Source organism: Gadus morhua, chromosome 20, assembly GCF_902167405.1.
Source record: "Gadus morhua chromosome 20, gadMor3.0, whole genome shotgun sequence".
Classification (NCBI taxonomy): Eukaryota; Metazoa; Chordata; class Actinopteri; order Gadiformes; family Gadidae; genus Gadus; species Gadus morhua.
Window position 1 is genome coordinate 22,366,930 of NC_044067.1, and position 125,171 is coordinate 22,492,100.

The following is a 125,171-nucleotide window of genomic DNA, read 5'->3' on the forward strand; positions in this document are numbered from 1 at the left end:
GTTGGTCAACATGCTACATGCTTTCAGAGTCAACAAAAAAATATATAGATAATTATTTTATTTTAATATCGCAATACTTTGCACTTCTGTATCGATATAATCATGTGCGAAAAATATTGCTATTGAACAGAATCTATTTTTTTTCCCCCACTACTACCGAACGAACGTAGGAGCTGGGTTCAGCAGTTAATGTTAGAAAAACAAGGGGCCTTTTCCTTGCAAACTATTATCCACAGATGTTGCCCATTGGCTGTATAGTTCGTCTGATAGATCACCCTTTGACCTTGGGTGTATCCCTAAATTGTCACCAAGACCGTTCGCAGACTATCTCCTATTTACAGTGTTAACATAGATAAACAGACATGCAGTGTCTGAAGAGTGCCAGCGCCCTCTATGTACACAGGGATTAAAAAAAAAAGACCAGAGCCAATGGGGAGAGTGGAAAGAAAAGTCAGCAACACCGTTTATGCTCCTGCTGGGTTAAGGTAACACAAATGAACACCTCAACGGAAAACATTAACATGATAAACAAGATAAAAAGCACCAATAACAACCACAAACATCACAACAAGCCATAGTTCTATATTTGTTAAACAATATTTATGAGGAATTTATTTAGTTTGTCTTTATTATTGAATGTATTTTAAATTATACCATTTTTTTTTTTATAAAATCCCAGGTAGCACTATACTTACCCTGACTTACCACCAGGGGTCCGTGTGCCACAGGTTAAAACACTGCCCTAGTGTACATTTGGAGTAATGACACGTTGTGAATGACAATGACAATATTGTTGTGTAACAAAAAAGTATTGTGTTTGTAGGTCAGTGTGTCGGAAACACGAGCTGATCCAGTATGAACTGGAGATGGCTGTACTGGACCTGGCAAGCAAGAAACAACAAAGAGAAGAGCTCACCACTGGGGTAACACAGACAGACAGACAGACAGACAGACAGACAGACAGACAGACAGACAGACAGACAGACAGACAGACAGACAGAGGAGCTGGGTTCAGCAGTTAGACTGACTGACTGACTGACTGACTGACTATACGTTGGGCCTTCTCATTTTACATTACATTTAAAGCGTTCTCCAATAGGTGATACACTGGTCCGACATGCAGGAGTAGTAATATGTGTGTTTGTGTGGAGGCGGTGCGCGTGTTCTCCCTGAAGGGGATGAGCAGCAAGCTGTTCGGCCAGGAGAGCCCTGAGCAGAGGGAGAGCCGCCTGGCCGCTCTGCAGCAGAGCATCCAGGCCTCAGAGGACGCCGTGCTGGACAAGAACCAGGAGTGCAGGCAAGGCCCGCTGCTGAGGACCGCTGTGTGTGTGTGTTGGGGTGGTAGTGGCTCAGGAGGTAGAGCAGGATGACTTCTAACCGGAAGGTTGCTGGTTCGATCCCCGGCTCCTCTTAGCTGAGTGCCTAGGTGTCCCTGAGCGAGACCCCTCACCCCGACGAGCTGGCTGTCACCCTGCGTGGTTGACTCTGCCGTCGGTGTGCGAATGGAATGGTTGTAAGTCACTTTGGAGAAAAGTGTCAGGAAAATCGCGTGTGTGTGTATGGGGTCCTATGGTTTGGTCAGCACTCGGTCCCGGGGACTTGAACTATGAATGCAGAGCCCTTAAGTGTTGGCTCCCACGTTCTGTCTCGCTGATTTTCTCTCTATCTGGTTGGTTGGGATTTGTTTCTTTGGACTAGAACAGGTGTGCCCAACCAGTCGATCGCGGTCTATCAGTAGACCGCCGACAGATCCCAAGTCGACCGCGAGGGGTGAAGAAAAAAATTAAATAAAAAATAAAAAGAATTTGCGCGGGACACATACGCTGTCAACAGTAGTTGAAAGCCGTCAACAGTAGTGACGCACTCCTAAACGTTGACATGGCTGAGGGGAAACAAGCTAAGACCTACCATTTTCACCCTGAGTGGGAGGAAGATTATTGATTATTGTTGAGAAGGTGCCTTGCGCAGGCCCCCCCCCCCCCCCCCCGCTTGAAGGTAGTCTTGCCCAATGTTGACACTAGACTGGTAGATCTCGGGAGGTTGGCTACTTGAAAAGTAGATCTTGGGGCAAAAAAGGTTGGGCACCCCTGGACTAGAATAATGAATGCAGGCAAGTCGTAAAGTGTTGGCGCCCGTGCCCTGACTCTCAGGCTGACTATCTCTCTATCGTGGTGGTTAGTAGGGCTGGGTAAAAAAATCAATTTAATCGATTTTGGATAGATTTCATTTAAATTTTGCAATATCGATTCATAGGGCATGAGATGGATCTTTTATTTCATTTTTTTTGTTTTTTTACCATCATTATTATTTTTGCACTTTTTTTTTTTTTAAACAATAGCCTAATGCAATTTGCAGTGATGGAATGTATTAGTTCTAGTGCACTTTCATTTGCAATTCCTCCTAATTTCAAAATTGCGCTTTTGAGACTTGAGGCAGTTTCGTTTACAGCTGATGTTTAAACTGTCCAATTTACAAGTTTGCACTTAAAACCTGTTGTTTAAGATGAAGAGAAAAAAATTATTGACATTTTTATTTTGTAACACAGTTGAGCCATTTTTATTATTTAACACTCCCTCCAGGATTTCGCGGGCCTTTTTTGAGATTGTTGCGGTCTAAAATGCCTGATTTTGCGTGAGCTTTTCCAAAGAGTTGCGGTGAAAGTTGCGGTATTTTTTAGGTTTTTGTTGCGATTATAGTGTGAGAAGAAGTGAAAGTTGCGATAAAAGTTGCGAAAGTTGCGATTTTCCTGATGTTAAATATTAAGTTATTACTGCAATTTTCCCGAGTAATTTGTTAAATATTAAATTATTACTGAAAACAACATTAATTAAAAGAACAAAAACACTGAGAAATGGTCCTATGAATAATTGATTCTTGATTCTTTCCGCGCTTGCAATTGACTTGGATGCAACAGCCTGTGTCATAGTGATCTGCCTCGTCGTCTGACATCCTGCCTGCAGTTCTGCAGTTATGTTTCGCGGTGGCAAAATGCTTATCAATGGAAGATTTATGCTTATGTTCCACCACAATGTTACATGCAGTGCAAAATAATTTTCCCCCGCTTTCTTGTAGAATACCAGGTTGCTGCTTTCCGCGATCTTTCACAGTTATATTTTGGTCGGCAAGTGTGAAACGTAAGACGCACACATGCTGCATGAATGCTTGAATCGCTTGAACGTAGTAAACACGGAAGTAAGGCGGAAGGTAGTTTGTCGACGTCAGTTCAAGACGACGCCACTGATTCGTCAAATTTGCGGGAAAGTTGCAGTGGTTGGTTAAAATTGGGACACCGCCCTGAATTTGCGATGCTGATTGATGTTGCGTTGAAGTTGTAAATCGCAACATCGCGAAATCCTTGAGGGTCTCATTTAAGAACAGATTGAATCGAAACTAATCGAATCGTGATTAATTTAGGAAATTGCCCACGATACCCAGACCTAGTTGTTTGGACGAGGCTTGTTTATACCTGCTTGTGCCACAGCATCAGCCTTTCTGTGTGAATCGAGTAACATACACTTATTCGTTTACTATTTCCACATTAAGCAGATGCTTTTAGTGGAAGCAACGTAACTGTGACTTCAGACACGTTTGGCTCGCTGCCCTTTCCAAGAGAAGATATATTTATTGCAGGTCTTTCTTGAGGCTTCTGCGTCAACCGCTGGTTGGGCAGCAGAAGTATTGTTATGGGGTCTTTATTGTGGTATTAAGGTAACTGTAGGTAACCCAATGGGGAGCTCACTTTTGTGTGTGTGTGTGTGTGTGTGTGTGTGTGTGTGTGTGTGTGTGTGTGTGTGTGTGTGTGTGTGTGTGTGTGTGTGTGTGTGTGTGTGTGTGTGTGTGTGTGTGTGTCCAGAGAGTTCATGCGGATGTCCTGGGAGGAGGTTAAGCGCTTTAAGGAGCAGAAGGACCGGGAGCTGAGGGAGGCCCTCATCAGCTACGCCATCATGCAGATCAGCATGTGTAAGAAGGTGGGTGACAACATGGGAACCGCAACATGTGATCCACACCATGTGACCCGTACCATGTGACCCGCACCATGTGACCCACACCACGTGATCGACACCATGTGACCGACACCATGTGACCGATCCATGTGACCGACGCCATGTGACCCGCACCACGTGATCCGCAACAAGTGATCTGTACCACGTGACCGACGCCATGTGACCGCCCGGTTCTCGTGCGTAGCAACAAACCGTCGTCGGGTTACGTTGGCACCATCCCGGGAACCGCCCGAAACTCTGTTTCCTTGGAAATCCAAACCTGTTTTGTGGTTATTGAGAAGAGCTTCTTTCCTGTTCCATCACTCAGGCTGACGTATTGGGTCGATACCTGTTGTTAGGCCCTACTGTTAAAAAAAATCACGGATTTAAAGCAGTACATGTTTCCAAAACCTTTAGCCTACAATAAAAATTAAAACTAAAACAATGTGCTAGATGTGATGGAGCCTTTATAAGGAAGAGGGTCTTAGCTTGGAGGATGTAAAAATAGGGCACGTAAATATTAAACAGGATAAACGCTAGAAACTAAAGATATTTGTGGTCATACCAAGGGAGAAATGGAAGTGGCTAAAGAGCACTCTGATCCAGATGTTGGGGTCCCGACCCCCTCACCGGAGCACCCTGCTTCTCTACGAGTGGTCAGGGTGCTCCAGACGTTGGGGTCCCGACCAGTGGCAGCTGGTGGTTTTTAATGTGAGGGAGGAAGGACTGTGCGCTTGGTTGCCATTGGCCTGCTTGCACTGTTAGTGGCGTATGGTGGCATAAGTATGTGAGACTCAAGTTGTTTCAGGGTGTTTTGGTGAACTACAAAATAGCAGGGAGGGATAATTATGTGAATAAAATTGATACAAATCCACCAGTGGCAGCATTGTACTTTCAAAGCTGTTGGGCAGCATGTCTTGGACTACAAGGGCAGAAGGAAAGGATGCAAAGCCAATTAGTCAAATCAGGCCTACTCTTGATTTGTAAAACTAATCATCATCATTGGGCCTATTATTTTTGCCCTCAATGAATGAAGCTATTGGTTGTAATTTGGCTATGTTTAAATATTTAGGCTCAGTGCGTTTATTTCAGGACCTTGTCCCAACTTTTGGCGGTGGAAACGCCAATATAAGCGAACCGAACCGCACCGCTCGGCGTAAACGCCAATATAAGCGAACAGAGCCACACTCTACCGCAACGAACAGTAGTGCACCGCTCAGTGGAAACGAGGCATGCGACTGAGCGGGTTCATTGGTTCTCGTAGCATAGACTTGAGGGGATAACCCCTCCCTCCAGGCTGCTCCACAGCCAGGGCTCCTGCATGTTGGTTCATTGTAGGGGTGTGCACGGGTACATGTGTAACCGGTAGAAAATCATAACCGTTTAGGAAAAATCTGTAAACGAAAACCAACAAAAATAAAAGAATCACCACGACATTGTTTCAATGGGAATCACGACGGTCCATACTTTCAACATAAAGTTTACATATTTATAATTTGAAATTCGTCCAAGCCTTTATACCACAGATACTCTAGGGTCTATAGCATATAACTGCGTTGTCTGATTACAGTTTAATTCATTTTTCACAATTTACCAGAGCTCGTTTTGAAGAATAATCAACGCGGCATTCGTTTCAATGGGAATCGCGACGGTCTATACTTTAAACATAAAGGGCCCTATTTTAACGGTCTGAAACACAAGTGAGAAGCGCCAAGCGCAAGTAGCTTTGTGGGCAGATCTATGGCGATGTCGCTATTTTACCGGCGCGAAAAATGACTCTTGCCCCCAGCGCATATCTAAAAAGGGTTGGTCTGAAGTAGCCTTATTACCCGTAGGTGTGGTTTGGGTGTAACGTGCAATAAACCAATGAGAGTGCCAGCTCCCATCCCCTTTAAGAGCCATGAGCGCATTTGAATAAGACAAGTTGATATTTTGACAGCGAGTCTGCAGTCTCCGATGAGACAGATGCACATGAATTTCAAACTTCAAATGGCTCAGTTTATGGCCAAATGATATGGCCTAATTCACACATGGAATAAGGTTTTCTTCCACAACTTCAGAAATACTGAGTCCTCAAATAAATTTGGGCAAAGAAAACTTGTATGATATAACATATGATATGCGGTAACTGTGGTTCTATTTAATGATATACGCAATACATTATAAACATTGTTTCTTATCAGTATTGTACGCATTATCGTTATCGACCTGTGTTCCTAATATGCATGTGTCCCCCTGTTAATACATTGCCATGGACTGTATTATGCGTTACGTGTTTAGTTTGGGTGTGTTTAAACAGATGGACGCACACACGCGTGCCCGCATTCATTAATTATTTTACACATACACACACGCGCGCGCATTCATTCATTCTTTTTAACACTCACTCGCGATAAAAGAACAATGTTTTCTCACGATCAAATACTCATCAATCCTAAAAGTTATGGGCATGTACACGATGTCTGTGTCAAGAAAATATGTGTTTGCTGTACGGTGTTTGCTGATGCATTGATTTAAAAGTACAACTTATTACCGCTGTATCAGCTGTTCTTTCCCAAATAATTGACCAACAATGTGTGGCTAGGTAGATGAGAGAAGCAATACTAGCAGATACTATAGGGCAGGGGTCTTCAATTAAAATTGAACAAGGTCCAGTTACTAAAAATTCCTTCCAAGAAAGGTCCGAACCACGTCCTCATAGCCTTCTTTTGTCAAATACAATCAACACGGCATATTACCTTATAATTTCAGATGTATTTATTTTCAATTTCCAAATAGCTTACTTTTAACCATGAAAAACTAGTAAGACAAAGTAACGCATATTAACATTTCAAGTAAACAAAAAAGGTGCATTAGTCCTGCAATACAAGTAAACATAAAAAGTGCATAAGGCCTACATGTGATGTAAGCAGAACAGGAACACTAGGCCTACACTTCAAATAAACAAAGTGCATTAGGCCTACATTTCAAGTAAGCAAAACAGGTACACCAGACCTACATTTCAAATAAACACAAAAAGAGCATTAGGCCTTCATTTCAAGTAAGCAAAACAGTGTCCCAAGTGGTGTTAGACCCAACAGGTTCTCACAGATCTCTTTCTTATCTTGATGAAACAATCGCACATAAACCAAAAGCTGGGCATTATCCGTTGCATCTGAAGACTCATCAATGGCTAAGGATAGGGCACTCTGAACAGCCACATGAAGCTGTGACAGTCCGTCATCTGATAACATTTCGGATTTTCTGGTCGTCGAAGCACTCATTCACAACAGTCGTGTCACTGATTTTTTTTTTTATGTTGCCCCAAAATCCATGCAATCTTAAGTGAGCATTCATTTGCACGTTGCTGGCCTGTAAATTAGTGTGTGAAGACACGCGTAGACCTCTCATACTGAGCTCTCAGCTCGGATATTTTCCACGCTCTTACTTCTGAGTTCTGGGGATACTTTTCCTCTAAGGATCTATGTTTGGATTCGTAATGCCGCTTAATATTCCCGCTTTTTATCAGCGCCACGGTTTCAACGCATAAAAGACACAACAAAGGTTTTGTACTGCCTTGCGGGAGAATGAACAAGTATTGGTCAGTCCATTCATCTTTTAAAATGTCTGTTTTCGGGGTAAACTTTCCTTATTTTCGAGCAAGCCATTTTCTCATTCCAAATCGCTCTTCCGGTAAACAAAAATTTGATTGGCTATTTACTGAGTGACGCCTTTACGCCCATGCCGTGACAGACGGAGGGAGGGGGGGAGTTCGGTGAGTGCATGATCTTCGCTCTGTGAAGATCATTGCTTTTTTCTGTTTTTACGCTGCACTACAGACTATTCTGCCTTTCAATTTGTATTTCAGTGAGAAATCATTTTACTAACATAATCATGCTTTGTATAGTCAAATCATTAAAAAAATAATAATTAAAAAAAAAAACTTTTTTTTAAATTATTTTGATTATTTTAAATTGGTCATGGGTCCGGATAGGACCGTCACTTGGTCCTGACCCGGACCGCGGTCCGCCGTTTGGAGATGCCTGCTATAGGGTATGTAACATATAACCGCGTTTTCTGAGTAAAATGACAACATCCTAATTAACACCGCAACTGCAAATTAACCACACGGAGATAACCATGGCCACCGGTCACACAAATTTTCTTTTTGCAATCATTCTGCTCGTGCACCCGCCGTGTTCATGAACAAATAATCCCCCTATGACGGGACTGCGGTCCACTTTCAAAATAAATTTAAAAAATCATTAATTAATTAAAAAAAACAGGTAAACGTGTCCACGGAAAAAAAAAAGGGGCCGTGTAACCGTTTACAAAACTGTTCACACCCCTAGTTCATAGCGCAGTCAGGGTTCCAGCCTATTCGTGAATAGACGTTGGCGCGATTCCAATCTCTTAGCTAGTCACACCCACTCAGAGGAGGAATTTCCTCTTTTCTCACATTGAACTCCATTGAACCCCATGTTATTCACCGGCCGCCTACACTTTCGGGGAAATAAATGGGACTCAATGGAGGCTGAGGGAGGAACGTCCTCCCTGAAGTCATTGTCAATAGGCGATAGGGGACGCTAATTTCCCTTTACCCAGGGAAACGAACATTACATATACAAAGGCATTAAAGTAGTCATATTAAAGGGCATTAATTCATTACAGTAGTCTGGGCAATCTACATTTTTGTTAAGGAGGATGTTAAGGAGGATCTTGCTCCCTCTCCTCTCTGGAGAAGCCTTCACTGGTCCCGACCCCCACCAACGTTGGGGTCCTGACCCCCTCACCAAATGTTAATGCTGAAAATATCAAAGTTCTTCACTAAGATGTAATATTTAACCCTTCTTGGGACCCCGCCCCCCTCACCAGACCAGCTGGTCTGCTGGGACCAGCTGGTCTGCTGGGACCAGCTGTGTTGGGGCAGCCCTTATTTAGGTTTACCTTGTGAAGCGCTGTCGGTTTGACAATGCTTCAGCCATCTACAAGGATGCGCTGCTGCTATAACAGTCAGGGCCCTATCTTGCATCCGGCGCAATTTACTTAATCACTGGCGCATGTGTCGTTGCTAGTTTGCAACTGGCGCAGAGCGTTCTTTTCCCACCTGCGCCACGCGTCGGTAAATTAGGGAATGATCTTGCGCCCCAAGAGGCGGTTCGGCGAAAGGAGGAGGCGTGTTCTGGCGCAAACGTTCCCTGGTGCTATTTTGAAGTTTCAGAAACCACTTGCGCCACAAACCAGGAAATACCTGGTTTAAAGTCAGTGGCGCGTTGTTCAGATGCTATTTTAAGGGCGCAAGCATAATGTTGCTTGTTCACCTCGCACATACACTTTGCTTCTCTCATCTACCTAGCCACACATTCTTTGTAAATTATTTTTGAAAGAACATCTGATACAGTGGTAATAAGTTGTACTTTTAAATCAATGCATCTGCAAACACCGTACAGAAAACACATATTTTCTGGACACAGATATCGTGTACATGCCCATAACTTTTAGGATTGATGAGTATTTGATTGTGAGAAAACATTGTTTTACCGCGAGTGAGTGTTAAAAAGAATGAATGAATGCGGGCGCGCGTGTGTGTATGTGTAAAATAATTGATAAATGCGTGCGCGCGTGTGTGCGTCCATCTGTTTAAACACACGCAAACTAAACACGTAACGCATTATACAGTCCATGGCAATGTATATTAACGGGGGGACACATGCATATTAGGAACACAAGTCGATAACGATAATGCATACAATACTGATAAGAAACGATGTTTATAATGTAATCCGTATGCATCATTAAATAGAACCACAGTTGCCGCATATCATATGTCATATCATATACGTTTTCTTTGCCGAAATTTATTTGAGGACTCAGTATTTCTGAAGTTGTGGAAGGAAACCTTATTCCATGTGTGAATTAGGCCATATTATTTGGCCATAAACTGAGCCATTTGAAGCTTGATATTCCTGTGCATCTGAAGTAGACGCGCTGTCAAAATATCATCTCGTCAGATTCAAATGCACTCATGGCTCTTAAAGGGGTTGGGAGCTGGCACTCTCATTGGTTTATTGCACGTTATGCCCAAACCACACCTACGGGTAATTAGGCTACTTCAGACCAACCCTTTTTAGATATGTGCCGGGCGCAAGAGTCATTTTTCGCGCTTCTCGCTTGCGTTTCAGACCGTAAAAAAAATAGGGCCCTCAGTGTGTCTTGAGTTTCCAGGTTTAATGGCTCCCTTGTTAAACCACAAAGCGTGTCTTTCTACAACGATGACACTGTGTTAGCAAATCTTTTAACGGCCGCGCAGGGATGCTTTGCATTGTTCTGGTTCTCAGAAGAATGACCTTTATAGATCTGCACCTCCATGTGTTGTGTAAGACACTCCTGCTCAGGTCATAACTGGTGGTCATCTTGTGTCTTATCTCTCCCCATCTCTCTCTCTCTCTCCCTGTTGCACCTGGAATCATCCTCCTCCTCATCTCAGGGAATCCAGGTGTGGTCCAACGCCAAGGAATGCTTCAACAAGATGTGAGATGTCCGGAGCCCCCCTTCCATCCCCTGCCAACTAGCCAATCTAACCGCAGAGGATGGGGCTTCCAACCAATCGGTGTACTTGATTCCAGGACCCATAACATTGGTTTTGAGTGTGGTTGTAGCATTTCAAGTGCTACACGCTAGAGTCTGCCTTGCACGTAATGCCAATGATGATTCCACTATGCCTCTTAGTTCCAGGTGATTTTACCGTACCAATACCCACAGGTGTAAATAGCTGAGGAAAGCTTTCTACTTTGTGCCTTTTGTAACATTCATTCACAGTTGCCTTCTCCCTGGAGACACTAACAAATGTTCTATGTTTATCAAGTTCCACTCACATTGTACCGTGACACATTTCTAAACTGTTTTCTCCTGCTTATCCGTTTCATCCTGAGAAGATCAGTGCACGTTATTTTTTTATTGTTGTTTTGAACTTTCTGAAAGTACTTTGGTGACACACCGGCATACCTGTGAAGGATGTCGCATGACCTTTCTGTTTGCTTATGAATGATTCATGCATCAATACCAATTAATAATAACCGTTTATCTCTCTGAGAATCAATATTGGTGAAGGTGGTGCTATTTTCATTATTAAACTACAATGATCTAAGTCTCTGACTCAGTCGCTTACCCTCTCTCTCTCTCTGTCTCGGTTTCTCTCTGTAACTTCCACTGCCTGTCTCTCTGTATCTGTCTCTCTTTCTTTGTCTGTCTCTATCTCTTTCGGTCTGTCTCCGTCATTCTTTTTGTGTTATCTCTCTCTGTCTCTGGCTCTCTCTCTGTATCTGTCGGTCTGTATCTCTTTCAGTCTGTATTTCTGTCTTTCTCTATCTCTCTTGTCGGCCTGTCTGTCCTTCTCTCACAAACACGATAATTAGAAGAATTCAGGCTCTCCTGCTGCTCAGACAGGAGACGTACGTTGTTAACTGCTAGCCATATAAAGTTTTCCCTGGAGGTATTGAATTGTTTGTGCCTCCATCGAACCTCACAGGTTTATGAGCTGGTCCTTCAGCGACTGGGTCGATCATGTCCTCTGGCGGGGTCTGACCGGATCAGGTCCTCTCTGTCCAAGTCTGATCACTGCTGACCTCCAACTGCCTTTCTCCAAACTTTGGTTTTTCACTTTTGGAGTTGCTAAATTATATCAACAAAATGATCAGATTGGGTCTGATCATTTTGTTTAAATCGACATTAAAATGCCAAAAATCTATCTACCCAGAATAATCATTCTGAAATGACAGCTTTCCTGTACGTCCTACAATGAGCATAAGGAAGGTCATTTGTTTAAACGTCATTGACTCTAATAAAAATATTCATGTTAGAATTTGAGAAAAAAGACCACATCAAACTATCACCATAGCACAAATCAAATGAAGATAGCATCATCTTGCCCAAACACTGCCCAATAAAACAGAAGTAGCCTACTTCTGTTCAGCCTTCAGCCTTTTAGTAGCCCTGGTGAAATTTATGCAGAACTTGGTCAACCCGTTCACGCTTTAATACCAGTCATTTATGGGACGCGGTGACGCGGACTAATTGTTCAGCCGCACTCAAAGTGTTGGTGGAAAAACACAAACCAACGACCTGTAGGAAACCGAGGAAGAGCAGGAATCTGTTTTTCACTCCTCAGCCCTCAGAGGGGGACCAGGGCATGACGTCACTAGTTATATTAGCCTAGGTAAATTATCTCAAATTCATACAAAATAAATGTGAACACTTTGAATTCAATCATATCACACAAAAAATGTCTCGAAATAGAGATTTGACACTTGGAATGTTTGGTGTTTCTTGACACGTTTTTTTATCACGTAGGCCTAGGCCTATAGGCTATACAGCCTGCTCAACTAAAACCAGTGAAGTGGCGGTAAAATATTTTTGTATCCGTGTGCCTCTAATCCCCAAATATAAACACGACACTTTGCTAAAGGGGTTAATAAACTTATTTAATATTTTCCATTCCCATTTATTTAATGTAAAATAGAGGGTCATTCCTCCTATTCATGGCTTCGCGTTATTAAACGAGCGAACATCATAGGCGGTGCGCCATGTCCGTCAGTCTTTCAGGGTTCAGGAAGGACGACGCCCCCTCATAAAGCCCGCGCTCGGGTTCCAGCCGCAGCCAGAGCGGAGACGACGTGACAACCGCGGACACGCGCGCTCAGAGCATCCTCACCTTGGAGACGCGAGCTTTTGGAGAAGACTTTCAAACACGCGCAGAGCGGCGTTCAGAAGACTTGGGCTCAACAGACCCTCACGCGCACCTCCCGACAGCCACCTTTAGCCCCCCCTCCCCGCAGAAGACCAGTCTCCTCCCGACCGCTACCTGTAGCCCCGCCGCTCCGTCCCCCCGGCTCCTCGTGGTAGAACACCGTGTTCCCGTGATGTCATACCTGTGGATCCTGCTCTTAGGGAGCCTGCTCGCGGGCAGCGCCAAGGCACAAGGTAACGTTAAACGATTCAGTGGAGAAACGTTCAGCCTGTTCTGACGACCTCTCTCGCTCTTTTTCATCCTCCATCCCTCTCCGTCTCGTTCCCTATTCTGGTTTCAGCCCTCTTCAGTTCTTCGGTACCCGTTTCCCCTTATTGTGTTATTAATGGGTGATGTGCCGGCTGTTACACCTGGCTGTCTGAGTGCTCTGATTGTGTTATTGATTGGTGATGTGTCGGTCTGATCCACCTGGCTCTCTGGTTCTCTCTCCACCTACGCCTCATATGCCGGTGGTCGGCCTGCCAGCGGACCCACCCTCAGATAACCAGTGGACCTCACGATTACTATAGAGCAGATGTTGCTTTACTGTTATCATTGGGCTATGAATGTGTGCGTGCGTGTTTGCCTGCGTGCGTGTGTGTGCATGTTCATGTCCATGTGTATGCGTGTGTGTGGCCATGTGTGATTGCGTTTGTGGCTGTGTGTGTGCGTGAGTGTATTTGTGTGCGTGTGTTTGCCAGCGTTTGCCTGCGTGCGTGTGCTTGCATGTGTGTTTGTGTGTGTGTGTGTCTGTGTGTGTGTGTGTGTGTGTGTGTGTGTGTGTGTGTTTGCCTGCGTGTGTATGTGTGCGTGTGTATGCGTGTGTGCGTGCAGTCCCACAGGGGTGTGGTGAACCAAGGGACCTTCTTCTTCTAAGTAATGCTCTCCCTCTGTACCCCTGCTATAGCTGCCTCCCACCCTCCCTCCCTCCCTCCCTCCCTCCCTCCAAGAGAGAGAGAGACAGAGAGTGAGTGAGAAAGATAGTAAGGACATTTGGGGGACACCTATGGCACAATCAAAAAAGTATTCTTTCTATCTCTTCCTCTGCCTGTCTGTATATTCTCTCTCTCTTCTGTCCCTTCCCCTCCCTCCGTCCCTCCCTCTCCTTCATCTGTCTCTCCTCCTTTCCATCCATTCCATATAAAATTCCTTAGAACCTTTATATGAAGCTTTGTGCCTCTCCCCTCCCTCTCCCCAAGGCCCATGTGACCTCTTCACCTTCAGACCAGGCACTCACTCACACACCCATGCACACACACGCACACACACACACGCACGCACACACACACGCACACACAGGCACGCACACACACACACACACACACACACACACACACACACTGCTTGACTGTTATGATGTTAATGTTAACATGTCTAAAAAGTGATGAGAAACCGAAATATGGAACAAGAAGTTAAAAGTTAATAAAAAGGAATGGAAGCAGAATATCAAATATTAGTATGTATATGATATCTATCTATATATTGATATATTAATGTAATACGCACATGTTCTCACAGCAGTCACACGCCTTTACATCCCAGCCTGTTGGATAACACACACATGTTTTATCAAGTGTTTGTGTGTGTGTATGTGTGGGAGTTTGTGTGTGTGTGTGTGTGTGTGTGTGTGTGTGTGTGTGTGTGTGTGTGTGTGTGTGTTTGAGAGTGTGTTTGCGTGTGAGAGTGTGGCAAGTGAAAGGGCTCCAAAATCCTCTAGGATTAAGGAGTGAATCGATTGGTGTTTGGTGTGTATGTATGTGCGTTGCATGTACATGTGTGGAGGTACGTTGTGTGTGTGTACGTGCGCTACTCAAGGTTAGGGAGTTCCTCCGTAACTAGATCCAGCCCCAGCTGTAGACAACACCCAACACAACCAGTTTCAGCACCTTTGTCCCTCAAGCGTGTGTGTACGTGTGTGTGTGTGTGTGTGTGTGTGTGTGTGTGTGTGTGTGTGTGTGTGTGTGTGTGTGTGTGTGTGTGTGTGTGTGTGTGTGTGTGTGTGTGTGTGTGTGTGTGTGTGTGTGCGTGCACACTGTTATACGGGCGTGATGTGCAATACATTTGGCCGTGCATTAATCATTTATCGGAGTAATAAAAGTTTTGGGTGGGGGAGGGGTGGGCCGGCGGCGGTGCATGTGTGTGTGTAGGTGTGTGTCTGTGTGTGTTTGCGTGTGTTTTTGTGTGTGTGTGTGTGTCTGTGTGTGTGTGAACAGAGCAACACGTGTTTGCCTGTTTAAACTACGAAGGACCGTTTCAACTACACACACAGTTACATGCACACACACCCACACGCACACATGCTCGCACACCATCACATCTGCCAATCTGTTGGTTCACAAACTCCGTTCGGCAGTTGTCTAGTGTTTGTTTTAGGTGTGTGTTATGGGGGTTAACAGACAACAACTTTCTGTCCTACTAAACACACAAAAGCGCTCTACCTCTGGAACAATGTGTGCCTGGAGGAGGTAACATATCAGTGACACACACATGCACACACGCACACAAACACACACACACAAACGCACACAGACACACAAACGCACACACACAAACACACACATGCACGCAAACACACACGTACATAAACACTCAAACACACACACACAAACAAACAGACGCACAGACACGCACAAGCACACACACACACACACACACACACACACACACACACACACACACACACACACACACACACACACCCACACACACACACACACACACACACACACACACAGGCAATAAGGAAACCCTTATTGCCCACACTCATTGCAGTTCCTTTTTTGGGTAAGGCCTCATAAGTTAGACTCAGTAAGACAAACGCTCTACATCACCACACAAACCCAATGTCCTCGTTGTGTAGCGTTAACCGTGTGATAGACCGTACCAGTAACATGACTCCACTGCAGACAACATATAGAACATTAATGCATACCATAGTTCTGCGGTCACCACAATTTTCACATTAAGAGTTCTTTCCCCCCCCCCCCCCACACACACACTAACATTTAGCGAGCCATCATCAATCGGCCGGCCACGCCCTTGTCAGGGAACACAATGTAACCATAACTTTGTGAAGTTCCCTGTGAGTTGGACGTGCAGACGTCCTCAGAGTCCTGGAGTGTGGTTTTAACGCACGCCTCTCTCACCATGAGAGCTGGCTCTGGACCGGGTGACTCATTCACCTCAGGGGAGACCGGGACGGGGAGGGGGGAGCGTGAGAGGAGGGAGGGCAGATGAGAAGACGGATGGCCTGAAGACAAAGGGGAGAGGGTGGGAAGTGCTGCGATTTATTTTACTGCTCCGCTAACACAAGCCAGACGTCACGTTATTTGCATTGCATATGTGTGTGTGCGTGTGCGTTAGTGGGTGTGTGTGTGTAAGGGGGGGGGGGGGGGTTGTGTGTGTGTGTGTGCGTGCTTGTGTGTGATTGCATGTACGTGTGTGTGTGTGTGTGTAAGGTGGGGTTGTGTTTGAGGGAGCTGGATGTTGGTGTATGCTGTTAACAGTTATGGCTGGTTTGATGCTGGTTTGTTGTTGGTTTGTTCGTTGTTGCTGGTTTGTTGCTGGTTTTATGGTGTGTTGCTGGGTAGTTGCTGGTTTGTTGCTGGTGTGTTGTTGGTTTGTTGCTGGTTTGTTGCGGGTTTGATGCGGGTATGTTTGTGGTTTGTTGTTGTTTTTTTGGTTCGTTGCTGGTTTGTTGTTGGATTATGGCTGGTTGCGACCATCCAAGGATGTTGGATTGTTGAATAAATCTTTGAAGGTTGGGTCAATGGTGGATGGTTCATCGGATGGTGAATGGTTGGGTGGATGATGGATGGTTGGGTGGATGATGGATGGCTGGGTGAATGGTGGATGTTGGGGTGAATGGTGGATGTTGGGGTGAATGGTGAATGGTTTGGTGAATGGTGGATGGATGGGTGAATGTTGAGGTGTATGTAAGAGGCAGTTTAAGGGAGGAGAAATTATCAAAATATTCAGGGACAGAATGTTCTAGAGAGAGAGAGAGAGAGAGAGAGAGAGAGAGAGAGAGAGAGAGAGAGAGAGAGAGAGAGAGAGAGAGAGAGAGAGAGAGAGAGAGAGAGAGAGAGAGAGAGAGAGAGAGAGAGAGAGAGAGAGAGAGAGAGAGAGAGAGAGAGAGAGAGAGAGAGAGAGAGAGAGAGAGAGAGAACATTTTAGGGACACCTATGGCACAATCACAAAAGTATTCTTTCTACCTCTTTCTCTGCCTGTAAGTATGTTCTCTCTCTCTTTCTGTCTCTCTCTCTCTGTTCTCTGTTTTAGTTGCTTAAAAACAGTATCAAACAAGAATAATTAGATGTTTGGCTGTCGATATTAGATATGTTTGATGAGATTGCATTAAAACCACAGTTTTGTGCTAGCAAATATTGAAAGCAGTTGGGCGAGGAGGAACATGATCCGTTCAGTTACAGAGGAGGAGGCACAAAGACACACCGGTTCATCTTCATCTTCTCTCTCTTACCCCATATTGATTATTAATACATTGACTATTCCCAAAATCTAGTCCTTCTAGTTCTACAAATGAACCGCTAAATAGTAAGCTAATAAGTGACAGATGGCTGGGACCCGGGCCAAGGTGTCAGCACACCCTTCATTAACTGAACTTTATAGCCCTGCTCTATCACTGCTCTCCAACCAGACTATCATGTTTAGGGACTAACGACACACACACACACACTCATACACACTTCCTTGTAGATTTATCCCTGAAACAGCCAAGCGTCACCACCAACAATGAAGAAGATAGAGATATAGTGTGGGAAGAGGAATAGGGGGAGTAGAAACTAACAGGAGAACAACACAGAGTAACAACATGGGTCCGTATGTGTGTGTGTGTGTGTGTGCATCCATATGGTGGGGGTGCCAATTCTGTTGATGAGTTATCGTAATTTTCAGTTATCTCTACTCATACCTCTTTATCTCAAGCTTTAAGGAATGAGATAATAACACTCTATAGGCAAATGTGTGCCAGAGAGAGAGAGAGATAGAATCTCATCAGTAATCTTAGGGCATGCAATTCATCAAGGGAGAGTCTGTTTCTATTATGTTTCCATAGTTGAGTCACACAGACGGAAACACCAATGAATGTGTTTTTCTCTGAATGAAGACAATTTCTGGCAACGTTTATGTGAAAGTAGACTGGCAGACAGACAGCATTGTGTAGTTACATCTAGCTGTGGGTCTCTGAGAGGTAATGGTGTGTACAGTTGGACCCTGAGTGTCTAGAGTCAGAGCTCAAGTCCCAATACTGGACTCTAAACACACAAACACACACACACACACATACACACACACACACACACACACACACACACACACACACACACACACACACACACACACACACACACACACACACACACACACACACACACACACACACACACACACACAAGAGGCTTTTCTAATTAGCCGGTGTGGAGGCCTGGGGTCCTTGGTAGATGAGGGCAGGGTGAGGGATGATTGATCTGTCATGTCGTGCACATTTTGTTTTAGCCCAAACATCAGGCACCAATCAGTCTATAGTGCCTGTGTGTGTGTGTGTTTGATGCGTGTTTGTGTGTGTGTGTGTGTGTGTGTGTGTGTGTGTGTGTGTGTGTGTGTGTGTGTGTGTGTGTGTGTGTGTGTGTGTGTGTGTGTGTGTGTGTGTGTGTGTGCGTGTGTGCGTGCATGCGTTTACACACCCCGGTGTTCCATGTCCATCATAAAAACTCCCCATAACAACCTTAAATAATAACAGATGATGAAGGTTATGTAACACACAGTCAATGCTCAAACCCAAGTCAACGCAACGCAAAACAATGTTGTGGTTGTTCTGATTTTAGCTTTTGATTAATAGCCATAATGTCGCAACTATCCTAAGTATACCTACCATGTGCCGTTATTTTGTGAATCAATGGTATACGTATGCTCCTGTAAAAGCCACCAGTTAAAGACGTAAACGTATAGTTTTTAGATATACACGTTTTATTCGCGATGTAATTTGAAACAACCTATTACCGGTGTTACACCGAATTCTGCGGCCCACCGAAAAGTGTGACCCCAGGGGGCGCTGTTGCACATTAACATAAGATCTCTCCCCACAGGTGTGTCTTTCTTTTCTTGATACTAACATTAATTCTAAACAGCTTTATTATAGGCTAATTTTACAAAATACCCTATAATACGAAATGCTCAAAGGTAAATCAGCGTAATTTAACAATGACTAGCTTTTTATGGGTAAAGAAGCAACGGTGAAGGACCGTACTAAACGCCCTATCCATTGTATGGGTCTGTAAAATGCTAATCAAATCAATCAAATGTATTTATTAAGCAACTTTAATAAAAAGGTAATTGGTTGGGGGGAGATCACATGTTTTATGTATGTTTTGTCATGCCATTCAAACTCGTACATATTGCATATTGCAGAGAATATGCAACAGCGCCCCCTGGGGTCACACTTTTCGGTGGGTCACAGAATTCGGCAAGTAGGTGTAACACCGGTAGTACACTACCCACAATCCTATAGTGTATCACGACGTCTTTGATTGGTGGAGCTCGCTGTTACCATGGAAATGGATACCAGCGAAAGTGATGTAGAATATATGATAAAAAGCTAAGAAAAATATATGATATAGCACTAACCAGTGCTTCTTAGTAATAGTGTTAAGGTTAGGGTTTGATACTATAAAAGCAGAATACATAATGTTGAATGAATACGTAACTGGAATACGAGACTGAATTCGTATTAAAAACAAGTGACTTTATTAAGTGGTGACTGCAGTCAAGATTAAAGGAATGTACCATGTAGAAGACAACGCTATATGAAACACACATACATACACACACACAGAATAAATGACACAACTTATATTAACAATATTAACAATGTAATAATGACAAAGGTTATAAAATGCAAGAAATGCGCTTAGCTATTGGTTTGGAACCATTGCGAAAAATACACAAAATATAATGTGCAGTCTTTTACCTTTGCGTTTTCTTCAGATTTCCAAATCCTTTTTTGCCCTGAATAAAACGTTGAATCGCCACGACTACCTTGACGATCGTTCGGCTTGGTTCCAGGCTTAAAACTCTCTGTACTACGATTTTACGAAAGGTAAACAGTGTAAATTAATGCTAAATTTACCTCCGGACCCAGAGCTGTTAAAAAAAGGGGCGGTATGTAGCAAGCACCGAGCCTCTAGCCACACAAACTCCAGATATATAACAATCATATATCAAATTGATTAATCATTTTAGCGCCAATATAATAAGAAAAAACGTAACCGTTGAAGCTCTTCATTGTGTTTCTAGGTTAAAAATTGACATCAGGCTCCGCAACATCCAAAATGGTTAGCTTTTGTGAAAGCCACCTAGGAAGTCAATGACACCAACTGAAAATATACGAAGCAAAATTAAACTGTTGATTCTGAAAAAAGTATAAATTATATCGAAATTCATATATTTGAGCGCTGCATAACATATATCAGCTAACATAACAGTCTTCAATTCCAATCTCCCAAACTAGAAAGAAATAAGTATAACAAAAAACAGATGCAGTCTGCTGTCTTCTCACCTCTCTCTCTCATTGCCTTTTCAGAGGAGACGGCAGATATAGATTCCCCTACTGACACTGCTGTAGAGGAAGAAGCTGTAGAAGAAGAAGCTCCTGCAGAAGAAGAAGAAGCTGTAGAAGAAGAAGCCACTTCAGAAGAAGACGCTACTGCAGAAGAAGAAGGTCCTGCAGAAGAAGAAGCCACTGCAGAAGAAGACGCTACTGCAGAAGAAGAAGCTCCTGCAGAAGAAGAAGCCACTGCAGAAGAAGAAGCCACTGCAGAAGAAGCTCCTGCAGAAGAAGCCACTGCAGAAGAAGCTCCTGCAGAAGAAGCTCCTGCAGAAGAGAAAGCTACTGAGGAAGAAGAAGCTACTGCAGAAGAAGAAGCCACTGCAGAAGAAGAAGCCACAGCAGAAGAAGAGGCTCCTGCAGTAGTAGCAGCTCCTGCAGAAGAAGAGGCTCCTGCTGAGGAAGAGGCTGCTGCTGAAGTCGAAGCTCCTGTAGAAGAAGAAGCTACTACAGAAGCAGCTCCTGCTGAGGAAAAGGATACTGCAGTAGTAGCAGCTCCTGCAGAAGAGGAAGCCACTACAGAAGAGGCTACTGCAGAAGAAGAAGCTGTCACTGAAGTCGCAGTTATTGCTGAAGAGGTGGCTCCTGCTGTAGAAGCAGCTGCACCTACTGATGTCGAAGAAGAGGCTCCAACGCCTGTAGTGGAAGGGGATACACCATCTGAGGCAGCAGCTGACGGTGCCAAGGTAATTCAAATAGCCATGCATGGAGTTCAAACCTCTTCTGTTATATCTGACACTCCTCTGACTGTCTGACGTCTGACGTATACCTTTGAAAATGTGTCCTCAACCGTTCCAGGCCACGGAAGGGTTTTGGTTAGTCACGACACTGTGCAATTACACAACCTTCCCTGAAGCCGTTGAGAGGTATATTGCATAATGTCACACGTGGGCTAAACTGCTTGTTTGACAAAGTTTATGTAGAATTAATTACAATAGAATGTCCAGAGTTAACGAACCAGAACTGTAGTATTAACGAGTTAACAAACCAGAACTGTGGTATTAACAAGTTAACACACCAGATCTGAACGAGTTAGCAAACCATAACTGTGGTTTTAACGAGTTAACAAACCAGAACTGTGGTATTAACGAGTAAACGAACCAGAACTGTGGTATTAACGAGTTAACAAACCAGAACTGTGGCATTAACAAGTTAACTAACAAGAACTGTGGTATTAACGAGTTAACAAACCAGAACTGTGGTATTAACAAGTTTACGAACCAGAACTGTGGTATTAACGAGTTAACAAACCTGAACTGTGGTATTAACGAGATAACTAACCAGAACGGTGGTAATAACAAGATAACTAACCAGAACGGTGGTATTAACGAGTTTACTAACCACAACTGTGGTATTAACGAGTTAACTAACCAGAACTGTGGTATAACGAGGCTAACGAACCAGAACTGCGGTATTAAGGAGTTAACAAACCAGAACTATGGTATTAACGAGTTAACTTACCAGAACTGTGGTATAACGAGGCTAACGAACCAGAACTGTGGTATGAACGAGTTAACAAACCAGAACTGTGGTATTAACGAGATAACGAGCCAGAACTGCAGTATTAAGAAGTTTACTAACCAGAACTGTGGTATTAACGAGTTAACTAACCAGAACTGTGGTATTAACGAGTTAACGAACCAGAACTGTGGTGTTAACGAGTTAACTAACCACAACTGTGGTATTAACGAGATAACGAGCCAGAACTGCAGTATTAAGAAGTTTACTAACCAGAACTGTGGTATTAACGAGTTAACTAACCAGAACTGTGGTATTAACGAGTTAACGAACCAGAACTGTGGTGTTAACGAGTTAACTAACCAGAACTGTGGTATTAACAAGTTAACAAACCAGAACTGTGGTATTAACGAGTTAACTAACCAGAACTGTGGTATTAACTGTCTCTGCGGCTGGTTTTCCGGAGACATTTTTAGGGTCAATTTCGCAAAAACAAAGACACAAACTCTGAGCGCATGCGTAGAATTTTCCTTCTTTTATCTGCGCCGCGAAAACCAAAACATAATTACAGATCCTTCTCTGTTCAGTAATACTATCTGTACTTATCCTGTACATTTCGTGGAAAGACTCCTGTAAGTTTATTAGAGCTGCCAGAGCGGGGCATGTATGTGACGTAAACACGTACGCCACGTGAGCAGATCTGGGCAGAGTTTTGCGTCTTGGCAGTGTAGACGGAAACGCTATGGCGGAGCCTATTCAAGTTTTCCACACGGTGTCAACGTCTAAACGAAAGGCACTTCCGATAAAATATTTTGTCGTTTTTACCCGCAAGCGTCCTCGTGCAAACGGGGCCTGAGCCTCGAATCAGCATAACCTCCAAATACTGACGGACACTTCCTCAACCATCAACTGACAGGTGACAGCCGAGGTACTGATAGGCCAGTCCCCTAGCTTCCTAACAGAAACAGAGGAGGACTGAGTAATGGACTATGTGGTACATTATTACATTATAACTATCTGAAGTTGGACCACGCGTACGGTGGAAGAGAAGCACCACCTGCATTCAGCTCCACCGTCGCTGAATGCAGGTGGAGCCATATTACTGCAGGCACTGCCATATTATTGTCTGGCTTATTCTGAGTGCGGCTTATATTCCACTTCACAAACATCATATCTTGATTTCGTTCATTGGAGCTTTTTTTCAATGCAGTTTTCTTTAAAGGGGACCTATTATGCTTTTTCGACTTTTATGACCTATAAACGTTGTTATAATGATTGATAGTCATGTTTAACCATACTAAAGTGTCCAATAATGACATACATGCATTTCGATGTATTCCCTGCTGACAGTCTGGGGTGGCTGTGCCGAGCGCTAAACACTCCGGACAACGTTTGCGATTCACTTGTTCAAATTTCCGGGAAATCATCTACGTAGAGGCACTCCTGCCGCGCCCCCATATGCCTGGTCAAATCTGCCCGCGCGCGCTTCAAGAAAGGTAACCAATCACAACGGAGTTGGGTTGGCGATATATAAATCATAATAGAACCATTTCAGAACAGGTTACATAGACTCTAAGGAAAGCCGAACTGCTAAATGTATAAAACAAAAGAAGAAAGAAACTTAGTATGTCGTTTTGAGAACATTTATTGTGCAAAACTGTAATCATACAACATAATGTTGTAGCTGCAGAGACTTTAACAAAGAAAAAAATCTTCTGTGTAATGACGTATACTTCTCTTAATGAAATTAAAACTGTTGGTGTCTTGTTAATAAAGAAACGGATACTGTGAATTAGGGAAATACGTCCAGTATTAGGCATGGCTATTTTAAATAAAGAAAAATCTTCCAAGTGTGTGCACAGATACTTGATATTAAAACATAAAAGTGCAAAATGAACGCATACAATTTTGAAATGAACATGAAATGAGCACAATCACCAGCTCCTCCGTTTCGCTTTCAGCCATATTTACCTAGATGACGATGATGCGTTGAAGCCGTGGTTGCAGCTCTGGCTCTTTAAATTTCGCGGGTAGCGGATGATGCGTTGCAGCCGGTCCGGTTGCAGCTCGTGGCTCTTTAAATTTCGCGGGTCGCGGATGATGCGATGCAGCTGCAGCTCGTGGCTCTTTTTAAATTTCGCGGGTGGCGGACAATGCGTTGCAGACGGTTGCAGCTCGTGGCTCTTTATATTTCGCGGGTCATGGATAGATCGCGTCAAACATGCATTATCGCGATAGAGCAATATAACTAAAATCTCTATCGTAGGCCATTTTTTATCGTTTATATCGTATATGGTTTATATCGCGCATTCCTAGTTGGCAGGAGGGGGGCGAGGGGGCGGAGAAGGACGAAACCGAGCGTTGACAGAGAATGCTGAAAGCGCCCAGATGAGAGGAAGTGTTTCCCGAAAATCTACATTGTTTTTTGTGTATGGTTAAACATGACTATCAATCATTATAACAACGTTTATAGGTCATAAAAGTCGAAAAGCATAATAGGTCCCCTTTAAAAAAATACGGTACCTTCAATGATACCTTACCCATTGGGAAGAGTACTTCCACACCTGGGCCTGAGCTGAGCTATGATGGGTCGATGAATTTAGCTGACTCATAGCTGATGGCTATGGCATTTCATCATTACTCTTAAATGATGGCTGTTATGGTTACCCTCATCACCTCTAATAAGATTAGACATCTCATCAGAGGTTGGTGATGGGTACCGTATGATACTATAATTAACACTTACTCAATATGCACTACTGTTGTGGTTTTCAGGTTTGACCTTTGATTGGATGTTGCTTTCTAAGTCGTACTTTGTGTTCTCTTCCAAAAGCCGAGTGAAGGCGCGGAGGCAGTGGCAACCCCGGAGAATGTTACGGAGGCTCCTGGTACGCATGCAAGCACACGCACTTAACACAGACACAGATAAATACACACGCACGCACTCACACACATGGACACGCACACAGACTCACACAGACACGCACTCACGCACACACACGTCTGCTGTCTATATGATTGTCCTACTGATGTCTGACGTGCTATGTTCCTGTTATGTGTTGTATGTAAATGTAACGTGTGATGTGCCTTGTCCCTGTTACATGTGCTGCAGAACAGGAACCTGCTGGAAATCAGTTATTTTACTGAGACAGGCCCGTTTTAAATTGTAACTTTGTTACTTTTAATACTTTCCTGTATAATAAATATAAAATAATTAAAACACACACACACACACACACACACACACACGGACACACACGGACACACAAGGACACACAAGGACACACACACACACACACACACACACACACACACACACACACACACACACGGACAGGCACACACACACACACACATACACACACACACGGACAGGCACACACACGGACAAACACACATGCACTGACACACACACACCAACGGAAACACACAAACACACACAACACCCACCCACAGACACACACACACACACACACACACACACACACACACACACACACACACACACACACACACACACACACACACACACACACACACACACACACACACACACACACAGGGCTGTCCTCTGATGTGTCACTTAATTGTTGCTTTTGTCTAAAGCAGTTAGGTAAAACAATTCTTGTGGCGTAAAATTAAATACTATGATACTATAATACTAATAAAACAGTAATTAGGTTCCAAGAGCAAAATTACCTTTCCGCTTTGAGATTTTGTAACTTTTTAAAATCCCAATCGCTATGGATACCCCGATCATCTTGACCAATGGAAAGGTAACTGAACAAACCGAAACCATGCAAGCAGCATGCGACAGGTTTGTCTTCCCAAACATTTGACTTATTTTGAAGTAAGCTGCCACAAAAAGGCTGCATTCGCCATCCAGTGTTGGAGCACCTTAAACTAATTCATATGACAGTGTCTTATGAATAATTCTTATGACAGTTAAGACTCAGTCGAATGAACCCAATCTAACCACGACAAGAGCAACTAGGAGTACAAGTGCTGCAAGACGACACAAGTCTTCTTGCAAGCAGATAGCTGTAGGAAATAGGGCTAGTAAGGGCTAGTAAGGGCTAGTGATCTGACCACTCAAGATAAGTCAGGTCAGTAAGCTCTTAAGCTCTTAAAATGGGCCATGGGGAAAAGTCATCGGTCAACCCCAACAAAAGAGACCACCAAACATGTCAAGTCAGGGTGGATGTTGAGTTGTTTGTGGGGCAGTAGGGCCTCTGGGCGCCTCTAGAACAGGGCTTCTCCCACTTCCACTTCTCTGGACACAAAAGACCACTTCAGTGTGTACATTGAACCCAACTAAACAGAGCTCCGAGTGTGTTGTCAGGCTGCCCATTGAGGGCCTGACCCTATAGTTTCAAAATCCCTGCTCTGGAAGAATGGGAGGCTCGACTGTAACACAGGCGCCAATCGTTTGAATTTTCATTCCATTGTAGCCTGTGTCTCTAAGTCCGAGATGTGCAGCACTGCAAATCCCAGCATGCACCGTGCATGTGTTCCTGTTTGCAGCCTTCCCCTTCCCCTCTCCCAGGCCAAAGTGTCTGCTGTATCGAGCACTGATTACTTCCATCAGGACCACTACCTGTCCCTACAGTCGTGGTGCAATCAGTCACACTTCTGGATTTCCATCGGCAGTGTTGTGAACTCAAACAGCACCACTGAGGCAGCCAAGAGAAGTCTCCCACATCCCATTGCACATAAATACGAACAAACGGAGGGAGTTAATGTAACTCTGTCTGGTAAACGGCCAACCTATTGTGAAAAAGCCTCCAGAAGGAGGTTTGGAGAAAGGAGAGTTGTGTGGATCTTATGAATAGGTTGGAGTCATACACACAGTCATACAAGTTTCTAAAAAAATAAGAAGTTTCTAAAAAGGAACAATTGGAAACAAAGCTTCACTTCATCCGTTCAAAGTGGGTGATTTGTTTATTGTTTAATAGCCCTAACTTTTTAATTAAAGCGCATCACCTCCAGTGGCTTTTATCATAAAAAAAAACATACATATTGGCCCTCAAAGTTGTAATTTCAGGATTTGGCCCGTGCTTAGATGGAGTCTGACCAACAGTTTTAGCGGGACTGGGAATGACCCAGGGTGGGAGCAGGCCAGTGCTATGCCGCCTGCTTGTTGTTGAGTCAGAGCTGGAACACAATGTTATCTTGCTTTGTGTGTTACTAATTCTCCTTCTTCTCCATCTGTCTTTTGCTGTGGGGAAGCCATCATCCCCGTAGCGGAAGCTCCCTCAGGTAACAACCCTTTATTTGAATACTTCCTGCATGCAACCCTGCAATAATCTTCAATTCCTCATCCTTCAGTTGCACGGATAATGAATCCCTGACCTTTAGTGAGATGATTCACTCATATTTCTGGGGCAGTTAAGTGCCTTAGTGCCGCTAGTCTACTATTAATAATAATAATAATAATACATTTAATTTAGAGGCGCCTTTCAAGACACCCCAGGTCACCTTACAGAGCATATAGTCATCATACATTATTTAAAAAAAACAAGACATTGTGTAAAAATAAATAAACATAAGCAATAAGAAATAAATAAAACAAAAACAAAAAAACAATCAAAATATATATTATATATTATTAGGTATATTAGTAGGTGATGAAGACGGTGTGATGGGTGGTTTGGGGATATTGGAACAGCATGTCTAATTGTCAGTGTTGCTCAGGATGTCGAACATGAAGGAGGACATGTTGCATGTAGACAACAGCATGACTCTGAACTTCAGGTTGAGACTGGACAAAAGATCTTCCTGATGCTGACAGGGGCCTGAGGCCAACACGGTTATTGGGGGAGGTTAATTAGAACCTCTTAGTCAGCAACGGACTCCTGTCCCAGCCCAGTTTCTGTCACGTTTGCTTCTGGTGAACCACCAGCAACAAGGAAATAAACCTTGTTTTATTTCTGATGAATCATAAGTTAGTTTGTTAAATGTACTTTTCCCGACCGCATCCCCAAAAGCCACCTGATCTCTGATGATTCATAATCCTTCAGCGATTCATAATGGTTATAGTTTCCTCTGAAACCTACCGTTCTACAGGGCCAGTACTAGGAGGTCTGAGACCTCTGTCCACAGGCTGGCCACAGGCCAATGCTGTTGAGTGTCAGGAGGTCCACACGCTGGCCTCAGACCACCGGGTCCATTGTGCAAGCAGCAAGAACAGGCAGGTTCTGGGGTGTTTGTTCGATGATTCTTTGAATCTACGATCTCCACCCCCACCAGGACCAGTGAGGCCTTCAAACGCTGATAATAACCTATTCATCCACATTAATCCCTCCACAGACGACCTGTTTGACTTGGCAGCTGCACTGGGACCGGTCGACCAGCCGTCACGCAATGGGAATAGTCGGAGTGGTGGCTCTGTTCGTCAGTACCTCCCCTCCTTAATTTATTACTGTTATCATGTTGTTATACTATTAACGTGTATTCAACTCTGTCTCTCTCTTCATCTCTACTTATTAAGGTTCAATAATCTCTCTCTCTTTCTGTCTCTCGCATGCAATGTTATATGATAATCTCCCTCTCTATTTATTGTTAATGTTCTTAACACCATGGAGAGTGTGTGTGTATGTGTTTGTGTGTGTCTGTGTGTGTGTGCACGGTGTGTGTGTTATCACTTAATTTTTATCTAATTACACGTTGATTCATATTGGGTGTGTTTAGTCAAACACACCAAATGTTTTCCAGAACACGTGTAGTGTTTGGTCTGAGGAAGGTTAACATGCTAGGCCATATGTCAGGGTCTGGCTCTGCTGACCTTCATCTGACATAAGAGGTTGACAGGGAAGAGACACAGGCCTCCTGTCAGCCTGGATGTATCGTCACAGTTCAACCTGCTAACTAACGCTCGGTCAATCATGGGCTCAGCTGGTTCTGGAGGGACACTCTCGTCATCAGCTGGTGGCCAGTTGGCTGGTGGCTGTCAGTTTTAGACCTTCCATCTCAAACACACTCTGCAAGGTTAAGTGTACTGAGCAGAATGTCGCCCGCCGCCACCCCAGCCCCAAGCTTCTCTGGTACCGCAAAACTAAATAGTTTCACCTTTTGATGCAATAAATGGTTAAATGCATGAGTTTCAGACAGAAATGCCTGCAGGGTGCGAAGGGAACAGAACAAAGTGACATAACTGGTCTTGTGCTCCCGCTCCGGGCCCCCGCCCCTTTCCCTGGAGTCCTACCTGCCTGGAGACTATTATATTGAGGGTTTTCCGGTGGAAGGCATTGTGATCGGTACCCTGTAATTAATGGCTCTGTCAGGCCCCAGCAGGCCTGGTGCTGAGCTCACAGGACAGATACAGACAGGCACGCACAACTAGAGCCTGGGATAGTTTGCATATAGACAACTTCAGAGATCTGTTCGTTTATGCGTGTACACAAGCATGCATGTGTGTGTGTGTGTGTGTGTGTGTGTGTGTGTGTGTGTGTGTGTGTGTGTGTGTGTGTGTGTGTGTGTGTGTGTGTGTGTGTGTGTGTGTGTGTGTGTGTGTGTGTGTATGGGGCTGTGGGTATGTGCGAATGTGTGTTTGTGGGTGTGTGCGCTTGCCTGTTTTTGTGTGTATGAGGGAGAGAGTTTCTGTGTTGGTTTTTGTAGGTGATTGTGCGCATTTGTTGGTGTTTGACAAGATATGTATTGTAATATATGTCTGTATATTTTTTTAGATAATTTAAAAACCAGTACAAAAATGTGTATGCTGATGATAAGGGAAATCTAAATCTTAGAACTTACTAGAACTGTTCCGCCCCTAGGCTGTCACCTGTTCATAGATGTACTCTCTCTCCTTCTCCCCACCTATGTCTCTCTGTCACGCCCAATCCTCTTCCAAGCACACACATCTGAATCATCAGCAGACGGTGAGCCTCTCTCCATTGTGTTTTTGATTACTCTCAATCAAAATATCAAATCATCATGGTCTTGGTCACTGTGGCGCCATCGCAAACCAATCCCTTACCTTATCGCACAGTGAGACAGACAGAGACACAGACAGACTGAGACACATACAGACAGACACAGAGACAGACAGACAGACATCGACCAGACAGAGACAGACACAGAAACAGAGGTGTACAGAGATACATATAAGTATACAGACAGACAGAAAGATAGGGATACAAATGGCTACACAGACAGACAGACAAATGGGGATAAATAGACAGATAGAGGGATGAGAGGCCTGGAACTCAGGCTGTGACCGGTTCAGAACTCCAAGGTTCAAAGGACTCGTGTTGTTTCAGCAACGCGTGGAAGCACACAGGATATTGTGTGCGTTCCTGTGCCCAAGGCAACAGGATACAATACCTGAAAAACCAATGTCCCTCCACGCTTTGTTGAAATTGGTATTCCTATGAAGAAAAAAAACAGTGCCATTAACATGAAAAAAAAGAGCAGGACATAATGTTAGAGAGAACAGAAACATAGCTGGTCCTGCCTGTGTTCAGATCAGAGAGAACCTGTTTGATATCCCACACGGGCAAGTTCCTGCTGGCTCGACCCCCATCTCACACATTCCTATTCCACATCTATCGCTGATTTATGGTTGAACGCTTGTATTTATTGTGTGTGCTCTTTGCCTTACAGGATCAGTGGAGGGAAAATGTAAGTTAACACTTTTCTCCTTTTTCTCCTGATGTCACGTAACCTCATGCGTCCGTTTACAGAGATGGTTTATTCCTGCACCCAAGATGCATGTTTGAGTCCCGATTTCCACATTCTGGACTTTCTCGTGTGTCTGAGCCGTGCAGAACGACATTGTCACACGGCAATTGATCGTCTCCTTTCTCTGCTGCGTCGTCCGCGTCTCCCCACCCCCTGGTGTAATCTGCCCCCCTGATGGCAAGGCCCCGCGCTGGTTCATGTTCTCGAGGTCCAGGCACCAAGAGCCGTGACTCTAATCCCAAGTTGGCATCAGACGATGTGACTCTGTGGTGCCGTATGGCACTGTAATAACGGTCATTAAGACTGATGGGTGGGGGGGCGGAGTGGCTATTGTTGGTTGTCAGGGTTGGTCTGAGAGCTCTTGATGGGATGGGGTTTTACTGGGATCAGGATTTTCCCAATCGTCTCATTATGCACAAGAATATCATTACAAAGATGAGCGTCCTGTTCTTGCCTGTCCATTCATGCTTTGGTGTGTGTGTGTGCCTGCGTGTCCGTGTGCGTGTGTGTGTGTGTGTGTGCGCCTCTGTGTGTGCATGTATGTATGACTGATATTGGCTTATTAAAGTCTGTGTGCTGTATTGTTGTTCTACAGTACTCATGCTTGCGTGCAAGCGTGTGTGTGTGCGTGGGGGGGGGGGGGGGAGGGGCAGGGGCGGTGGGTCAGCTTGTTGCGTGCATTCATGTTTGCATATAAAACATCTTGTGACTTGCAAAGGGTTAATTTGTTTGTTGTTTTAATTAGCTCTGAGTCATGCCTTTTGACTCACTCTTTCATGGATTGACTCACTCCCTAACTCCTCCTCACCCTTCAGTTCACAGGGCCCTCACCTAACGTCAGGTACACACAGGTGCTGCTCATGAATCGCACACCAGAGGCAGGTTCTGCATCATGATTCAGTTGGATGTGTTGGATCTCGTCGGCTCGGGCTCCGTATTGTCTCAGCTTGCGTTCAGGCTGACAGGAAGTGAAACCAGCCATCCATGACGAGCTCTGCGTTAATTTACGGCTGGTTTATTAGTTAGAATGCTGAATGCTTAAAATAGTTGCTTGTCGGAATGGAAGAGTGTGATACTTACAGAACGTGTTTACGAGACACGTTGAGATATTTCTCACACAAAGCTGAACCAGAACTAGAAAAGCAGGTGGGAGAGCCGTCGATTGTGCTGTAGGCGACTCGGATTTCAACCACCATCCCTCTTCAGTGGCAACTCAAGCTTTGTCTGATCAACTGCAATTTGCCAAGAGAACAATAGACAACGTGTTGCACTCCCAAAATGGATGTCGTCTTTTTTGGACCCCCTAACCAAAACGACCTAGCTAATGAGCTAATTTGTTCCTCTTGCTGTTGAAATGAGCCTTTCTAATGCACAGCCCTTGCACTTTATCAGTTGCTTTTTACAGGCCAACAATGCAAGTCATTTGCACACATATTAAATATGAACTGTCAGTGTATTTGTTCTTGGTTTTATGTGTGTGTGTGTGTGTGTGTGTGTGTGTGTGTGTGTGTGTGTGCGTGTGCGTGCGTGCGCGCGCGCGCGTGTGGGTGAGTGTTATAAGCCACGCCATACCTGTTTCTCATACAGGTAATTGGCAGATTGTGGGAGTGCAGGAGATGATGTGCATGTGGGTACATGGCTACAGGCTGTTATCTTCTGTATGCCGTGACACAGCGGGGGAAACCTTCTGAATAGTTGGCATAGCAACGGGCCCCAGGTGCAGACAGACTGTATCCGGGGGGGTTCTGAGTACGCAGACTCGCTCGTGAAAGTCAGCTGCCATCATGCTCCGCCGTCATAATTACACACATGGATACGCACCCGTTGAGACGCACAATGTGTTTGCATTTATGTGTGCGCGTATCGGGGCGTACGATTCCAACAGGATGTATGTCATGTATCTCTGTGTCCCAGTAGAAGGTGAATGCCTGCCCCCTCCCTTACTGACCTGTGGTCTGTCTGATATCCAGCCGCGGGCTCCGGGTCCCTGGCCGGCATCCTGAGTGCCCTCTGTGTGGCGCTGGTGGGCTCCGTCAGCGGCTACTTCACCTACCAGAAGAAGAAGCTCTGCTTCAAGAACAGAGAAGGTACCTCGTCTCCTACCTCCTTTACCTCCTCTACGTCTCCCACCTCCTCTACATCTCCTACCTCCTCTACTTCTCCAAACTCCTCTACCTCCTCCACATCTTTCACGAAAAGAATATCTTGCCTATTCCCCTCGGTTTCAGTGCCTTCAGCATGTGCTGTTTCTGGTGTCTGTAGCTTTAATGCAAATGAGCTGCTGCCCATTTCATACAAATGAGCTGTCAGAGTGAACCACAGCATGGAGGAGAAGGGATTGTTACCGTTTGCAGACTCCCGGAGCCCTATATAATATAATATAATATAATATTCTAATAATAATAATGATGTAATATATAGGTATCTATATAATATAATATCTAATATTAAGGCCAGAAGCTATGTGCGCCTCGGATGATATTATGAATCATAAAGACTGCGTCTGACGTCTCTGGTACTTCCAGAACAAGTAAAGACTCTTAGTGGTGGTAATCTCGGCCATGGTTGAGAAGAATTGGGGGAAAGAAACTTTGACTTTGACTCTCTGAAGTCCAGATTAAACCGCGACATGGAGAAGAAAGGCATTGTACTACCGGAGCTGAGCTGCCAGACTGTCTTGGTGTTCCCCCCACCCGAGCTGCCGGACTGCCGCTGAAGCTCCCCGCCAGAGCTGCCAGACTGCCGCAAGAGCTTCTTTTTTTTCGACATGGAAAAAGAAAGGATTTGGATTTGGACAGGATTTTGTATTAGTTTTGTATAACTAAAACAAATAATGAGGGGGGGGGGGGGGGGTTAGAATTTTCCCCTCGTAAGACCTGAGGTGTGTAGGTCAGCAGTCCTCCTCGTCTTCGTTAACTATACCCTGAGCTGTCAATCACATGGTAAACAGACCGCACCCCTGATACCGCTGATTCAGGCCGGTGGCCGCTTACAGTCAACACAGGAGAGCCGATCCAAAACATTCACAGCACATAGAGAGAGGACCCCCCACACAGCGGGTCACCAATACTAGGCCACTGTCATCATACATGGGCATTGGTATCTACTAATACGGGGCGACATAAGCTATGCTTGTGTGATATACCCAAAAATGCAAATACTTATAATACGTATTATGAAAAACAACACTTTTCCTGGGATTTGGGGTGTTGCTTTGGGTCTCTGGTGCTCCCACACGCATACAAACTTTGAAAAAGGTCTGTACATGATTTTTTGGGTGAGATATGCATTTCTGAGACAGCAGCTTACAGGTTAGGTGTTCATTGTCGGATGGCTCTGTTCCATTAAGACTGCGTAGGTTAGGTGTGTACTATCTGTATACCCTGATGGCTCTGTCTCATTAGGACTGCATAGGTTAGGTGTATAGTATCTGTATACCATGATTCCATTAAGAATGCTTTAGTAAGGTGTGTACTAGGGCCCGACCGATTCATCGGCCTGCCGATTTAATCGGCTGATTATAGCCTTTTTGAAAATAATCAACATCTGCCAAAAAGACGCTGATTACAACCGATTATTATTATTTATTTATTTTTTTAGAAATGTTATTGCGCTTAGTATCCTGCAGATTGCGCTCCTACTCGCCTTGCTAACTAACAACTTTAGCTGGAGTAAAAAAGAGGAGATTGAACTTTACCGTACAACATGAAAGCACGCTCGCTCAGGCAGCTGCGCGCTCACCTCACCAATGTACACAAGACGCGTTGTTTGAGCATGTTGTGCCTGTTTTTCTTTAGGTCCCAGGCCATGTTAGTTTGTTATACTGTAGACTCTAACGGTGAGACCATACTGCTCAGCACGCACGTGTTAGTCACTGCTCACGAGCGCAGCACATTGGGAGTTAGTTATTTATTTTACATTTTACATTACACTAATTTTTGACTGTAAATGTATTCTAAAACACTCAAAGATTCTGCATTCAATTCACATATTCGTCAAAAGTGTTTAAAGTATATTTAAGGTATCAAAAACTATGTTTTATAGGCTTTTTTTTGTTTTGTTTTTAATCGGCCGATTAAATCGTAATCGTAATTTTTCTCTGAAAATAATCAGCATCGGCATCGGCACTCAAAAATCAATATCGGTCGGGCCCTAGTGTGCACTATCTGTAAACCTCTTAAGGCTCTGTTCAATTAAGCCTTTTTAGGTTAGGTGTATAGTCTCTGTAAACCCCTTAAGGTTTCTTTACTTTAACCAAACCACTCTTAGGGCCCTATCTTGCACCCTGCGCAATTTACATTCCACACCGATGCATGTGTAGTTGCTAGTTTGCACCCGGCGCAAAGAGGATTTTCCCCCGCAGCAAATTCATGCCACTACACTTGTGCCCTGAGAGGCGTGTTGGCGAAAAGCAGAGGCCTGTTCTGGCGCAAATGGTACATGGTACTATCTTACTGATCGATTTTGAAATTGCGCCACAGACCGAATAAATCATGGTCTAAGTGCGCTAGCGGATAGCGCAGTTGGTGCTATTTTGACGTGCCTAGGCAGGTCGGAACTGTAACATAAGCTTACACACCCGTAGGCTATACACAGCACAAACATGCAAACAATGAGCCTAATTTAAATATTATGATGTCAAAGATTGTTCATATGTATGAAACTGCATAGAAATAGCATGTGGATTGTGGAAAAAATAAAAATTCCATAGGGGCTGCTTGAATGAACACTGGAGTAGGTTATGCCATGCGTTAAAATAATAATAATAATAATAATAATAATAATAATAATAATAATAATAATCTCAGCCTACCAAAGCAAAATCTTGTTTTATGTTAAATGATAACGTTGGTTAAATTATTTGGGAAGTTCAGCTGATAATAAGCGGTATTAAGTTGTAATTTTAAATCAATGCATCAGCAAACAACGTACAGCAAACACATATTTTCTTGACACAGACGTCGTGTACAAGCCCAGAACTTTTAGGATAGATGAGTGTTCGATCGTGAGAAAACATACTTTTACCGCGAGTGAGTGTTTAAAATAATGAATGAATGCGGGTGATGCTTGGCGCGCGTTTGTGCAGCCATCTGATTAAACAAACGCAAACTAAACACCGAACACATCATACAGTCCATGGTAATGTATAGGAGGACACATGCATATAATGAACATTATGAACAAGTCGATAACGATAATTATACAATACTGGTAACAAACAATGTTTGTTAATGCAACTGTGGGACTATTTAATATCATTAAATAGTCCCACAGTTGCGGCCAAGGACCGCATATCATATATGTGTTAAGTTCTCTTTGCCGAAATTTACATGCGACTCAGTGTTTCTGAAGTTGTAGAAGAAAACGCTATTCCATGTGTGAATTAGGCAATATTATTTGGCTATAAACTGAGCCATTAGAAGTTTGAAAGCTACTTGCGTTTCGCGCTTCTCACTTGCGTTTCAGACCGTTAAAATAGGGCCCTTCAACTCTAATAGGGTGCTTAGCTTTGCCCTATTTGCATAGGAGGAGCCAAGATGAGGTGCCCTATATAATGATAATGTTGACCAATAACTCTCGCTAGGGTGACTAAGAGGCCTGAGCTAGCTTTAGTAGCTATACAGTCGTAGGGTCATCTCCCATGCACACTCAATAACTAACAGAACACACCCGATATAACTTTACCCGTAAACTAAACGACCACGGAAGTCATATATTAAATGTTGTTTGACATATTGTCCAAAAACAAACATGTCACACACACATATTTAAATAGTAGCTAAATAGTAGGATTTCTAGGAGTCAGACCAGTGGATGTGCCCTTGTCGGAGCTCAATAAGGTGATCCTCAGAAAAGATGGACAGTAGTCTGAAACAAGAGGAACACTCCAACCTCAACTCCGCCTTTGGGTTCCTCTCCTCCTGAGTCCTCCGCCCCTCTCCGCTTGTCTTAGTGGCACTCCATGCTGACACCTCAGCACCGCGTGCGAGGCGACTCCCCTGACTTGGTAGCGTGCGTACACTGCGCTAGCTCCACCTTTCCTCGTCAACTCAGTTCAACTTAACTGTCCAAGGATAAAAAATATAGCTCCTCCATCTTGAAACACGAATGCAACAAAAACAAAATGTCAACCGTGCATCATACGTTATAATTATAAAGTATACATTTAAAATGAAAATATGCCGTTAATGCTTTGTATAACATAACCTCTCTAATTAGCCTCTTTGCATCCGTGTGTGTGTGTGTGTGTGTGTGTGTGTGTGTGTGTGTGTGTGTGTGTGTGTGTGTGTGTGTGTGTGTGTGTGTGTGTGTGTGTGTGTGTGTGTGTGTGTGTTCTCTCTCTCTCATTAACAGCTGACCCTGAAGCAGCCCGGAAAGCTGACGCGGCAGCAGTAGCTGAATCAGACCCCCAGGGTAGGAAACACACACACACACACACACACACACACACACACACACACACACACAAACTCAAGAACACACACACACACACACAAACTCATGGACAGACACACACACACACAAACTCATGGACACACACACAGAGACACACACACGCTCACACACACACACACACACACACACAAAAACTCATGACATGCACACACACACACACACACACACACACACACACACACACACAAAGACGGATGGACGCATGAGGGTGCATGCACACACATGCACACCAGACACTCAGGCATTGGTGCACACATTCACAGTTGACCAAAAACACACACAAAAATACATGTATACAAACCCTCACAATGATGTTCTCTTCATGTACTGATGAAGTCTGTTTTGTATTTTTATCAAACTCTAATCTAAATTCTCCTTTATGTTAGTTTTTCCTTCTTCTTTCTGTTTTACCTCATGTCTATTGATTGTCAATCCCACACAACTCATCGATACACATCGTGATAAACATTATTGTATTTAGTGTGCTGACTGTTTGTTGTCTGTTTATTTGCAGTCCTTAGCACCCTGATCACCTCCTCCTAGACCGCCATCACATGACCCTCATCGACCAATCGCAGCGGTGACTGTAGAGTAACGAGGGGGGTTTCACTTTAGGGTCGTGAACATCTGACATGCACGTTTGTGTGTGTGTTTGCACACAAATGTGTTGAAGTTGATGTGTGTGTGTGTTTAAATATGTCAGAGAAGGAGCATTGAAAGAGAATTTGAATTATTATTGAATAATTCAATTTGTGGGTGATTTTGTTTTTTGTTCGTAAGTCCCTGAGAAAATTTGATAATCAATCCCCTTTAACTTGTGTACAAATAATAACCTGAAATGGTAAACTAAACTGGAACAGCTTTTCTTCATGTTTTGCACGAGAGTTCGGATTTCTCAGCAGCACTAAGGTGCACTACAATTGGTATAACAGTTACACAATACACACAACAAAGACACATAGTGCAAACTTGTATCTGCTTGGTTTCAGTCCGGTAATCGTTGTACACTGTGAATGTAGTTGGAGCCCCTGAGCTGCGACAGCAATAGACAGGTGGCAGGTTCAGCCATTCTGGAGCACCCAGTGTTCATTGCATTCCTACTGCACTGCTGGAGCACTTTGACTTCACACACGCTTTGGACAAAGACTAATGCAATGTGGCCGGCTCACTAGAAAGGCTTATCTCTGATACATGCTGGGTGCATCCTTCAATGGCTGGGGCTGCTGTACTGGACCACGAGATAAAGTGTTCGGTGGTCCGATCCCTCCTAGACTGGGCCTGTATGTGTTATGTGTGCATACATACGTGTGATGTGTGTGTTTTTTGACTGGTTGGTTGGTGGTGGGGAGTTTCCATGTTCTGGGTGACCACTGTTCCTCTTCTTAGTGAATTCAGGAAGCACGTTCAAGCAGGGTTTCAAAATAATATTCAAATAAGACAAAAAAAGTTCTCAACGTTTTATTTGATGACAACACCTGAAAATAAAAAAAGGGACAAGTCACTGTTCAAATCCACAAGAACTTTTAGTTGTCATTTATTTCATTTATAATCTCCTGAATTGACTCAAGTGAGGTAGGGTGAACCTCCTTTTTGTGTCTGTCGACAATGCGTCCTCCAGAGTGGACGGACCAGTGATGTTTGGTGGCGTACTCTTGGATCTAGTCTGTAAATCTAGTTGTGATGCAGTCCTGTCTGCGGTGCCTTCCACTGACACAGCGCTCACTTGAACGAGCTCCAGAAACGAACGCATTTAAAGCGCACATTTTGGGCCATTACGAGGAATGATAATGTTTTCTTAGTTTACAATCTCATAACAGGAATCATCTTTATCCAATCAATGAGTGACGGCTAGCAAAGATTGGGAACCATCGGACCAATGGGAAGGGACGGGGTGGGGCTTTTGACTTTGTAATGACAGTTAGATGATTGATGTCCTCCCAGCTGCTTTGACTCTAGGATAAAAAACATCCTGATCTGAGTGGCTCGTATGTTTCTGGAACAGTTGATCAAGTAGGTTGCTGTCGCTATATATATATATATATATATACAAATAATAGATGTTTCTCGTTCAAATCCTTTCTGATCATTTATGTATCTTGTTAGCACCGCCTCAAAGCTGATGCGAACATCTTGTCAAGGGTGGAACTTCTCGTTCAAATTATAAAACTGGATCAGATGTTTAAAATTATAAAATGGATCACCCTTTTTCACCATTTTAGTTCTAACAATGTAAGAATATCACTCTGTTGCCTTGTTGTTTGATGCCTTCCTTTCTGTACCAGCCTCCTTTGATTTGTCAGAAGGGTTTTTTGTATGATGTGCTCAACGTCCACCGTTTGGTTTTAGGAGACAATAAAAGGCTGTTGCTTGGCGGGCTAGCCGAGGTCAAAGACCTGATGTGTGATGGTCTGTTTTTATATTGCCCACATATCATGGGCTCAGCCTCTTGATGCGACCCAGGTCCGGTTCATTCCTGCTCCACTGCTGTGTGTTCTGCCCAGCAACTATACAGAACCCACAACACGATTGGTTGCATATACTTTGAGGTATAAAACTGATTCACTAAATGTGTATCCAGGCCCTTTAAGCAAGACATCCATACTTAAAGGGTAATTCCGATGTAAAATGGATTTGGGATATGTTTTGTACGACAACGAGTTGAAACGTTCATTTTGGAGCACAAAAACTGCTATAGACGCTTTCTTCAGTTGGCCGTTTTTAGCCGATTCTATCAAACCGCTATAAACTTGGAACGATTGGGGCACTGGTTATGGTAAAAACTAAATCGCTATTTTAAACCACTTAAAAGGCTAAAAGTAGCCCGACACTTCTTTGGTAGTATAATAAGGGTGTTAACATATAAAACGAGGCATTGAGAACTTTTTAAGTGTTCAGATTGTTTATTAAAAAGGACATTTTATACACACAATACCATCAGTAGATCACCCGTCAACACCATTTTGTTTTTAAGACTCGATAGGTAGATTGACGAACACAGAGATTTTGACATCCATAAGGAACACGCAAGCTATGTTCGCCAATCTACTTATCGAGTCTTAAAAACAAAATGGCGTCGACGGGTGATCTACTGATGGTATTGTGTGTATAAAATTTCATTTTTTTATAAACAATATGTACAGTTACAAAGTTCTCAATGCCTCGTTTTATATGTTAAGACTCTTATTATACTACCAAAGAAGTGTCGGACTACTTTTAGCCTTTTAAGTGGTTTAAAATAGCGATTTAGTGTTTACCATAACCAGTGCCCCCATCGTCAAATTTATAGCGTTTTGATAGAATCGGCTAAAAACAGCCAACTGTAGAAAGCGTCTATATGCGTTTTTTGTGCTCAAAACGAACGTTTCAACTCGTTATATCCCAAATCCATTTTACACCGGAATTACCCTTTAAGTGCTGCACAGTTAAGTCTTTACTATCTTCTGGAATATGTTAATGGTCAAAAACTAAAGGACATTCCCTTTAAGGAAGCTAGAAATTAATGCCTATGTTAAACTGTGAAAGTCAAGCTGGATGTGTAAAAGGGCATTTGGCAATAAGCCACAATGATGTAATTGACGTATGTCCTATAGGTGATCAATTAAATATACTATTCCTATTCCTGATAATAGTTGGTAGGTAGTGGATGAGCTGTACATCATACCCCCCTCCCCCCCACACACACATACTCACTGCGCTTTGGGTACCGAGAAAAGGTATATGAATTCAATCAATTTGTTAATTATTACTAACACAAAATAATATATGGGTGGGGGGGGGGGGGGTTGTGTGTGTACGATATCTTTGTTGTGTGTGGGTGGGTGTTTTTTAGCTAATCTGGCCCCAAGATGTGATTGGGCTCCAAAGTTAGCTACATGTCATGTTGTTGATGTTAGTAAGCATTCCTTGTTACCAATCAGGAAGTTGTTGGGATCTATGGCTCGCTGCTTCCTAAAGTGCACTTCCAGAATATTCCGAGGACATGACAATTGACTCCATCCAATTCTGCCTTAAACCAGTTCACAGTTTTTTTCTAAGAAATACTAAACAAAAAAGGGATCAAGCTGAAATGTTTTAGGAAGAATTGAGTCCAATATACTTTTATCTTTGGTTAACCTAACTCAATGAATTCAGAAAATCACTTTTTTATCCTGGTTTCGGGAGCAAAAAGAGCATTTCTAATAATTCATGCAGACTCATATGACTTTGATTTCACTATTTAATTATTGTCTTTGTCACATTTTGTATTTCATTCTAACCGTCTGTAATCTGGCACATGTTTGTTTTGTTTTTGTTGTGTAAATAATGTTATAAGTCAATAAACAATGTTTTTGTGGGGGCTGGAGTCTCGCTCTCTAAGAGAAAAACATCTGAGTTTTTAATTATTGTGACCACATATTGTGCCAGATTTCTTCACACCATTAAGGCATATTAACAGTCAATTCCTTCTCTCTTTCCTCCCCTCTCAGGTTAACAGGGTAAAGTGAGAGTGTAGATGTTTTATGAGACCATAAATCAGGAGGTTTACTGTCAGCTGTCACTGTCGGTCCCTGTGAACACACGCACAGCCTATTGTTCTAAAATGATTCATGGTAACAAGTCTGCACAAACACTCATTGTGAGGATCTGATAAGGATCACATTGATCAGGTCATTAAACCTCACATTGCAAGCAGAGACTTGCAACATGGTAGGATCTGCCCTTCAGAACTTCAAGCACATAAGCCTAATGATCCTAGAATGGGCATTAGCGCTCATGCTGTTAAAACATTTCTGAATCCCTTTTAATTCAAGGCTTTCATGTGGTGATCTACCGCCAAACCCTCCAAATATGACCCCACCCTCTACATGTAACCATAGCAACCAACCTGAATGCTAGCCCCCGGGTTTACATGTATTTGCATAGACGTTGAAGTCCCCTGAGGCTCTGCCGACGGGGAACACAAATCAACTTGACATTGCTTTGCATCAAAACACATTCACCGCTGCTCATGAAGTAGGCACTGAGGATCCCTAGCCACCATGTTTGGTATAGCAGCCTCGACCGTGGTAAAGTTGGTTTTATATTGGACGTTGGATATTCGACACATTCGAAAAATCTATTTAGCACTGGCTTTGATGTACGAATTTGTGTCTAACCAACTTAGATGTGTTATTACAAGGCCTGTCTATGTAAAGCAAAAAATGTTTTACAAAAAAAACATCTTTTGATTTTATATCATTTTTAATGTTGAAAAATGCTTTAAAACGATTATGTACTATTACTATTTACTTACCCTTTTCAAAACACAGAGGGTGAACTCAGCTAACTGCCTTACACATAACACAAAGCTTATTCTCTAAAAAAAAAACACCCTTTCATCTTATATAATTTTTTAATGTTAAATGCTATAAATCTATTATGCGGCTTGACCTTTTGACCTACCCATATCAAAACACATCTGGTGAACTCAGCTAACTGCCCCACACATAACACAAAGCTTATTTTTTCCAAAAACCCACCTTTTGATTTTATACCATTTTTTTAATGTTAAAAAAGGCTATAAATCTATTATGCGGCTTGACCTTTTGACCTACCCATATCAAAACACATGTGATGAACCCATCTAACTGCCCCACACATAACACAAAGCTTATTTTTTCCAAAAACCCACCTTTTGATTTTATACAATTTTTTTAATGTTAAAAAAGGCTATAAATCTATTATGCGGCTTGACCTTTTGACCTACCCATATCAAAACACATCTGGTGAACTCAGCTAACTGCCCCACACATAACACAAAGCTTATTTTCTCAAAATACCTACCCTTTGATTTTATATATATTTTTTACTCAGAAAAAGCTATAAATCTATTATGCGGCTTGACCTTTTGACCTACCCATATCAAAACAAGTGTGATGAACCCATCTAACTGCCCCACACATAACACAAAGCTTATTTTTTCCAAAAACCCACCTTTTGATTTTATACTATTTTTTTAATGTTAAAAAAGGCTATAAATCTATTATGCGGCTTGACCTTTTGACCTACCCATATCAAAACACGTGTGATGAACCCATCTAACTGCCCCACACATAACCCAAAGCTTATTTTTTCCAAAAACCCACCTTTTGATTTTATACAATTTTTTTAATGTTAAAAAAGGCTATAAATCTATTATGCGGCTTGACCTTTTGACCTACCCATATCAAAACACATCTGGTGAACTCAGCTAACTGCCCCACACATAACACAAAGCTTATTTTTTCCAAAAACCCACCTTTTGATTTTATACTATTTTTTTTAACGTTAAAAAATAGTATAAAATCAAAAGGTGGGTTTTTGGAAAAAATAAGCTTTGTGTTATGTGTGGGGCAGTTAGCTGGGTTCATCACACGTGTTTTGATATGGGTATGATACGTGTTTTATAAACGCGGCTACTGTAGGCTACATATTCCATACATGTAGGGGGAGGGCCTCCTGCTCAGTGGTGAACAGCAGTAGCCGCGTTTACATGGACACATCTATGCCGCATAGATTTCTATGCGGCATAGAAAATGGTCATGTATACGCCTCATTCGGAATACAATTATCTGTTCGGCATAGATTCTATGCCGAATAGAATAGGTGGTGTAGTCCGTTTTAAATCGCCATGTATACACTTATTCCGCATAGATTGGGGTTTAACTTAGAGCAGCCGCAGTAGTTCGCAATTCCACTGAGCTCCGTCGGTACTTTTAAGCACACCGAACTTCACCGCTGTCAAGGAAAGTGGATTTATTGCCTGATTCACGTCTTTGTTATCACTCCGTAAAAGTAGTCCGGTAAGCGTGTCCGGTTGCTAAGCGACGGGACATGGGTGTTTATTAATGAGGTGTCCGCGCGCGTCCGAGATAACTGTAAATGAGTAGGCTACTACTAGTACTTTTGCAGGCTGAACGTTAAAATACTTCTTAACTTAGAGAGATGGCAGCTACAGTAGTGCGCAATTGGACCTTCGAGGATTCCTGGTCACTAAATTCCCGTAAGACCACTCTCTCCCACCAGTCTAGGCTGCGGACTCGCATCCAAATTCCTCTTGTTTGCGGCGGAGCATAGGGTAAATATAAAGATCTGACGAGAAATTGACTTTGCTGCGCTGTCCTCCTCCTTCTTAATTGAAGGAGCAGGCAGAGAAAAGCTCTCTCCTGCTGTGCTTTCATTAAAATCAAATTTAAAATCCCCGATAGTGATAAGACATCCATTATGTCGCCGCCGGTCCAGAGACGTGTCAGGTGTGCGTGAGAGACATAACGGACACTTTTGTTACTGCCATGTATACAGTACATTCGGAACACATTTTAGGAACAGATCTATGCCGCATAGAAATCTATGCGGCATAGATCTGCCATGTAAACGCGGCTAGTGTTGAGAATAACGCCGTTTAAAAGAACGGGGTAATCTAACTAATTACTATTTCCGTCGTTACAACTGTTACGTGTCAAAATGGCAGCAAAGGCAGACAGAGAGTCATGGATGTGTTTCGAGTATTTATCTTCAACTTCAGCATCAAGATATGTCATTATTCACAAAGTTACACCATTTCCCCCCTCTTCCCTAAACACAATGTCCATCGCGACCACGGGGCGTCGGAGAGCGTCCAAACGATGTTGCTGTTTCCCAAAGTGAAGGCTGCAGCCTTGCTAGGACGCGTCCTTGCTAGGCACGTCCTATGGAGATGAGACTAGAGTGCTAGCTCGAGTGCTTCCTAGCGTTTGTAACGTTCAGACTTTGGAACGACTTGGTAGTGTGGAAGCGCTTCCGCTTTTTAATACTGCGTGTCCGCTTGTAAACACATGTGCGCTTATGAATAAATCATGGCAGCAATCAAGCTGATCGATATTTATTTGACTTTTGTCTGTTATGAATGCGGTCATGTCTCCTTCGCATGGAGCCTCTTTGGGGAAGTCACAAAAGCTTTGTAGCGGTTGATCGAATCGTCTTTATTCAAAGGAAAATCCATTCAATTTTTATAAAACTGAGTGAAATTGTCTGAGAACTTAATTCATGCATCACATTTACAGTACGGTTGATTACTATTATGCAGGGGGAAAAAGACAGAAAGAGATGATAAACATGTATTTATTTGGATATTTTATTTAACTGGGCCCCGTTTCCCGATATCGATGGATCTTCGCTCGTAAGATGGTGCGAAAGAGGGAGCTTTCGAACCATCGATAATTTCTTTGGAGCGTTTCCCGAAACTCCTCTTAACGTGAACGCGCATTCGCTGCACTCAAGACGATTTTAGGATTGTACCTGTCCCACTGACATGGTGCTGAAACGGGCTATGACGCAGGGGGAGACGCAGGAATGTCGGAGGAAAATGGGGTTAAAAAGGGTTAAAATATCTCCCCATCAAGGCCAACCGCAGAGTAGCCTACGAAAAGAATAGATTGCAATAATATGAATGCTAAAGATATTAAAACACAATTGATTAAGCCTAGGCCGACATATATAGCAGTCCTAATCCTGAGCGCACGATCGGGAGGTGGAAGTTGCGCTTTAGATGCCTTCACAAGTCCAGCGGAGGGCTCCAGTTTTCGCCGGCCAAGTCATGCGCCGTGATATGTGTGACGGCTATGTTGCACAACATTGCAGCTAAGGCTGGGGTGGCTTTGCTTGAACCGGAGGACATTGAGGACGATGACGACGAGGAAGATCGGTGTGAGGACGGCCTCCCTCATAACTACGCGGCAGGTTTTCATGCACGTCGAAGAGCGATTGAGACTTTTTTTTAATAATAATAATAATAATACATTTAATTTAGAGGCGCCTTTCAAGACACCCAAGGTCACCTTACAGAGTATATAGTCATCATACATTATTTAAAAAACAAGACATTGTGTAAAAATAAATAAACATAAGCAATAAGAAATAAATAAAACAAAAACAAGACAAAACAAAACAAAAAAAAACAATCAAAACAGTGATCAGTTAGACGTTGTGTGCGAGTTTGAACAGGTGAGTTTTGAGTTGTGACTTGAAGGTTGTAATGGTGTCTGATTGTTTTATGTGTGGGGGGAGGGAGTTCCAGAGCCTGGGTGCTGAACAGCTGAATGACCGGGCACCCATTGTAGTGAGTCGTGACGTGGGGATACATAGTAGTCCAGCAGAGGTTGAGCGGAGGGAGTGGGAGGGAGTGTATTCTTGGAGGAGGTCACAGAGATAACTGGGGGCTAGGTTGTGGAGAGCTTTGTAGGTGAGGAGTAGGGTTTTGTATTGGATACGGTAGTGTACTGGGAGCCAGTGAAGTTGAATGAGGACAGGGGTGATGTGGTCAGATGATTTGGTGCGGGTGATGATCCGGGCGGCTGAGTTCTGAATGATCTGCAGTCTGTTGATGAGTTTGGTGGGGAGTCCGGTGAGGAGGGCGTTGCAGTAGTCTATGCGTGATGTGACAAATGAGTGAACTAGGATTTCAGTGCTGGATTGGGTCAGTGATGGGCGGAGTCTGGCGATGTTGCGGAGGTGGAAGAATGCAGTCCGGGTGATGTTGTGAATATGGGGTGCGAATGAGAGGGTGTTGTCCAGGATGACACCGAGGCTCTTGACTTTGGAGGAGAAGGGTACTGGGAATCCATCGATAATTATGAGTGGAGCTGGGGTGTGTTGTGATTTAGTGAGGGTGGATTTGGATCCGATGAGCAGGGCCTCGGTCTTGTTTCCATTGAGTTTCAGGAAGTTCCTGCTCAACCAGCTCCGGATCTCTTCCAGGCACGTGATGAGGGAGGTGGTGGGGATGGCAGCGGTGGGTTTGGTGGAGATGTAGACCTGTGTGTCGTCAGCGTAGCAGTGAAAATGGACACCATGGTGACGGAGGAGTGTGCCCAGCGGGAGGAGGTAAGTGGTGAAGAGGAGTGGACCCAAGACTGACCCCTGGGGGACACCCAGTGAGACACCTGAACACCCAGACTTGTGGTTGCTTAGTTGAACAAATTGTTGACGGCCGGTGAGGTAGGATGTAAACCAGGAGAGTGCAGCACCAGTGATCCCAATACCAGCTAGGCGGTCCAGGAGCAGAGGGTGGGAGATGGTGTCGAATGCTGCGCTGAGATCGAGGAGGATGAGAATGGTGAGTAATCCAGAGTCGGCTGCAAGGAGGAGGTCGTTGGTGATTTTGACTAGGGCTGTTTCAGTGCTGTGTTTTGGATGGAAGCCAGATTGGAACGGTTCGTGGAGATTGTTAATGTCGAGGTGGGACTGTAGTTGTGCGGCAACCACCCTTTCAAGTGTTTTGGAGATGAAAGGGAGATTGGAGATGGGCCGGTAATGGTTAAGGTCAGATGGGTCAGCACCAGGTTTTTTCAGGATGGGAGTGATGGCAGCCAGCTTGAGAGTGAGGGGTACAGTACCAGTAGTGAGGGAGGAGTTAATTATGTTGGTGATCATGGGGGAGATGGACGGAAGACATGCTTTGACAAGGGAGGTGGGAAGAGGATCGAGCTGACAGGTGGTGGTTTTGGCTTTGCGGATGAGTTCTGAGACGGTCTGTTCTGTTACTAGGGTGAAGTCAGAGAGGGAGCTGATGAGAGGTTGGCCAGAGGTGATCATCCAGGGTGGGTCATCAGAGGGGGTGCGAGATGAGGCCAGTTGTTGGTGAATGGTGTTGATTTTAGAGCTGAAGAAGTCAAGGAACGCAGTGCATTGGGTGGTGGAAATATCTGGAGGGAGAGATTTAGGAGGCTGAAGTAAGTGGCTGACTGTTGAGAAGAGGACTCTGCTGTTGCCTGTACCAGTGTTGATGTGGTTGGAGTAGTATGAGGTTTTGGCAGTGGTGAGGGCATTCTTGTAGTGATGGAGGTGGTCCGAATACATTTGGCGGTGTACCGTGAGTTGAGTCTTATTGTAGAGTCGCTCCAGTCGACGACCAGTGGCTTTGAGCTGGCGCAGATGAGGAGTGAACCAGGGAGCAGTGTGGGTGAATGAGACTGAGCGGGTTTTCAGGGGGGCCAGGGTGGTGAGGGAGGAGGAGAGGCAGTTATTGTAGTGAGTCACCAGGTCAGTCAGGGAGGAAGCTGGGGGAGGGTTGGGGTAGGAGCTGATCATGGTGGAGAGGTCTGTGGTGTTGATAAGTTTGATGTTTCTGAAGGAGATGGTCCGTTGTTCCTTGGTTTTGTGGAGTTGGGTATGAATGTCAAAAAGTACAGCTTTGTGGTCGGAGATGGGGAAATCAATGACATCAAGGTTAGTGGGAGTGATGTCAGTGCAGCAGATTAAATCCAGAATGTGACCTTTGTTATGGGTTGGGAGGTTGACATGTTGTGTGATGCCAAGACAGTCCAGAAGTGATGTGAAGTCATTAGCAAAAGTACAGGATGGGTTGTCAATGTGGATGTTGAAATCACCAAGGAGGATAACAGTGGGGGACATTGCACATACAGATGTAAGTAGTGATGAGAATTCATTGAGGAAAACGGCGGAGGGTTTTGGTGGTCTGTAAATGGTGACAATGATAGTGGGTTTGGGGCCGGAGAGTTTTACAGCTAGACATTCAAAGGAGGAGTGAAGGGGGACTGTGACAGTGGTGACTTTGATGTTTTAACCCCCTCCACCCTCCCACATGTCACTAAATATTCCCGTGAACGTGACCAATCCCCACCATATCCCAGCCTTTTGCCTGCTCCTTTGCTTGTTTTTTTTATAATTTTTTATTTTATTTTTTATTTTATTTTTTTATTTTTTACATTATTTTATGCTACGTTTTATGAGTAGGCTATGTCAGTCTGCACAAATCCCCCCCACTTTCTCACACATTTTAAGTGCCCTGCCTGCTCAAACATTTCCTGGACTGTCTCTCTCAAACTAAGAACATAATGGCCAACATTAGGCTCAGACGCACACCATTACCAATGCGTTATAATAAAACGCATTCAATACTAGGAATGTCCGCTGGCTACGCCACTGAGGCTATAGTAGGCTAACGAGGCTCTTAGCGTCCTACGAGTACCCTGGAGCACTCATTAGCTACTCGTGACTCGTGAGCGTTTTTAAGAGGTTCGTTACCAAAGATGCTTTCGGGAAACGGTGTGAAAACTGTACAATGCTCTTTCGACCCACTCTGCGATCCACTTAGGCTAAAGATGCTTTCGGGAAACGGGGCCCTGATCTGATTCATTCATTCATATCACTACAATGCCTACTTATGTGTTCAAAGCACTTATGTGCTTTGAACACACAAGTATATCATATAAAATACAATTATATACTTTCATTCAAAATTACAAACATTGCAAATGATCGGTTGTGCATTAATTTTACAACATTGGATAGTGGCACTATCCCTTCCACCGGTAAACAAATGTTTGTGCGCCACCCTAAGGCGCACAAAAGCCTCCGTTTGCTGGGCTGACCCTAAAGAAAACGATTCAACACAAACATAAATAGGTATACATAAATAATGTCATCTTGTGAGCGAGTAAATTGACATTGGTGACAGTGGTGTTTAACACCAGAGCTACGTCCATGCAAAATATAGCAACGTATCATTAAGTTGCAAAAACGTTTGAAAAGTGGCACAGGTCTTTAAGCTTGATTATTTGTATTAACATGATGAATCTATAAAAAGAAATACGGCATAAAATATTTCTGAAAAACTAATATAACTTCACTTCATTTGAACGTGTAGGCCTACTGCTCTGCCATTTTCAAGAACCCGCCCAGTGAACGCAGAGGATTGTGGGTAGTTTTGGCTCGTCTAGGATGCGGCGATGCATCCTTGAAAAATCGCGGAATTCTCAAAAACAAAGGACGCAAAAATGGCGCGGCTTTCGAGTGTCCTCAACATTGGAACAGTGCTTGTCGGCGTTCTATGACGTAGCGTCCTTAAAAGGGTGGCCGTTGAGCATGCTTCCTTGACATTGGGAAACAGCCAAGGCGTCCACGAGAGCGGAGGGAGTGAAGAGATGTCCGCGTCACGAGGGAAGGAGTGAAGAATGTTGGCCATCCAAAAATACGACGTCCACGAAAGCGGAGGGAGTGAATAGACGTCCGAACGATAGGGCATCCACGGGCGCGGATAGAGTCAAGCCCCCTCTGTCCGTAATTCTCTGCGCTATATATTGCGTGTAATCAGGAATGGGCCAATCACTAACGCTAACCACGCATGCTGATCTGATGATTGACAAAAACAAATTCGATGTCCTTATGACCACAAATAAAATACAGAATCATGTCAAAACAAAACAAAACCGTTCAGAAACAAAGTATAAATGTAGGTTCATTACACCTTCCCCCTTAAAGGGAAAATTTTGATCCCATAGATCAAAATTTTCAGACAGGTCTATCTACAATTTCAACATCTTAACACCGAGATAGACAAGTAATAACATTATCTTTACCCTTGATATGCTTGATTACCATGTCATACTCTTGCAAAATTAAACTCCAGTTTAACAATCTTCTGTTTTTGTTTCTCATCTTTTTTTTTCCTTTTTTCTTCCTTCTGTTTTTTTCCTTTTCTTTTTCTTTCCTTTTACTTATTCTCTCTTTTCTCTAGTCTTTTCCTTCCTCTCTTTCTCTTTTTTTCTATTCTTCTCTTCTTTTTTAAGGCCCTAGAAATAGTAACTGCTTTGATATTCCTAAGTGGAATTGCTTCAGGGAACCTTGTTGAGGCACACATGAAAGTCAGCGTGTACACATTTCCAGTTCTCGTCCTGGGTAAAGGTCCTACACAATTCACAATAACCCTGGAGAAAGGTTCACCAAAGGCTGGGATCGGTTTCAATGGTGCTACAGGAGGGTCTAACTTGTGTTTACCCACCACTTGACAAGTGTGAACTTTAGGTACGACAACCTGATTGACGACTGCCCCATCTTCATTGGCAGGAATATCAGGGGAACGCCATTTCTGCATCAAAACCCCATCTTTGAGGTCTTAACCAACTGGTACTTTGACAATTTCGTCAACTGGGAGAGCTTTTCCTCTCAATTCAGCAATCTCGGGACCACTGCTTTGCTCAGTGATCAACTGCTTTCTTGACAACGACAAATCATCAGACACTTGTAAATCGTTCCCAGCTTCTTGTGGTGACTCACCACTGTACTTCTCAAAGACTGTACGAAGAAATGTATCTGACAGCTCATCAAAACCTGAACTCTTACTAGAGCCACTATCTGACCCCTGCTCTGAATGAAGATTTAACAAAGTGCTAGATTGCACAGAGTCCTCCTCTTCTTTTGCCTTTTTGGCCATAGCTCGAGTCACTGCACATGAAGGGAAAATCTCAATGTCTAAATTAGACTCATCTTCAGTGCTCGGCTTAGAGAGGACAACTTTCCCACCAGCTAGGTCGTTGCCGAGTAAAAGAGAAATACCTTTGATAGGGAGGCTGGACATAAGCCCCACTTTAACTTGTCCTGTTACTACGTCTGACTTCAGAAACAGAGTGCAGAGGTACAGTCACAATTCTCCCCTCAATACCCTGAACAAGAATGAAGTCACCCATTTCAGTGTCTTAATTTCCACAGGAGGGCAATGCCTCTCCTGACAAAAGCGACTGGGGAGCCCCAGTATCGCGGAGAATTTGAATGGGTTGAGGAGCAGAATTTTCACTTGAAGAAACAAATCCCTCAGACACGATAGGAAGGAACTCTTCCCTCAGAAGATCAGATGACTCCGTTTTTTTAGCACTGTCAGGACAAAATGATTCCATTGAACCACACTCAATAGGCATCTCTGTCAAAGAGTTCACCAAAGCGTTAGGCGAGGCCTCTTTTTCCTGATTTCTTCTTATGCCGCGTTTCCACTGCAGGGTGCGGAACGGATCGGATCGCAAAGGTGCGGTAGGGAGGGGGCGGTATAGCCCAGCTCAGTTCCGAGGTCGCGTTTCCACTGCCGGAAGTACCCTTGGTGGTAGGCCGGATGTCGATCGCCGCGGCAGCTACGTAAACATCGTAAACAACGTCTTCCTCCCCAAGAATGCAGACGAACGTCTCCACCTCCTTCTTCGCCCAAGCAAGCTTTTTACGCGACATGTTAATTGTAAAGAATAATACCTCGAGGCAACTGTTTGTTTGTTTTTATCCCCGCGTCACCCGGAAGTGACGATTCTGTCGACCAATCAACGGAGGGGGGGTGTAGCTAGAATTTCACGGGACCCTTTCAGGCGTCTGGTCTCGTTTCGCTTATCTCGTTGTTAAGCCACCGGTCTCCTCACTAGCAGTTTGTGTTTGGAGCCAGGGGTGCGTTCGGATTACGCAGTTTAGCCATTAATGGCGCGTTTCCACTGCAGGGTGCGGAACGGATCGGATCGCAAAGGTGCGGGTCGGGTCGCGTTTCCACCGCCAAAAGTGGGCGTGACCCGGACTTTGCCGTACCCGTTCCGGCCCCAGTCTCGGGACTCCTCCGTTGCGGTACCCAAAACGAGACCAGACGCCTGAAAGGGTCCCGTGAAATTCTAGCTACACCCCCCCTCCGTTGATTGGTCGACAGAATTGTCACTTCCGGGTGACGCGGGGATAAAAACAAACAAACAGTTGCCTCGAGGTATTATTCTTTACAATTAACATGTCGCGTAAAAAGCTTGCTTGGGCGAAGAAGGAGGTGGAGACGTTCGTCTGCATTCTTGGGGAGGAAGACGTTGTTTACGATGTTAACGTAGCTGCCGCGGCGATCGACATCCGGCCTACCACCAAGGGTACTGTCGGCAGTGGAAACGCGACCTCGGAACTGAGCTGGGCTATACCGCCCCCTCCCTACCGCACCTTTGCGATCCGATCCGTTCCTCACCCTGCAGTGGAAACGCGGCATAAGAGTTAGGCACTCAGACAGAACATGACCTGGTTTCTTACAATAATGACAAATAGGACCCGTGGGGACCTCCTTCTTGGTGTCACTGAACCTGTTCTTAATATAAGCACTTCTCCCTCCAACATCCATTGCCCCCTGATGATTGACAAAAACAAATTAGATGTCCTTATGACCACAAATAAAATACAGAATCATGTCAAAACAAAACAGTTCAGAAACAAAGTATAAATGTAGGTTCATTACACAACGCCGTTACCGTTACTGTACGAAAAATGCAGTGCGTTACTATGAATTGATTGAATAAACTGCGTAATCCGAACGCACCCCTGGCTCCAAACACAAACTGCTAGTGAGGAGACCGGTGGCTTAACAACGAGATAAGCGATTATGATTGGCTAAGGCAGAGTCATGTTTCATGGTAGCCAATCGTTGCCAGTGTTTTTACACACAAGCCAGGACACGCGCGCAAACGCACACACTAACCGATTCAATGAAGCAGCAGAAATGGCGAGTCCGGAGCAATCCGATGAAAAGTTGGAATTTTCTGTAGTATCTGGAAGATGTTCCACAGCCTTTGCAACCAAGCAAATTGAAATCCAGGCCCCATCCACAATAACCCGGGTAAATGTAAAAACGCACATCCACAATGAAAATGATCAGCGTCCACACTATCGTTTTCATATCGTTTTCAGAATGTTTTGCATCCACGTTCCACACAGAAATCATTTTGATAAACAGTTGTTGCCATGGTTACATTACTCCGCCACGCCCTCTCTGTTAAGATTACAGGCGCACGATCAGATGATATTTACAGTTGATCAACATTTTCGACCCGGTCTTGTCCAGAAACGCCGCTCCAAGTAGGCTACGGTTTGAACTGTCGTCTTTCGGTTTTTTTTACCATCACTTAAGAACATTAAAGGTTGTATAGGTGATTTGCTTTTTTGGCCATTTTTGCAAAATTACTTGAAATCCTTATCATAACCCGCTTACAGCCACTGAGTTAGAAGTACTGACATGAAAATTAAACAAGTCAATCATCTGTGGAACGGGCAGGGCTCGAAAAACTCCAGCCAATCATTTCCATTGCCACCGAGTTGCATTGGACAGTAAGTACGTCAATCAAACGGTCGTACTGCACTCCCCCTCCCCCGCGCCCCGCGCGCGACCCCTTCGTGCAGTACTCGTGACCCAGAGCTCGTGACCCAGAGCAAGCTCCTGTTTGTTGTTATCCTGCGGTAGCTACTGGAACTAGTTAATCCACATTTGGACCTAGCAGTAGAAGACAATTTCCATGGCAGACAAGACGCCACCATCCCCACCACCACCACCACCACCAGCAAAGAGAAGGAAAACTCTTTTTCAGAGAGTAATTGATAATAAAAACGCTGAAAGAGAAAAACTGAAATCAAGAATAATCCTAGGCGCTGCTTTCGAACGTTGGCGGCAACTGAAGGACGAGAAGGGTCTAAAAACCGATGCTTGTGTGGCGGTTGACCTAGTTTCAAAGTTTATACCGTTTATACTCGGTAATACCGGTGTGGAGACGAGTGTATTACTCGGTGTGAAAATGTCCACACCGCGGCAACCCTAGTGAAAACCAGGACTTCCAATACAATTATATGAAACAAACATACATTTTCTAAAAATAGTAATGATTTATGTGACCGTTTAATGTTTATAACATCTGGTCCAACCATTGCAGCGAGAACGTATTCTCAGCAGGGGGTGCAGGGAAAAAAAAAAACTCAGCCTGCACTAGACTCGCAACTCGTTACATTGATAAAAAAAGATGTATAGCAGTGCAGCTCAATTACACCAGTGCATGCGCGGACAGTTGAAAATCGATCGTTCACATCCAGCTGCTCACAGAACAAGTTTAGCGCACCACCGCTACCCTCACACTTTTTCATATAACCTTTTTTCAGCACTAGGTCATATGAGCATTAAATAAATGCTGCGTCTCAAAATGCCTTGGACAGCAGCGAGGATGACTCGCTTTGCCACGGGCCGAAACAGTTCGGAGCGACCACAGCCAGAGCGAACACAGCGGGGCAGAGGAGTGTCAGGAATAGTCTTTGGTGTACACATCAGTACGGCCTATTTGCACTACTGTTTAGTGGCAATGCAGTGTTTTATTCGATGCCTTTTTATTTTCGTATATTATTTCAATGAATACAATTTATTTATTCATAAAAAACGGATCTGGTCTTCAAATCTTTTTTCCAAATATAGGTCGTCTTACAATGGGGTTTGTGTTTATATTCGGACCAATACGGTACAGCGGGCGCTCACATGACGTTAAGCATTTCCTGGTGCATAATGTGACGCTTCAGAACCTAAAATCCCGTTTCTCCCCGTTGACACGACAACACATAACCGGCGTTTTCAGAAATCTCCACTTTGGCCGGAGTTTTTAGAAATGATCGTTTTCTGTGATAAGACAGGGCCTCGGACAGGGGGTGTTGCAGCACCCCCAGCACTCCTACTTCCCGCGGTACTGGGTGCAACTTACAGCTGAATGTAGTGCCATGTTGTTAAACGAAAACCTACGCTAGCCTGGCTCGCTCTCGCGCATCTCTGTTTGCGCTCGTGCATGATTGCGCGTCCAGCTACTTGGAATGGGTGGAGTCAGAGTCAGCGTTGAAGGAGAGGGGGTAGGACCATTTGAGTTGTGTATTTTCAAAATCTGCTGGCGTTTCGCAAATCACCTACCCAACCTTTAAGTACAGCGCTCGCCTCCGGCGTTGGAGCAACGAATATGTTTGACTCAATATGTCGAGTTGTTTCTGGAGATAAATTAGTACAATGTACAGAGAGATCCTCATTTGCATTTCACCTGCCATTCTTTTGATGAGCTTCTCGGTCTACAGCGCAAGCTTGTGGGAGTGTCATGGCAATCGAACGTCATCGTTTCTGAAAGCCTCCGTCTGTCCACACTACAACGCAAACCCATCGTTTTCACATTTATCCACCTCAGCGATCGTTTTCGAAAAGCATCGTTTGCAGTGTCGGAATTCTCTGTTTTAGTTTGGACGGAAGGACTAAACGGATGAATATTGATGCATTTGTAGATTTATCCGGGTAAGTGTGGACGAGGCCTCAGTTGGAAGCATATCAGGGCCTTGAATGGGCAGTTCAACCATTTAACACAAGTGAAAACTGCTCAGAAAAATCCAAATCTTTCACATATAGCAACTTTTTTTTATTTTAAGTAACGCAAATAGTTACTTTCCCTGGTAACTAGTTACTTTTATTATAGAGTAATTCAGTTACTAACTCAGTTACTTTTTGGAACAAGTAGTGAGTAACTATAACTAATTACTTTTTTAAAGTAACGTTCCCAACACTGATGAACAGGCAGACAACCAGTGGTGTAGTCTACGTGATACGCAGGTATACGCCGTATACCCACTAGGAACGCACCAGGATTTGCGTATACCCACTTAAAAATGTGCACGGATACGTATCAATCGTCTTGTGACAGCTCTTTCACTTCTGTATTTATTTTTCGCAAATACCGGTTGGGTATAACTGCAATAAAATACTTTAAGCAGGGGAAGTTATCTCCTACATTCACCATTCATAAAATTCCCCCTGCGCGCACTGCTCGCGTTCTGCCCTGTCTCTGTTATTACGAAGCGCGAAGCGGCCCCTCCTTCTCGCGTGTGTGTGCGTGCGCACGCGCGTGCGTGTGTGTGTGTCCAGTACTCCCATATTAATGTGTAAACCACATAATAAGTAGTCAACAGAAGACAATGTTTTAATCCCACTTTATATCTCCTTGTTACTTTTAGATGAGAACCCCCTGGCCAGCCTTTCAGACTGGGTGTCAGGCTAGGGAATTTAAAAACAGGCATCCTTGGTTAGAGTGGAGGGAAAAAAAGTTAGGTAAATGTCAGCCAACATACAGTTGGCTGGCACAATTGAAATTCATAATGTTAATCACTATGCAAATGAGAGTATAGCTAATTCATGGTCATTTTTAAGGTGCAGTAATTTCACACTTTTACACAATTCAATTAGGCCTACTGTATGGTATGTTAGATAACAACAGTAAGAGCTCAAATTAGAGCAATTGAAAGCGTGAAACATTAGTCGTCATCTCCTTCTCATGCACTGGTTAGCCATGGTTGTAAACAGTTCATTAAATTATTTTGAGTAGATTTTGTCCTTGTTTAGCATGTGCTATTGCTACTATAGATATACAAAGGACAACTCTTCATTTTTGTGTTCTATTTGTTCATACTGTTATTAAAACTGATAAACCTACTCAGCTTTCCATGATTGTTGATAATCGTTATACTCTTAAATACTCTTACACTCACCCTGCGTTGGTGAGTGTGGTGCGACACCCCATAAGCGCCACACACGTACACGTACCGGTGGGACGGGTTTGTACGAGGCTGGGAGGGAATCATCACAGTATACCCACTACAATAAAATAGACTACACCACTGCAGACAACCGACACTGGAACCCAGAAGAACCTTCCAGCTGGGAGATCAACACAGATTGGATGATCCTGTCTATTTTCTTCTCATTTGTGTTAAATTCTCTATTTAATTAATAAAGTACAACAACAACAATGAAAGATGACACTGTGATGTGGGCTTTCTCCGAGCAGGACCTAGACAGTGCATAAAGTTGTATGGAAAGTGAGCTGTCATGTAAATCAACACATTAACAGATCGACACAAAGGTCAAAGAAAAACCGCAAGCCTTAACAAAGGAGTTGACTTCCATTGAGTGGACTTCTCGTAGTCAAACCCAGGGGAAGTTAACAAGGGAACAAACTTATCTTCAAAAAATGCATAGAAGATTATTTTACGTTATTTATTAAACTCAATGTAGGCCTATGGGTAGTACAATAAACACACAAAGGTGTGTGGAAATAAAGACAGGGTGAGAGTAAGTGTGATGAGGCAAGTATAAAGATCGAAAGTAACAGGGTAATATATAAACTGCTTTTTGTAAACGACCCAACTGATTCTGCCTCAAAATCTAGACAAAACCCTCTAATCTCGAGGGTCTGCCTGATTTGATTATCCTTGAGCCTGCACCTATTGAGCAGCTGTGTAGGGGATATAACTTGTATGTTCGTAGTGCGACTAGTGAATGGACTTGGTGAGTGAAGGGTTTTGACTGAGAGTATTTACACTTTCTGGCCTTTGCTTTAGCTGCTCCATGTGCAAGGTCACAAGGTAAGGTAACACAACTTGTGTTACCTTGCATTACACAAGTTAACACAAGGTCACAAGGTAAATAAAAATAAATAATAATTAAAAAAATGCTGGCGGTATCTGACAGAAAACTTGTTTTATCATTTCCATGAACAGACTAGTATGCGCAGTATAAATGTCTATAAACTTGAACGAAGATCAAAGCGGGATGTGGGACGTCGTTAGGCCTATTTTGGGGGGGCTAAGCCCCCCCAAGATGTTCAAAAGCCCCCCCTACAAAAATAAATACATATTATTTGTTTTTACAAAAAATATATATACTTATTTTTTTGTCAAGGAAATCGTAACAGGGGCATTTTATTTTTTTCAGTTATGCCGATGGGGAGATTGTCGGTCTTGTCCACGCCAGTCGCAGCCAGGGAGCGTGACGTCACAAACGAGACGTGTAGTCTTTCTCATTCTGTTTTCTCTACAGCCTTTAATTGAACAATTGCACTATATAGGGTTAAACTCTTGACATGAAAAATCATCATTTAAGTCCACAAACAACATATGTGTAATCCGGCGCATATAAGGACTGGGACCAGAAGATAATTATTTTCTCTCCGTTGAAACCCATTCATATTTTTCGATCTCATAGGTCCAATGGGCTCTCCGGGAAGGGGCGTGACTTCGCCACTCTATTGGTGCGGTTTGAACAGAAACGCACTCTCTCGTGTTGTATGCTTATTGATTGCAGAAAGCGGCCCGGAGAGATTTCTGTGATTAAACTATGAGGTAAGTCCAGCTGCAAGCGAGTCAAAGTTCCTCTATTCATCCTCTATTCACATCAGCGACATCCGATTGTATTTAAGGGCGATGAACTCACTAATATTTATCCTCTACGGGAAGCTCGGGTCGTTCTCTCTGTACAACTTACCCCCTGTCATGTGATTAATGTCATGTGATCACGTCACAGACATCATGCACGCGCATCCGTCCACACAATGATTATTGCGAGTCCTGTAAGTGCACGCGGTCTATTGGAGCGCGCTCCTAGCGTGAGGCGGCCGCACGTGACTGACAATGCTGTTTTTGCTCTCGTGTGTATGGAAGCATATATGTAGCAAAATTTAAATGGCAATGCAATTTGCAATTCAATAAGTAATTACGTTATGCAATTGACAATGCATTATGCAATTTCATAATGTAATTTGTAAATACGTTATTCAAAGTGAATTTTAATATGCAAAGTGACAATGCAATCCTCAATTAAATTTGCAAAAGTTATAACAATAAAAATACAATAAAATGTTGTCAAATTCTTTGAGTTCCTTTATTCAAATTGAAAAGCTATAGCGTCCCCGTGATTGCAATCCACTTCGCCACGCTCCGTGTGTTGCGATATTCAAATGACATTTCAATCCGCAAAACGAACGCTTTGCAAAAGATTTGGCAAAACGGAATGCAAAGAGGAATCCAAAGAGGAATCCAAAAAGTCAATATGCAAAGTGGCAAACGTATCAGCCAATCAGCGTCTGGGCGGGAACTACGTCACTTTCTATTGTCTCCAAGGGTATCTGTTTTATGTGTGGGGGGAGGGAGTTCCAGAGCCTGGGTGCTGAAAAGTTGAATGACCGGGCACCCATTCGTAATGAGTCGTGATGTGGGGATACATATAGTAGTCCAGAGGTTGAGCGGAGGGAGCGGGAGGGAGTGTATTCTTGGAGGAGGTCGCAGAGGTAACTGGGGGCTAGGTTGTGGAGAGCTTTGTAGGTGAGGAGTGGGTGGAGACGGTGGGTCTCCCGACCCTATGTTTCGCACCCAGTGCCTGTAGCACTTGGGAAATCTTACGACGCTGAAGTTGGCATCCGATTCGCAGCATCCGATTCGGCTTGAAAACCACTTAGAATCTTCAAATCGGTCCTGATTGAAAACCACTACACCTAGACTCTTCAAATTTGGACTACATTATCACAGTGAGGCTATACATTATGTAAAACATAGTTTCAGATTTGTGAAACCTTTACCCTATTTGTGAAAATGCAATACAGGCTTATTTGAATGCTTTTTTAGGGGTCCAGACCGCATTGCATTTTCACAAATAGGTTAAAGGTTTCACAAATCTGAAACTATGTTTTACATAATGTATAGCCTCACTGTGATAATTTAGTCCAGATTTGAAGAGTAGGTGTAGTGGTTTTTAATCAGGATCAGTTCTAATGCGGTCTGGACCCCTAAAAAGCATTAAAATGTGCCTTTATTGCATTTTCACAAATAGGGTAAAGGTTTCACAAATCTGAAACTATGTTTTACATAATGTATAGCCTCACTGTGTTAATTTAGTCTAGATTTGAAGAGTCTAGGTGTAGTGGTTTTCAATCAGGACCCGTTCTAATGCAGTCTGGACCCCTAAAAAGCATTAAAATGAGCCTGTATTGCATTTTCACAAATAGAAAAAAGGTTTCACAAATCTGTAACTATGTTTATTATAATGTATAGCCTCACTGTGATAATTTAGTCCAGATTTGAAGAGTCTAGGTGTAGTGGTTTTCAATCAGGACCGATTTAAAGTGGACCAGCTGCTGAATCGGATGCTGCGAATCGGATGCCAACTTCAGCGTCGTGGAAATCTTTGTGTTTACCACACTGGCGTCAAAACGTACAAGTGAGGATAAGTCGTCTATCCTATCTCCCAGAACACGCACTCTACTGCATCTGTGTCTTCAACACGATTGTTCTCCACATCATCGGCCAAACTTCGGAGCGTATCAATAATCTCCATTGGTGACCATGGACCTGACACATACGAACTAGAAGTGAACAAGGAAATTACGAGCAAGTGACGTAGTTCCCGCCCAGACGCTGATTGGCTGATACTTTTGCCACTTTGCATATTGACTTTTTGGATTCCTCTTTGGATTCCGTTTTGGATTCCTCTTTGGATTCCCTCTTTGGATTCCGTTTTGCGGATTGAAATGTCATTTGAATATCGCGACACACGGAGCGTGGCGAAGTAGATTGCAATCACGGGGACGCTATAGCTTTTCAATTTGTATAAAGGAACTCCAAGAATTTGACAAAATGTTATTCTATTTGTATTGTTATAACTTTTGCAAATTTAATTGAGGATTGCATTGTCACTTTGCATGTTAAAATACACTTTGAATAACGTATTTACAAATTACATTATAAAATTGCATAATGAATTGTCAAATGCATAATGTAATTCCAAATTGCATTGCCATTTGAATTTTGCTACATATATGCTTCCATACGTGTAAGCAGAGCGTTTTCATGTAGTGTTGTGTGGATTGATCCTAAAATAGCGATACCGCCGATCCCAACATTTCCTATTCTTGGATTGATTCTGATATTTACATATCGATATCATGAAGCGGTGGTCTGAGGCGGTCTGAGGGGTCTGAGGGGGTCGAGGTAGTTCGTAGCTGCTCGGGCCGACAGCCGTCCATCAGTGAGTGGTTTGGCAGCGGCAGGCCTCATCCCGGTACAGAGAGGGTGCATCTCTATGGCAACGGTTATCACTGTCTGTCGAGGCTGCAGGGACGCAACCGCTGTCTTTTCTGTCTAGCACCTCTCCTGCTAAGAGAACTGTAAATGGTTGAAATGACAGTGTGCCAGGCTTTTGACTGTTAATATGCATGATACGGTTGAGTTGCTTTGATTTAGAAAACGGCAGCCACCGTATTCGATAACAACCAGTCCGAGTTAACTTAATCACAGCAAATAAGTACTTAAATTGTGCGAATGATGGTTAAACTGATTGTTTGAAATAATATAGTTTGCTCGAGTCGTGAGCTTGTCTTATCGCGCTCGCGATAAGACAAGACCTCAATGACCTCAATGTGACGTAATAGCATAGTGACGGCGGTCCCCCTAGGGGAGACGGTGAGTGGCACATCTGTATTTCTGTTCACCCCTGATGCGTTTGTACCCCTGAGGCTTGGTTTGGCGTGTGCGTGATCAAACAACGGGAGTTTAAAGGTTAAACGGGCCGTTTAGCTCGATCAATCGATATTTGCATTGTTTGATCAGCTACACTCAGAAGAAGCCTGGGAGAGGTTATAATGAGGGTCAGCAGCCTGTCTGTTGTGGAAGAGGAAGGTTTCCAGGGATTTGTGAGAGCTCTTGACCCATGATATAAATCAAAAAAATGACTGTTAATCTCTGGTTAATCTGTTTGAGTGCAAAGGCAACGTTTTTTTTTTTTTAAAAGGACCACACAAAAAGTGGTGCTTACCGATGTGGACTTCAGTGTCCAGAGGCTACTTGACTGTCACAAGTCATTTCACTGAAAATTGGCACATGAGTGAATATTTTTTGTTATTTTTGTTTTGGATTTTCCATGGGCAGCCTCCAGCTGATAATATCAGTTCAGAGCCTCAATGAACCATGGATGAATGGGGCCTAACGGAGAAGGTTGGGGTATGACGCACCATGGGGAGAAAATTGCCGAAGTGGGTGGAAATATTATCCTTGTTTTGTAAGAAGGTATTATTGTAGCAAGAGTCTTTAGCACCTGTAACTGCAGATTTTGAATGCGTACACTGAAGTCACAGTAAATTTGAAGTCGTGAATGTTTATTTTGCATGTGTACTGTTCAGTACATTTTAAGTCGTAAATATTTTTTTCTACCATTGTAAACACTAAATAGGGTCTATAAGTACGCAAGTCTGTGTTACAGGTGCACACATCCTTTTGCTACAATCATTGCAGCGCAGTTGGTGCAACACACATTCACACACTCGTGTTTCATAATCTGAGAACATGCCCAAAATGTGTCCATTCGTAAATATGAACTAATGCATCAGAAGTTGCACAACAGTCAAAATTTTCCTCAAAAATAAAATGATAAAGAACGCTATGTTGATTCAGCATTTTAATCAGCGAACACAAGTCCATCATTACAACTGCTCAAATCTGCTCCTGCAAGTCCCATGTGTGGGGGTCGTTTTGCAACACGTCTAGCTGGTACATGTGTAGTAAAAGTGATTTGTATCCGTAGATGCCTAAAAAGCAGAGCGTCCGTGGGCGGGACAAAATAGTTCCACCCATAATTTCCTAATCCAATGAGAGTCACCGGCAGGGATGCATTTTTTGCGTGGGATACTTAATTTCTCAAGAAGTAAAGAGGGCGTCCTACTGAACGGAGGTGGGTATCCTACATTATGTTAAATTAAATGACTTGGTTCAAGTGAATTACCCCCAAAGTATTGCATTAACATGCCGCAAATGTCCTTCAATGTATTTTAATGGTCGCCATAACATAAGTTCAGAAATGTCTTTGATGCTGCATGCCAACTGGCATATTATTTCAGACCAATTCAAAAGTGCCAAAGGCTATGCGGCAGCGGCGACCCTCCCGAGGCTATGTCAAGTGCTCAATGGACAAACATGAGTACCACTAGCCTAGCTATCTGGTGATTGCGAAGCAAATTGTCATTTTACCGGTACAAACCGGCACTTGGCACATATTTTCGAATTATTTGGCCGATGGGGGGGATTCAAACTATTTTCGAATAATTTGGGGGGGGGGGGGCAACTTCAAACCGGCGGCGCAGCAGCCAAGACATTTCTGAGCTCATGTTATGGCGATCATTAAAATACATTGAAGGACATTTGCGGCATGTTAATGCAATACTTTGGGGAGAAATCGCTTGAACTAAGTCATTTCATTCAACATAATGTAGGATACCCACCTCCGTTCAGTAGGACGCCCTCTTCCCTTCTCCAGAAATAGATTATCCCGCGCAAAGAGTATGCGATCTTTATAGGTCCATGGCTGGAACGCGATGGGTCCCAGTATTATTTGAAAAATACAGGGCCATAGAGAGAAGAGTTTTTAAGTTTGAGGGAAAGCTTCACGTTCGTGCTAGCATGGGTAGCACTGGCTACTGACTTTAGTGGCTTAACCTTAACTTTTACCTTACATCTGTTCTGAAATCAAAGCCGATTCAAGATGTTAATTTTTGCGCAACTGGACTATTGCATTTCCTTGATTTTGCTTGTAATTCCGATTCACTTACCCGTGGTCAGAGAGCGCTTGAGAAAGGAGAGTAGCAACAGTCCATTTACCATTTAGTTTACAGGCAACTTCTTCTGATGAGGCAGGAGCTGACCACACAACCATGATACTTTTAAGACTAAGCCATACACGAAGTATCACATATATTAAAGAACAACAAATCATTACGCTTGGATGAATTAAATAGTATTTTTTTTATTAAACAATGGGTGAGACAACGTGTGTGTGTGTGTGTGTGTGTGTGTGTGTGTGTGTGTGTGTGTGTGTGTGTGTGTGTGTGTGTGTGTGTGTGTGTGTGTGTGTGTGTGTGTGTGTGTGTGTGTGTGTGTGTGTGTGTATTCAACTTGAATATTGAATATTCAAGTTGAATACAATATTGTATATATTGTACATATAAGTGTTAACAAGAGAGGAATACGGTGAGGAAAGGAGACAATCAAATAAGCAATACAAGTAAAATGGACCACTGGTTATAAAACCCTCCAGCAAATGCAGATTCCACTGCCTATCATCTTCACACTGGAGGATGCACCGTGTAAAGCTGGACCCAGGGTTTGAGATGCTGAGTGTTAAGAAAAAAGAAAATTCTAAGAACAACGAAGCAAACATACAGTAGGCCTAACCAGTCACCAGCACAAGCCGCCACCCCTATAGCAGCAGAAGGCGACGACACCAGCATCCTTGGCCACCAACAGCCAGCTCAAGCAGCCATCGCCTCAAGCAACAGCGACCTGCAGCAGCACTGTTTGCCGGCACCAGCCAGCTCAAGCCACCTGTAGCCACCGCCATCAGCATCCACCATCAGCAGCATCCACCATCAGCCGCATACACCATCACCCTCATACACCAGCAGCAGCAGCAGCCGCCGCCACCAGCACCAGCAGCCACCACCTGCAGGAGAGTGAAAATAATCAGAGAAGACCTTGAATAAGCTGTAGGTCAATGAGTTTCCCCACACATGGACAAATTGCTGCCAAGTTGGGGAAGGGGTGGATAGAAGTTCACATTATGAAAAAAAAGAATGACACTACTGTCTGTGTAATAACATTTGAATGCTCGTCATTAAGGCTTATATTTTTTGTGTGGAATAATTTCTATTCATACATGTAATCCAACAGGGGGTATAATCAAACAAAAGCAACCTTATTTCCACTATCTATACATCAGACACACAGTACTCCAACACCGTAGCTAACACCGTCAGGTTCAGCAGGTTAAACCGAAAGTTCTGAATGTAACTACGGTTCTATGAATCCTGGATGACCGGTGCTTAAAGCACTGGATATCTCCACCTCACGCATGCACATTTCGAGTACCTAATACCAACATAGTCACCTGTGACCCCCACATGACACCGGGAAGGCTATATCTTCCGGTGTCGTCAGAGGATCTGGTCCTAGAATCTTCTCGGCGAGAACACAAGGATTCTGAGTGACTAAACGCTCTGGCGGTCATCCAGGATTCATAGAACCGTAGTTACATTCGTAACTTTTGTATTTCATTCCTACTGACCGCCAGAGGCGGTGCTTAAAGCACTGGATGAACCATACCAGTGGTGGCAGTGGTGGGAAGGCATACAGGGGACTCTGTGGCCAGTCGTGAGCTAAGGCATCCTGTCCGAGGGGGCCGGTCACCTCCGTCCAGGAGAACCAGAGGGGGCAATGTTAAAATAAATTAAATTAAATTCAGCGCTTTGAGTACGTGAAAAGCGCTATATAAATTGAATCTATTATTATTATTATTAATGTGCGGATTCCTCTGAAGCAAAGAGTTCCACTTCCGCCCGGCCAAATAGACCCCATATCGTCTCCACCAACTCCGGATGAAAAAAATTAATCGCACCATACTGCAAAACCCGAAGAGGGGGAGGAAGAGGAGGATGTCAGTTACATGCCGAGCTGACAGATAGATACCCTCATAGCGTCCGAGTCCAGGACCATCCCCAGGTATGTGACCTGTTGGGATGGGTCGAGGCGACTCTTCACAAAGTTTACCGTCAGGCCATGCTGGGCCACGTGCAAGAGTAGCCGAGCCGTGTCCCGGACCGCCTGAGACTGGGATGGTGCACAGATCAGCCAGTCGTCCAAATACGGCAGGACCTTCGTGCCCTGCTTCTGCAGGGGTGCGAGAGCTGCCGCCACCACCCTGGTGAATACCCTCGGGGAGAGGGAGAGGCCAAAGGGTAGTATCCTGAATTGAAAATGACGGCCGCGAAAGGCGAACCGAAGGAATTGCTGATGGTGCGGTGCAATTGGGACGTGGAAGTATGCGTCCTTCAGGTCCACCGTGGTGAACCACTCTCCCCTTGTGACCACCCGCAGCGTGTCTGATGCAGTGAGCATGTGGAATGGTAGGACCTTCAGGAAACTGTTGAGTCCCCTCAGGTCGAGAATTGGGCGGAATCTGCCATCTTTCTTTTTTATGAGAAAGTACCTTGAGTAGAACCCTCTGGGGTGCTCAGAGGATCCACTGGCTCGATTGCCCCCTTGGCCAGGAGGGTAAACAACTCCTGGTCCAGAGCTAAGATCTTTGCCGGTTCGTTGACGACAGTCATTTTGACCTGGCTGAAGGCTAGGGGCCGGCGTCGGAACTGTAACTGAGCTGCTGATGGGAAAAACAACCGACGACTGGCCCCATGGGCCTAACGCCTGCCCCCCCCGGCCTCCTGAGGCTCTGGGGGGGGGGTTCCGGTTGGGTTGTGGGGCACGAGGCTGCCAGGAAGGTAGGCGTTTGGGGGCCCGAAAGCCATCCGTAGGATGTTGCGCAGGTCGCTGAGACCTCGGTAGGCCACCGGAGTAATCAGGTGGCTGAGAGCGCCGCTGGGGGACAGCCGAGGGGCACCCAGGCCTGCTAGGAGCGGACACAATCCTGTTTAGACCGGACAGCTGCTGCCTGGTCTGCCTAGCTCGGGCAGCCCCCTCCAATGCTTCCAGGGCAGCTGACCCCAAAAGCTCCCCGGGTTCCACCGGCACCGCACAGAGGATCCTACACGACTCTGTCAGTGGAGACTGCGCAAGCCACACCTGGCGGCGAGTCTGTACGAGGGTGGACATAGTGCGCCCCCTAACTCCCTTGACATGAGGGCAAAAGCCTGTAATGAGGCGTCACTCAGACTCTGCAGCGACGGCTCAACCTGGGCCTGCTGCAGAGAGGTCGATAGACCTAGCAACAGGTGGGAAAGGGAGTTCCCAATACGACCCATGCGTGCCGCTGCGTCATAGGCTTTTGACAGGAGGTCTTCTGTGACCCTGCACTGTGGCCGAGGACACCTGACATTTGGCCTCAGAGCCTCATCAGGGGCCAGAATTAGGGAGGCGATGGCAGGCTCGACTGGTTGCAGCCCAGCCCCACCTGTGCTGCATTCTGTATGGCAGCCAAGGTCCGGGTATCCGACGTTGAGTGGGATAGGGCCCTAGTGTCCCTCCAGCAAACATGAAGCTCCTTCAAGTACACCTCTGAAGGAGGGATGGAGAATGTGGCCGGGGCAGGGTTGCGCCTGAAGAAGGCGCTGGCCTGGACTGACTCAAGCCGCATCGAGCTGTAGGCGAGCCAGAGCCATCCGCCGGACGGCCGCCATGGAGGTGTCTGCTGCCCCCTGCAGAGAGCTTTGTGCAGAGGAGCAGGAGGCCTCGTCCAGTATGTGGGAGGCATCGCCCTCTGCCATAACCTCATTAAAAAGGTTAGCCGAAGCCGCCAGAGAGAGGGCATCGTCAAATTGGGACGAGGGAGGGCCAGGCTGTAGCCCAGCCAGCCCCTGACCAGTCCCAGGCTGAAGGGCCAGGAGGAGGGACCGCATTTGCTCCATGTCGGCCGCCAATCTGTCCACCTTGGAAGCCAGCCCCTTGCCTTCTTTTTGGGGGGGGGCACCCATAGCCGCAGCCCCAACATGCCGATGCCGCCCAGAACGACCGGGCTGATTGGGAGGGAGGCCCATTAACCCATTTATGCCTAAAACGCCTGCTAAAAACGCCTGCTAAAATCCTATGCTATTCTAGGAAAAAGAACCTCATTTCCTGAGGGTTTTCTGAGAAAATAGTAAGAATTGTCAACGTCTACATAAACCTTAATATCTAAGCCTCTGGAGCACCTAGAAACATGAAATAAAAAGCATTGTAAAGGTAAGAACTACAGGTTTTATTAAAACATGCTCCCTGAGCACAACCATAACAGCAACATTTTAAAAACATTCTCAAAACAAGATTAAGAAGAAAAAACAGTATAAATCGATATAAAATACAACAAATAACATTTTTAACAAAGCATTGTAAAGGTCAGAACTACAGTTCCAACCCATAGGAAAGTCCTGAGGTGGAACTGGTGGAACTGGTCTCGCGACCAACGTGGTACATGAAGCACTCGCGGTGCAGAGGGACATTGCACTGCTTGCACCCCATCAATGTAGACCCTGGACGCATGTCGGTGCCGCTGTGCTTTAGAGAGCACTCCCTGCAGGTCTTCCTCTTGGTATTGATCTGAGCCAGATCATGGTCAGCAGAAGCTCCTGTTGGGGCGGTGGGGAACACACAGGGAGCACTTCTTGCTGTGACAGGGACGATCAGCTCCTGGGACAGATCCTCCAGCCAGTCCTTGTAGCCGCTCCTCCTGTATTTCCACCCAGGTCCTCCCACAGACCTGGCAGCAACAAAGGCATTGTAGCCCGCCACACTAAAGAGGTAAAAGAACAGCCTCCTCCACCACTTCGTAGACCGTTGGCGTATCTGGTAGTAGGCCACCATCTGGTCCAGTAAATCGACCCCCTTCATGTGTTGCTGATAATCAGCAAGACATGCTGGCACCCGAACATCAATCTGGCGTTGCCCACCGGTTCTCCTCTTCACTGACTCATTAGCTGTCGGGTCATGGAAGTTGGACAGGACCATGACTGTTTTGGTGTCCTGCCAGACGCAGAAGGTGAGGTCATCCTGCTGTGCCACATTGAATTGGTGTTTGTTTAGACCAGCCTTTTTAGTCAGCTCCTTGTTTTTAGGGAGGTCCTTCCTCCCGGCACGCACCGTGCCACACGCTTGCACACCCCTGACCTGCAGATCCAGCAACAACTTCACGCTGGTGTAAAAGTTGTCCATGTAAACACACAAGTTTGACCCAAAATACGGTTTAGCCAGGTCTGACACAATCCGGTAAGCCAGGCCTGTCTCGGTCTTGCCTGCAATGGCCCCTGTGTAAACTTGAAAATTGTTTACGTAGCCTGTATTGCTCTCTGCCATGACCCACACCTTTATCCCCCACTTCACCGGCTTCATGGGGAGGTAATGTTGTGCCCAGACTCTGCAAGCATCATGTGCTTTCCACCATTTAAAATATAAAACCTATTAATAATCATGGTTTACCATAGAATATACTCACTAATTTCTACCACACATCTCCCCTTTTGTGACTACTAAGATCACAACAAAAACATAACAGTCGTTTGGGTCATATTTTGCACTACATTTGATCATCGTTAAAAAACCTTTAAGCATGTTCAGGAATCTCAACCTGAATAATTCTCAGGATTTTAAACCTGTTTAAGGCAAAAAGATCTATCAAATGTTTAACTAGAATTCACACATAACATAGTACAACGCCTCCACTTCATGCGCAGACTTAGGGTTTTTGGGGTCAGTAAAAATATCATGATCATATTCTACAGGGCAACAATTGAGTCCATTCTCCGATACGGTATTACCAGCTGGTTTGGGAACCTAACTGTCAAGTCAACAACACAGATTTTCAACCTAGTTAAGACAGTAGGCAAAATCATTGGAACACCAGTACCTCTCAACCCACAGGAGCTCTTTGAACAAACTACAATAAGACAGGCTCAGACTATCCTATCTGACAGCTCCCATCCTCTGCACTCTGAATATACACTGTTAAACTCAGGTAGGAGGTATAGGGTTTCTCTGTGCAAACACAACAGGTACAAACACTCATTCATCCCTCTCTCAGTCAAGCTCATCAATGAAAAATGGTGAAAATGACTGTATGACAACATGTGAGAAGCAATGTCTTTTTTTTACAGTGGAATGTATGTTATGAGATGGAGTAATGTATAGGTAGCTAGGACTATATGGGGAGTGGGGGGAGGGATAACTGTATGCACAGGGAACAAGATCTGGTAGATGAGTATGCAAGGATGAATGAATGAGACCAGAATTAATGTTGATCGTATGCCTGGTTGGTTTGCTATTGCTATTGTTGCACAGGTATGGATGTATGAATGGAGGAGCAGTTTTTGGTCAGGATGAATGCTGAGTGTTTGGTGTGATTGCTATTTGCACAGGAGTGTGGGAATTTACAGATTGCTATTTTTGCACATGAATGCTTGTTTGCACAAGTTTTTGAGCCTGTTTGTCCAATAGTTTTTACTGATCGTTTTCGTATCTGTGATTTGCCAATACTATGTTCAACAATTTTGCACTTGCCCATGTGATGAACTGTTTGTATGTTGTATGTTGTATGTTGTTTCATACTGATGTGATGCAGCTATTGCCCAGATCCAAACAAATTTCTCCCCTGGGAGACACAATAAATTGACTTGACTTGACTTTCAGCATGCATTGAAAATTAGCATTTCAGAATATATGACATAAAAATATGAAACTCAAAAAAATGACATTTCAAAAAATAAGTAAATAATAGAAATTAAAAACTAAAATTGTCAACAAGCTTGCATGGATTTGGATAGCTCTGATTTATCGTCATGTACTGGTAAACTATATAACGTGGGGGGTTTGGGCACCGTAGTTGCTTCTGTTCGCAGCCACCATGCCCTGGAACCCATTGGTCCAATGTCCATTTGTTCACACTGTCTGAAATGGTTGTGGTTCCCATGGTGAGGTCACCAGTTAAGAAAATAGGACCTCCTTCTGATGTCCGATTCTCACATTCCGGTCTCCTCTCCAGTTTCACTCCAATCTATCTCCCCATAGAGCGTCCTCTCCCAGTCACCCGACTCCTCTATGCCAGACTGGCTGAAGGTTAATGCACATAACGGTTGGTTATCCGACATAACAGTAAACACAAATTCATTAACTCGGTTCTGCAGTGGTATCTGAGCATATAAGACTATTTTCCCTTTCTTGTTGACTATTCCTGAGTGAGTTGGGGCCGGATTGTCCTGTGTTTCTCTTAGGCTTCCTTCAGTACCAGCCCCTGATTCCTGGCTCTTCCAGGTCTGAGTTGTCTCCATGGTTTCATTCTTCCTCGGGGTCTGACCTTGTGCCAGCGGAATCTGGCACAACCCGTAAAGGATCAGGAACAGGCTCCCCGTTTTCAGCATCATCATGTTGCTGTATCTCTAGGCTCGACTGGATCTGGTCCTGGGGCAGCTGGTCAGCCCCAGGTGTGTCTGCGTCTGGCTCCTCCTCCTCACACTCATCCCTGGACTTGGGTTGAGCGGCTTTTGTGCAGTGGTTGAGATGATACCACGTGGCACTTCCTTCCACTTGGATGGCTGTTGGTGTTGCGTTGGTGACTTTGTATGGTCCTTCTCTCCTGGGCGCGTTCCACTTTCTCCTGAACATCCTGAGTTACACTTGGTCACCTGGCTCCACCCCCCTTGGTGGCTCCTTCTCCAACTCTGGAACTCTGCCTTTCTCTTGTTGAAAAATAAGCCTGTGTATGCCAGTTAGTTGTCCCATATAGCGTCTTAATTCAGTGTCCAATTGTTCCAATGGAGGTCCTTTGTGAGGCCCTCGAATGACAGGTGAAGGCATGGGTCGACCCGTAAACATTTCATGCGGGGTTAGATGCGTCGTTCTGTTAGTTTTCATGCGATAACTCATTAGTGTCAGTCGTAGTGCATGCTTGCAGTTCTAGTTTAGTACTTTAGTTTAATTTTGTTAATCTTTGTCTTAAGCGTCCGATTCCTCTCTCCACCATACCTTGTGTTTTGAGGAATGTAGACACAGCCTAATCTTTGTTTGACATGCAGATGTTAAATCAATTGTTTGAGTGTTTTCTGAATAAACGCTGCCCTATTGCCTGAGCTAATTTGTGACGGAATTCCAAACCTTGGCATGACTTCTCTAGTCAGAACCTTGATTACCGTAACCGCACTTTGGTCTTCTGATGGGACTGCTTCTACCCATCTGTTGAACAGTTTTTTCAAATATTTCACACTCATTTAGCTGGATGTCAATCATTGTTTGCAAGTATGGTGAAGAAAAACTTTGTTTTCAAAATTTTTCCTAATTCTCCTCAATACCTCCCCCCTTGCGCAATGGTCAAAACCATGCACATTAAATGATAAGCAAATCTAAGAACGCCGTTGGTGCAACCAACGTCGAAACGTCTAACCTTCAGCATCAGCAAACTGAAACCAATCTTTTGGGAAGGGAAATCGAAACCAGTATGTCCAAATCCAAAGCCCAATATGGGTGGGTTTACCATCAGCCGCCTGAAACCGCGCTGTTCCAAAGTCATGCACTAAACCGAAAAAACGTACATGCGTTAGTGGGCTTCTATACCACAAAGGTAAAATAAAATAAAATAAAACGCGACATGCCCCGTTCCAAGACCACTTCTGCTGCAATAGCTGACATATCTGACTCCTGTTCCCCCTCCACCTTTCATCAGCCGGCTTTTCCTATGATGGTTGCAGTCCGTCACTCCATGATCAAGTGAGCCAGTGCTCACAGTGACTCTGCCAAGTAATCGTGACTGTGCCTGCTTTAGGTTGTCCCGGGCTTCAAGGTGGGATCTTACCCGTCGTTGGCTAACCAGCCTTCCATACTGGCTTATTGCAGGATGCCGTACCTGGGATACGATCAATCCCCACCTATATGGTGGTATAGATCGCAAAGTGGAGGGATGGAGACAGAGTCTTCAGCCGCATCTGCCTTATGCAGCCATATGTGTGCGTCATGAATACACATCAGGGGGACTATTAAACAAAAGATAATGTATCAGAGTTAAAATTATTAAAGTGTTGCAGCGGCATTAGTGGCATTTGAAGGCAAACCCACTACTTCCGAATCCAATTTGACAACATAGCATGTATGACTCCTTCCCAGCAGATGTGGTGTCAATCCACCTATTGTCCTTAACTAGGGAGATGTGAAAGAAAACAAAAATCACAATATTAAAACTTGCATTTTCAATGTTGGGCGACTCACTTTTGTCTTAACCGTTACTCAAAATCACAATTCTCTTCATAATCCTACCCGATTGCCCTTCACTATCTATTTAAATTGGACGACCTAATTAAACCTTTCATTCTACCTATTGCTTGCATTTAGTGTTTTCCATATTTTGATTCACTACTATACCAAACCCAAACCCTCTATGTTGACCTTAACTAGTTTATTCAACACTGAATTGATACATTGTTTCTATTTACTAATTAACCATATTGTTTTATCTGAAGTGTGCTTGGGTATCCCCTTGTGTACTCACTCGGAGTAGGAGAGGATTCTCCCCTACCTCGGCAGCCCTGACACACACACGAGAACAGGCTCACACACACCCTTTCTTATTTTATTTTACTTATTTATTTTAAATGACATTTGTCATTGTGAATAACCTAAATTAGAAATTTGGATAATGTTTTATCATACTTATTTGGTCTAATTTTTAAGTATTGCCGATTGTTTTTTCTAAATTATAAGATCACTTTTAATAAATTGTCTATTACTTATCATAATCTCGAAGGAAATATTTTATTTGTGTTGTTATCTTGGCACCTAGACCTCGTCAGGCCCAAGCACCAAAATAACATCCACCTATCCACGCAGAATCCATGGGTTGGGTCTGTTCCTCCTTTGATGAGTCACTTTACCCTGGCGCCATTGAACCCATTGACTTCTGTGGAGTGTGGTGTGCAGACAATTTTTTAACCCTAATTGCTCATGTTTTGGAGTCTAAATAATTATACCTAAATCCTGTAATCACCATGTAACTTGCTCAGGGAAACATCATCACTCAGCTAGGAGAGATGGGGATCGAACCAGCAACCCTTCGGTTACTAGACAACTGCTCTACCTCCTGAGCCAAACGACCCCAGCCACCTCTCCGCTGATTTATTACCTCCGGGTCGGCCCGCATCCGCCCTTTTTGCTTTCTATACATTCCTCTCCCTTCTCCAAACACCTTCTCTCTCTGATCCAACCCGTTGTCTCACCAGTGCTCTGTGTTGTAATGTAATGATATATACCACATGGTGTTCCGACGCGATGCAGAGTCTCCAAGAACCACAGAATCACCGATCCCAGTGGTGGTTCTACTTTTTTTCTAAAACAGTGGACATAGGTTGCATTCAGGAACCAAATACAGAGTACATCCAAGCACACAAATAATCTATTCAGTACAATGCAAATTCAGTCTCTTTCTCTCTGTTGTCTCTCTGTCCAACCCCCACCCGCGGGTTTTCCTCACTTACGTTCCTTCTCTCTAACTTTCTTTACCTCTCTTTACCTACTTCCTTTGCTTTCACAAATCTCCATAACCATTTTCACTTTCAGTAATCCTTTCCTTTCCTTTCTGGTTTATTCGTTTTTGGACACACTCCAAAACTAGATTATTAATCTTAAAAGACCATTGAAAGATATCATTCTCCCAAAGAAAATTCTAACCGGAAAGCCTCCTCCAATCTCATCGCCACTTCTCGTTGCCAATCCACACACTCTTCCTCTTCTCTGTCTCACTCTTCACAAATCACTTCATCTGACCCCTCTAACTCAACTCAATGTAACTCTTTCTCACTCACTCACTCACTCACTCATTCGCTCACACATACAACTTAAAATAAGAATGGAGCTATACCTATGACTTGGAGCTGTCATAGGTATTAACTGTGTGTGTTCCGAGAATCCTAAAGTTTTGGTGAATTTTCCTGCCATTGGGAGGTGAGAGGCATAGTGTGTAAATGGCTCCAGTGTGGGCCATCATTGGCGTGCCTCAATAATTTATCAGAACCTGCAGTATCGGTTCCTTACCAGCTTGTTTTGTGATTGCTACAAGCTGACCCTCCCCCTATGGATTCTCTGGGCACCCCTAGTATCCCTGTCCCATAAAGGGACCTGCCTGGTAGCTACCTCCTTGTTCCTGCCTTCCCTGATAGCTGTTACCCTGTCCTTGCTGTGGTGGATAAGGGTTAGCCAAACAATTCCTCCTAATATGTCCTTCCATGTTGCACCCATAGCATATTAAAGGACCTCTGCTTTGTCCTTGGGATCCTTGTTGTTGATTGTTTCTAAACTGTCCTTGGTGTCCTTGTTGTAAGTTGTTTATATACTGACCTTTGGGCCCCTTATTCTGATTCTGCCTATTCCCATTTGTTGGGTTCCCAGTATTATGTAGGTGTATCTGAATGGTGTAACTGAATGGTGGAGTGGGTGACCATTGGCTCTGAGGCTGTTGTACTGGGGTAGAGAATGCCTGTTGAGGAGGTTGGGTTCGTGGTGCGCCCTGCTGGACGGCTTGCAATATTGTTTCAACCGGCTCTGAAACAACCGCCTGTTTTTTCTTCTCTTTTTCTCTTCTTGTGAGTTCTTCCAACTGAAGCTGAGATAGCTTCCTCTGCACCTCTTTGCTTTGTTCCTGTATTTTGTGTTTATTTTGCCGATATTTCTCCACTGCATGAACCACATGGTCGCAGAAGTCTCTATGTGGTTTATTTGTAACCAGTCCAACCACATCATCTAGCTTAACTTTGATTGGGCTAGGTAGAATCTCTATAACAGAGTTTCTAAACATGACAGAGAACACCGGATGGATCTCAGGATCCTCATCCGTCTCCATGCGCCATCTGTCTACTTGGGCCTGCAGGTAGGATGCAGGATTCTCTGTGTCGTTGATAGGGAGGCCTCTCATATTTTTATGATCGATATGGGTCGGGAACTCCCTTCTGAGTGTGGTCCACATCGCCACTCTGTAGCGATCAAGCGTAGTCCCATCATACATTCCGTCCATTATATCCAACCCTCCATTCCTCAGTACAGACTCCATCTTAGATAACCCCAATACTCTTGCCAACAGAGCTTTCAGGTCCCCCACTGCCATTAACTTTCCCACTGTGAGTTCCTCAAATGTTCTAACCCATTTTGACGCCCCGTTATGTATGTTGGGGAGTTTAGAAATGACTCCCTCCAGGTCCTGTGAACCCCACGGTTGATATTGGACCTGTTGTCCTTTGACTAGAATGGGATAATTACCTGGGAAGGTGTCGGGTGCCTTTTTTCCCCTTCGTGCTCTCCTTAGTTTCCCCCGTGACTGGAGTACTAGGGGGCTTTGTATTGATGTACTGCAGCCAGACACCTCTGTGCCTGGGTCTCCACTGACCCTCCCTTGTGTGTTACATTTATTATCTCCTTCATCTAGTGTGACTTCCCCTTTCAATTCCACGTTGTCTGTTATCAGTGGATACATGTTAGTTGGTTTGTACGGCGGTGGCTCAAGCTTCAGAGGCAAAGGTTGAGCCTCTTCTTCCTTTGTGATTATTTTTCTGGCCACTCGTAATGCGCGCCACCTCTCTCCCTCCATTTCGAACAAAGCTAGCACTAACCTTTCCCTGTCTCTCATCTCTAAGGCCTTTTTACCACTTCTATTAGGTTTGTAGTTCCTTATTACTACCTCCATGTCCCTACACATTATTGGATCAAAAGTCCCTCCCATGGGCCATATCGTGCCTGTTTTAGCTGTTCCTTTCTCCCATTTCTCAGAGATCCTTGTTATCTCATCTCTGAGCAATGGATTGTTTTTGCTCAAAATCTCTACCGCTGTTGGTGCCATTTTAAATTATTACTTTATTACTTTTATTTATTTATTCTGAAATACACTATTAATTAATACAATTTATTTGAGTTTATCCTACTAGTTAGTTTAAATACTTTATTATCTCTAAGCTACAAATGTGAACTCTTCCCAAGCGCTCGTCTCTCTCCCGAAGATTGGAATGTGGCTCCAACCCTTCACTGTTATCAATTCTCAACCCTGCCTTACAGGCTCCTGCTCATCCCCTGTGTGTGCTCGTGCACATGAAGTTAGAGTCAGCGCGATTATGTTTTAGTCAAAGAAGATTTACACATTTATTCATTACTTCAACAAATTAACTATTCTCTATCCGTCTAATTTATTTATGATTATCAACTCCTTTAAACAAATTAACTATTCTCTGTCCGCCTAATTTATTTATGACAGAATCAACAAAAAAATAAACCGGGTCGTAAAAATTCGAACAGATCAAGAACAAACTAGAAACTTCTCAAAACACCAAGATCAGGATTAGCTAATCACCTGAAGCGGTATCCCAACCAAGAGACTTATCTATTAAAAAGTGCGAGAAGCCTGTTTTCTCAAAATAGCAAGATCGGAATCAGAAATTCACCACCATTGGTGCAGGATCTGCAGGTCAACTGCACCAAGATGAGTATTTAAAATTCACTAGTCAGCATCCCAAGAAAGCTCCTCAAATAAAAACGACTGAATTCATTCCCAACTGACAACTCAACTCCAAATAGGATACTGTCAGAAAAAATCCTACAGGTCTGTTTCTTTCGACCTGCGGGCCTGCTGGCCCTGTCCTTGTTAGAACTTTCCACTAATTCGTTCCTCCACAAGACAGTCACAGGACTTACAGTATGCCTATTTAACAAAAACACCAAAACACCAAATAACAACAACTCGTATCAAAATAGGGAGCCACAAAGCGTCTTGGTAATTTAGAAACACAGACGCGCGTATGGCCCATGTGCGCGCGCACGTCAATCTCTCCCGGAGCCCCCGTATCTCTCACTCGCTCATTTCTCTATAATTTTGGTTTGTTTGATCGAAGAGACACTTTACCTGCTGCTGAGCGTTTCAGACGGGGCAAGAACAGATCAAACGACTCTATCCTATATATGGCAAGACAACTTACCCTTGAGCTCTGGTCGTATGATCCGTTCGCGTCCCGTCCTCTGGCCCGGCAGCTGGCGAGTCCCTATTTCCTCCTGGTCGTGACGCCAATTATGTTGTGGATTAACTGAGATTTAAAACACTTAGACTAATTTAAGAGAGAGAGTGTAAAAGAAATCGAGGGGTCCGGAGCAAGAATTGAAAAAATACTTTATCGTGAAGAAAAACAACAACGACAACAGCCTATAGAGTCACTGCTCGAACATCGACTCCAGCTACACTTTATACACATACAGGAATTTCTTTGTTACAATGGAGTCCCAATGGGGTTTCCGCCCAGTCAATCTTCGTCTCAGCATGCTATCAACCGCGCCCTGGTCTGAGGTCCGCATGGATTGACCTCGTTAGCCAAGATGACCCAAGGCTGAAAGGCTGAGGTCAACTTAGCTTGACCCCGCAGTTCCCTGGACATTCCTGTTAACCATCTGTTCTGAACCCAGACTCTGCAAGCATCATGTGCTTTCCACCATTTAAAATATAAAACCTATTAATAATCATGTTTTACCATAGAATATACTCACTAATTTCTACCACAGTACTGCCGGGACTCCATGGACTCATCCACGCTCACAAACCCATTGACCTCATAGAGGGCCTGGAACTGATGCAAGAGGAGGTCCATGAACCGCCGGATCTTCCACAGCTTATCGGATTTATCCAAGGCAGGGTCCAAGTTATCTTCTAGATGGAGATATCTGAAACTATTTTCAGATATCTATTTATATAATATATATGTTATATATGATAAAACTATTTATTCATTATTCCATTATTGTATTTATAACTAACATTATTTTATTTATTCATTATCAACCATCATCACCATTAGTAATTGCTATAGCACCACTATCATTACTGGCCATTCCGTTTTCTAAGAGAAGAGAATGGAACTCGGAAGAGAGCACAAGAAAAGAAAACATAAATAATTACCTCTTTAGCTTTAAAATTCCAAAGCAAAGACACAGCCCGAGGAATGTTTTCATTTCTGTTTTCGAGATCGGGGTCCACTTTGAGGTCGTGGGGGTCTGAGCTCGTACCTGTTCCGCGTACCGATTCGTTTCGGTCAATAACGTGTCCCACAGCTGATCGGTAAAGATCCTGGAAAACACATTGAGTGGGCTAGCATCCAAGGGGATCGGTTGTTTCACCCCCGGTGTGCGAGAGAATGTCTTTGTTTTCCGAGGCTGGTAATTGCCGGTTCTCCAGTCCACCTGGAATCCCCGAAAGTCATCCTCCTCCTCTCCTTCGGTGTCCAATAATTCCCACTTCTGTGCCCGATCCAGTGGATCAACCGGCACAAAATCATTCTCGTCCTCATTCTCATACTCAAATCCCTTGAATTCTATGTCAATATCACTGCCATCGCTATCAAAATCCTCCATGTTCATTGCTACTTCTCGGTCGCCAGCTAGACGCGTCGCTAAAAACAAAGATAGAAAATCACGTGTATATCTGATTGATTGACGTGATTTTCAGCCAACCAAAGTGCATTTTGGTGGTCACCAGATCTTTACCAAAGCCTTAAGACCCACCTCATGTTTATTTTAACCAACCAGAGTGAGTTATTTGCTGCATTCGTCATGAAAACCATCACGTGTACAAAATGCTGCGCCACGCAGCAGCCGGCAGAAGAGCTAATGTTGCGCTACGCAGCTCCCGGCAGGAGGGGCCATGTTGCGCGACGCAGCATCCGGCGCCAATGGGTTGCAGAGGAGTCGTTGGCTGTTGCCCAATTCTCCTTGTCTGCCAGCCTAGCCACTCTATGCGCCCAAGGCAGGATGCTGCAGTTCATGTAGGCGCTGTCGGTGAAGGCTCTCCCTCAAATACTCGAGACCGAGGCAAGGAGGGCAATTGTCGTGGCCGTCCTCCGGCTCGAGAGGAGCCGCACAGGCTCACACATAGGTGGGCCATTATGGAGGCAGCCACAGGCAGCGTAACTGGAAGCGGAAGCGAGAGCACTTCCCTCGCCAATAAATTTAAAAAAACGGCCAAATGCGGCGTTACCAGGAGCGGGAGCGAGAACACTGTCTTCACCAGAAAATTAAATCAACCGATATTAATTAGCTTGAGCGTAAGCGCTGCTGCTGAAAAAGTGACAATGTTGGTATTAGGTACTCGAAATGCTCATGCGCGAGATATCCAGTGCTTTAAGCACCGGTCAGTAGGGATGAAATAGAACCGTCGTTAATCAACCTTATTGATCCTAGTAATCCTACATCAATTACTAACTAAATAAAAGTTGTCAGAGATTCACTACTTAACTTCTGGTGCAGTGATACCTTCACAGCTGGCGAAATTGAGCTGACTAACTAGCAGGCAATGACTGAAAATCAGTCATCTACCAAGATAAAGATATATATAATTACGCTGTGCACATACAAATAAAGATCAGTATATGCTTCATAAAGGCCCTCTGATATAATATAGAGAGTTGACAATTCAAAAGAGGTAGCAATTTAATCAATTTACCCCCGGAGATACCTTCACAGAGGGTGAAGTCAAGCTAACAAACTAGCAGGCAATCGTTTGTCTTCAAAGATAAAAATATCCATAATTACGCTGTGCATATAAAAATAAATATCAGTATATGCATCATAAAGGGCCGCCTCTGATACAATATAGACAGTTGGTAATTCAAAAGAGGTAGCTATTTAATGCACTTACCTCAGAAGTTACTCGACGGCCAGCAATGGAAATGAATGATCTCCTACGCCGTAAATGGATGTTTTGGAACTATGCGAGGCTCCATACCCCGGAAGTAGGCGGCAAAAAACGCTACAACGGAGTCCAATGGAAAAATGCATCCCTGCCGGCGACTTTCATTGGATTAGGAAATTATGGGCGGAACTATTTTGTCCCGCCCATGGACGCTCTGCTTTTTAGGCATCTGCGGATACAAATCACTTTTGCTACACATGTACCACCTAGACGTGTTGCAAAACTACCTGCAAAAAACCCCACAGCTGAGCCTTGCAGGAGCAGATTCGAGCAGTTGCAACGATGGACTTGTGCTCGCTCATTAAAATGCTGAATCAACATAGCGTTCTATATCATTTTATTTGTGAGGACATTTTTCACAGATTTGCAACTTCTGATGCATTAGTTCACATTTGGGTTGACGAATGCACACATTTTGGGCATGTTCTCAGATTATGAAACACGGGTGTGCGAATTTGTTTTGCACCAACTGCGCTGCAATGATTGTAGCAAAAGGATTTGTGCACCTGTAACACAGACTTGCGTCCTCGTAGACCCTATTTAGTGTTTACAATGGTAGAAAAAATATTTACGACTTAAAATGTACTGTTACACATTTGTGACTTTAGAGTACACACGAAAAATAAATATTTACTACTTCAAATTTACTGTGACTTTAGTGTACACACTCAAAATCTGCAGTTACAGGTGCTAAAGACTTTTGCTACAATAATACCTTCATAGCTTTGCCACACACTCAATTCAGTGGAAAAGGAAACACTCTGTCAGCTGTCCCAGAAGTGGTGCAGGTCCTTGATGTAGCGTAGTACCATCGCGTCCTGCTTTCACCGTAGTACAAAGGCCACAGAAAAACTCTCAGATCTGTTCCACAGCAGTTGCAAATGCCAGAACACAAGTTGATCAGTGGATACTCACTAGAATGCAGTGTTCTTCATGAGAGGCTCTATAAGTGGAGTCAGGCAGTTATCCTCGGCCTTCTAGGGAGGAGGGAGTTGGGTTGGAGTATGGGAGAATTATCACAGATTAATCAAACAATATATTGCACTGAGGCCCTTTGAGGAAGTGACACAGGAGGTATTCTCTGGACTACGTTTCACATCGCTGGACATTTTTGGGAAAACATTTTCACGACGTCTGAAAGTTCTCGTGAACGACACCTCATGACGCTCTTATGGGAGTACGGTCGACGTAGAGTTTATAGAATTCTAAAGATACATGGCTCTGTATTCTGCAGACTACTACGCATGCTATGCGTAGGCTGAATCGCAATCGCTCCAAGACCAATCTGATTGGCCAATAAGCTAACCAAGCCATCCTGGGTAGTGTTCCTACAAAGCTCTTGCCTTTTGTCATATGCACAGAGCTGAAATCAATTAAAAATGCACACACAAGCTAAAAACATTCATTTGAATGATTTTAGCTTGTGTGTGCCCGTGCCCGCGATAAATCACACACAAGCTAAAATCATTACAATTAATGTGCTTTATTTTTATCTCAAATTGAAAAACTGACACGCACGCTATCGCTCGCTCTCCTCGCTCGTCCACCGGATAAAAAAACCTGCTGTGAAGAACTTTTAGATTGCCGTGCACATGAACGGTCGCTGTCGGGAACAAGCGTGAGTTTCATCCCAGACGATGCGTCTCGTTATCACGAGGACCATGAATGCGCCTTCAGTCTCTGAAGTGATTCCTCTGGTGTCCCTCGTTCAAAGAGCTGCAGCAGCCTGTGAACCCCAGGCCGCTCTGGACGCAAATCTGGCTCAGCAAGGCCAGGGCAGAGGTTTATCGAAAGCATTGGCTCTCTAGCTGCCAGGTCATCTCTGGATGCTAGGTTTAAACAACTTGGATTTCGAGATGAAGATCATGTTGAGGCTATGAAATAAGGACTTCTGGCCGAGATGGTCAGTTCCCGCTCCATCTCCAAGCTTTTCCCTGGCACCCCCTCTATCTCTCCCTCCAACACAGTCTCACTCCCTACTCGTCAAATGTGTGACGCATGGCCAAGGATCCCTGGCGTCAATTTCCGACGAAAAATGGGTACCTTTTTCGTCGTTTTTCACCGCGGGGGTCCGTCAGATAGACATTCATGTAATAGCCTACCTTTTGCATCGTTTTTGAACGCGGGGTCAATCAGATAGACATTCATGTTAATCCCTCATCATCGGACACAGCTCAAGTGTTTCCTGCGTTTGTGTTATTAAACCGTTACTTTATGTAACTTTTAATGATATGATCTTGTTAGAAGCACGTATATCTGAGAGCCAACCCAGTCGTCAAAAGCATACGTTGACAGTGTACGTTTTGTGAACACTGGATTACGTCGCATTTCAACATAAAATAGCGTGTTATACACACACACACACACACACACACACACACACACACACACACACACACACACACACACACACAATGCATTTCGCTGCAAAAAAAAACGTATTATTACCCCTTAAATAAATACTATGGCAGAATAAAGAATAAATTCATTCATTATCATTCATCTTCAACATGTGTTCTTACAGTATAGAGTGGTGGAGGGATGACGTATGTTGGCCAACCCGGAAGTGAGCGTCGCCCCGTGTTCCCTTGACAAATAGCCAACGGGTTTTTCCATTGGATTTTGGATTATTGCTGAAAAATTAGCATATTTGAAGCACCTCCTCAAAAACTGAAAGTAATTAAATAAATAAAAATAACCGTGCTCCAAAGAACGAAATTTAAACCAATGCATTCTGAATGGGAGTGTTTCTCAGATTTTTCCATGCTACACAGAACGAAATGTAAACCCATGCAAATAAAGACTTCATGGTCATAATAATTTAAATATCATTAATCTCCTGAGTGTGTCGGGTGGTATTCTATTTTTTTCAACGGGGCTGCATCCAGTAACTTGACCGTCATGGTTGCTATGGTGGTTGCTATCGAGCACCCCCTCTAATCCTTACATGGCTCTAAAAACCACGCGGCAAAGGAGCTGCCGTCAATTGTATTGTTTTTGTTGTAAACTAGGGTCCGATGGTTAAAGAAATAGACAGATATTCCAAGGTATCCTTAAAAGGCAGCTTGGATGTTTTTATTTTCTGCAGTTTAGACTTCTTCTATAACCTATTTTTGAAAGCAAAACACCAAGCTCATTGATTTAACGTGGCAGGGTTATTTGAAACAATTTATTAAATAAATATTTGTTAGATGTCATTCTCCTGAGTTTGCTTCCTATTTATGTCTAGTGTACACCCCTACTGTCCACAAGCATCCCCCCCCTCCCCATATGGATTTGGAGAATTGTTGCAACGTCCCAGTGGTGGAGGTATCATATATATGAAATAGGGCATTCAATTATGATCTATTAGGAGGCCGATGCCCTAAAGGAAGTGATGCAATAGGTGACTGAGTCGAGAACCTTTAAGTAAGCTGTACCTTGGGGTCTCTTATATATCAAAGGGGGTCTCAAAGGACGCATACGCTTCAACCTGTGGCTCCAGCCCTACAGGAAATGATTCAGCAAGTGCTCCATCTCGTGCACCTCACCCAGCGGCTCGCTTGCAAGATTTTGGCCTGAAGTTCTTCCCAGACCTACACCCTAGCCATCCAACATGCATATCTGAGAATCAGGCCTCTCTTTAATTATGACAAAAAGTTATGAGAGAAATACACATTCACTTTTTGTCATCTCATAAGCGGCGTGGTGCCGGCTCCTTTTGACCTTTTGACCCCAGACTTCAAAAACGTGGCCACAGGCCAGCTGTGTCTACACACCTTAAGCCACAAATGTACACCTCCATCCCACAAAAAATGGGGACTAAAAACGAACCTCTGTCTTATGTACATTGACTGTACTGTTGGAGGTCACGCCCCTTTTCCGGCCTTTTCGAGATAGCTAGAGATGCTAAAATGTTTACACACATTTCCCGGGGCCCCGAGAACGACATATCCGATATTTGGAGTTCTAGCCCTTAGAGAAAAAAAGTTTTCCCAAATGGACTGTCATTTGGCCAAAGCCCCTCAGAAGTTTTGCCTGCAAGACCTAATGGTTCAGAATGTGGTGGAAAAACAGTTTTTGAGATAGGAAGGTCCTACCGCCCTGAAATTTGAATGCCTTATTCTAGGGCCTAACTGGGACTGCCCATACACACACACACCCCTTCCTGCCCTCGGGGTCCGACCGGGCCAAGTTTCGGTGCGGGGGTCCGGGGTATGCATGTTAGATGGCGAGGGTGTAGGTCTGGGAATTTCCTGAGTCATTTCCTGTAGGGCTGGAGCCACAGGTTGAAGCGTATGCGTCCTTTGAGACCCACTTTGATATATAAGAGACCCCAAGGTACAGCTTACTTAAAGGTTCTCGACTCAGTCACCTATTGTTTTAGCAGCGAAATGCATTGTGTGTGTGTGTGTGTGTGTGTGTGTGTGTGTGTATAACACGCTATTTTATGTTGAAATGCGACGTAATCCAGTGTTCACAAAACGTACACTGTCAACGTATGCTTTTGACGACTGGGTTGGCTCTCAGATATACATTCTTCTAACAAGATCATATCATTACAAGTTACATAAAGTAACGGTTTAATAACACAAACGCAGGAAACACGTGAGCTGCTAGTTTAGCGAAAGCAGCGTCCATAGCAACCTGACGTCGTTGAAACATGCGAGCGAGCCGATAAAATCTTCCTAATAACTATAAACTCATAAGCAAGCCGTCATAAGCAAAAAAAGAATAGACTTGAGGGGAAACACAATCACGCTGTTGTTCCTACACAGAAAACTATGAGTAAGGACATTTTCAGAAAAGGCTCAGGTTAAATGTTTTCAACAGAATATCTTTAACATTATTTCTTTCACAAACAAATCTGAGGAATGTTTTCTTAAAAAGTAGAGTAAATAACTTTCAAGGGAGTCTGATAAATAATGTTTATAAACAAAAAAAGTGAATGTGGAATGTTTAGTTAAAAGGTTGAGTAAAACCTTTTGTAAAGGTGCTAAACTGTGCACTGTGTAGTGATGTTTGTCCATATTTCTCAATGTGTTTTCCTTGTCCCTGAGAATTCCTCATTAACAAATAAGAAAAAGTACATGTGGTCGTAATCTCAAACGGTAATCTTATCATGATAGCAAAGAAAAGGCCACATCGTGGGATATAATGTAATCATGCAAAATATCTCTATATATAAATACTGTAAATATAACACTAAAATATATTCATGAGTGCAAAGGTGTCCCTCCACCAGTGAAGGTGGCTATTGCACTTAGGGTGCACTCACACTAGGCCATCTGGCCGTGGCCGTTGGCTGTTTTCACATCTAAGCGTGCTCAACTGGGCCCATTGTTCTCTGGCCTGCTTTCACACTAGGCCATCTGGCCGTGGCCATTGGCCGTCGCTCGCAACTGTGGCCTGGCCACGGTAGGCTCTTGTACATACGTCATCACGTCGTAACACCAAGCGTCCGCTGCATTGACCATAATAAAGTCTGCCGCAAGTCTGAGTTTTAACAACAATGGACAACAACACAGAGAACACACCAACAGTTGAACCGCTTGACGCCATGTTTACCGTTTAATGGGAAAGAAGGCTCGTCGCCTTTATTATGTCCATGGTCGTCGCATGGACTATACGTCATCCAGCTCAGGTTGCGTAGCCGTGCGTGTGCGCGTGTCGGCTCATTAGCATCTAGCAACATTAGCAACACCTCTCCCAAGTGGCCAAATTGGCCTGGCCAGACTGGCCACACTCACACTGGCAGATTTGAGCACGGTTGGGTGTGAAAACGGCCACGGCCACGGCCAGATGGCCTAGTGTGAGTGCACCCTTAGTGACACATTGTTGCGCAACCCTTGAATAGCAGCAGTTGTAAAAGTATCTCATGATTGTGGAAGTCGTAAAAATTATACAGGAAATACAATATGCTAAAGGTATTGGTATGGGTATTAGTATCGGTGATTCCAGCCTGGTTTTTACTTGGTATGGGAGAGGAGATGAGTGGTATGGCTCATCACTAATGTCTTCTGCTCACACGGCGGCGATCCTCTGGCCCGGAGCCAGCCATGGCCACAGTAGGTTAAAGGCGATGTTAAGGTGAAGTCCACACTCCGATCGAAGTGCACGGAGGATTTCTTCGGGTACATGATCATGACTTCAGTGCTTGATGACATGAAGTCCAAGTCATTTGTATTCAACTAAACCTAACCGACTAACCCTAACCTGTCGCTGTGCAAGTTTTGTCGAATTTGTCGCGCCACAACAAGATATCCACCATTGCATGTCTTTACCTTTTGTGGAAGAGGGAGAGACGTCGGAGGACCCGACGCAGTATATTCATAATATTGTAATAACCACAGAAGAGGCAGTGAATGAAGTATTGAATAGACAGAAATTTATTGGATAGGCCTACCTAATAAACCATTGGAACCCACAAGACCGGAAACCATAGCAACGCAGGTAAACAAACCCCGAGAAGCCCAATCCCTATGAGAGCTCCCCGCGCTACGGCCATCCGGAGGCGCACAGAGCTTTTGGCCGTGATATTATAGATACAAATATTATATTATATACTATTATATTATCTATAGAGCTCCGGGAGTCGCAAACGGCAGCAATCACTTTCTCCTCCATGCTGCAGTTCACCCCGGACTGCACTGCACTGAGTTTGACGGTTGAACGCTGATTGGCTGTTACGTTACACATGTGACTCAGTGGCCACGCTGTTGAACGCTGATTGGCTGTCATCACGCGAAATTCGCGTCAAAGTTGAAATATTTGAACTCGAGCGAATTTGTCGGGCCACAAATCCTCGTGAACGCGCTCGCCTGTGAATGGCGAAAGTGTGGCGCGACAAATCAAAACTTGTCGCCGGTTTTCTCGTGCGAAAAACTCGCCCGATACGTGTCTATACGTTCACTTTGTATGGGATCCTGTCGCCCGTCACGTTTGGTGTGAACGCACTGTAGGGGGCCACTCACACTAGGGCCGTTTGCCTGTTCCGTGCCTCAGGAAGATTCAGCACGATTCCCCCCACTCCCCCCGCTGGCCCTTGGTCACACTGCTCCCAAAGGCCGTGGCCTGGGCACGATTGCTCCTTCATACATACGTCATCACGTCGTAATACGATAAATACGCCATCACCAAGCGTGGTGTCCAGCTGCGACTGAATGCTGTGGTCGGCCCAAATTTCAAGTAAACACTCAACTTCACTATTGCACCAATGTAAACCCACTCGTGAACCGCTTGCCGCCATTGTTTAAAATGATTGTTGTGGGGAACAAGGACTACGTCATCCAGCTCACGTTGCGTATCCACACGTCATCTCATTAGCATCTGTACTTTGGCCACGGCACACCTCTCCCAAGTGTGCCGTGGCCAAGGGGCTGTTCCGTGCTGGAATACGGATGGTGTGGTCACACTAGCCAAACTTTCTAGATTTAAGTATGCAAATGAGCTCGGGCACGGGGCCGCGGCCCCAGTGTGAGTGCCCCCTAACGCGCGTAACGCGTTCAGTGTGGCCGCACCTCAGTGTTGTACCTGTCAGTTTTGAAGTTCCACAAAACATTAACATGCACGCAATGAATAAAAGCAGGATCACCAGGCACAGTGAACCAGAGCCTAAGGGCGCACTCATACTAGGCCATCTGGCCGTGGCCGTTTTCACACCTAACCGTGCTCAAATCTGCCAGTGTGAATGTGGCCAGTCTGGCCAACTTGGCCACTTGGGAGAGGTGTGCTGCTACAGTACGGGCCGCCACGGTACAGATGCTAATGAGCCGACACGCGCACACGCACGGCTACGCAACCTGAGCTGGATGACGTGAAGTCCATGCGACGACCATGGACATAATAAAGGCAACGAGCCTTCTTTCCCATTAAACAGTTAACATGGCGTCAAGCGGTTCAACTGTTGGTTCACGTTGTTCCCATAGAGAAGTCGAGTGTCTGTTAGTCCTTTGGGCAGACGATGAGCAACAGACTCAGCAAAGTGCGAACTGTGTTCTCTGTGTTGTTGTCCATTGATGTTAAAACTCTGACTGGCGGTGTCACGTTAAAATTGTACCGGGGGCGAAAATTGTACCGGCCTACGTCATCGTTTGTTTACATCCTGACAACCTGCCCGGCAACAGACGACGCGATGCAGAAAACATGTTTCCAAACGACGAAATAACATAATACAGATAGCGGATCGCTATCTGTATTATGATAGATAGCGATCACACTTGTTTTTACTTTATATTTGTATTGTATTTAATTGTTTAATCGAAACAATAAAAAAATTAGCCCGAGAAACGGGCGATCGCGTCAAATGACAAATGTTTTGCCCGCGAAACGGGCGATCGCGTCAAATGACGCGTCAAATGACGCGTCAAATGACGTAGGAAGGTTCTTGAACATTCGCGAACTGTCATGCTCGTTCATTGCACTCCTTCATTGAGCGTGACAAGACAAACAAGTTAAACAATTCAATACAATACAAATATAAAGTAAAAACAAGTGTTATCTAGCGATCCGTTATCTGTATTATGTTTCAAGAACCTTCCTACGTCATTTGACGCGTCATTTGACGCGATCGCCCGTTTTGCGGGCAAAACATTTGTCCTTTGACGCGATCGCCCGTTTTGCGGGCAATTTTTTTTATTGTTTCGATTAAACAATTAAATACAATACAAATATAAAGTAAAAACAAGTGTTATCGCTATCTATCATGATACAGATAGCGATCCGCTATCTGTATTATGTTATTTCGTCGTTTGGAAACATGTTTTCTGCATCGCGTCGTCTGTTGCCGGGCAGGTTGTCAGGATGTAAACAAACGATGACGTAGGCCGGTACAATTTTCGCCCCCGGTACAATTTGAACGTGACAGCGGCAGACTTTATTATGGTCCATGCAGCGGACGCTTGGTGATGACGTGTTATGACGTGTTTACGTATGTACAAGAGCCCACCGTGGCCCAGGCCACAGTTGCGACGGCAAACGGCCACGGCCAGATGGCCTAGTGTGAGTGTAGGCCAGAGAACAATGGGGCCAGTTGAGCACGGTTAGGTGTGAAAACGGCCAATGGCCACGGCCAGATGGCCTAGTGTGAGTGGACGACATCCCTATGATCCCTGGGTCCTATGTTCCCCGGGTCCTATGTTCTCCGCTCAGGGAACATAGGACCCTTTTTTAAAAAGAAGGTCCTATGTTCCCCGTTTTTCCCAAAAAGGGTCCTATGTTCCCCTGTAGCCATACATACCGGGGAGCATCCTCATCCTCATCCTCATCGTCATCCGCTTATCCGGGGTCGGGTCACGGGGGGAGCAGCTCAAGCAGGGGGCCCCAGACTTCCCTTTCCCGGGCCACATTGACCAGCTCTGACGGGGGGATCCCGAGGCGTTCCCAGGCCAGTGTTGAGATATAATCTCTCCACCTAGTCCTGGGTCTTCCCCGAGGTCTCCTCCCCACTGGACGTGCCTGAAACACCTCCCAAGGAAGGCGCCCAGTGGGCATCCTTACCAGATGCCCGAACCACCTCAACTGACTCCTTTCTAAGTAAAGGAGCAGCGGCTCTAATCCGAGTTCCTCACGGATGGCTGAGCTTCTCACCCTATCCCTAAGGGAGACGCCAGCCACCCTTCTGAGAAAACTCATCTCGGCCGCTTGTACCCGCGATCTCGTCCTTTCGGTCATCACCCAGCCCTCATGACCATAGGTGAGGATAGGAACGAAGATCGACCGGTAGATCGAGAGCTTTGCCTTGCGGCTCAGCTCTCTTTTCGTTACAACGGTGCGGTAAAGCGAACGCAATACCGCCCCCGCTGCTCCGATTCTCCGGCCAATCTCACGCTCCATAGTACCCTCACTCGCGAACAAGACCCCGAGGTACTTGAACTCCTTCACTTGGGCTAAGGACTCATTTCCTACCCGGAGTAAGCAATCCACCGGTTTCCTGCTAAGAGTCATGGCCTCAGATTTAGCGGTGCTGATCCTCATCCCAGCCGCTTCACACTCGGCCGCCAGCCGATCCAGTGAGTGCTGAAGGTCACAAGCCGATGATCCAATGAGGACCACATCATCTGCAAAAAGCAGTGATGAGATCCTCAGACCACCGAACTGCAACCCCTCCCCACCACGACTACGCCTCGATATCCTGTCCATGTATATCACAAACAGGATTGGTGACAAGGCGCAGCCCTGGCGGAGACCAGCACCCACTGAGAACGAAACTGACTGGCTGCCGAGAACACGAACACAGCTCTCGCTTTGGGAGAGCTGTGTTCGTGTTCTCGGACCGGGGAGCATAGGACCCTTTTTGGGAAAAGCGGGGAACATAGGACCCTTTGCTGGGAAAAGGGTCCATCACGCGACATTCGCGTGATGACAGCCAATCGGCGTTCAACAGCGTGGCCACTGAGTGACATGTGTAACGTAACAGCCAATCAGCGTTCAACCGGCCAACTCAGTGCAGTGCAGTCCGGGGTGAACTGCAGCATTGAGGAGAAAGTGATTGCTGCCGTTTGCGACTCCCGGAGCTCTTTATATAAATTATAGTATATTATAAAATATAATTGTATAATAATATCACGGCCAAAAGCTCTGTGCGCCTCCGGATGGCCATAGCGCGGGAAGCTCTCGTAGGGATTGGGCTTCTCGGGGTTTGTTTACCGGCGTATGAATAGACTGCGTCAGGTTCTCAGACGTCTCTCCCTCTTCCACAAAAGGTAAAGACATGCAATGGTAGTTATCTCGGCCAGAATTTGGCAGTAATGGTGGAAAAAGTAACAGACCGGGGAACATAGAACCCTTTTTTTTTAAAAGGGTCCTATGTTCCCCGGTCTCATACAAAGAGGGGAACATAGGACCCTTTTTGGGAAAAGCGGGGAACATAGGACCCTTTTTTTTTTAAAAAGGGTCCTATGTTCCCCAGTCTCATACAAAGAGGGGAACATAGGACCCGGGGAACATAGGACCCGGGGAACATAGACACGTGAACATGCACCCTAAACCTTGAAGATTAGTAGTGTTTTGTAGTAACAGACCAAGAAAGGAAATAAATACTGAGTAACATTCAGATTGTGCCAGAATGTAAACAGTTTGCATTATCATTCAAAGAAAACTACACAAATCGAAAGCATTGCCTTGCTGTAGCGAATGCATTGTAGTTATTTAGTGTACTTCTAACACAGGGATTTTCTGATGAAGTTGAATAAATCAGCTTTCCTGTGTGTGTGTGTGTGTGTGTGTGTGTGTGTGTGTGTGTGTGTGTGTGTGTGTGTGTGTGTGTGTGTGTGTGTGTGTGTGTGTGTGTTTGTGTGTGTGTGTGAAATACATACACACGCATACATAATATGTATGCGTGTGTGTGTCTATATATATATATATATATATATATATATACAGTGGCGGTTTTAGGCACGGGCGACCCGGGCAGACGCCCGGGGCGGCATATTTGTGGGGGGCGGCAAATCACATGGGGGGCGCCACGAAAAGTATAAAAAAAAAATGATCGCCACTGTATATATATATATATATATACATAATTGGCCATATAGTGCCAGGAAGACAAGCGTCCGCGCGACAGTCAATATCAGCGTGGGGGGGGGGGGCTTCAAGTGCGTGCTGCTTTACGTGCGCGCCCCATTAATGTGATTTTCCTAAGGCTGTTACTGCTCAGATGAGCGCACTGCACAATACTAGAGTTCCACTTTGGATTTGAAGTGAAGTGAACACTGCGCCAGCAGTACACATTTAAGGGGGGGTTTCAGACATTTGGCACACTGCAGTAAAAGTGCTCGCAGTAATAGAGCTCGTAAGTCGCCATTGCTCATGGGACCTATGAGACCGAAAAAAATGAATGGGAGTCAATGGAGAGAAAGTAATTATTTTCTGATCCCAGTCATTAAATGCCTTGGATTACACATATGTTTTGTGTGGGTCTAAATAAAAAAAATTCACGTAAAGAGTTAGACAGTATATTGTATGATTATTCAGCTAAAGGCTGTGGAAAATACCCAACGAGAAAGACTACACGTCGCATATGTGACGTCACATCAATACACATAACACATTCCCTCCACTTCTCAACTCACAGTGCTAAAACTAAAACTCTCCACATGTCCAGATTTGTAGTGGTTTTCACCTCTATCAAGGCTTTTGTGCTCTCCTTGAAAGAAGGTGGTAAAGTGCACCAAAGACACACACACAGCCATGTTCCGACTGCGGGATCTGTTTCCGAGTAGTGGTGACGTATATCATATACGCGTCGAGAGCAGCGGGAGTTGTAGTCCACAAAGCGCCCCACACAAAAACTAACCGTATCAAACTCCTACCCGCTAAATTATAGTTTTCTTTGCATGAAAAATTATCATTTAAATCCACAAACAACATATGTGTAATCCGGGGCATATAAAGACTGGGATCAGAAAATAATTACTTTCTCTCCATTGACACCCATTCATTTTTTTCGGTCTCATAGGTCCCATGAGCAATGGCGACTTACGAGCTCTATAATGCACCATGTAATGCACCTGGACGTCGTAATAATACGCGTGCACGCCGTAATAATACGCTTGCACGGCTGCGTTAGTTGCGCGCACCTCTTAAAGTCTTTTGCGCTCCCATTTATTATAGACATGACGCCATACCTTCTCAGGTAAGTCAATGTTTTCTGTTGCATCTGTCTTACCTTTGGGTAAGGTTTACTATACATTGACTTACGACTCAGGACATTGACTCATGAGTACAAGGGGTAGTTACACTTGTACAATGATTATTTAAAGAATAATGGCCGCTCAATCTATCGAAAAATAAATGTTGGCTGTTTGGATGTGGAAATTATACACTGGTATGTAACTTCCTTGCAAAGTGAGTGCAATTACCAATTTAGATTTCTACTTTTGATTTTTATATTGATAAGATCAATATGAAAAGGGGAATCCAGCAGGGGTTGGTAAAACATTTGGGTGGCACACTGAAAAGGCAGTGTAATATAAATATTAATATCCTGTATAAAGTTAGAATAGGTCATACTTTCAAATGATTGCTAAAGCTCTGTGTATATGCCTGTGTTCACAGGAGATAACCACAAGGTGTGACGAGGCCATAGTTCAGTGTAATCAATTTAGATGGCTATCTAGAAAAGTTGCAAAAACCGTTTGCGCGTCTGACTCGCCAAATATGAGGGGCCGTTTAGGACATAACTAATTGAGACACTATCACACACATACCTATGAAACACTCTTACACTCACTACTGAAACGCTCACACACTCACTACTGAAACACTCACACATACATACATACTCTTCTGAAACACTTACACATACATATGAGAAACACACACGCATATATACATACCTCTGTGGCATATACACATACATATGAAATGCTTACATTCATGCAAGTGAAACATTTATACGTATCTATCTGAAACGCTCATGCAAGCACATATTTGTATAAATGTTTCAAATGTATGAATACGTTTTTCAGTTATATGTATGTGTGCTCTTACATGAGGATGTGCAAGCCAGTGGCGTAACAAGGCAACGACGGGCCCGTATGCAGGATGTTCAAGGCGGGCCCCCCCCCCCCCCCCGGGGTGCTTCGTTACGATTGTTGACGGGGGGGGGGGGTTCGGAGCGATTGTTGACGGGGGGGGGGGGGGGGGGGGTTCGGAGCGATTGTTGATGGGGGGGGGGGGGGGGGGGGGGTGGAGCGATTTTTTTATTTTATTTTATTTTATTTTTTTTGGGGCCCCTGATTGGCCCGGGCCTGTACGCGCCCGCATACCCTGCTTACCGATAGTTACGCCACTGGTGCAAGCGTTTCACATGTAGTATTCATACCAGTAATTTCAGTAGTGACGGTGAGAGCGTTTCAATAGTGAATGTAAGAGTGTTTCATAGGTATGTGTGCATGAAATTCCAAGGTCAAGGTCGGCATTTAAACCGGAAGGCGGGAACAAAGAGTGCCGGTTTCTAAGCCAACGGTGAAGAGCGTGACATTTCAGTCCATCTAAGCCAACGGTGAAGAGCGTGACTGAAATGTCACACTCTTCACCGTTGGCTTAGAAACCGGCACTCTTTGTTCCCGCCCTCCGGTTTAAATGCCGACCTTGACCTTGGAATTTCATGCACACATACCTATGAAACACTGTTACATTCACTATTGAAACGCTCTCACCGTCACTACTGAAACACTCACACATACATACATACTCTTCTGAAACGCTTGCACATCCTCACGTAAGAGCATACATACATATAACTGAAAAACGTATTCATACATTTGAAACATTTATACAAATATATGCTTGCATGAGTGTTTCAGATAGATACGTATAAATGTTTCACTTGTATGAATGTAAGCATTTCATATGTATGTGTATATGCCACAGAGGTATGTATGTATGCGTGTGTGTTTCTCATATGTATGTGTAAGTGTTTCAGAAGAGTATGTATGTATGTGTGAGTGTTTCAGTAGTGAGTGTGTGAGCGTTTCAGTAGTGAGTGTAAGAGTGTTTCATAGGTATGTGTGTGAGAGTGTCTCAATTAGTTATGTCCTAAACGGCCCCTCATAGCCAAACCTACAACAACTACACTTCCTAAGGTGCACTCTCATCTAGCAGCAAAGCTGCTGCTGCTGCCGGGTCGATTGAAACACTTAGACGTCTTTTCCAAAGATGACGGTTACGTATACAAATAATTTCAACATGTGATCAACAACTCAACTCACATGTGTGTTCTCTGGTTACAAGCGTAATTCAACACACGTGTTGGATGATCGAGCTGTTTTTTAACTTTGAACGTAAATTAACATTTGTTTCAAACGCCCCGCCTAGTCGGGACGTTTGAAACACACATGCGGGACGAATGAAACAGCATATTTTAAAAAGAAACTATTGACCGTACTCTTGTTTTTATGCAATATACCGGACAACATACTAGTGTACTCGTCATTGCTACAATTTCACATAATTTCGCATAATATAAATAGGTCAAATATATTTTTGGGTGAACATTTCGATTAAAACTCACCTTTCTTCTTTTGGACGACTAAATTTGCATTAAATGTACTTATTTCCCATTCCTAAGTCATGTTTAGGGATACACAGATGAACATCTTTTTATTTATTTTAAACAAAAACTACCAGGTCCACCGGATAACATGACAACTGTTGCGTTTGAAACAATTGTTTCAATCGTCCTGACAGCGACACTTAAACCCTTTTTACCTCTAAACTTCAAAACTCTGACATTGCACACTTTAGCACAGGTTTAAGTACTAATTCATCGGTTGTATAGTCATATTATTATGGCATGAAACGAAAAACACAACTATTTATTACAAACTACCGCAGGAAGGATTTTACTTGGCGCACTCGAAAACAGGTTCGGCGGATAACATTTGAATGGTGGTCAGGTCATTACACGAAATTTCCCGGGGTTGGTCAGTCTTGCGTGCTGAACGTAGTGACGAAATTTGACGTGAATGCCTTGCATTGTTTTTCGAGGAAATCGCTGTGTTTCAATCGTCCCGTGTTTCAATCGACCCGGCTCTCCCCTAGTATTGGCTCCCCACAATATTGGTGCAACATTTGGACGTTTTGAGGATGCATCATGGGAGATTTTGTTACCGATACTCATTTTGAGAGGACCCAAGAGGGTTGATAGAACGGTTACCAAATGGGGAGGAACCACGCTGCACAGGTCCATAAAACATCAAACTTCAGTTCAGGTAGAGACACTACGGCGTTTCTTGTGTACGTATTTGTCCTGTCAAAAAAGGCAACCATAGTCTCTGTATTTAACGAAATCCATTACAACAGCATTGGCCAAATTACTACTTTTTTGATGAAAAATCGATGCCTCCTCCCCCTCCCAGATTTCGGTGTTTTAGAGGGGGCAGTCTTTCTTGACTTGTAGCTGAATTAGTGTTCACCTTCCTCCACCAGGCCCACCCGGCTGGCCTCTCTGGCTTTGCTGGTGCTGATGCTGGGGGTTGATGAGGTCACCGGGTTAGGACTTGACTCAAGGCCCAACTTCGTCTTGATCATGGTGGACGACTTGGGGATTGGCGACGTGGGCTGCTATGGCAACCACACTATAAGGTAATATGACCTTAAAACAATGTCCTAATTATGACCCTGTTGTGTTCTCTCTGTAAGGATCTGTACATCGATAAGTTGATTTATGATGTAATCAGCAGCAGGGGCGGACTGGCCGATGGCCGAAAATATAAACACACCGGCCCATCACTATTATGTACGCCCATCATCGCATCAGCCCTACAATGGTTAACACTAGAGTAATTTTCTCCAAGAGCTATACCTATGTAATCGCACTGACTGACTTTTATACTGCTACTCGCAATCGGTCTTCACACTCATGGTGACTATTTTTCGATTTTTTTTTTAAGTGTCTTCTAATATGTGTTTTACAGACTTCGGAAGTCCAAAGTAAGAAAAGATCTCCACCTTATTGATAAACACCTCTAAATTGGTTCTTACACAGCCGAAGTGTTCTCAGCTGTGCGGATTGAAGTAGAGAATTTGGATTTGCATACATACACGCAACGCGGCACCCAGTTCTACGCATGCGCTCAACCCATGAGGCCCAGCTCTTCGTTGCCTCTTCCAAACTCTTGTTTTAGGTGTTATTAAATATCACTCACTCTAGCTTATATTATATTTTATTTATTTTGTGCCCTTTCCTTTAATTGTTTATTTATAGCACATTGAGCAACCGGACACGCTTACTGGACTACTTTTACGGAGTGATAACAAAGACGTGAATCAGGCAATAAATCCACTTTCCTTGACAGCGGTGAAGTTCGGTGTGCTTAAAAGTAGGCCTACCGACGGAGCTCAGTGGACCAATGGCGAACTACTGTGGCTGCTCTAAATTTAACCCCAATCTATTCGGAATAAGTGTATGCATGGCGATTAAAACGGACTACACCACCTCTTCTATTCGACATAGAATCTATGCCGAACAGATAATTGTATTCCGAATGAGGCGTATACATGATCATTTTCTGTTCCGCATAGAAATCTATGCGGAACAGTAAACGCGGCTAGTAATGCTGGTGGCGATACGACACAACGACCTACGGTAAGCTTACTGATCATGAATTAAAACGTCTCTAAAATATGTTTGACTTAGGACCTATGTTCTATGGCCAAGTTCGTTTGCATTGTAAATACAAGACAAGTCTGTAGCTGTTGCTAGCCCTCAGCCTACTCTACTCTGAAACAGCCAGCCGTTAGCCTACACTCTAATGTTGTGTGTTTGAGTGGTGGGCTAGCCCGTTAGCCTATTGGTGCGCGGTCCAGATACCGAATTATGATAGCCCTATACTCCGACAACAAGAAAGTCATTAGTCCGACAGCCCATTGTTCCGAAATTGTGAACATAGCAGTCCACTTAAGGTATGTGGAAAATAGTTGCACAGTTGGAGTCAGGCTTTTAGCTAGGATTTTTTGTACAGCACTTGATCGTTTTTAGGTAATATTACAATTACACAGATTTATTTATGTTTAGTAATTTAATACATAATAACAGTGAGTGTAACTGAAACTAGGTAACAAGGTACAAAATTCAAGTAACAACTTTAACAAAAAGAAACAACTTTCTACACAACTTTAAAGTGTATGATGTATATTGTATTGTATTGAATTTAGATTAATTAAGACCACCACCTTAGCACACAAACTCTTGTTGAACTCATAAAGTAGTAGGTTCAGTGACGTGCGGTGCGACAGCTGTCTTCTGTAGCTTCTGCGAGCCCGTGAATCAGTGTTTCGTTGGAATCATGATGTAACGTTGTTGTAGCGGGAATACAGCAATGCTATTTTCTAATTGGCAGGGCATATGTATGATTCTAGACTTCGCTAAGCACTGAAGCGACTGAAACTGTGAATTTTGATCACATTCAGCGAAGTTAACAGGTAAAACGGGAGAAAAATAGGGCGTCTTTAGGCCGTCCTGCCTAAAAGTAGGGCGTCCCATTTCTTCTTATTTTTTAGTAGACTATAGGGCAGACGCCCTGCTAGCTAAAAGCCTGGTTGGTGTAGACATTCGAGAGACCAAAAAGACTGAAAAGGTGTGTTATCGAATTTAGTGGGCCGGTCTGGTTCAAAATGCCCGGGCCGATTTTTTTGTCCCAGTCCGCCCCTGATCAGCAGCAGTGGGTTGGGGTCCACTCCTCTAGAAGGTGATACACGAGTCATTGGCTCACCCCTGTCCCAAGATGGTGGATAATTCCAGATAGGAACATATAAATCTACGTATTATATATATCTGTCTTTCAAAAAAGCAAAACATCTTTGAGTTAGTAACGCAAACTTACTTAAAAAAAGCTAGTCCAATGTTTGTATTGTTTAACTATTTTCTGTTTGGCTTTTTAGATAGCGCTTTAAAGCCTTAGTAGGCAATACGATTTAAAAAAAAATAATAGTCCAAAAACAACATTATCTGTTTGGTTTAATCTCTTTTGTTGCATCTTTTTCCCTTTCCAACAACAAACAACAAAATTATTAATTTCAATTGTGATTTCGAGGGCCTCATCGATTCAGTATCCACAGTATTCTCTCTCTCTCTCTCTCTCTCTCTCTCTCTCTCTCGGTCTCTCGGTCTCTCGGTCTCTCTTACTCTCTCCCTCTCACTCTAACCCTCTCTCCCTTTCCCTCTACCTCTCTTTCCTCCAGGACGCCCAACATAGACCGCCTGGCTCTGGAAGGCGTGAAGCTGAGTCAACACATCGCGGCGGCTCCTCTGTGCACCCCGAGCCGTGCAGCGTTCCTGACCGGACGCTACGCACTGCGCTCAGGTAGAGCACAGGCACTCCTTTATGCTCCTCCTGAGGAGAGAGCTGCAGCCAGTTTCACACTTACCACTCACCGTTTTCCACTACTGCTCGAACTCACTGCTGCAGTTCTCTCTTGTGTCTGTTATAAAGCAGTAGACCCGTTTCACAAGAAGTCTTTGTAGGAGAAACACAGTTCATACCACTACGACTCTGGGTCTGCTCCTCTCATGTACCAGGGCAGCTACTGGTGAAGACACCACACATGGATTATGGACCGTGTGTGATATCTTCCCTAGTGTCTTCCCCTATAGACTTCCCTAGTCTATTGCCCGTGACCTGGTACATAAAGGAGCAGAACCACATTCAGTTGCAAAATCTTTTGCAATAATGAATTATGGTATATTATTTCATCATTGAATGGTATTGTGTGGTCTTGGAATCAAGATATTAACCTTTTGTGATGAATTGTTTTATAGTCGACTGTTGTTTTTCACCGTAAATAAATCAGGATGAAAAGATAGGCTCTTCAAATGATCAACGTATGAGGTGTGAAACAGAGAAAGGGAAAATGTCTGGGCATGTGGTTGAAACTTATAATGTGGTGTACTATAACATTTGATGTGCAATGATGGCGTTTATCCCGAGGTGATCCTAAAGTTGGTTTTGCCGCAGCTTTTAAATTGGTCAGCAAACCAAACCTCTGTAAATGGCAGTGTGGCACCCTGTGGCTGGGATGTAAAACGTATTCTTACATGTCATCAAGTACTAAAGTGAACAAGCAGCTCCAGGTGAAGCATTTGCATCTATGTAGAAGTGGTGAACATGTTATATGAATGCATCAACAGTACGTTCTGATCAGGGGTTTGTTTCTCAAAAGCCTAGTTGCTAACTTCCTTAGCAACCTACCTCTTAGGGGCTCAAAGGTTAATAGGAAAGTGTTCCCCAAAACCATTTCACCTACATTGAAAGCTCTAAAGTTATTAAACTCCATAGTACTAGGTAAGTTAAGGCTTTCTGACTGTTTCCCAACAACATAGTGTCTGGCTGAGCCCTTATTAGGTACTCACAAAGTGAAAAGGCATATTTTATTAATTGGCTCTAGGGCTGTTAGGTCTATATTATGTCACACACTTCCTGGATATTCATGGTCACATGAGCAATTTCATTCTTCTTTGTATTTTTTGAGCAATTAGCATTCCGAGTTAGTGCAGTACCGCCACCAAATGTTAGGTTGTGGAACATCACTGGACATTTAATGGCTCACAAATATTTTCTTTAAAGGAGACATATTATGGTGTTTTCCCAACAACTAAACATAGTATATGAGTTCTAGAAAACATGTTTTTGAAGCTGTTTGCTGGAAATAGCTTTTAGGAAAAAAAAATCTTGCCTGCTGCTATTCCCATCTGTTTCAGTCCCTTCAGAATGCGTTGTTTCTGGTGTCTGTAGCTTTAATGCAAATTAGCTGCTCCCCATTGACCAATTTGTTGCCGTTTGCGGACTCCTGGAGCTCTATATCTATATAATATAATATCATAATAATAATAATAATATTGTATTTATATAATATTATATCTAATATTGCCAAGGTTGCCTACGTCAAAGCAGGGCAACTTTCGCATTCATGCTGTAACCACTAAGAGAGTAAACAAAGGGAAACTTAGACACACTGCTAACCTTGAAATGCTCCCCCAGAGTTCTCCTAGTAAATTATTTACAGGCCTCCCACATATTCTGCAAATTTTTTCGATGACTTCACAGAATTATTGTCTAGCACCTCCACAGAATTTGACTGTCTAGTTATAACTGGTGACTTCAATTTTCATACTGAGGATTTGAATGACAAGTGTGCAAAAAAACTTTTTGCCATTTTGGACACATTTGAACTGTCTCAACATGTGAAAGAGGCTACTCATTGTAAGGGGCACACTCTAGACCTGGTTATCACAAAGGGCCTCAATGTTTCTGATCTCTCTGTGACTGATCCTTCCTTGTCTGACAACTTTTGTGTTTTCTTTAACATATCTTTTATTCCCGACATACAGACAAAATCAAACTGTCAAAAAACGGTATATCAATGAAGATTCTAATGTACTTTTTAAAAAGGCCATCTCCTTGCTACCACCTCTAAACCCATGTTCTGCTGATGATCTTGTAGAAAACTTTAATTTGAAAATTTTGAAAGTCATAGATGTCATTGCACCTTATAAGGTTCAAACGATTTCTGGAAAGCAAAAGGCACCCTGGAGAAAAGCTGCTTCTGTAACAGCACAGAAAAAGGAATGCAGGAAGGTTGAACGCATCTGGCGTAAAACAAAACTTCATATTCACCATGATATCTATACAGAGAGCCTACGTGCCTACAATTTAGACTTAAAAAATGCCAGAGAAATATTTTTCTCCAATATCATTAAAACCAACACTAATAATGCAAAAACCCTATTTGCAACTGTTGACAGACTGACCAACCCCCCAACAGAAATTCCACCTGATCTCCATTCCACGCAGAAATGCAATGAGTTTGCAGCTTTTTATATTGATAAAATTGAAGGTATCAGACGTGCCATCAATATCTCCACGTCAAACAAAAATGTTGGACTACCACCCTGTTCAGGCAAAAATTACGTGGCAAGGATGGCATGCTTTAATGTTATAGACTCTCAAAATCTTGTGGAAACTGTGACACAACTAAAGCCATCCACCTGTTGCCTTGATACTATACCTACCAACCTCTTTAAGAATGTTTTCGACTGCCTAGCAGTAGACATATTGCAGATAGTTAACAACTCTCTCCAGTCAGGCAAGTTCCCAAAAGCTTTGAAAACTGCAGTGATTAAACCCCTTTTAAAAAAGCGGAGCCTAGATGCCTCTATTATTAACATCTACAGACCAATATCAAATCTACCCTTCATAAGTAAAATCATTGAGAAAGTTGTCCTCCAGCAACTAAATCACTTCCTGGCATCAACTGGTTGCTATGACACCTTCCAATCAGGATTTCGACCCCTGCACAGCACTGAGACCGCCCTTATTAAAGTTGTAAACGACATCCGTCTTAACACAGACTCTGGCAAAACCTCAATACTAATGCTACTTGACCTCAGTGCTGCATTCGACACTGTAGACCATACATTACTTCTGGAAAGGTTAGAAAACTAGGTGGGGCTTTCAGGCACTGTCTTAAATTGGTTCAGGTCCTACCTACAAAATAGGAACTACTTTGTTTCCATTGGCGACTTTGTATCAGGATCAACCAACGTGACATGTGGAGTCCCACAAGGTTCGATCTTAGGACCCTCTTTATTCAACATCTACATGCTCCCACTAGGGCAAATCATGCAAAATTACAATGTTGACCATCATTGCTATGCTGATGTCACGCAAATCTATGTATCGCTATCACCAAATGACTATCGGCCCATAGATCTGCTGTGCCATTGCATTGAGCAAGTGAAGGAATGGATGTGCCGAAATTTCCTTCAACTAAATGAGGACAAAACAGAGATAATTGTATTTGGTTCTAAAACGGAAAGGCTTAAAGTAACCCAACACCTTCACTCTCTGTCCCTGAAAACCTCAATCAAAGCCATAAATCTAGGGGTTATCATGGATTCAGATTTACATTTTGACAGTCACATCAAATCAGTTACAAAATCGGCATATTATCACCTTAAAAATGTAGCAAGACTTAGAGGGCTCATGTCCACCGAAGACTTACAAAAACTTGTACATGCCTTTATCACTAGTAAGCTTGATTACTGCAATGGTCTCCTTACAGGTCTCCCAAAACAAACTCTGAGGAAGCTTCAGCTTGTTCAGAATGCTGCTGCTAGAGTTCTAACAAAGACCAATTCTGAAATCGTTACATTGGCTTCCTGTAGGTCAGATAATTGATTTTAAAATCATGTTGCTAACCTATAAATCCCTACATGGTTTAGGCCCAAAATATATAACTGATATGCTTCCACTACATCAGCCTTCTAGACCACTAAGATCCTCTGAGACCAATCTGTTAATTATCCCCAGAGTAAACACAAAACATGGGAAAGCAGGATTTAGTTACTATGCAACAAATAGCTGAAATAAACTCCGAGGATTTAAGACTTGCCCCAACTCTGAGCATCTTTAAAACAAGACTGAAGACTTTTATGTTTGCTATAGCTTTCTAAAAAGCTTTTTTTAACTTTGCCTTTATTTTTTATTTTAATACTAAAATGCCTTTTTCTATTTTACCCATTTCTTTGCATATGTTTTTCTTTTACTTATCTATTATTTTATTTTATTGTATGACAATGTTTATATGTGAAGCACTTTGAGTCTGCCTTGTGTATGAAAAGTGCTATATAAATAAAGTTGCCTTGCCTTGCCTTGCCTAATATCACGGCCAAAAGCTATGTGCGCCTCGGATGATATTATGAATCATAAAGACTGCGTCTGACGTCTCTGGTACTTCCACAACAAGTAAAGACTTGTAGTGGGGGTAATCTCGGCCGTGGTTGAGAAGAATTGGGGGAAACGAACTTTGGCCTTGACTCTCTGTAGTCCATATTGAACGACATGGAGGAGAAAGGGATTGCACTCCGGGAGCTGAGCTGCCGCACTGCCGCCGAGCTCCGCCGAAAATTAATTATTGATTAATCCTGTGGTCGCTCATTACTGTGAATGAATAAATGTCACTTGGAGAAGAACTGTTGATGAAAAGCAATATCCCACTGGGGGTCATGCAGTTATGAATATCAGCAGTAATTGTTGGTGAGTAATGGCCAATGGCCTTTATATGTTGTCTGTTTTTGCCCTCTACTATGAATTTAATGTCTCCTCGAGGGAGTGGATAAGGACTAGCCTGGCATCGCTAGACCAATGCAAACTGCAAAATGTCTGGGACCGCTCCCTTAATTTTCCATTTTCCAAGGGGAGTCAGTGTCTCCAACGCGGCAGACACAATGCCTCTGGGCGCCATTGGACAGGCCACCGGCCAATCACATAACGCTTTAGTTGCATTCGTTCTTTCTGGAAGGAACTTGGAGTAGAGCTGCTGCTTCTCTGCTTAGAAAGGAGTCAGTTGAGGTGTTTCATCTGGTAAGGCTGCTCACTGGGCGCCTCCCTGGGGAGGTGTTCCAAGCACGTCCAGTGGGGAGGAGACCTCGGGGAAGACCCAGGACTAGGTGGAGAGATGATATCTCAACATTGGCCTCCCCCCGTCAGAGCTGGTCAATGTGGACCAGGAAAGGGAAGTCTGGGGCCCCCTGCTAGAGCTCCTGCCCTGCGACCCGACCCCGGTAAAGTGGATTTGCAGATGAGGATGAGGATTGTTCTTCTTTTAGTGAAAATATACCGTCCACTTTGTTTAATACTGTCTCGATAACGGGATCGACAGACCGTTCTAGGTCAGCAGGAGCCAATTACATCCTCCATGGCGCTCCTCTGGATTATCCTGCCTCGTATTAGATAAACGGTTGTGTTTGGCCGTCTGTCTCGTACCGGTCTATGTGTCCGGTACAAGACAGGCCATCTGTTCCCAACTGGCCGAACAGGCGCTGCACTCTTTGGAATAACATCAGGCAGATGTGCACAGGCAAACCTTTTGACAGATAGACAGCTTCACACACATTCAATCATTCTAACCGAGAACCAGTTTGAGACTGATACTATACTTTACATTTTTTCATTTGGTGTTTTAACAGTCTGATGGTATTGACTGTGCATCTGTGAAAGTGTCTATTAGGAGTCCAAATTGCTAAATGCATATCAATATCTTTATCTGTCTAACGCAACATTGACCAATCAGATAATCGTATTATCCTTTTGATTGAGATGGGCTGTATGTATACGATTCGACTAAAACCACATTTGTGCGTGGGTAGCGTGGGTTGGAGGTAATGGATGAATGGATAAAAATGTTTGGACAATTGCATAAATGTTAGACCTGATCAACAGGGCAAATTAGGCAGCTTTGTGTTAACACACATTCACTGCCCTACTTAGATGAAAATGGACCCAACAGTATAAAACACAATCCAATACAATGTCAGGGATGTCAATATCTAAAATTATACCTTAAGACCACATGAGGTGATTGAGTGAGTAGGTCTTATCAATAAGAAACAATAGCTATTTTATAAATAAATCAATAACTTTGAAGAAGTGGGGTAAAAAGTAAATCCTTTTTTTAAATTGTTCTCTCAAGCAGGTGCTTTGTGCATACTTTATTTTCTATAAAGATCGGAAGCTTTTTAAAACTAAATTGCTATTTAGCAGATGTAGGGGCACTCCATTGACATAAGCAGTTTGTGGTCCTGATATCATCTACTGATCAGCAGAGCTGCAGCGAGTGTTACTGCAAGGGGTGGGGGGGGGGGGGGGGGGGGGGGGGGGGGGGTAGTTCAGTACTTATGAGCACTACGGATTAAAGGGTTTGGTATGCAATAGTCAACTGCATGGATCTGCATTCAAGCATGTTTCTATATTGATGCTATGTTGTGTTTGTTATGCGTCATGTGGGTTTGTGTCATATGCTCATGCTTGTGTGTGTACGTGCTCATATCGTCTGTGTGTGTGTGTGTGTGTGTGTGTGTGTGTGTGTGTGTGTGTGTGTGTGTGTGTGTGTGTCCCAGGGCTGGCCAGTAGTGGTCGTGTGCCTGTGCTGCTGTTTCTGGCTGGGTCAGGGGGATTGCCCCCCACAGAGACCACCTTTGCGAAGCGGCTCCAGAAGCAGGGGTACACCACCGGCCTCGTGGGTAACAAGAACCTGATTACACCTAAATACATAAATATGTTGTCAGCGCATAATACTGTGCATGTCGTGAAATAAAGAGTCAGGGCTCTACTCTCTGTCTCTCTTTCTCTCACTCACTCACTCACTCACTCACCCTCTCTCTCCAGGTAAATGGCACCTGGGTGTGAACTGCGTGAGCAGGGGAGACCACTGCCACCACCCCAACCAGCATGGCTTCCACTACTTCTATGGCCTTCCCTTCACCCTGTTCAACAACTGTGTTCCCGGGCAGCCCGTTGACGTGCTGGCCGACGTGGAGCAGGTCCTCAGGAGCCTATCCCAGCTGCTGGGGCTCGGTCTGCTCACGCTGGTACGTGTGTGTGTCTGGTGGTGGTTAGGGTAATCAAGGGGACTTGACTAACAATGCCAATGACGCGTACCATGAACATAGGAGAAGTGTTCTTTGTGGATGAGGGAGGCACTTAAAAATAGTTCTGAGCATTGTGTAGCATCTTATCACAGTCATCTTTGTTGTGTATGTGGAATGGGTTAACCTAGAGATCATTGTGCTTGGCACTTGGTTCTATGAACATCCTTACTGTACTGACAGATATATTGTTTCTCTTTCTTCTGACAAATACTACTTATTGTAAGTCGCTTTGGATGCCTAGTCATAGAGTGATGGTAGTAGTGCACCAGCAGCAAGGTCGTCAAATGGAATGACAAAAAAATATATATTTCTATCCATTTCTATTACCTTGTTTATTATCAAAAATAGGAATCGGCTTGCCCTTTTGTTTTTTTGCTATAAAAGGAAAATCTAAATGAGGATGTGCCATTCCATCCCAGGGCAGAGCGATGCCGGGGCGCACTGAGTGAGAGGTGGGACGTGGGCTTGTGTTTGTGTGACTAAAGCGTCCCAGCGGCTTTGCACCCTGCAGCGCTTGGTTGGCACGGCGATGAGCAGTGAGGCAGAATGCACTTAGTATCAGCCTGCTCTGGCCCTCGCTATGATATCCAGTCATAGTGATGAGCTCCGCCCCCCGGTGGCGGGCTGGTGGAGGAGCTGAGAGGGGGCCTGGTGGAGGAGCTGAGAGGGAGGCTGGTGGTGGAGCTGAGAGGGAGGCTGGTGGAGGAGCTGAGAGGGAGGCTGGTGGAGGAACAGTGAGGAGGGCTGGTGGTTGGGGCTAAGACAGAGAACGCTGTGTGGGTTGGATGGGGAGGACTCCCTGGGGAGCAGCCGTTTCTTGAGGTCGGTGGTAAAAACAACATACAGAGGTGTGCATTGAATAAAATATTTCTCAGCTGCAAATTTATAATTTCCCTAAATTGTAATATTATCTGGCAAATTGGGACAGGAAAATATAAGTTTCCAACCCGCAATAAATGAGCATCCCATTTTCGGGTTCAGGCACACCCCTAACACACACACTCACGGCACGCACGCACGCACGCACGCACGCACACACACACCTACACAATAATTTATTATTGTTAATAAAAATGAATAACAACTACAATAGTTCATAATCTGTATCAATATAATTATGACAATTAAAACATTGTATTTTTCTATTTAAGTAAAACATCCGATGTTGCAGCCTTAACCAGCATTAACTCCCATTGGTGCAACATGTCTTCCTCATGCAACACCACGAAGAAGCTCTTCAGCCTTTTCTGTGCTTTTCTAAATGCTGTGTGTGCTGACCCTCCTTGGAGGACTCGACCTGTGATAAGGGAATGTCACATCAAGGTCTGAAGAGCCGATGTCCCCGCGGCCATCAATCTCACCCTCTCCGGTCAGAGGAATGGTTTCTGTTCTGAACAGGATTGTTGGTGCGGGTTCCACTGCTTGCTTGAGACACTACTTTGGAATATCCATTTTTTGGTTTCTTATATGTTCACAACCTTGTGTTTGCCTACGACAATGTTCTGCCTAAGCCACTAAATCCAAGTTTCCACGGTTCTCCTCCTGCAGCCACTCAACCTGTAACAATCTGAGCCTGTCAGTGGCGCAAACGGCCATTTCAGAGGGCGTGCATTGATTGGCTCTAATGCCCCTCAGGCTTACATACAGCTGCCGACGGGCTGAAGTGCCTAGCTCAATACCGTACAATTTTAGATAAATGTGTCTGCATGAGTGCCAACTAATGCAGGCAAAAAATAAGTGGAAGCATGGTAAAGTAGGGTCAAGGTTGAAATGGACGTGGGAGGCTAGAGTCCAGACTGATCCGTGAAGCGAAAAACAACGTAAGTTGATAATAATAATAATAATAATAAATATAGCTGCGAGCAGCAATGTGGGTGTCAAGCGTAATCGGACTCGGTAGGCTAATTCTGCCGGATGGACGCAATCGGCCAGGGGGCTACATGACGACCGGAAATCGGCAATACCGACAGCCGGTGGGATGAGTAAATGGGAAAAGGACCCCACCTAGAGGTAAGGGCGCAATGCAGTCTGCCTGACAGAACAAATGTCACAAATACATAGGGGTATTCGGAACAATATCCCTAAAAGAGACACAATGTAAAGAAGCATCCGTTCTGGAGGTTGTTCGTGAAGCATCTAATCCAGTGGGAATTGCAGTTTATAATGTAGGTGGGCGGAATGATGAATATAGTCATTGTTGCATTATACATAAGTACCGCTTGTCGCCACACGAGTGCAGTGTCTACCCATTAATGAGCGCCGTCAAGTTTGATTGGCTGTCACGGCCAAACGGTTTTGAATTTGAGAAAGCGGTTTGATACATTTGTTCAGCTTGGTCGGAAGATCATATATGCCTAGTTCTATGAAGATTGGACATTGTAGTGTTCTCGTGCAGTGTGTTGTAACTCTGACTTAACACCGAGTTAAACCGTAGCCAATGAAGACAGAGTCGTAGTAAGGTTGACCATTTACTGTCACAATTCCTCATTAACAGACGGTGAAAACTGCAAATAAAAGAATACAAAAATACTGAATGTACATTTGACTAAACAGCATGTTGTACATAGTTGTAAATAATAATATAAACTGTCTAACACTGTATGAAGACGTTCTGATGCCAATTGCATTGATTTTAGTTTGTACACAATTGCTAACCAAAACGTTTTTAACAACACATCAAACATTATTTTTAACTAAATCCACTCTAATATATTATCTTAAACATGTCTTGCATTGATTAAACAAACTTACGGCATTGCCTCTTAGATGCTTTCATGTGGATGCTAGCGGATTACAATCAGAAGATGCACATGTCAGCCATTCCTTCTACAGAGGTAAGATTTTTAACAGGAAATGACGTCACAGGAAGTGACTAAACCGGAAGTGACATAATCGCAAACCTAAAATGGCAAAATAATCGGAATTTATACATTGGCTTATTTTAACCGTAAAGTAATTATTCACATCCGTTTTTACATATACATATTTAAGAAATCAATGTAAGAATATTAAATGAGTGCCAGGAGAGACAACACAGACATAATTTGTGGCCTGTGGAAATTTTCAACTGATTTTGACAACTTTCAACATAGCGGCCAAGTTTTGATGTTGCAATGAGAAATAATTCATAAGCTACATAAGGAGGTCTGGCAGTATCCTCAGACATTAAAAATAAGTTTGAAATGTACTCATGTGAAGAGAGAGAAGTTAAAACACGTCTTCATTAATTATAGCGCCCCCTATAGGTCAATGGTCACCAAATTCATTGAGTGTCCCCCTGATGATGTTATGGGTCTATGTATAAAGTTTGGTTATGATATGTCAAAGGGCTGCTGAGATATTGGCGTGTTTCCGGTTTGGCGGCTTCGCGGTCGAATATCATTGGCTGTCGCGGATATTTCTGCAAGAAATAATATACTAGCTATACGGGGAGGTCTGATAGTATCACTAGACATTGAAAATAAGTTTTAAATGTACTCATGTGAAGAGAGAGGAGTCAAAACACATCGACATTAATAACAGCGCCCCCTAGAGGTCAAATCTCACCAGATTTATTCAGTGTCACCTTTATGGGGTCATGGGTCTATGTACCAAGGTTGGTTATGATATGTCAAAGGGCTGCTGAGATATGGGCTTGCATCCGGTTTGGCGGATTTGATTGGCTTTAGCGGGCAAACGGTTTTGAATTTGACAAATCTATTCGATGTTTTTTATCAAGCATGGCCAGAAGATCATGTGTGCCAAGTTCCGAGATGATTGGACAAGATTTGCGATAGAAGTAGCACTTTGAAGGTTTTTGACATAAACCAAGATGGCGGACATATACGTCATGGCGCAATGACGTCATAGGGTGTGTTGAACTGGGCTTGGTTCAAGGAATCCAATGATACCTGGTTTGTGAAAATTAGTCAAATAGGTCGAAAGTTATGAACATGAATGCATGTGCAACTTTGACCTGTTGGTGGCGCTAGAGCTGTTGGGCTAGCAACCTGAGATTGGCTTAATGGGCTAATGGGGCTGTCCTGAACCAGTGTGCCAAATTTCACAACTTTTCGCCAAGCGGTTCTATGGGCTGCCATTGACTCCCATGGCAGCGTAATAATAATAAGAACTCATACAAAAACAATAGGTTGTCTCGCAACGTAGTTGCTTGACACCCAATAATACATTTAATTTAGAGGCGCCTTTCAAGACACCCAAGGTCACCTTACAGAGCATATAGTCATCATACATTTTTTAAAAAGCAAGACATTGTGGAATAAATAAATAAATAAATAAATAAATAAATGCTGGGTGCTGAACAGCTGAATGACCGGGCACCCATTGAAGTGAGTCGTGATGTGGGGATACATAGTAGTCCAGCAGAGGTTGAGCGGAGGGAGCGGGAGGGAGTGTATTCTTGGAGGAGGTCGCAGAGATAACTGGGGGCTAGGTTGTGGAGAGCTTTGTAGGTGAGGAGTAGGGTTTTGTATTGGATGCGGTAGTGTACTGGGAGCCAGTGAAGTTGAATGAGGACAGGGGTGATGTGGTCAGATGATTTGGTGCGGGTGATGATCCGGGCGGCTGAGTTCTGAATGATCTGCAGTCTGTTGATAAGTTTGGTGGGGAGTCCGGTGAGGAGGGCGTTGCAGTAGTCTATGCGTGATGTGACAAATGAGTGAACTAGGATTTCAGCGCTGGATTGGGTCAGTAATGGGCGGAGTCTGGCGATGTTGCGGAGGTGGAAGAATGCAGTCCGGGTGATGTTGTGAATATGGGGTGCGAATGAGAGGGTGTTGTCCAGGATGACGCCGAGGCTCTTGACTTTGGAGGAGAAGGGTACTGGGAATCCATCGATAATTATGAGTGGAGCTGGGGTGTGTTGTGATTTAGTGAGGGTGGATTTGGATCCGATGAGCAGGGCCTCGGTCTTGTTTCCATTGAGTTTCAGGAAGTTCCTGCTCAACCAGCTCCGGATCTCTTCCAAGCACGTGATGAGGGAGGTGGGGGGGATGGCAGCGGTGGGTTTGGTGGAGATGTAGACCTGTGTGTCGTCACCGTAGCAATGAAAATGGACCCCATGGTGATGGAGGAGTGTGCCCAGCGGGAGGAGGGGTAAGTGGTGAAGAGGAGTGGACCCAAGACTGACCCCTGGGGGACGCTCAGTGAGACACCTGAACACCCAGACTTGTGGTTGCTTAGTTGAACAAATTGTTGACTGCCGGTGAGGTAGGATGTAAACCAGGAGAGTGCAGCACCAGTGATCCCAATACCAGCTAGGCGGTCCAAAAGCAGAGGGTGAGAGATGGTGTCGAATGCTGCGCTGAGATCGAGGAGGATGAGAATGGTGTGTAATCCAGAGTCGGCTGCAAGGAGGAGGTCGTTGGTGATTTTGACTAGGGCTGTTTCAGTGCTGTGTTTTGGACGGAAGCCAGATTGAACGGTTCGTGGAGATTGTTAGTGTCGAGGTGGGACTGTAGTTGTGCGGCAACCACCCTTTCAAGTGTTTTGGAGATGAAAGGGAGATTGGCGATGGGCCGGTAATGGTTAAGGTCAGTTGGGTCAGCACCAGGTTTTTTTAGGATGGGAGTGATGGCAGCCAGTGTGGTAGAAATTAACCTTACATTCTATGTTAAACTATGATTATTATTAGGCCTACATATCATATATATACTTTAATGGTGGAGAAGAGCTGATCACCTCTAACCTAGATGTTGTGTGCCATGTGACACCAGTGAGTGGGTCCAGGATATTCTCACCTGATGGGCCATGTGATACATCAGTCAGAGAGTCCAGTCTACTCCCATATTGATGTACTCTCTGAAGACAATGCTTACATTCACACATGTGCATCATCTCTGTTTGTATAAGGATAATATATGTTCTAAGGTCACATTGGGATTCAGAAGACATAGGAGTATGCTGACATCCACACAGTATGACCCTGATGGGAAATTCTATATTTGATGAAAGTCCAACTTTGTATTGTGTAAAATTCGGGGATATAAGGAGCTGTCTGGGATTCATTCAGTAGTGTGTATTCGCGAATACCATTCAGCTTTGTTGTCTCTCGTTTGCGGGTGGCAATAAACTCTCCATCTATACTTGACCTGGACTCCCCGATTCCTCTTGCTTTTTAGCTAGTTGAAGTGAATTAGATAAGTTGTTAATAGAAATCCCACAACACCAGCTTGAGAGTGGGGGGTACAGTACCAGTAGTGAGGGAGGAGTTAATTATGTTGGTGATCATGGGGGAGATGGACGGAAGACATGCTTTGACAAGGGAGGTGGGAAGAGGATCGAGCTGACAGGTGGTGGTTTTGGCTTTGCGGATGAGTTCTGAAACGGTCTGTTCTGTTACTAGGGTGAAGTCAGAGAGGGAGCTGATGAGAGGTTGGCCAGAGGTGATCATCCAGGGTGGGTCATCAGAGGGGGTGCGAGATGAGGCCAGTTGTTGGTGAATGGTGTTGATTTTAGAGCTGAAGAAGTCAAGGAACGCAGTGCATTGGGTGGTGGAAATGTCTGGAGGGAGAGATTTAGGAGGCTGAAGTAAGTGGCTGACTGTTAAGAAGAGGACTCTGCTGTTGCCTGTACCAGTGTTGATGAGGTTGGAGTAGTATGAGGTTTTGGCAGTGGTGAGGGCATTCTTGTAGTGATGGAGGTGGTCCGAATACATTTGGCGGTGTACAGTGAGTTGAGTTTTATTGTAGAGTCGCTCCAGTCGACGACCAGTGGCTTTGAGCTGGCGCAGATGAGGAGTGAACCAGGGAGCAGTGTGGGTGAATGAGACTGAGCGGGTTTTCAGGGGGGCCAGGGTGGTGAGGGAGGAGGAGAGGCAGTTATTGTAGTGAGTCACCAGGTCAGTCAGGGAGGAAGCTGGGGGAGGGTTGGGTTAGGAGCTGATCATGGTGGAGAGGTCTGTGGTGTTGATAAGTTTGATGTTTCTGAAGGAGATGGTCCGTTGTTCCTTGGTTTTGTGTAGTTGGGTATGAATGTCAAAAAGTACAGCTTTGTGCTCAGAGATGGGGAAATCAATGACATCAATGTTAGTGGGAGTGATGTCAGTGCAGCAGATTAAATCCAGAATGTGACCTTTGTTATGGGTTGGGAGGTTGACATGTTGTGTGATGCGTTGATGCGTTGTGTGACGGCTCTCTTGATGTGATCAGAACGATCTGTTAAGTGAGATTCAACATGAGGTCATGTGATCAGAACGATCTGTTTAATGAAACACAACGTGAGGTCATGTGATCAGACTGATCCGTGGACAGAAACACAACGTGAGGTCATGTAATCAGACCGATCCATGGAACACAACCTGAGGTCATGCGATCAGAAGGGTCTCAAGGCTGCACACCATGATGGAATCAGGGCTTCGGATAAACTCTGGGACCTGTGCAGCTTCCCCTGCTCCCCAGGTTGGACAGACGGGGCACAACCCAGCGGGACCACTGACATAAGAAAAAAAAAAAGATCAACCAAATCTGTTTTGAAAAGGTTAATCCTTTCTAAATGTCTTTGGCATTTCTGCAGCTTATCTGGACTGTTCACCCCTGTTGGGACGTGTGTGTCTCCTTGTGTCGCAGGTGGTGTGTAGTGGGTCGGGCTGTGTTTCTTATGGGGGTGTGTTTGGATTCCTGGTTCAGGTGTGTCTTCGTGCGCTGGGCCTCCTGAGTGTCAGCGTTGGTCTCCTGGTCGCACTGACCTGCCTCACCGCTGGGGGGGTGGCTGTGTGGTACGTCCCCTTCCGCTTCCTGCAGACCTGGAACTGCATCGTCATGAGGAACCAGGAGGTGGTGGAGCAGCCGCTGGTGATGGAGACCCTGGCTGAGAGGATGCTGAACGAGGCCCAACACTTCATATCAAGGTAAACGTTCCAGGTATTAGTACATCTGTAGGACTAATAGAGAGCAACAGTGTGGTTCCAAAAAGGAAAAATCCCATTCATTTTCTCCATAGTGATTTTGATTGGCGTGGCCCATATGGCTACGCCACTGCTTTGTTCCAGGCTTAAAACTCTTTATATAACGATTTTATGAAATGTCAATGGAGAAAATAAATGGGAAATTTACTTCTGGAACCATAACTGTTTAATAAAGCGGTCACTGTTGCGCTCTATATCAATATCATTTAAGTTTCATATTTTCGATTTTCTTAAATTTATGAGCACTAAAGAGAGTACTAGGCAATGTAGGCTCCTCAAGTAATAAGCCATGGACATGTTTAATCAGGATGAAGTTCTTAAGTGATTTATAATTCCCTCCGCAGGAATGCCCATCAGCCGTTTCTCCTCTTCTTTTCATTGGCTCACGTTCACACGCCACTCTTCAATAGCCCCGCCTTCGCTGGCAAAAGTCGCCACGGTGTCTATGGTGACAATGTTGAGGAAATGGACTGGATTATAGGTGTGTGTGTGTGATTGTGTTTGTGGAAATGTCTCGTTTCTCAGATGAGGGGTCATCCACATTTGATGCAGTGAAGTCTGCCATAATATGTACTGCAATCTTGTTTAAACTAACCGCCCAGTGTAACCTTATCCTCTGTGGCGGTCAGACAGGTGAAGTAATTTATGGATGCTCAAAGCGCTGCTGCATTAGCCTGGCCGCTTTAACACTCACACCATCAAGCTAACCTCAGGTCAAATAAAGATGATGGCAGAGGTTCCCATACATAATTTTAGTGGGATTTGATGCATATTCCTGACGTAAGTTGGAGATGCAGAGGGAAAGAAAGTGATATGAATATTAGAAGCTCCTGTTTACAACATGCACAAATCATTCTACCTAATGCAAGTTCTGGCCCCGTTTCAAGACATATTTGTGATAAATATGGAATTTATATGGGCCTCTAAATGTCTGAGGTTACCTCTCCTGTGCAGGTCAAGTGACTGAGACGGTTGATTCACTGGGGCTGGCCAACAACACCATGATGTACTTCACCTCAGACCACGGCGGACACATAGAAGACCCGCAACGGGGCGGCTGGAACGGGATTTATAAAGGTGAGGCTTCAGAATGGAACAGTTTTTATAAAGGTGAGGCTACCCAAAGGAACAGTTTTTATAAAGGTGGGGAATCCCAATGGAACAGTTTTTATAAAGACAGTGCTTCCCAATGGAACAGCTTTTATTAAGGTGAGGCTTCCCAATGGAACAGTTTTTCTAAGGGTGAGGCTTCAGAATGGAACAGTTTTTGTAAAGGTGAGGCTTCAGAATGGAACAGTTTTTATAAAGGTGAGACTTTCCAACGGTATCTGTAAGGTGAGGTTTGTGGGTTATAAAGCTCTTCTCTGCTTTCTGTCCGTATTCAGAAGGGAACACCAAAGCAGAAGAGACAGAGGTTCTAGATTTTAGTTTGTGGCAAATCTTAAGACACTTTGAGGCCTATAAAGCAGAATTTACAAAGAATTATAGAAATTGCAATCAACTTAAGATAAAAAACAACATACATTATAAAATCTTAATTGACTGCTGTGCAATTTCTCTTTGTGTTATTGAACTACTAATTCAACCTTTAAATAATACTTCTAATGAATAGAATAAAATAAACTTCAATGGATCAGCTGACTTTAACCTTTGGTTCATTTCTCCTGCAGGTGGGCACATCTCTTCAGCAAGAGAGCCCTGAAACAATTATACAGACAAAAAATATCACAAAAGACCCTACAAACCTAGACGCATCAATCAACGTGTTCACCAATATTGACACGGTTAACAGCAAATAACCTTTAAAAGCCTTGAGTACTTGAGTTTCTGAATTTGCCCGCCTCAGAGTTAGGGTGCATTATAACTCAATGCAGATTCCCCTATTTCTGTCTTTGTATGAGGATGTTAGGAACCATCCAGACATCAGAACTAGTGTTGTGTGTGATACATATGAATTGTCCTGAGATAAATATGCATAAGTGGGAGTGCATTGAATGCAGATGTGCCTTGCAGTGGCTCTCTTGTCCTCTGGCAGTACACATGTGTCTGTGTTACTGTAAACCGGCTGTTGGTGTCATCACCAGTCATCTGTCATCAGCACACCACCGCAGCACGCTAGCAGGGGGAAGCTTATCCCCTCTCTCTGTCCCTGCAGGGGGCAAGGCCATGGGGGGTTGGGAGGGGGGGATCCGGGTCCCGGGTATTTTCCGCTGGCCGGGAAGGCTGCCGGCGGGCCGGGTGGTTGACCAGCCCACCAGCCTCATGGACCTGTACCCCACCCTCAGGCACCTGGCCCAGGACACGGAGGCGGACAGGTAGGAGGGGGGGTGAGAAAGGGTTAGATCACTGTTGTATTATTGATTAAACCGCTCAACGCTCACCATATTCCTCATTTCCCATCTATTTTCTGATAACTTTATAAAGACTTTAGTTGTGCTACTATTGTACCTCTGCCTATTTGGACCGATTGCACTTATTACCGTCTCTGGAAAGAGGCGTTTTACCTGGCCCTCAGAGAGGATCGGGTTAGTGGGTGTAGTAAGGGGAAGAGGTGTTTTACCTGGTAGAGAGGGTGGGGTTAGTGGGTGTAGTTAGGTGTAGAGGTGTTTTACCTGGTAGAGAGGGTGGGGTTAGTGGGTGTAGTTAGGTGTAGAGGTGTTTTACCTGGTAGAGAGGGTGGGGTTAGTAGGTGTAGTTAGGTGTAGAGGTGTTTTACCTGGTAGAGAGGGTGGGGTTAGTAGGTGTAGTTAGGTGAGGAGGTGTTTTACCTGATAGAGAGGGTGGGGTTAGTGGGTGTAGTTAGATGGTGTAGAGGTGTTTTTATCGAATAAAAGGACCAATAAAAGCAGATCTGACCTGACAAGGGGGTAATGGCGGCTGGTTTGCAATGAACGGATGAGCATTATTCAGCCTCTGAGCAGGGCACCATGAGGGGAGCGGGGGTCTTCACCACGCTGTGTTGTGTCCCCTCAGGCCGCTGGACGGCCATGACCTCATGCCGCTGCTGGAGGGGCGGAGCCGGCGCTCGGAGCACCAGTTCATGTTGCACTACTGCGGCAGCTACCTCCACGCCGTGCGCTGGCAGCCCCCTGACTGTGAGTCCCTCCCTTCCACTCAGAGGACACCAGCCTCAGCCCCGCTCGGGCCCTGAGGTCGGGGCCGTGGTCCCGACAGAGCCTAACACCGTAGCCATGAGCTTGCTAGGAGCCAGGATGAATGACTAAGGTCAAGGGTCATGTAAGGGCAGCCGCTGTGATTTGAAGTGATAATCGGAGAATGAGAAAGTTCTTTATTTATCATGAATGACTATTTCTGTCATTCTTTGACCTCGCCAGATAAAAAAATTAAATATTAAAATCATATAAGTAATAAAATGCCATTTATTGAAGAAACAAAGCAGGTTGCTGGTGTGAATCCCCTGAGGAGCTGTGGTCTCCAGCCATGAAGCCTATTTGTCCTTGTCTCCAGGCGACTCCGTCTTCAAGGTTCACTACGTCACGCCCGTCTTCTCCCCGGCGGGCACGGGCGGCTGCTCCGACCAGGAGTTCTGCTCCTGTTACGGCGATCAAGTGACCTCCCACGACCCCCCGCTGGTCTACGACCTCCTCCACGACCCCACCGAGTCCCGCCCCCTCAGCCCCGCCAACGAGCGCAGATTCGCCGAGGTCCTGCGGCGCGTGGACGAGGCTGTGGCGGTACACCGGGGCACCCTGCCTGGGGGGCACCTAACCGAGGGCACCCTGAACGAGGGCCCTGTGACCAGGGGGCCCCGGACTCAGGGCCCCGAGCACGGCGTCCCCAACCAGATGTCCTGGGACCACATCCTGTGGAAGCCCTGGTTACAGCCGTGCTGCGGGACCTTCCCCTTCTGCGGCTGCCAGGACAACTCCCGGCCCCCCGGGTGAAGACGGACTCTCATTGGCCAGCTCGGATGACATGTGACAGCCTGGGAGCTTGTGAAGCATGTCTATGTGGCCTTGTGGTCCGTTCATGTTTGCAAACAATGGGCTGAGCGCAGACAAGCGCACACACGCAAATACGTACACCTGTATGTGAACGCACACACACCCGTATGCAGAGGATGCAGAGTTGACAACCAGTTGATTAGTCTGCAAGAAAGCAGATGGGAAAATGTCATGACGTTTCGGGCAAAAAAAATAGAAATGTGTTAAATTGATGCATTTATATGAAACTAACGATACATAAAATAATTGTATAAATACTATGAATGATTATAATTTGTCATGTATTCATTATTATATTGTGATGTACCAAAACATTGTTTAGCCAATTCAGCTCATCCAATGAATTGGGTTAATTATTAGTACTATTACCAAAAAGGTTGTTATCACTAACAAACTACATTTCAGTAAATTGATGATCTATTGTAAACTAGAACGCGTACTGATTGCAAAAATACACTGGGAGTTTCAGTTAATCCTATTCGACTCTAGAGGGCAGTGTTGGACCAGGTTTGACTTCCCGACCTTCGTGAGGCCCTTATGTAACTGGTGTCTCTTGGTGCAAAATGGGAAATCTACATGAGTGTAATTTCTAATGGCACCCCCTACTTCTTTCCCTCAAAGTGGCATATCGGTAACACAATACATACATATAGTGTAATTAATGTGGGTGGGTGGGTGTGAGAGATGGAGAGAAATGGTAGAAAGTGACACTGCTGGGATCCTATCACCACATGCATCTTGAGTGAGGGTGTACCTACTTTCCTTCTTTCCTAATATGGTCATTTCTACCCTCTCTCTCCCTACTTTGTCCTTCTGGTGATCTGGCTAAAAAGTGTGCATTCTCACAATTTGTCTCTGAATCCCGTTTGACACCACATGAGACGTTCTGATCTTCTTAGTTCTCATTCTGTCTGTCTGCTTGTTGAGAGCCTTTCCAAAAGTGTAGAAAGGACAGGACCAATCAGCACTGGGGGAGGGACTTTCAGTTAATGATGGACAGGGAGGGCCGCAGCCGAAGAACGAGTAGAAATCAACAGACCAATCAAAATGGTTTCATCTGAAAGAGAGACTAAATAATGATGTTTAACAGTAAACAGAAATATGTTCCTGCAACGACATTAGGCCATGTGTGGATTAACTCGCTGCCCAGGCCAGACTGATTCATTGTGAAATGCTAACCTTTGTACCTGGAGGATCTCACCATGGTAATGGTTTAGACCTGTTTAGTTTAAAGATGGCCGGCTGCATGGAACAGCTATTCAGCTGACGTCTGAACGTACACTCAAACGCACGGCCAACGCACAGCATTCAGACCATCACCTCATGGACTCCAGTACCCTGACCCATTTGCATGCCTGGCACGCACACATACACACACCTAGATTCATGCATGTGGGAATCATATCGAATAACTTATTTTTAGGACACTTCTAACAGCAAAGTCCATTTAAATTTAGAGCGTGACCATGGGAAGATAGAGGCAGCGATTTACCAAGCATACAAGAGATGAGACAATGGGTGTACATGATTCTTATATGGAAACTTTCCCATCGTGGCCAGCAACAAGGTGAGGGGGAGTGAGCATACTGAGTTTATTGGCAAGGGCTGAAGTCAGCCATGGCAGGAGAGACGATGTTAACCTGCAATACACTATGGGGAGGACTGGACACGCCTGCAAGGCTGCTAGACGGTTAGAGGAATTACAATACAGAGAGCTCAGTGGATTGGCCCCAGCGCCAGACTCCGTGGCCCCAGTGGCAATGCAAATGCATACTACCTTGACACTTTTAAATTAGAAATAGCAAGAGAGGCTAGGTGCAAGTAGAAGATGTTTACTAATGCCTTTGATCAGTAATGACACTAACAAGGTTCCTATCATTTGTATATATTTGATGTAAACATTAGGCTTAATAATTCCACGACACAGTGCTACTGCCCGTCTCCATGTTGATGGGAGCAGAGGAAGACAGGAAGACACAGGCCAACTGCTTTCCTGTCTGTTTTTGAGGCAGAACGGTGGTGTCCTAGTAGAACCAATAGCTTGGCTGTCCCAGCTTTACATTCCTGTTTCCTGTATTGCTGGAGTCCTCTGGGTCTTGTCAAAGTCGAGGAAGGCTGACTGGTACGGAGGTGGAATGACAAAAAATATGTATGTATTTCTTTATAAATATACAGTATATATATCTATGCATTCTTTTTTTTTTAATCTTTCAATATTTCAGTCTCTATACTTTGAAATGCACATGTGTCTAGCCTAATGCATACCCTCTCAGCATCCCTGTCCATCTCTAAGTGTTTGTTTCATTGGTGAAGGTCTACCTATCTCTCTCTCTGTCTTGGCCTGGCCGACCACAGCTGCCCTTCCTCTCACCAGCAGCACTATTCCCCTTCCCCTTTGAGTTGTGGTCCCATCTGCCAAAGTAGATTGCTGTGGTGAGGAAGCAATTACACACCATTACAGCGGTATTCCGTTAGGAAAGTTTGCTGTGGTCTGACAGAGGGACAACCTGTGTCAGGTGTGTAAATGAGGCAGTAACCGCACAAGATGAAAGAGCTTGCCCTGCTTTTAGCACCAATTGGATGTGTGTGTGTGTGAGTGGGTGTGGGGGGGGTGTTTGTGTGTGTGTTCATGTTTGTGCATGTGTTCGTTGTATCGGTATGCTTGGTTTAAGTGTGTGGCATTTTGTGTGGCAAAGTAGCATAGCTGGCCTCCCTAAGCTTCTTACTATCTCTGAATAGATTTTCTTTGGATTTGCACACTGATGTCGATTGTACTTTGATTGTGAGAGAGAGACAGAGAGCGGAATAAAGGGTTGGTTTGCATGTGTGTGTGTGTTTGTGTGAGTCTGCATGCACATGTGTGCGTATGTGTGCGTATGTGTCTGCATATCTTTGAATGTGTGTTTGTGTTTGTTTGCGCACGTGTGTGTGTTTTAACGTATGCTTGACCAGGTGTGTACCATCTGGTCAAAATGACCCTACACGAGGGACATAGCTGCAGGCTGGGTATCTGCCATAGGGGTTGGCTAGCATGCTCACAATCAGACCACATTACAGACCCCCTGCAGTACACGGGCACACACACACACACACACACACACACACACACACACACACACACACACACACACACACACACACACACACACACACACACACACACACACACACGCACACACTCTCTCACACACATAGACTCACACATGTAAGCTCAAGTAGTACGTATTCCGCATACTTAAATGCAAATACTTTTAATTATACCATGGTCTGTATCAGTCTAGGCGTCCATCTGTCTATAGACCCTAGAGTATCTGTGGTATAAAGGCTGGGACAAATGTTGAATTATAAATATGTACAATGCATAACGTTAGCTCTCTAGCTCAAAGCTGAGCGGACTATAATACCTCCAGTTGCCAAGTCGTAGCTAAGGTCCGTCCTGTTTACTGGAGGAGTGAACAACGTTTCCGTTGCATAAGAACCTTACCAGAGGGTAATAATTGTTCCAGGTATTAGTCAAGCCCTCAGGCGTTACCACGGAAACAAAGTTATGGCTTGTGAAAGACTTTATATTTGGATTGTAAAACGCATGAAAATATAAATGAATGGTCTTAATTTATTTTCTTTGGCAATTTACCATGGTATAAGCGGCATAATGCCCTTTGAGGTTCATTATCAGGAATTAATGGACTTCGCGGAGGCAGCCGTCCACGGCTGCACGTCGGACGGTTAAGGCCTCCGCGTCGTCCATTAATTCCGGATAATGGACGCCTCAAAGGGCATTATCCCTTACTTCCGGAACATTAGCCATCATACAGAATCCCTGCCAGCCTGAGCCCCCTACCCCCCTGGGCTGGAGTTGGGCCAATCACATCCTGGCCTTGTCGGTTACAGTAACAGGAAGTGTTTATTGAGGTGGGGTATGATGGGGAACAGATACCAGACTAAATCACACACACACACACACACACACACACACACACACACACACACACACACACACAGACAGACAGACAGACAGACAGACGGACAGACGGACAGACGGACGGACAGACGGACGGACGGACGCAGGCTCCTCAGTGTATCACTCCCTGTGTACCAAACCCTTTCTCTTTGTTCCAGATTAAAGTTTTTGCCCGTTGCTTGAACACGTTTTGCAAAACTTGGCTCATTGTGTCAAAACTCAGCACACAAGCAAATAAGAAACAAAACTGAGAAATATAACAGTCACTATGTCAAATTGAAACTCTTCTATCGAAACCTAACAATCCTTGGTCAAAATGTCACTCTGATGACAAAATGATACACACTTGTATCATATGAATACACTTTCAGATCAGCAGCAACACACTAGCCTACTTTCTGTAAAACACAGTCTTTCATGTTCTGTTTTTATTCACTTCCACAGAAGGCACGTTTTCACAACAACCAAAAAATTGTATACTCAATACTGTACATTGCAGTATGGTACTTTACAGTGCAGTAAATTCAGTTTAAGCAAAAACAAAACAAAAATAAAACAAAAATACACTACTGTACTGTGAACACAGAAAAACACGGCAATTGTGCTTGGGTTTATGGATAGTTGCCTTGTGTGCCGAATCCATCCATGGATTGACATTACCTCAATGTCTCCGCAGGCCTGTTCCATTGCCTGCAGAAGAGGCAATGGAAAAGTAACACAACTTGAACAAAAACTTCAAGTTTTGTTACTTTGGTCTAAGCATGTGTCTATAGTGTTCAAGCAATTGAAAAAAACTGTAAACCAGTAGCTCCCCTTCCCTCTGTGTTCCAGATAAACCAGTAGCTCCCCTTCCCTCTGTGTTCCAGATTAAACCAGTAGCTCCTCTGTGTTCGAGATTAAACCAGTAGCTCTTCTGTGTTCAAGATTAAACCAGTAGCGCCTCTCCTGCTGTGTTCCAGTGTTCAACTCACTGTATGCAGTGGGAGCCGGACCCTGTGAAGGAGCAGGCCTCGGGGTCTCCCTCCCAGAGGTCCTCGGGGTCTCCCTCCCAGAGGTCCTTGGGGTCTCCCTCCCAGAGATCCTTGGGGTCTCCCTCACAGAGGTCCTCGGGTTCTCCCTCCCAGAGGTCCTTGGGGTCTCCCTCACAGAGCTCATTGGGGTCTCCCTCCCAGAGGTCCTCGGGGTCTCCCTCACAGAGGTCCTTAGGGTCTCCCTCCGAGAGGTCCTCGGGGTCTCCCTCACATAGGTCCTTGGGGTCTCCCTCACAGAGCTCATTGGGGTCTCCCTCACATACGTAGGTCCTTGGGGTCTCCCCCAACGAGGTCCTGTGTGTTTGTTGTTGTTTACCAGCTGGTCTTGCGTGGAGGAGGAAGGCGCCAGTGTGAGGCGTGCTCGTACCGACGTGGTGTGTTTAACGGTCCATATGCTTCCAATATGCTTCCGGAGTTCACACAAAGACACACACATTAAAAACAAGCTCAAGAATCAGCCTTGTGCGTTGTGTAGCACACCAACCCTTGACTCAGTGGTGTGTGATGGCAGCCTCTGATGCTGGATGTTGATCATTTAGCATTCTACCACGTCAGCTCTGCACCTCAGAAATAATCTATTTGGTCCTATTCTCGGTTTTTCAGGTAGGTGAATAATTCATAATCTCTCATCTGGAAGGAGATTCTTCAACATCTGTGTCCTGTCTGATTCTGACAAGACCTTGTATGGCAGCTTCTTGGTTTGAATGAGAGTTATTTCATTATATCGCTTGATATAGGTTGAAGAAAAAACATACTCCAAAACACTGAATGTAGACCTATCAACAAATAGTTTTCCATCACCTGACAGTCACACTGAAGACCTAAATCAGGATAAAGTGTATCAGCGGTTGTGTGTTTTTAATAAAAAGTGAAAGACTACAGATTGATCCTGTGCCTGAATGTGTGTTAGGACTTTGTAGCGCTACTTGTGTTTGCTTCCCCCACAGCCCTCGAGGTTTCACGTGTCATAAGAAATGCATGTCACAGAACACCAGACTGTACTGAGGTCAGTGTGCAGAGCCTGCTGCTGAACGCTGTCAGTGTGGCCCATCGAGATCAGAGCTGTAGCAACAAGAGTCATTTTTGGTGGTCATCAGTGTAACCAACCAGAGGCAGACGCCATCTGATTGCAAATTAAAAGTCCCTTTTTGCCTCCATGTCTTCCTGGTTTAAAGATTAAAAGCAAGGAGGGTGGTAGCTGTGTGTGTGTGTGTGTGTGTGTGTGTGTGTGTGTGTGTGTGTGTGTGTGTGTGTGTGTGTGTGTGTGTGTGTGTGTGTGTGTGTGTGTGCGTGTGCGTGCGTCTGTGCGTGAGTGTGCGTGCGTCTGTGTGGGTGGGTCTGTGTGTGTGTGGAGGAGGAGGACGGGAAAGGATAGAGACTGTCTTGGAACATGTCCAAGTGCTGTCAAAAAGAGGAATTATAATGAGAGGAGATGAGTGAGCAAGAGAGAGGGAGAGAGAGAGAGGGGCACAGAAGACTGTGTAGGAAAGCCCTGAGGAGTGGTGTGTCATCTAGAAGAGGTGGACGGAGGGAGGGAGAAACTGTCTGTGTAGCAGAGAGAAATGGCAGAACAGAGGAGATGAGAGCAGGAGAGGGAGGGCGCGCTAAGGGGAGGAATGCAGCGGCTGAATAAGCAACATTGTTGATTGTAATCTCCAGGAGAAAGATGAAGGATCGAGTGAGAGAGGGAGAGGTAGAAGGAGAGAGAGCCATGAGTAGAGAGAGATAGAGAGGAAGCAGGAGAGAGGGAGCCAGGCGCAGAGAGAGAGAGAGAGGTAGCAGCAGAAAGAACCAGAAGCAGAGAGGGAGAGAGAGAGAGAGAGGTAGCAGCAGAGAGAACGGGAGCAGAG

General features: G+C 44.4%; 3 protein-coding genes across 7 annotated transcripts in view; all 3 read left to right on the forward strand.

Annotated features, from left to right (window-relative positions):
• LOC115533014 (sorting nexin-4) overlaps positions 1 to 11,117 on the forward strand; it is a 21,703-nt gene extending 10,586 nt beyond the window's left edge. Inside the window, exons 11-14 of the mRNA XM_030343172.1 lie at positions 824 to 923; positions 1,152 to 1,297; positions 3,854 to 3,968; positions 10,450 to 11,117. Of these exons, the coding sequence (XP_030199032.1) occupies positions 824 to 923; positions 1,152 to 1,297; positions 3,854 to 3,968; positions 10,450 to 10,497 (409 nt within the window). The 3' untranslated portion in view covers positions 10,498 to 11,117. The remainder of the gene's footprint in view (positions 1 to 823; positions 924 to 1,151; positions 1,298 to 3,853; positions 3,969 to 10,449) is intronic.
• Positions 11,118 to 12,583: 1,466 nt separating this feature from the next.
• si:ch211-39i22.1 (fibrous sheath CABYR-binding protein) lies at positions 12,584 to 39,353 on the forward strand. 3 transcript variants are annotated; one of them, XM_030343175.1, is made up of 10 exons: positions 12,584 to 12,941; positions 20,345 to 21,054; positions 24,660 to 24,714; positions 27,056 to 27,085; positions 28,136 to 28,219; positions 29,698 to 29,703; positions 30,428 to 30,445; positions 32,476 to 32,592; positions 36,860 to 36,919; positions 37,476 to 39,353. In XM_030343175.1, the coding sequence occupies exons 1-10, from the start codon at positions 12,881 to 12,883 to the stop codon at positions 37,502 to 37,504; spliced, it is 1,170 nt and encodes a 389-aa protein (XP_030199035.1). In that variant the 5' UTR covers positions 12,584 to 12,880; the 3' UTR covers positions 37,505 to 39,353. The 3 variants fall into 3 exon arrangements, with proteins under 3 accessions (XP_030199035.1, XP_030199034.1, XP_030199033.1); XM_030343174.1 differs by having other exon boundaries at positions 27,071 to 27,085; positions 29,677 to 29,703; XM_030343173.1 differs by having other exon boundaries at positions 12,585 to 12,941; positions 29,677 to 29,703.
• A 19,212-nt stretch (positions 39,354 to 58,565) lies between these two features.
• Positions 58,566 to 118,599, forward strand: arsh (arylsulfatase H). Of its 3 annotated transcripts, none has more exons than XM_030343874.1 (11): positions 58,566 to 58,687; positions 96,462 to 96,617; positions 99,216 to 99,337; positions 105,931 to 106,053; positions 106,199 to 106,401; positions 114,087 to 114,307; positions 114,709 to 114,845; positions 115,319 to 115,441; positions 116,520 to 116,679; positions 117,338 to 117,459; positions 117,833 to 118,599. In XM_030343874.1, exons 1-11 carry the CDS (start codon positions 58,683 to 58,685, stop codon positions 118,267 to 118,269), a joined length of 1,809 nt encoding a protein of 602 aa, XP_030199734.1. In that variant the 5' UTR covers positions 58,566 to 58,682; the 3' UTR covers positions 118,270 to 118,599. The 3 variants fall into 3 exon arrangements, with proteins under 3 accessions (XP_030199734.1, XP_030199735.1, XP_030199733.1); XM_030343873.1 differs by lacking the exon at positions 58,566 to 58,687 and adding an exon at positions 92,976 to 93,162; XM_030343875.1 differs by lacking the exon at positions 96,462 to 96,617 and having other exon boundaries at positions 58,668 to 58,687.
• Positions 118,600 to 125,171: the final 6,572 nt, after the last annotated feature.

What these genes read in the sequence shown, in the direction of transcription:
- si:ch211-39i22.1 (XM_030343173.1), top strand. Translation starts at nt 12,881, where the DNA reads ATGTCATACCTGTGGATCCTGCTCTTAGGGAGCCTGCTCGCGGGCAGC. An exon ending in CGTAGCGGAAGCTCCCTCAG is followed by an intron (nt 27,086 to 28,135) that starts GTAACAACCCTT and finishes ATCCCTCCACAG; the next exon opens with ACGACCTGTTTGACTTGGCA. An exon ending in TCGGAGTGGTGGCTCTGTTC is followed by an intron (nt 28,220 to 29,676) that starts GTCAGTACCTCC and finishes TCCTCTTCCAAG; the next exon opens with CACACACATCTGAATCATCA.
- arsh (XM_030343873.1), top strand. Translation starts at nt 93,020, where the DNA reads ATGCACCATGTAATGCACCTGGACGTCGTAATAATACGCGTGCACGCC. An exon ending in GGCTCGGTCTGCTCACGCTG is followed by an intron (nt 106,402 to 114,086) that starts GTACGTGTGTGT and finishes TTCCTGGTTCAG; the next exon opens with GTGTGTCTTCGTGCGCTGGG. An exon ending in GGAAATGGACTGGATTATAG is followed by an intron (nt 114,846 to 115,318) that starts GTGTGTGTGTGT and finishes TCTCCTGTGCAG; the next exon opens with GTCAAGTGACTGAGACGGTT.